Here is a 122,928-nt window from a genome sequence, read left to right as displayed (position 1 = left end):
CTCACAGAAGATGGAATGTAGCATTCTAAGATGCAATGTCAGAATCCTGATTGATCTCAAGGTGGGGTACAGAGAAGCAAGAATTTGGAATTGCATAGGTCCACCTTATGCAACTCAAAGGCAGCCAAGTTGCCCTCACAATGTCCCACATGGTGGTGTTTTAGCCTTATATGATGCATAATGCAGAATATTAATCTTGACTCTTTGACATGAGAGATGATAGGATCACATAGAGAAATCGATAGAGTCGCATCGCAGTATCACATTCAGTGTCTAGGTGATCCACATTTAGGATGAAAGGCCACCTACATTAATGAAAGGTTACTTGCCTAGATGACAAGCTCCTATCTTAGTGAAGTTTCCATTTCAAGAAATCCTCATCTGCCAAAATAGTTGCAGAGTTTAATCTCCACCATAGCTTTTTTCTCTTAATTTTAATTAAAGAAACATCATAGAGATTATAATTTGGATGAACATATATATAGAGAGAGAGAGAAGGGGAGGGGTGTGTAGGAGACTCTGCTCATCAATGTGCAAAAGTTAAGAGCAAATTGAAAGACCAAGCAATAGCAGTCAAACTATTACTAAGTTCCTTAATCTTAAGCCTTCCCTACAAATGCAACATCTAAGCATTAGTGATGCATTATTATGATCACACCCAAGAGTTTTTTTTTTTTTTTAAGCAAAACTCTCCATCCACTAAAATATGTGAGATTTAGTCTCAGTTGTGAATGGATAGTTTTGCATTCTTTCGCACCTAGCAGATCAGACAACTCACCTTTTTACTAACTCATCATGTTCTCAGCACAATACTTGCAAGGGAGTCGTTCTCTTGCTTGGATATCAATATTTCATCCAATTCTTGATTAATTTATCTATTGGAAAGCTTGGGATGTGGTGGTTCGTGCATCCTTTTCCCTCTCACCCAACTACCAATCACTTTGGAAGGGTAAGCCCTAAGGCAAGGGTAGAACCAAACGCCTTGTCCTCTGGTCCTCCTTCTCCCATGTAATCATGCTATTCCTCGAGGTCCACTTGCTTTTAGAGTTTATAGCGACATCGAACGTTTTAGAGCCATGTATTGATGATGTCATATGGAGCCAACTTGGGCATGGCAAGATAGGTATCAAGCATAGGAATGCTGCGTAGTGAGCCTTGTCTTAATAGTTGTCCCCACAAGAAACTCCATCTTCATTGCTCTTAAATACATCAAATCTAGGGAAAAGAGTTCATTAATTTTTCAGACAGAGGTTTTTTTTTTCTATGATTCCATGGGCAACAATTAGTGGAGCATAGGAGTTCTATAATAATGGTCATCAAACATAAAAAAGGAAAATGCAGGAATGATGAGCTCAAGGTAGTATGAGATAATGCCCATGGGCTTTTCACCAAAATAAGAAGGAATTAAAGATAAAGGACTTGAAATTGTTGATACATGGTTGCGCATGTATGAAGAGATACATGCATGAGTACAAAATAAGCAAGCATAAGTAGGCATCAGCGAAAATTGGCATCATTATGCGATAATTGCCTGTTATATATATTGGAGCATGGTGATGAATGAATTCACATAATTACTCTTGAGAATGGAGATATCCTAGCAGTATTACTACAAGGTGCCAAGAAGGAACAATTGAGTCACACTCAAAGTGGTGGTTGAAGCATAAATCATATATCAAAAGACAAACATAGTTAGTTACTATTAGAATTGCATGTGCACGAACCGAGTTCAAATTGTGATAGACTAAGCATCTTTCTTGATATGCCCTGGAATCGACCACTGTGCATGTGGAAGACTGGCTAATCAAAACTTTCCACGAAGCCTCCAATCTGTTGGTCAGGATCTGCCACTTGGTAAGCTTAAGAAACACGCAGGCAATCCTTTGAATTTCAAAATCTCGGCACAGCTGACAGCACCTCAATCACGATTGTAGGTGGTTTCCCAACTTGCAGTTGCAAAATGTACGAGGCATAATGCGCATATGAAGCGATTGCTCGTGATCTTTGGACATGCAGTTGCCTAGCAAGCATGGCCGACCCATGTGCCCGAATTTTTCGACGATAGGCATCGGCTTCGCCTATACACTTCACTCTCAAAAGGACCTTACAGGTAAGTGCTCTAAAGCTCTGACATACCATCATGTTGTTGCTCTCGAAAACCTCCATTGTTCTTTGAGTATTGACTTAGGCATCAGAGAGTTACCTACTGGATACTTTTCGAAAAAGAGGAATTCTTCGTCTTTACTGTTTCAAGCCGAGCTCGACAACGGATCAGGAACCCCACACACGATCTCAACCTCCCAGCATGGCTTCGAGTGTGTTGTCGTTCTACACAGCTCCAGTAGCTAACCATCGAGCATTCAGAAACCTTTCTCGCTTGGTGCCTTGGCCGAACTGATTCTTAGTGGCACACTTCTTTTCAAAGAAGAAGAAAGAAAGGAACGAAGGAACAAAAAATATGCAAGCCAAGTTCAACAAATTAGAAGCAGCCTGAAATCCCACTGGCTTCTGACGGTAGAACCGACAGATTTGTTTTCCCATAGATGATGTCCCCGTCATAATGCCATTAGATCCAGAATTAGGATTTCTTTAGATTCATGTTGCTATCCAACTCTCTTAAACAATTCACTAACATGTATGAGCTTACTACGTTGTTAAAGTCTCCTGATGGTTGCGTGAGAAACATGGTAGATATTAGAGAGCGATCGCATCGTGCAGCTAATAGGCTACCAACCTCAAAAAATAAGACATCAAAACACTCATCATTACGCACTCAGCTGCCCTCCAGTCAACAGCCATTCATCCGTGGGACCCACCTAATGAACAATTGATGATATAACCGAGCAAAACTAAAGTGGAACATAATTAAAGAGGCCATGCAATAAAAACAAAAATAAGAAATCACAGGGCATCGATTTTTTTTTATTTTGTGAAAATATAAATTTTATGGGAGGGTTTGGATTTTTTTAAGAAAAATAAACCAAGCTAGTATAAACACATCGATGGAAACTAGAAATAGAAATGAAAAATTTAACAACATATCGGGAAGATTTGTTGAAGAATCTCATAATGTTGATCCTGTGTGATTAGCCACATGAGATATCATCTATTCAGCTGCACCTTTAGCTTCCATATGTGTGTGTGTATATGTATATATGAGAAATTTTAAAAGAAAGCAATGTGTGCAACAATCGCCAGAAATTTTGGAAAAAAAAGGATGGAATCTGATTTCAGTGAGCGGTGGATGAGGCTATGAATCTCAACTTACTACTAAGGCATGCAATTATTTGTGTCATAAACATCGCTTGCTCTCGTGCACATGCTAACCTTAGGTCATTTTTCTCCTTATCATTTATGTTCCCTCATATACTTGCACTTAGACATCAATTATTGAGTTCTGCAATCACTCAGTCAAAAGAGAGTGATCCCAGACATAGCTTCCAAATCCTAAAATTAGAGGATGATAAGTGGATCTCCAGTTTGATATTATCTTGGTGTGGATTGATTACTGAATCAGTACACAGGGGAAGGTCCCAAACAGTACGAAGAGAAAGAGAATAACCCGTGATCTAGCCGATGGAAGTTAGGCTGGTGCCTTTGGATACGTGTGTTTCACAAGCTTGGGCCTCCCTCGTTTTACGGCATCAATGGTGTTTTTTTGTGCATGGATTGATGGCAACGGACGCATGACAAGGTAGGAAACAAAAAGGCATTCATCTTTATATCCTTGCAGTTGATATGTTAGCCACTTAGCCTACACGAAGCATTACACTGACGTGGAGATAGCACAATTTTCGTCCATGGCTCACATGAGAGCATGAGGGACAATTATTGGCTATGAAGCCCCACCACATGAGAGAGATCTTTAAATTCCTTTGATGACCATCTTAAGAGTTAAGAGTATGCATGCGCTATGTGGTGCATCTCATATTATAGAAGCTAGGAGGTATATGAAGGATTCAAAGCGACATATGATGCAAAAGTTTGAAAATTGTTTTGAGTCCTCAATGAATGTGGATCATGCGCTTAGAGAAAAAGTGGGATTCCCGACGACCGAAGAAAGAAAGAAGAACGAAGAGATGGATGGATGGGGATATTTAAAGCCAGGAGGATTCCTTGCAAATAAGTTTGAAGCAAAACATTTTTCCAAACACCTTCTTCTTCTTCTTCTTTTTTGCTGAAAAAAAAAACCTTCACTCCTAATGAATAATGGCAGATCATGAGTTGCATGGTGCACAAAAATAGAACCAACGTTAAATGTGAACACCATTCCCATATACAATGCATCTTAAAGCTTGATTTTTCCTTCAAATAAGCATTTACAGTATCGGGTCTAAGACAAAAAAACTTCACTCCCAATGAGTAATGGCAGATCATGGGATGCATGGTGCAAGAGAATAGAACCAACTTTAAATGTGAACACCATTCCCATATACCATGCCACCACACCAATTAAGTGGCCCATAGGACTTTTATCCCCAAGTCAGAAACGCTAGCTTGTTCCTTTTTGCTGGTTACAAACAAGTAATGCCCAAAGCAAGCCTTTTGTTTCTTGCCTCCTTGTTACTTATGCCAAGCCTTCCTGCTCTCCCTCTTACCATGAAACAGTGTAATCTTTGTCTTCAAATGTCTCTTTAACATTTTCTTCGTCCTATTCCAAGATATCAGTTTTCCATGAGAAAAAAACACCTCTCTAGTCTCCAGGCAATGCAAAACACATGCGTCCTCCCTTCACGAGCTAACATTGCACCACCCACTTTTCCTGTTCCCAAGACAGATACAGCCAACCGCAACATGGGTTGATAGATTTTGTTTTACCGACAGCGAATCATATGAGATAGAGCATCAGAGAAAAAGCCCATTTGCCTTTCACCATAGAAATGGAAGAGTGGAAATCTAAAAGAATTAAACCAGTGAAACAAAACAGCAAGGGCTCGTTTGATTCGCGGGAAAAGAATGGGGGAAAGTGTGGTCAACAGAAAAGTAATGAGATGCCTCTTGTTTGGTTGGAGTTTTCAAAGGAGAGAGAAGGGAAAGTTGTATTCCCATGGAAATGTGATTCCCACATTTCATGGGAAAGTCTTTCCCATGAGAAACATGGGAAAGTAACTTTCCCATGAGGCGGGAATCACTCCATTTTTACTTTTTTCCAAAAAGTCCCTTCAGCATTAAAGAAGTATTAAAGAGGCATTAAAAACCTAATTTTTATTAAGGGCATAATAGGAATTATATATAACTTTCCTAGGAAAGTGGATGGCCAACCAAACATAAGCACCTTGAAAATTTGTCACTTTTCCATGGTCAACCAAACATGCCAAAAGTACTTTCCTAGGCATCCTCTTCCTAGGAATTTATTTCCCAGGAATCATATTCCTAGGAAGGAAAATGCTTCCCGCGAACCAAACGAGCCCCAATAGAAATTCTCGCGAGCTCATTCCTCCAATATCTTTCAGTTGGGATCCACACCCTTTCGATGGGCTTCTCGGAATGTTCTTTCAATCCTTTTGATGTATATAACCTTTGAAAATCTCCGGGAGTTGTTTTACCAGCACAGATGGATGTAACTGGCAAAAAACTGCAGTCTTTGATGCAAGAGATGTGGAGAAAAAGGAACATGGCAACTGTGACATGCTTGCTTTCAGTTTGTCGAAAAAGCCATAGATTGGCTGCACTGGATAGCATATTTCATTATGGCGTATTACTTGGTCGCTAGAATCTTTCACTGCATTCTTTGAGTTTGCCTTCCCCAGCCAACTGCATCATTTGTATTATACAATGTGGTATCAACAAAAAAAGGGATCAGACTCTTTTCAAGTTTATGCCATCTGGAGACCATGCTCTGATTTCAGGGAGCTTTTTAGCTTAAATGTTGCCCGCCGGAGCTTGGACCTGTATATGCTACTCTTCAAATAATTCTCCTCACCTTCAAGGGAAATCACATTTTGGCTCGTTTCATGTACACCATTACTCCAATACCAGTCAGTATGATTGCACCTGACACAATCCCAGTTTACAGAGATGACCATCCTCTTCTTTGGATGATTGTGAGATCCGACTTCGATCTTGCGGCTTCCTTCTTGGTACCAGAGTCATCGGTACCAGAGTCATCGACATGCAGTCTTAAAACCTGAAAATAAGCAAACAATGACAGCTGAACTGAATAAGACCCATTACCGATCTCACCAAGAACATCACATCCAAAAGTAACAGGTAAACATTGATCATTTTTGAAGAGTTGCAGTTCATGTATTACAGAACACAACATTTGCAGCATCTTTGAAATTCATAGATCTGCTGGTGCAGGACCAGAACACTCCACATATGATATGGGGCCGTGCTTCCTACAGTCATCTAGCTGTGATCATATCACTACAAATGACAGTGTAGGGCTTTTAGAAGAAGAAAAACACTAGCGATGTTTTTAGAAGCAAAATTGAAAATTTTTAACTTTTCTTTTTAAACATGAAAATTGGGCTAATTGTGTCGAAGATGGTCTCATTTACAAAGGTCACATACAGATGATGTCCCCAAGTCATGTGTCTCCTTGGAGGAGAAAAGCAACATTGGTAGGATGCACCCTAAGAGCATCCAAAAGATGCATTAATTCTGTCAATGAAGGTCATGTTCACAAACGTCACACATGTATGCTATCTTAATGACCCCAGTCTTAAGGAAACCAACAATACTTGACACATCTAAGTATCCACAAAGCTGGACAAACTGTGTCAATGATGGCCTCATTACAAGGTTCACAAATGTATGCTCCCTGTGCCATTCCAGCTCTGTCAAGGACCGCTACGTTGGTATGGTACATCTAATAGTATCCTAGAAGCGTACAGAAGCCATTGTCCCTATCTACAAGCCAATTGCTTCATACGGATATACCAGCTAACAAAAGTAGTCTATTCCAAGGGGAAAAAGATTCCAGCATTTGCTTGCCCTGCAGATGATAGAGTTGAATAACTGTGTTGATGCATGTCAGTGTTGGCATGGTCAGACAAAAACAGTACTAATAGCGATAGCCACACCCATAGCAGAATCATGTTGGATCACAATAACCTATACATATAATCCATTCCTAACTCACCATTCCTTATATGATGCACAACACAACACACAGAACACAGCCTGATATAAGGCACTGATTTAATTTTTTCTTAATAATGAAAGCAATTTAATTCTTGGATAAATGCTAGACTAAAACACAATCCAACCAAACATCTTGAAGAAGTTTCTGCTTATAGGGAAGGGGGGGGGGGGGGGTGGTGCATGTGGCCCTTCGCTCGTAAATTCAACTACTTAGGTGTTAACACTGTTTCTTCAGGGTTGTGCCTGAGAAACATTTGATATTTTCGCACTTCTCTTTATCCTAGTTTAGAAAGAAAAGCAAATGAAAGAATCACCTTCCATCCAGCTAATCGGGCATGGTTCACAGCTCCAATGAGATCATTATCTGTATCCATAAGTACTCTGTCACCTTCATCATCTTCGTACTGCATGAAACAGAACGGTTAAAATGCAATTTCTAGCAAATGTATCCATGTCTGCAACAGAGCAACATGAATGTAACCTCACCAAGAGTTGAATTTTGTCTCTGTCAGTGCCAAACCCTATTTTTGCATTATAGCAGATACAAGCTCAGCTAAACTCTCTATACCTATAATGAGAAAATAGTCATAAATTGGAACAAGTTTTTAAATACCAGCGCCAAACCCATACCATTTTTCCATCAAACAGTCCAGCATTTGTATGGTATTGCTACCAAATGATGTGTACCAAAACTAAAAATATCAAAATGAATGAAAAACTATCAATACCGACTGGTATAATCTGCATCAGGGTTCGCCGTCTCGATACCAGATCCCATACTGGTGCATTCTATTACTGTGTCGGTACATTCGGTACAAGGGTCAGTTTGGCACACCGACACCCAGTATGCCTCCTGTACCGCATTATCGGTTCAGTACCAAAATGGTACAATACGGTCTGGCACCGACTGATACGGCAAATTGTGGTCTGCATAGTATCATCAATATGAATTTGTATAGACCAGTATAGATTGATACGATCATTACATACCAGTACAGATGATTACAGTGTCTTGGCACCTGTACCAGTGACGGTTTCACATTGGAACAATATGGTACCATTGATATCTTCCCATTTTAATAATATTTGAATCCATGCATTGGTACCTCATCATGATATTTTGAGGATGAATACAAAAAGTAACTTTCTTAATATCATACTAACAACAATTGAATCTATGTACACGTCCCTTCCGGTCTTCAAACTTAAAAGCAAACGAGTTTCCACGACCAAGAGGGGGTACAAATACTTCCTATTTTCCATGCACTCTGGCGTCATCAATGCAGACAGTTCACTGCAGACAAACAATTTTCAGAGGCATTAAGCATGCTGGTCAGCAAAACATAACATGAAAAACAAGACAAGGCACCTTTGTTTTTCGGATTCCTCATTTGGTGGCTCCAGAGCAAAAGCAGAATTCCAAAACTTCTGCATCATCATGCTTGCCACATCATTTACAACTTCACCACCTCCTGCAACCTTCAAGAAGCAAATAAAGAATTAAGAAAAAAATACTGATATGCTGATGCATAAGTTCAGGTAAACATTGAATCAATCCAATATCGTGGTTCAATGCACATTGTTCATGATCAAATACATAAAATCCATCTTAATACAAAAAAGACTGTGATCTGGACTCTGGAATGGTTTGACATGATCCACATGTAGATGTGATCTAGTGGGAATCTAGCCTTTTCACTAAGCTATAAAATTCAGTGTTGTATGTGTCAATCAGAGCAAAATGAGCCAAATATGTAAGGAATAGTCGGATAGCAACATGCTGAAAGGCATCATGTGGCAGAAGCGTGAATGCCCTGCGATCCACCACGCAGCAATACCATATACAGTACTGCAACTTTAAATACATTATCCTCACAATCAATGAATTCTTGCAGCATCACATATCTCAGTGCCTACGAGACGTAAAGGAGCGCCAAAAGGCTGGTCAATTTAATATACAGAATCATAGAAAGTTATTTCATCATGAGTAAATCTTAACCCCAACCTTGTAATTTGAAAGAAATTGGCAGAACTAGTTTACATTGTGAACACATACATATTCCAGAGCAATCCTTGAAAATTCAAAAAATGCATGACTCAGGTAAAACCGTAAAAGCATTTCAATTATGATTAATCTCACCATGGAAATTGCTGCATGAGTCAGTTGCAAAACATCCAAACAAGCAGCAATTTGGCCATCTGTCTGAGAAGTTGCGTTAGTTGACTGAAGGCAACGAGATTTCCTGTCCACTATAACATTACTTACGTCTATCCAGCACTGGAAGATGCAAGATTTTTCCATCATGCATTATATGCAGTGCATCAAGAATTGTTGTATCCACTGTCGCGCATTCGGGGTCTGCAGTCATTACCTACAAAATAATCAAAATGACATGTAACATATCACAAAAACTAATGAGAAAAGAAATTACAAAAACTCATGAGAAAAGAAATGTTTCAGAATAACCATACAGAAATTATGTCATGAAGAAACATTATATATGCATACTTGGATATCAGTATCAAGACTCAGTGTCTAGGACACTTCAATGATATTGCTGGTAGTATACCATTACCATATTAGATATCTATTTCCACAGTGTTGTATAAGCATTGATGATTTATGTGTTCCAATTAGAATAAAATAATTTAACAATGTAGAAAAGAAATTGCTAATTATCATCAAAGGGGCATGGCAACAATTAGCAAACTATGGATGCCTACAAAGTACCAACGTAAAAAAGAGAAGTTACCAAGGTATATCATACTGCACCAAACTGGACAGTACGGATCGTACCATACTGTACCTTATCAATTCGGTACTGGTACAATCGGCTCCCGTACCGATACAGTGACAAGGTGGCACTGGTACGGGGCCTGGTACCGAAACATCGGACCTTGGAAGTTACAACTTTCAGCAATGCGGAATGTTCAGAATACTCCGAACTCTCATAGTAACCATGACGACCATGACATTCATAATGATAGGATGATAGTGATATGTAGGAAAAAAGCAATAGCGGTGTTAAGTATGGTAAGACCCAAGCAACTATTATCTATTCTAGCTCGAAGAGGGTACTTCATACTACGTTAGGACAAAGAGGACCATTGAAACTATAGTCTTATGAGGTGGGAGTGAATATATGACTCAATTTAAGGGCGACATCACATAAGTGACATAACCAACCAACCTTGACAACAATTGATGGACTAGGAGCACAAAAGCTCATGATTACCTAAATGGATCCATGGCAAAGATTGAAGTATTGTGTCCCAATGGCATGCCAACCTACCCATAGCAAGTACATCCTGTGCAGTGCCAATTCCAGTGCCTGGCATGCTTGGACCACACTGCCATGATATCATCCCAAGTACTTACATGTAGTTGGGACCATGCTAGTGCTGCAAGCCAATAAGGCACTAGCATAATACATAATATGCCATGCCATATCGAACATTGATTGTAATAATAGATGATGGTAAGAATAAAAGAAAACCCTAAAATAATATAGAAGCTAAAGCAAGACAGAGAGAAGCTCACTAGCACCTAAGATAGAAGACTGTGAGTGATGAATAAATAAGAAAATGTTAGAATTACATGAAAAAAAGAAGTATGCATGTTGTCTCTCTCTCCTCTAGTATGACATTTCTATAAAAGACTCTGATTGGCTTATATTGTTCACAAACATGGCACATATATTAATAGCTTTGCTCATGTGTAATTATTTAAATAGTTGTCATACATTTATTTACATTATCACCCTAAGCCATCTGCCAATAATGGAGAGAAGTCTAAGGTTTTAAACTACTAATACATTAGGCATTTGGGCTACCAGTTGGCAAACAACTAGCAAGGTAAGGGCAGACCAAGGTAATTTGATCTTGATTAGGGAAGAATAAGTAAAAGATAACAAATGCAGAGAAAGCATATTGACGTTTTTTTTTTTTTTTTTGCAGGGGGACATAATGAAGTTTGCAAATACCAAGAGAATAGAGAGAGAATAAAAAAAGGCCGAACCAACCAAACCCAGTTGCTCGGACCCTACCAAATTGAACCAAAGTCGACCTAGGATGGTTCAATCTATAAAGTTGTCGATTCAGCCTCTATAAAATTGTCCCCCCCCCCCCCCCGCCCCGCGGACAACTTCTCTCAAAGACCGATGATGCCATAGCTCCTTAACCTCTCCACTCTCTCTTCCTCCCCCCAGAGGGGTCCTCTCGATCGTGCCCTAATCTCGAAGTCCTGACCGTGCCCCAGCTCCTTCGAGTCGCTCTCTCTCGATGCCAGCCACCACCGACGAGGTAAGCCCCCCCACCTCACTGTCTCTCTCCTCCCTCTCTCCCCTCTCCAGCAACGACCATCAACCCCCTTCGACCCCTCTTTCCCTCCCTCCCTCTCCCCCCCTCCCTCTCCCTCCCTCCATGGTGGACCCCTCTCTCTCCCCTTCTCCCTCTCCTTTTCCATCTCCCCCACTCCCTCTCACTCTCCTTGGTTCGGTACGCATCGGATCGGCACAATACGGGCCCGCATCACACTAAATCGGTTACCAACTGGTAATGACCACCAGTACCAGTTCAGTAGACCTTAGGGAGATAATATGAGACACGAATTGTAAGGAAAAGGGACAATAAGAACATTAGAATAAATCTGAGGAACCATTCTCAATCAAAGAAAGATACAAGAAGAAGCATGCATGCAGTGACAACATAGACCTAGAAATACTATTTTTATAAAGAAAATGGTGGGAGATACATGTCCATGCAAAAAAAAAGAAGAATTAAGAGGGGAAAGAAAATGCTCTAAACAGATAAACTAGAAACATCCAAATAAATTCTTATGCATGTGTTATAGCATGAATTAACAGAATTAATTTTAAACATTGATAGCCGTAATGCTATACATGTGTTATCCATATGTTTTTGCAACATTGGCATGTCCGCATTGCACAATTGACATCCAGATGCCGATGCCTTATACAGCAATGAGACTTTAAAGACTTAATCACAATGCACTTTACTGCATCAAGCTTTTCCAAAGCAAATCACCATATTCAATCAAAGTAAATGAAACCTTCATGCAGAAGCCATTCACTGAGAAAATATTCTGATAGTAACTTGTTAATGGATATCACAAATCTGCATGCACAACTAAAACCTATAGCTACTTAATTTTCTGTATGCTACCCTAGAAGTTAGCGTGTGAATATATTGAACAGACCGGCAGCATCTGCTGCACATGCCTAGTTTGGAGAAAGGCCACATGTATCTTTGGATCCATATGGAATTTGATTAATGTGGATGAGGGTATCATATCTTACTATTATAAAACCTTTTAAATTGCCACATATCTATCCATAAAAAATTACATTTGCAATCAGCATAAAAAACATGTAGATACGGCATTTGGTGTATTTTCTCTCAATGTCTTTAACATAATATGGTAATTTAATTGGTAGCATTCGAGATCTATATCCTTCCAGCAGAACAACCTAAAAATTCATAATTCAAGAAACCTGGCCAAGTTATTCCAACTGAACAGGAAAAGAAATATGAAATAAAAAAGTTCTTCGTGCATAATATGGGTACGTCAAAAGAATGAAGTCTCCAAAGAGTCAGTTCTTGTAGCATATATTAACTTGCATCCAGAATAATGCCATACTATAGTTAAATAAAAATGATTAACAAATGATCTAATTCAAATTAAATATCCAAAATGACCCATCAGCTTATTGTGTGTGAAGATGACCCACATCCATGTGTCCAAAGAAGAGTTGCAGACATGTTGGTACGTAAAACTCAAGAAGAAGAGGTTGCTATCATCTAACCAGCTAATGTGAAAGACCCCCTCGTTATTTGAAAGGTCTTAAATTATGAAGCATTAACAAGATGGTACAAGATTTGCAAACAAAGTGATAGGTCTTATTTACATATGTCAGTATATGCGTTCAATGGGTACTTGTTTAAAAAGACTGACCTTTTTACTGTTTTTGCTGACATTTGAAGTATTTATCTTAATCAATTCCACAGATTGTGTAATAGTATATACTGAAATTCCTTAGTGTTCCTCCAAAAAAAAAAAAAAAAATCCATTTCCTATGTATTCCTACAATTAGAGGTTAATCAACAGATACAACAATGCATAAAGCTTGATACAAAAGCACAATGATGATTATCGCTCTGTTAGATGTCAGGATGTTGAGTAAACATTTAAGCAAGAATGTTTGAACCAGATTACTCTGGTAGGCCTTTAGTTAGATTAAGATTATCTAGAAAAGCATCGAGCATTCAAAAGCAAGTTGCCCATGTGAGCATACACGTGGATTTTGTCAGTGTAATTGAAACTTCTGAACAAATATCGTACACTGATAGATAAGAAAACTCAAGGAAAAATTGAAATTTTGCCGAATACATAATTATCCCACTTGCTCAAGATGTAACAATGTAAAATGAGTTTCACATAAAGAAACCTTCTCCACTAGAGTCAACTCAGGAGGAAGATTCTGAGCCACTACTCGCATGAGTACGTCCTTTGAGCTGCAGAATATTGCAATGAAGCAAATTAGTTATTATTTAACAAGGATGGCAATCAGAAGGCTTCTTGACTGACAAGTTTACAGCAAATGAGCTTCCAAAACACAAATCATTCAAAGCAAAAAAAAAAAAAAAACGTTAGAATCCCTTGAGGTTTGTTCCAGTCACAATGATCACTGAATTAACTCGAAGTTCACGCATCTTTTTGGAGGCAACATATACAGGATCCGAAGGAGATACCACTGCAACTCTGTGAATGGAGGTAGTTACAAAACCGAAAACAATAACTTGTATTTTTTTTACTAATTATAGTATTAGAAGCATCACCAAGAAGCAAGTAACTGGCACATAGATCTTGACCATACTTATTGTTTTCTGTGATGATAGTTGATAAAGAAGGCTTAATCATCAGGTCTCGAAGAGTGTCTATGAAAGCATAAGGAGCTGCAGCCAGGAACAATACTTGACATAAATAATCTGAACAGGACACCCACCAATTATATTAACAAATATTAAGTGAAAACAAGAATAGCAGTTTTTGCCGCTCAAAACTATAAGGCTTTTACATACATATTTAGTGCGATCTTAAGAGCATCCAGAATCTAAGGAGAACATGAAGCTAAGGGTTCTATTTTGGATCATATTTTAGAGTTAATGTTATTCCTTAACCCATATAACTATCATGCATGATGTTCTATTTTTGCTTAAATGATTGCTTAGTTCTTGTAATTCAGTTTGGCATGTCAACAAAGTAAAAGTAACCTGTAGTTGGAAATGATATGTTCTTGACAATTCAGGTTCCTGTCTTGTTTCTAAATATACCCAATCATTTTCCCTTTTTTTGAAATACATGGTTCCATGTGAGTTTAGAAGATAAAATATCAACAAAGATCCAATCCAGTGATCCAGAAAAGAAGTGATAATACAAAAGTGACTGAACAAGTAATGACCTGGCAAGTTGCTTCCCCATTGACATTCAACCCCTTCCACAGCAGCTGCTATGGCACTGCCTTGCTCTGCAGCCTTTTCCATTCTCAATATAGCATCATAGAGGCACTTTGTAATGTCTAGCATGGCAATAACTTCACCATTGTCTACGACAGGAAGGTGCCTAAATTTGCCTAACAAAGATAAATAAATAAGTCATAATGGAAAACCTTTTGTAACAACAGAAGAAAAATGATCATGCATTAATACAAGACATTAGTTTGTCAATTAAAAACTTAAATGATTTGCTGAAATTGGTAAAAAGAGGAGAAAAACATAAAGATATGTAAGTAACACCACAAGTTTATAACATAACTACATAAATAATGTTAGCATATCACCTGATAAACATGCAATCACATAAAATTGATGACATGCCAATTGAAGATATATTTTGACTGCAACTTGTCTAGAAATTTTAGACCTTTTACCTTTTGTTTAGAATATAGAGAAGCATAAGATATAATTTTCTTTTAGTAAGGTAGAATTTTTTTTTTTTTTTGCAGTTTATGTATATGACGTTAACAAACAGAGGCAGAGAAAGACCTTACATGTTAAGGGGTCAAAAGAAAAACAAAGAAGAACTGAGATATCAACCAGGCCACCCCGCCTTTATGCAAAGAATTCTTTCAAAGTTCTACAGCTCTATTTGGACAGTAAACAAGACATTTATATCCTTAGTAACTTCAAATATTTCAAAAGGTTTATTATGTATGTAGTTACATGCAAAGGTCAGATACATCATTCAAGTAATCCATCTCTGGTTATTAGATCTATTACTCTCAGGTTTTCTTCCTACTTCTAGGAAATGAGTGAAAAGGAAAAAATAAAGATACTTTGGCCATGTCTCACAATGCACTCTCACAGTGCACATATTTTTCATGCTTGCCAATATTTTTCATGCTTGTTAGACAATTATCTACAAAGTCTTCCATGTCTTGCATTGTTTACCAGGATTTTCCAGGTGCCTAATCAGTTTGATTGCCTAAAACTAGAACTCCCTGCCAAATTCCTTCCAACCTCGTAAATACATAAGGACCACTGTAACTAATATAAAAAGTGGCTCAGGTTGGTTGCTAGGATAGGTAACCGACATAACAGTTCTCATGCAAAAAGTGAGCATTATCACCGGTTGGATGAATCATGAATCTTACCAAGATGTAGATGAAAACAGGTTCTCTCTGAACACTGAAAAAAGTTCATATCCTAATCCTACTTTAAGCATATCATTGCACCATCCACGCAATTTGAGAGAGAATTCTCTTCTAAGCAAACATGCCAAGTTGTTTTTCCGTCCCTACACAATCCTAATCAAAGACCCACCATATTCCTATGTGGAATGACCTAGCTACCATAAACTTTATTTTCTTGTCGAGAAAATGAAACAATCAAACAGCAGTTCTTTCTTGAAATCCACATTTCCTCCCATGAAGTGAGTGCCGACTGCCTGTTACTATTAACATAAAGTATCAGAAATTGCATTCCTAGTTCTCTACAAAGATGGCTCTAGCAGCATCTATCTGTATGGTGTTTGTTTTTTTTTCTCTCTTTTTTTTCGTTTTGTGGGGTGGGGTAGGGGGGTGGGTTGGCACTGATTAGATGTGTGTCTTCTTCAGCCAATGAATCAGAACTGAAACATTTCCATTTCATAGTCACTCAACTAAAGTAAGACGTTCTGCAATCTCACATGGTAACATAATCCACAGCAATACCAATAGCAGATACCAGAACGTAAGCTCTTCTTTTTCACAAAAAAAAAAGAAGAAGAAAGAGCACTTAAAAAAAAAATCTTGAGCAAACTAACCTTGGACCATCTTCTGCAATGCCTCAATAGCCAGAGTATCCGCCATGACAAACACAGGATTCCTAGTCATAATCTTTGAAACAATTGTCTGCTCTGGCCTCAAACCCACCGCTATAACCCTCGTTGATACATCCTATCCACCCAAAGACCAGAAAGCTCCACGCAATTAGTCATTCTTGAACCAAAGAAAGCATAAAACCCATTAAAAGATCCAACTTTATCCCCAAGAAAGGGGGAAAAATCATTAAAACAACCTTACCCGTAACAATCCCGGACAGAAGCCCATTAGCATCCATTAGCAGAACAGAATCCACCCTCCAGGCAGCCATCCTCCGGCATGCATCGGAGACGGTCGTTCCCTCGGGTGTGGTAAGAGCTTTCGACAGCCTCAGCTTCCTCACCGTCCTCTCCCCACTGCTCCACCTCCACAAGCCAATCAAAACATCACAGAAAAAGACACGATCAAGAAGAAAGGAGTCGACTTTCTTCCGAGGTTAGCTTGGGAGACGTCGGCTTGGCGGGGTTCCCGTTCCAGTTGGCGGCGGCGGCGCCGCCCTCGTTCTCCGAGGTGGAGGTCCTCCTGCCAGCCGACGGGTCAAGTCGTGCGGCCAGGTGGCTCCTCCACGGGGCAGCGACGGCGCGGGTGCTCATGCTGGAGCTCCGACTAGGGTTTTCTCCTCTTCTCTTCTCTCCTCTCCGCTCCTCTGTCCTCTCGAACTCCACCGCCTTCCGCCGTCAGCTTTGTTTCCCACACGATTCCCAGCAGTCTGGATTTCGAAGTATTGGATCCCTAGTTATAAATCACGTAGATATTTGATGGAAGGTGGCGTGGAAATTACTGAAACCACTCCAAGGCCTGGCTACGTGGTAACTCATGCGAACTGGAAACTTCGAATGCCATGGGGAGAGTCGAAGCTAATTTGAGACATTTGACTACGGTTTGTTTTGTTAAAGAAAGCAACAAAAGATTTTGGAAGCGTTTTCTTCTTATTCTTTTTTTTTTCAACGAGTCACACAAGACGAGTTTGAATGCAGCCAGCACCATCAAAAAAAAATAAAAAGATATATAATGGGTCAGGCATAGAAGCATGGCCTATCCAAATAAAACCTCCAAAATAGTGGACATTAAAAAAAGGCAATCCAGTCAATAGCACTATTTGCCTTCTTATATACATGCATAGCCTGATAAAAACCCCACTCTTCCAAAATTCTGCAGATGTCGAAGAGCAGCAGTTGTCCCTCAGTAGCACACCCCGAATCCTTAATTCACTCAATCATTGTAGCTGAGTCCTTCTCGAAGAGAATGCGATTCGTACCCAGCACACATTTTGCATGGATAACCTTTCTATACAGCTATGAGCTCGGAAATGAAAGGTTGACGGCACAAAGCATTGCTTGGTTAAAACGAACAAAAAGAATGTGAGAGCAAAGAGGGCCGGACAAAGACCAACCACCAAGCTATGTCTTTAGGATAACGGTTCCTTTTGTGGGGTGCCCGTAGATCAATTGTTTTGTGGTCCAAGGTGCATTAGCCAAATGTTAAGAGACCCAAATCTATTACCAAAATGTTTTCTTCCATTATTTAGTTTACCATGGCGGAGGGGAACATACTTCTCATGCCACCAGGCAAGCCAACAATGCATTAGTATGGTGTTAGGCAAGCATATTTTCATGGTTGGTGTTTAATGTGTCTTGACATGTATATATTATTACAACCAAGTAGTGTCTGATTGATCTAAGGGAGTTTGTTGTGTATCTTCAGACCTTGTGATTGCAATAGTAGCTACCAGAAATCTTCTAGTTTTTAACTTACAAGTAAAACTTGCCAACTCCAATGTTTTCAGAAACAAAAAGGAGAAAATTTAGGATATAACTCAAATCTAGAATCTTTGAGTTTTAAACAAAAAGATATGATCGTTAGGATAATATCTTTTTGCCAACTCCATGGCCAGACCAATAGTTTTAAACCTACAATTTTTTAACTTATTTAATAACAACCTTGCAGCATGCTTTCATATGTAAGCTTGGAGTATATTAGACAAGAATCCCAGTCACTGATGGCTACCGTCGGATGCATTTAATATGTCAATACTGGTTTTGTACAAAATTAGACAACCTATGGTATACCATTTAGAAAATACTACTTCATTGATTCATCTATGCATGACAAATCACATGAAACAAGTACATGCTCACAAAGGCATAAAAACAAGTGTTTATATACCTTCCATAACTTCTTGGAAGAAACAACCAAAGGCAAAACGAAGGGCAGCAACAGTGCTCCTTGCCCTAAAAATGGCCATATGGACTTCTGCCTACTTTCATCTGAGTCCGCTAATGGCTGTGGCCTTTGACATCATGGAAGCAGCAGCTTAGCCATTATCCTAAACAAAACCATATAAAAATTAGCTCGTCACATCTTATTGGTTTTGGGTCCATGTTGAAGTTAGAGAAGGGACAAAAATATTTCGAGTCTAAAGGCCATCAACCATTCTACATGACTTGCTAGAATGCACTATTTGCACCTCCAATTCCTTCCTAGCTAAGAGGATGGAAGTTAGATTTTAATTGGAATTAGTCCTAAAAAAAAGGATAAAATGGATATAGGATTGAGAGTAGAGATCGTCCCGTCTTAATCTCAAAAAATAAAAATAAAAAATAAAACTCTCTCTCTTGGTGCAAATATATTCGATGCATATAAGAAACTCTATAATTGTCGATGGTATAAGTGGTAGGAGAAAATTTCATAATGATTGAAAAAAAATTGCCCATATCAAAAATCAAATTCGAGTTTTTCTTTTATTAGAAAAGGGGATTTTGCACATAAAAGAGAGACCAAAACCAATGTTTTGAATAGTACATACCTGTTACGGATAGCTTCCAACCAAAATCTTTATTAACTTTTGTAGCTGATATAACGTCCATTAATTATCTCAGAAAACATTTTCTAATGCTTTTTAATATTAAAATAACTAGTAACACAATAGATGTTATAATGGTATTATGATGGGAAATAACAAACAATATCTAAAAAAGTAGTTGTATTATCTTTTCCTTATTTTTTATTAATAAATAATATATTTTTTGGATAGTAATCACATTCAGAGGGAATTTTGAGGGAAAAAAGGAAATTTTTTTTAAAAAAAAGCTAACTAAGAAATACGAGCAAGTATAATGGTCATTATTTATGTTATAATGACCCTTTATAATAGAAAATAAGGAAAAATAACAGAACATAATAGCCATTATATTTTTTAATATTATATATCTCAACAATGTAATAGGAGGTGGCCAAAACCATTATAATGGTTATAATATCGTTATTTAATACCATAAAAACTGCGTCAACAAAATTCAGGCTTTATAATTCATCATATACAGTTGTAGTCTCATGTCTGTAAATGAATCTTACATGCTTATCCAATGCATCGTGTCAACAGAAATATACAGATTGACTTTAATTATTTATGAATAAGAGGAGCTTTCTGAACTTCCTATATGGTAACATCGCTTTCTTATTTATGTGAACGTCAACCACATCCATCAAGGTATTTTAAAATATGTTAAGTGACAAGAAAGGCTTTAAACAAAGCATGCACCACCTCATCATCTTATTTCAAATTGATGCGTCAAGTTAGCACAGAATTAATGGATGATACAGAACTTATGACCGAGTACCTAACACCAGCATCAGGTTCATAATGAGCTTACAAACTGTTCTGCTGCATCTATAAACACAAAAAGCTTTTTTGTGGATTCAGACAAACTTCATGGAAATGCTCATAACATTCAGATGCAAAACATGAGCTCTTTGTCATGCTAGACTATCAGCTGCAATCCACAAATCCCAGTCATAAAGTTTTACTTTTTCTTAACCCATTCACCATGATGGCTAGGAGGTACCGCATGTCATAGCTTGTATGAGACCGCAGTTCCAGTTTGCCCTTTATCCAAATATACAGAAGTAATTTACTTTTCAGCTGGTCATACGAACTGAAATATTTGTGGTCGATAGTTCATATAAAATCTTTCTCAGCTTAAGTATATGCAATTTATCAGGATAAAGTGAAGGATGCTATTGATACTATATAAGCACTCAGGAACAGCCAAAACTGGAACATCTTAAACCTTTTGAATGCGTGAACAAAATCTCTGATACAATAGTAATATTTTTATTACCCAACCAGATGTAAAAGATACACTTAATTACTTTTTAACTCTGTGTCAAATGTTAATGGAATATTATTTAGCCTGTTCTTGATTTGATGGGGTGGATGCCATTTGTTGAGTTGGATGGCTTACATCTGCACTGCTAACAATTTTCTTTGCTGCCATCTCTCTTTGTAACATAGCCTGCTCGTTCATGGCCTTCAGCATCTCCTTCATTTGCTTTTCTTCTTTCTCAAGTTGCATATCCATTATGATCTCTGCGTTCTTATCAATTGGTTTGAAGTACTCTTCGATTGCAGCTTCCTGCAGCAGAACAAAAGTTGGAAGCATTAGTGCTGCGGCCATCAAATTGACAAAAGCAACCATCCCTCTAAAATGAAGTCAACTTTATAAATTCCCTCCAGAATGTCATTGCTTTTTGAGAGAGGGGTGACACGCCTAACAGAATGAGATTCCAACCAAAATTCTTGTTTTCCCGTGCTACCCATCATAAATAGCTTTCATAGCCAATCAACATTAGTCATTCACCATTATGGTTGAAAGAACTCCGAAGAGGCTAAATTTATGATTTTTATTTCTTAGGCAAAAGGTGCTCGGGTTGCCCAGTGTACAAGCTAACATTATAAATCTAGCCAGAAGCTTGTATGTTTTGTTACCAGAGAGGATTATATAATAAAGGGGCACCCACAAAAAAGCTTGACCAGAACATGTCTTTTAGTCAAGAAGCCATGTCCAGTTATTTTGGCTTATCTGAAAGTTATTCTTCAACAGTTTCAAGAACTAACACATGGATGCTTTACCTCTATTCATTGGCACAAAATCATGCTCTTGTTTTTCTACATCTTGCATCTTGTTTTCTCCTTTTCTTGTGATTCCCCTTTTCAGTTAGACTAGGTCTTCTATGACCAATGAATACATAGACATGCTCCATTTTCAATCCATTCAAAAACTAGGGAAGAAGTACATGATAGAGTCTTTATAATTATAGATAGTTGGATAATATCAGTCATGTATGCCTAATAACCACCATACTTGTGCCTTCATACATTGTTCCTATTCCGTACATTATGGTTTGGTTTCTCTATAGCTGTTTTATCTTTTTTTTGTTTAATAAGATATGATATTGTTTGTCGCTGGTAATGTGGAGGCATAACTAATAATTTTCATACTTTTTATCTAATACATCTAACATGCTCACTGTAGGTACTACTATTGCTCTTCCAGCTAGAATGTTATCCAAAATTCTTTAAAAAAATTACAAGTGCATTAAATATTAAGTTTTGCACTTCCGTGAGTATGAGAGGAACAGTATACTCTATCTCTTGATGCTTCACACATACATTTAAGTAGAGGTAAATCATGCAAATATTCAAGACCATAGGTATTTTGAGATGGACTTACTGTTTCTTCCAGCTGACGATTGAGTGCTTGCATCTGCTCAACCATGCAACGAACCTCTGACAAGATAGCCTGTTCTGGAATCCGTCTCAACTCTTGCTTCCTAGCTTGTACCTAAACAAATAAAACAAAAAAAAAGTCCTAAAGCAGGTGTGAATGCATATTTCAAATTCATAACAAGGATAACTATATCATAGATATGAAAGACTTCATGTAGAATTAACCCAACATGCCAACATCAGTCCAAGGCTCTTCAAAGAGTAATAAACGAAAACTAATAAACAAATTAAAAATGATAAAAATTGGTGGATCTTGTGCAATGAACTAATAAATGTCACAACAAATGGACATTTATCTATTCAAGGTCACTCACATTGTTTTAATTCAGAATTCTCCCCAAGCCTGTCTTGCTTTAAACTCCATGAGTGCATTACTTAAGGTCTACATAATACATGGAAGAAGATTTGGTATGGTGAAGTATATGAAATTATCATGACAATCCTATACCGGCCTTTGAACTTCTGATATACATGATTTTTAATATTTTTCTTTCCTTATTTTAACCTAATTAATTATCAACATTGGGCAATTCACCCTCTTCATTTAATCATGGTTCAGTGACCATGTTGACCTAAAACTAACAGCACAAGCACTTTCTCTCCAGCAGTGGATGTACAACCTGTTAGCATGAAAAGATATGCTGTCTGGTCCGTTACTGAATCTCCATAGGAATTTCTGAAGCCATCCTAATTGCTTAGCTTTCACACGGGTCCCATCCGTGAATTTGAATACAGCTTTGAAGGTCAGGTCTTCAGGATCTATGTGCCCCATCATATGCTCTTCCTAGAATCAGGATATTCAAAGGATTTGATTTTACAAAATATTCTCTGTGGAAGCTTCCATCTCACTTCTAGTCTATGCACTTCTCCAACAATGAATACCAGCACTTTATCCGAACCCCTTCTAATTCTCATTGTGCTTTTGCAGAAACTTTATGACAACTACAGGCCAAATTATCAGTTTCAACACTCTCCCTAACTTTAGACAAATTTGGCCAAACGGTTCCCGAAGGATGCTCCTATACTCTTATCGCCCATCAAGTTCCTCTAGAAAATGATATTCCATAGATATATTAATAAGAATACATGCCAATCTATTAATGCATGAAGCTATATACATATGCATAAGTACTCCCTGCAGAAAAAGGGATGTACCCCACAAAGAATAAGCAAAGCCACAATTCGTGCAAAAAGCAGTAATTGCGTGTCTTTGTGCGTGCTTGATATGCCCCTGTAGAAAACAACATTCAATATAAAAGTTATAATGGTTATTGTAATAGGACATAAAGTATGCATCTAAACACAAAATATACACATGCATAAGCACAAACATATACATACATATGCATGCATATATGAAGTAGTATATACTGCTTGTATTAAACGTCTATCTATTTAAAATATAATCAAACTAGAAAATGATGCAGAGAATGGATGCAATGTATGTACATCATGACAAACACTAGCTGTTATATATCTATCCGACAAATGATAAAAAACCTTCTCAATACGCTGTTGGAGTTGTATTCTGTAGGCTCTAATCCTTCTTTCTTCGTATCCCGAGAGCACCCTGACCATAAACCATGCTTTCCTTCCAAATTGCAACAATTTATCCATAGCAGATAACTATATGAAATGCAAAGATTTTTCCTGCAGAAGAATATACAACAGGATGAATTCAACTCAAACCAAATCTGGAAAAAGAGAACCACTAGTAAATCTAGAAAGTAACAATGCCGTCGAGACAACTCTAAGGATTCACATAAAATTAGGCGAAATAATTTAGCATTATGGCGGCGATTGCTACGAAAAAGCTCTTTCTTTTTCTTACCTCAAATTGGGAACTTGGCCTGCGGAAATTAGGATTTAGTACATAAAAACAGAGGCATAAGTGATTATAAAAGATTGGAGTAGATAAAAATTAAGGAATTAGGGATTCGAAGGAGACGAGCTTTGGATTATGACATCTATATAGCGCTAAAGGAAACTGGCTTAGATTATGTGATCTAATCTACGAAGGGATCCGGGGTTCGGCTTACCGGCTCTTCTTCTCCGCCGCGAAGAGAGAAGCGCGGCCCCGACGCCAGGAGAGGGTTCCCGGTGGAGGGCGTGACTCGTGAGATCGATGACAGGCGATCTTCTCCGGCGGCGTGGAGGTCGTTGGGGTCGCGAGGGGGCGAGAGGGCTCCGGCGAAGGCGGCGGCGGCCACGGGTGGCCGGGGGGGGGGGGAGAGAGAGAGAGAGAGACGGGAGGAAGGAGCGCGGATGGCTCGGGCGGCGGGGTTTGGGTTTTTTCCAGCCCAGTCCTAGACCAAATAAGAACATTATACTCCAGCCCAGAAGAACGAGCCGAGAAAAGATAATATTGGGCCAGGCCCGTTCTAAATAATTTTGGGCCAGGCCCGAGTCCTGAATGTTAGTGGAGGGTGGGGTGGAGGAGGACAGGGTAGTGGGGGAAATGGCAAGGTTTTGAAGGGTGATTTTGTGAGTTACCTTGGCTTGGTGGTAGATGTGGAGATGAACCCAGATATTTGTTCATCTTGGTAAAACATAAGATGCTAAGAAACATTTTATAAGAACTTAAGCATCAAGATGTTGTATATGTCAATATTAAGCCACCAGTCAATGTGAAAAAAACTAAGGTATTCCTCCTTTTATAATCTTACATGAGTAAAGGATGAAGAGTTCTTTGTGAAAAACTATTTTTGTGATTTCTTTTTACAAAAGTTTTAAGTTGATTTATATATATAATCTAGGTCGGAGTTCTTTGCTTGTTACGGATTATCATTCATGGCGATCTAGAGTGAATAATTTAAGTGAAGAGTAGCTTATAGATTTGCTTAAATAGGATGCTCCATTAGATCATAGAGAGCTACAACACTTGGAGCAGCCAACTTGTATTGTCTACTTGTTATTTGCTATGCATGTAATATGAGCTACGAGTATGAGTGAGCATTGAATGTGGATAGAGGTAGGGTTCGGGTGCATAACTTGCCATTCTAAACTATGAGATTGAAACATATTCCGCACACTCAATGCTGCAAAAATGAGAACTATTGACATAAAATCAAGATGGAGCTAGATCTTCTTTCTATCAATAAGGTTGGAATGATAAAATAAACTTTAATTGTTTGATTTGCCAATTACCAACTTTGTAAACAGATTATCCATAATTTAATAGCATAGTCTTCTACCATGCAGTAAATATGTGAAATCACATGCACAGTTAATTTAATTGAGAGAAAAATCCTCACTTCTAAGAGTTTAATGTTAACCAAACTTCATACAATCCAAAATTTCAAACTGAGTATTAACCATACTTCCAAGAGTTTATGGAAACCGATTAGTCATATGATATTGTAGGAAATAGATAAAAGTCTTATTTGTTCAGATCTTACAAAAAGTCTGTTTTTACTGTCTCTATTTGTCAGTGATTTCCAAAAACATATCCTCATCCTTTCACATATAGTGCCTGTTCTTTCTTGTACAATATAATTATCCTGTAACACACTAACAAAAAGCTATGATTTATTGGTATGGGAGTACGTAAATCTAGTACTGAAAATTTCATGCATGAGCAAAAAAGAGGAGAATGTGATGATTAGTGTTAAGATCTAACGGAGTTAAGAAAGTAGTCTGTTCCCCTCTCAAGCACAATAGAGGCCATGCTCTTTCTTTCTTTCTTTTAAAGAGTTGGGATTGGTAGAAATTAATCTAGCTAAATAGGATGCAGTAAAAGTTTGTTGCAGGAGTGTCAATACAAGATATTTCATCAACTTAGCTAATTAGGACCTTGAGACTTTTTTGTCTAGACTGCATTGTTAATTATCCTCATAAATTAATGAATTATCAATTTTTATTTAAATAAAGCTAGTGTGCACTTTCTGCGTCCTTGAGATTGTTTGAATGTATATTGGAAGAGAAAAAAATTAAAAATAAAAGGTATAAAGCAAACAACTTTTTTTCTTTCTCGATTAGACTAGAATTTTACATGCGTACTATATATGAGGAAAAAACATTGACAAAAATTATGACTTTAAAAAAGCCATGCATCTAAACCTTCTCCCGCTCCTCTTTGGGAGTTAAAAGTTATGTTAGACTTTTTTAAATCAAAGAATTTAAGATATAGTCGACTGCTGGTGCTAGGGTTGGATTTTGATTTTTTGGACTATGGTGTGGAGAGGAGGAAAAAAAAACTTTCACTTTTAAAATAGGAAGATAAATTAAAAGATAATATACAAGTTATTTCTCTCTCTCTCCAAATCTCTCTATAAGGTACAAAAGGAAGGTCCAGCATAGACATGCTTACAAACATTTCTTCTATTTATCTTTTATTTTTCTATTATCATATTACTTAAACAAGCGAATTTGACTCTTTTTTTTAATCCTCTTTTGTATTGTTCATTTGTCTTAACTAAGTACAAGTTTTACATATAAAAAAGTAACTTTTCAAGTCTTATCTTGCGTATTGGTGAGATAATGGTATCTGTGATTTATCTACAGGCGCTTTTAAAAGAATAAATATAATTAAAAATATTTTTTTTGAAAGTATCGATTGAGTAAGTTGATAAAGTCCTTCCTTCATGCTAACACAAGAGCCAGGGTTGATTAATCCGTTGCTCTAATTTTTAGAAGGACTTCTGGTATTCTACCATCTTATTTGTTAAAAATTAAAATTATACTACAAATAATTCTTTAAAGGTTAATATATATTGGTGAGAAAGGTTGCTCAAATGGCTGCTTATTCTCTTTTTTTTTTTTTCTTAATCAACATCATCATCCCCAAAGCAAAATACAAGAAAGGAAAAACTCGAACCCCTTTTAGGACTCATTTGGTTCGCAAAAAAAAGAGATTAGAAAGTGTGATCAATGAAAAAATAAAAAAATACCCCTTGTTTGTTAGAGTTTTCAGAGAAGAGAGATAGAAAAGTAGCATTTTCATAGAAATAAAATTTTAGTATTTTATAAAACAAAAAAATCTACGGAAGGTATGAAAAAGTTACTTTTTCACTAATTAAAAATTGATTTTTTTTTTCAAAAATATCCTTAACCCATTAAAATCTATGAATAAGATCTTTTTATTTATTAAATATATAATAGATATTTAATAAATTTTTCTAGGAAAATAGATAATCAACCAAATATAACCACCATTTTTTATATGATACGCTAAAATTATTTTTTCAGATATCATATTCTCAAAATTTATTTTTTTAAAAAAATATTTTAATGAAAAAATTTTGCAAACAAAATGGGTCCTTAGGTTTTGTATGGATCAAGAGAATCAGTGGGAAAATAAGAAAAATAGAGGAGCAATCCTTTTTGATTGAAAAAGGGAAGAAAAAAACAATTTCTTTTTTAGAAATTAAATAGAAACAAATAACTTAGGGGAGGATTAGAAGAGGATCGGAGGCATCCAATTTCCCTCCAAACTCTTTTTATTTATCGTCTTCAAACGGGAAGAGATTCGTGGAGTGAAAAAAAATTCTTCCTCCCCCCCCCCTCCCACCCTCCTCTTTTTTTTTTTTTGTCCCAAATCCTTTTCTTTCTCTTCTCTTCTCTTCTCTCAGCTGCAGTGTTATCTTCTCTTCTCTTCCTATATATCCAAAGTGTTCTGTCCTTGAGGATTTCTACTCCGCTCCCTTTTGCCTCCTCTCTATTTGATATAAGAATCTCTATAAATATTGACAGTCTAATATTCTTGATATCTCATGTTTCGATAGCCAATTTTCCTAAAGTTCAAATCTTTTTCTGATTCGAGTCGGTAATTGCGAAAATGGGAACGAAGAGGGGCTACATAACCGAAGATGATGTCTCGCTCCTTCTCCAAAGGTTTTTTTCTTTCCTGTATGATCATTTAATTCGTTTTTAGGCAGTTGTACGTCTGATGGATTCTTTATTGAGAAAATCTCAATCCATTGGATTGATTTGATGTATTCTTGGATACTAGTCTCTGATAGAAGTTTGGATGTTATTCGTGAAGTTTTAGGAAGTAGAAGAACATGCGATTTTGTTCTTGGATTATAATTTTCATGAACTAGGTTTAGATAAAAACCCTACTTTTTGTAATAATCATAGAAATAAGAACATCATATTGGGTCCGGGTTCTGGCTTTGAAATCTGTTTATTGTGAATTAGGTTTTATATAAATCCTCACTTTTCTGTCTCAGATTGGATGTGCTGCCATGCGAATTGCTTGTGTAAGAAGATTAAATATTGCAGTTGTTATGAGATCTTGTTGATATATAGAATTTTCTACCAAAGTTACCACTTTGGACATTGATTCACCATTAGTGTCATGTTTGGGATTTTACTCTGACATAAGGGTTTGAGGAGAGGGAAAGAGAGTATCTTGCCATGCTTCTAACATGTTCCAGGAATTAGCTTTTGGGTTTACTTCGATATGAGCCTTCAGAGAGGCAGATGCAAAGTATATGAACTTCCTGTTGATACAAGCTTCTAGCCACCATCTTTTATATATTATGTGAACTATGGCATAAACTCTTACAAATTCATTTAAAAAAACTTAATATGTTGCTTTGTGTCTCTCCTGAACACACCCTTATGGCGTAGAGCTGTTCAAAATGGTGACTGTCAATGATATTTGGGGGAAAACTGAACTTCTTGAAACCTATCGAGTAAAATAACTAAGACTCTCTAAATACTCATAACTCTATTTGGTAATTTGCTTGCCCCTTCTTGCTTATTATCATTGCCTTATCTTTCGCTATCGTTTTATGGTTATATATCAATGGAACGCTTTGGAACAACGTTCCCTATCTTGGTCGCGGACCCTTTATCGGTACCATTCTGGTACGGTACGTCCGATATGGGGGATAGTTTGGCATACTGACACTTAGTATAGCTTATGTACCATGTACTGATTTGGTATTAATATGGTTTGGTCAGTATGCACCGGTATCAACCGGTACGACATATCATCCTTTGGAATATCATGGAAATTGATGTTATTTGATATTTCCATTGCTGACATGGTTAAATAATATCATTTTTAAAATTCGAATCTTCATACCAGTTGTACGGGATAATTTTTCTATTCTATGAAGAATGGTTCAAATAACACTGTGATGTTCCCATCGTTGTTAGTTATTTCCTGTTACAGCAGACAATAATAGCTGTTATAATGGCCATTATTTTATTCTAAATCATATTTAACCACAAGATCGTATCAGGTAATTATAGCTGTTATTTTCATTACAACAGTCAGATGGGATCCATTATTGTGGGATATCAGCTTTACTAAACCTTAACTTTAGTAGACAAAAAAGAAAAGAAAAACTCCAGTAACATGACAATCTCATGCAAAAGGGTGCAGCTGATATGTAGTTTCAATGCGAAAGCTACAGCTTAGTTCTGTTGCTTTCCACGGAGATTTCCATATTAAGATAGCTCTAGGGAAATTGCACCTTATTATGTTGAAGAGGACTATGTATGGTCTGTGGATCCCACATTAGGGTGGTTAGGTGATTGTGGGGAAATAATGGAAGGAAACAATTGTGCTATGGCAACAGCATCATACACATGTGCCAAAGAGAGCGAAATAGAGAGATAGAGAGGGAAATAATTGCTGGTGGTTCTGGAGGCTGAGAATGGTTAAGTGGGTTATACCAAACAAACATGTTATTTTTTAATGATTCACTTGCCCTGTAGTATATGCCATTCTGTAATGATGAAGCTAATGGTAATTTGGGAAGAAAAACTGATTGACAAAATCTTTATGAAATATGAAACTCTCAATTTTTCATGTTATAGATAGAAAAGCATTTTCTTCTTGATACTGCAACACTAAGCAGATTCTCATATGTTAAAATTATGTGCCATTCTCTCTCTCTCTCTCTCTCTCACACACACACACACACACACACACACACTCACATTTGACTTAATAAGAATTTCTTTTCTTTTTCATTGTCTTAATTCTTTCCTGATAATTACTGAAATAATGAATGATACTCTCTCTTGCTCTCTCTCACTTCTGTCCATACTCTTTTGGAGACATTCAATGAGCTTATTGGCTTCTAAGTGTAAATATGGTAGTGATGCTTGTTTTCAAAAATAACATTCTAACAGATGATCTATCATTCAGAGTTATACATTTCCTTGTCTCCATACAAAAATTCACGTCTTCAGTTAGGTGCATGTAAATATTTTCAATAAGTTTCACTTTTAAAGAGAGAATAGTATGACAGTATTTTTGAACATATGGGTAAAATGCTTTTACATAACTTGCAAGCCTTATCCCACATATGTGTCAGTGATTTTATATATCTATCATGATCGCTTAGATTTTGAAAACCTTTTATAACTTGATCTAGATGGAATGCCAAGCCTTTGTGAATTGGTATATAATTCTCTGTCAAGGCTGTTAATATGAAGAAAGCTGACCATATTAATCACACCGATTAAGCTCATGCAACCAGGGAATGATTCTTAAAGATTACCTTGGGCTTCCAGATGTATGGATGAAACTAAAAAAAGGCATGATTTGATATGGGGAATCACATTCACCTTTAGAGCAGAGGTTATAAGCGAAAAAGCCAAACCAAAACATATTTCATGATTCCTTTTGTGTACATTACTGAAATTGTTATGTAAATTGACAATAAAGAGAAAATTGTTGAATAATTTTCCGTCTACAAGGTCAAAATTTTGTTGAACACATCGTATTTCACCATATATATAGCTTGTTTTATATTCCAGTCTTCAGTAAAAGTTAACTCGGTGTTGTGTCAAGCTGACTATACAAAACCTCTTGGTTTGCATATCTGGCTGATATCCTTTGCTCTTGCTTGCATCAACTTTTGTTTTTTAGGTACTCTGCAACATCCTTTCTTACTCTTCTCCAGGAGATTTGTCAGTTTGCGTTCACCATATGTATAGCTTGTTTTATATTCCAGTCTTCAGTAAAAGTTAACTCGGTTTTGTGTCAAGCTGACTATACAAAACCTCTTGGTTTGCATATCTGGCTGATATTTTTTGCTCTTGCTTACATCAACTTTTGTTTTTTAGGTACTCTGCAACATCCATTCTTGCTCTTCTTCAGGAGATTTCTCAGTTTGCTACTGCAAAAATGGACTGGAATGCACTCGTTAAGAGAACTTCTACTGGGATTACTAATGCTCGGGAATATCAGATGCTATGGCGACATCTGGCCTACCGTGACATGTTGCTGGACAAAGTGGAAGATGGGGCTGACCCCTTGGTTTGTTTGACTATCTTCTACATGAAAACATAAAATATGTTCAGAATTGTAATCTACCAGATACTTCCATTATATTTGAATCATTTTCAACTTGTATTATGTTGTTACCATAGATTTGTTTAGATTCAGAATTACATTTCTTCCCAATTTTAGCCATCAAATCTGGGTTCTGGCATATTACATAAGCTGATATTATTAGTTAAGATGCTGGTCTTATATATACTAAATAGTACTGCTCTACATCTCACTGGTTATGGTATTGACTATATTACTTAAGAAACCTGACTTCATCTAAGCATAATGGAACCTGTTCAGATCCTCCCTATTTCCCTTCAGAGGATATCATCCATTGGAATTAATAGTGATGCAACAAAAATTGTTCCCATGAATCCATCTCTTTATGTGGCAGTGAACCCCATTCTACCAGGTATTTAATCAAGGAACAAATTTACTTGTGCTTTCTTAGAACCACCTTAAGTAACAGTCTTGTTTCCTTTTGCTTATGCTTAAGTTCTCACAAACTTCTGTACAGACACAATCAAGGATCTGGCCCCAATCTCCATGGTACTGGGCTTCTTCAATACTGCTCTTGCTATTCCATTTTCAACTGTTTTGGGAAACCACCTCATGCCACAGCCAGCCAACAGGCTAGAGTAACATGTCAACAGCCTTCATGATCCTCTACACCTCTCTTAAAAACTTTGCCCATGACAAAAATCATCACAAGTTCTCATAATGAGCAAACTTTGGTAACACTATCGCATAAAACATCTCTTAATTGGAATCCTATAGTTATGCGCATGTCATGAACTTGGCTGACATATTCTTGAATCAATGCATGCCAAAGGTTGACCAATAGGAGCAAAGAGGTTCCATAATAAGTTCGGACCTGAGTCACTTCTAGGAGGCTGCTATAGATTGGGAAATAATCCTAGAGATCCAATTAAATAAGACTTGTATCAGTAAAATAAAGGTAGGTTTTAGAAGAACCAACATCAAAATCGATCAAAGATCTTATCTAATCAGAACGCATATTATGGGAAATATTCTTAATTCCTGCAACCACTTTCCATATTTGCACCAAATCAAATCCTATAAGGAATATTCTTTTCTTCCTTATTTGTAAAACTTTTTATCATTTTAGCAAGAAACAAATGTTGAGATATTTATGGATAGGTTCAAGGGGTCCTACAACTATACATAGAGATGCCTAGCTATTATATAGAGAATCTTTAATTGAATAAAATTTCCAGTTATTTTTCTATTATTCCATAAGTTTGAGAGTTCTTCATCATTGCTCCTTCCTCCTTGTTTCTCCATTTTTGGGTAGATCTTTCAGAAAAATCACCATATGCACTATATAGTGACTTGGAATATGAACTAAAACTTATTGCATGCATTATTTTCTATAAGATCCATAAGCACTTTCTTGGTCGTAGCACTGAGCTAAAAAAATTTAGAGAACTAAACTGTTTCTCCAACCATCCTTTTCCCCACCACCCATCTCCTATCCATGATGATGTATCCATTTTGATATTATATTAAGGTACATTTGTATTGTTGTCAAAAAAGGTTTTAGTCTCAAACGCAGAAAATACCACCATTGACAATTGTCTCAAAAAACACTTGCTCCTAGAACTCATTGGCTTATTCACTTCAAAAGTCCTTGTTCTTCCTTTAAGCTTTATTTGCTTTCCTTCTTCCCTCCATCCCACTTCCTTTTGTGGAAAAGAAGATGCAAATTATTCTGTGGGATATTTCTGAACATCTATATCTTCTCCTAATTCTATCCAAGAAAAAAATATAATTCATCAACAATATCTGCCAAAAATTCAGCATTCAACTTGCTAAGATTTCCACCACTGGCAAAATATCATGAACTCTCTATGCTTAAATGACATGAACTCCAATCAACTGCTGCCCACACTTCTCAGCGTTGAATGTATCACAAAAGCAAGTCTCATGTCAAGGCATAAGAAAGCGATCTACTTAATAGACAGTGAGCCTCTTTTATCTGTAGAGTAAACAAAAGCTTGCCAGTGCAACAGGTGGTGGATCAAGTACTTCAACAGAATCCATTCTATTCTCATCCTGCAAATTCTTGCTATAAACTCTCTTCAAGACTCTTTTACAACTGCAAGCCACATTCAGGGCTGTAAAACCTTATAAAACAATCACTAACTCTACAGTAAACAAAATGGGATATTCCATCGGAATCATAACTAATTGCTGAATATTGATTTTTATCATAAAACATGAAATCCCTGCCAATGAAGGCTGTAGAATATTATAAAGCAACATATACCAATATTGCAGACAAGATCTATTATTGCTTTGAAATCTTGATCAACTGCTAAGATATCAATGTTTCCCACAAAGCCTGTGCCCCCTTGCCATGCTATCAGAATAGTAGTGTTCCATTAGACCCCTACTGACAAGCTAACCCTAGATTTCGTCATTTAGAAGCTAGTAGTTTCACGTCTAGCACAATGATATTCTACAGTTTAAGTTGATGTATTTGATCCTTATAACTTGGCCCACATTCTATTTGGAACTCCGCTTTCCTCTCCACTTACCCACTAAAATCATATTTCATGTTGATTATGCTATTATCATTAACACTTGGTTGTTATTTACTCAGGAGTTCAGTTAACCTCATCTGTAGCAAACTCTTTTCCTTTTTCCTGTTTAAGCTTTGCTTTATCGTAATAACTGATAGTAATTTGATGGAATTAAAATTGCAGGATGATGACAGTGATTTGGAATTTGAATTAGAAGCTTCTCCTGCTTTAAGTGCTGAAGCCTCATCGGATGCCACAGCATGTGCTAAGGTATAATCATCAATATTTTGAATGAGAACTTCATATAATTTTATCTGAATATAGTCCTTTTTATTATATGTTATTTGCAGAGGTGACATGTACGTGCATAAAGTTTTCATGAATAAGACCTAATGGTTTGGTTGCTTCCTATTGGATCCTGTGGTTACTTTGTTATGTTTGTCAATAACTCAATATCATTCCTTCATGTACCTGTCCTTGACCACCTTCAGAAGGTGATTTCTGCCACTAAGCGACCACTAGGTGAAGGGCATGGACATTTAAATCCATTACAATATAGATTGCAGGGCATTTAGATTTTTTAGTGGCTTTTAGAGAACTTTTTCAAGGATTTATCTGCAGTAATTGAAGTTTGCTTATTCTAAAGCGCTTATATCTATCTGCATTCTATCATTTGCTGAAAGAATGATGGCTACTACTTTTTAAATTATGGAGTTAAATTTTATTTGCGGTGAAAACCTGTTGTAGCAGCAAAAGCAATCATAGGCCTATTGTTCATGTTTATTTTTACTCACTTATGAGCAATTTGAAATGATCTATTGATAGTGGCAAATGCAATTGCATCATCAATATCATGATCTAGCCATGCTACTGATTACCTTTTTTACATTTTCATTTGGCAATATGGTGGACCACAATGCTGCTAGCCTTGCAAGAGCCTCTGACAGGTCCTTCGAGGCCGTAATAGATAGTGCCAAAGTAGTTAACATGAATGTATTCCTTTCGTCTTTAAAAGTTAAAGGCATATTTCCATGCTCAAGGCATGCGACCCGAACATATAAACTTATGAAGTGATTGCCATACTTATCTCTCATCTTACAAGTGACTAATGTATCTAGTTTAAATTTAATATGTCTGTCTAACTTGTTATTCTTGGGAATAACTGATTCTTAATGGTATGCATATTGGGCCTTAATCTTATAGTTCACATTGTTTGAGTTGTGTGCCTATTTAATTAAGAAAGACTGAGGAAATTATTCTTGAATCCCAATCCAGTGAAGCGAAGTGCTAATGCTGTGCAAGAACTTTCAATATTCTGTTTTAGTTGCAGTGCATGGATACTATTCTGAAACATACAAGTTATCAGAAGAGGAAAACAAAAACATGAGGACCAGCATATGGTATTAACAGATATTTAAATAACAAACTTGATTCAAGCGGATATATCAAGTTATCAATATATATGATTCCAGTGGAGGAAATAAAATAGGAATCTAAAGGACGAATCAAATTCTTGAGATGGATGGAATAAACTTTCACTGGGTAAATATGGCTCTCACCACACTGATCAAGTTGTAACTTATTTTTTGCCCATGTTATGTGGTTAATTTGTTGATTTTTGTAGTCTTATCTCTCTGTTATTGGGGACAAGTGTAACTTGGTCGCATTTATTTTCCTACCTTCTACTGAATGACATGTCTTCTTAAGTTTCATAGCAGTTCTATCATAGTTTTTGATTAACTCACCTCTTCATATTATCATTTGAATACACTTTTGGCACTTCTCTAAAAAAAAATGTTTGGTAAAAAGGTATCAAGCCGGTCGCAATGCTCAGAACTTTTTAAATTCTGTTTGCTTACAATGACAAGGTCATGTATTATGTGCTTACATAAACAAGCATACGAGTTAGTAATGTGAGCGAATGTGCACATAGTAGAAGCACGGCCTTTATGCTTTTATTGTGCTTACTCTGGAGGAAGTTTTACCTTTAACTCATGATTGTTCTCAAACTGTTCTTAGTTCTTACATTCTCTCAGTAGATGCAACCTTTGCAAAGAGAAGAGGAAGAATTGTCTCTTTCGACAAGTTTTCTTTATATCTCCTTGCTTGCTACATCTGACTGCTGGCAACATATTGATTTTATTAAATATATGGCCAGCTTTTGATCTCTTCACGCTCCTCACGGGGATTTGGCCCAACAAACCGGGCAAACCTAGGCACTCCTTTGACAAGAAACATACCCGATGACCAGAGACCACATGACCCATCAGACAAACAAAAGCTGGCTCATACCACCAGTGGAATAAATGCTGCGGCCCCTCATTCTGTTCAGAAACAACCACTAGCAACAAAAAGGTCTGCTGAAGTGTCTCATGGAAATGAATTGGCAGGCTCAGGTTTGCCTGCTAAAAAGAAGAGGAAATTATGGACTAAAGAGGAGGATATGGAATTAATAGCTGCTGTTCAGAAGTGTGGTGAAGGGAATTGGGCGAACATTCTTAAAGGAGATTTCAAGCACAACAGAACTTCTTCACAGCTATCTCAGGTTGCACTAAGAATGTTTACTATGCATTTAGTTTATATCTTTCAAATGCTCCTATATATTAATATGATCATTTATAGCTTTCTTGGTCTTCCTGCTAATTTGTTGATTTGGATGTTAAGTGACCTAGTCGCCACATGTTTGTACCTTGGTGCAGATATATATATGCGTATTTCAGTTATTAGAGAGTTGAGGGGAAAGAAATGGCTGTTGAATCCTTATCAGTTGTTTCATGGACTTCATTCTTCTCCTCATTGAAATGTTCCTCCATCTAAATGACTTTCTTATCATCCTTCTTGAGAATCTATATAGACACAATCTGGGTGGATCTAGTTATCTGCTGTTATTGGCTAGATTAATTTTTTTATTGTCAAGGCCTGTACTTTCTTCTCGTGATCTCCATCTTTTATAGCTATCTGTGTCTACCTGATCTCCTTTTGCTGCAAGATGATGATACCATGAATAACCACCTATGGTGTCAAAACTGATTACTGATTACCTTTGAATTAACCAACCTCAAAAAATAGATTTTGAAATACCTTCTTTAAGATCACATCATAAATGTCATTGGCATTGTCAATGTTGGAAAAGTATTTGGCTGAGTTTCTGTGTTCTGGTTATTAATTAAAAGATGCATTAGCTAGAGGAGAGTTGCAAAATAATGCATCGATGTGGATCTAGAGTGGAATGTATGCAGAATTGCTGCTAATTTAGAATACGGAGGCACCGGGCCACCATAGTAGTTTTTTGCCTCTAATTTTCCAATATTCATCATAACTCCAGTAGATAATGATCTATAGCTTTACATATTTCAGAGATGGGCCACCATTCGGAGGCGCCCAGCCAACCTACTTGCAGCTTCTGGCAACAAATCAGTCAACTCAACACGGTCTGAGGAGGAGAGGCTGGCTGCACAAAAGGCATTTTCCTTGGCTCTTGATATGCCTATGACCGGAAGCTTATCAGCTATACTGTCAGGTTTTTCCGTTGATTCCTTTTTTCATATTGTCCAGTTTGGTATGGTTTGACCCAAACGAATTTGATACTATATTTAATGATAAATTTTTAGAATTGTTACCATCACAGAAATGGCATGTGTAGGTACCTTCTTTGTTGCAGTGCAGGGGTATTTCCTCACCCTTCAATAAAGACCAATTTTCCCCTCTCCCAAAAAATCCAGATCCTATTATGTGCTGTGTGATGTGTAATTTCATAAAGTAATAGCTAATGATCACATTCTGAATCTGATTTTCTTTTTATTTATTACTGGATCAAGGTTCTCTCTATCATTCTTCTCATTAATTTATGTTAGTCTAATGCAAAACATAACTAATTTTATGAAGACTAACCTAGCATCATTTGAATATTAAACAGGTGCTACACAATCAAACACACCAGCCAGTTCTGCTACACTCTCAGCTTCAGTATCTGAGGCATTGCCTGCATCTGCTCCTCAACAAGCTTCCACTCAGGCAACATCCCAACAACTAGCCTCGAACATTTCAAATAAGCTTCGAACAATCCCCCCAAAAGCGGTGGCCCCTGTGAAGTCATCTGCAGGTCCCAATCCTTTGATACAAGCAGCTGCCTTTGCTGCTGGAGGACGCATTGCGACTCCTTCCACCGCTGCTTCCTTGTTCAAAGCTGCACAATCTAAAAGGGCTTTTAATGTCCGACCTGGTGGAGGTGCTCATCAAAAATCTCCAATTATGGCTGCCAAATCATCACCTGCCACTAACATGGTGGGACTGCAGCCACCAAGCGTCCGCTGTGTCCAGCCTGCAGTTGCTGTTCCTACACCAGCTGTAGTAAGCTCGGTGTCGTCACCGACAGTGCCTTGGCATGGAACGCAGCGACTGCAAGGCTCCTCTCAAAGACCTACAAGCAATCCTCCTACCGGCAGTGCTACAGTACCAAACTTATCAGCTCCAACAATGTTCTCAGAATCCAGACCACCTGCTGATTCGCAAGAAAATGCTGAGAGCAATAGTGATATTTCTTTCCCTCTTATCCCAGCCATTGATGTTGATGAGTTGTTAGCTGAAGAGGTTGATGGTGCAGATGAGATGGAACTGGATGGTTCTGCAGCCGAGAGCCATGAGACAAACTTGCTGTGCCCGAATGTGGGTGAGAGTGACAACGATATTGTCAACAATGCTGCTTGTGATATGCAAAAAGCTGCAGCTGGGTGTAAGGATCTCTCAAAATCACAGACTCATGAGAATCAAACTCTCAATAATAAAGCAGTTTCACCCGACACTGGAGCAGCTGAGAATAAAGCCATGGAAATTGATGCTGGTGGAGATCAGATTCCAGTTGAAGAGAGCACCCACTTGGCCAATGGAGAGTCCAGCGAGAGACGAAGCATGAATACTGCGAGTGTTCCGAATCAAATTGTGGCTCAAGAGCAGTTGGCTTGTACGGAGGCTGGGGCTGATGAGGTCAAGCAGAGTCGCATCCTGGTGGAACGGCGTGCAGTATTAGAGGACACTGCATCAGGCAATCAATCACCTGTTGATGACCATGCTGGGTCAATTGGTGCCACACAAGATTTGAGTCTGTGATGTCAGAGGCTGCGGAGGTAAGACTGACAAAGTGCTGTGCTCCAGTACCATTTTCTTGTCGCTGTAAAACATAGAAGAACTTCAGCATTATCATAGGCAAATACAAACAAGCTAATCTATGCAAGAAGTGGCCTTGCAAGCCCTTTTTTCTCCTTTAATTGTTGACAAGTCGCGAGACTTTTCAGCTAAAGGAGGAGATGAGCTGTTTTGTGCGCACGCTGCTCGGATGTTGGAACTGAGGTGTGGTGTCGTGGGTAAAAAGTCTATTTTACCAAATTTTGATTGCAAAATTTATCATGAAAACATGCAAATGGAAATGCAACTTGGTGAGCTTTTCCTTTCCCTCTCTCTCTGGGGTTATTTGGATCCTTGCTGTATATGGAGCCAATTGTTATTTTATGAGTTCCAGTTCTTTGCCGGTAAAGAAATGCTACGGTAATTAGAGGACACTTTTTATTTTTTCACGCAACATCAAAAGAAGTTGGTGGACCGAAAAGGACACCAAAATCTTAAGAAGATTTCTGGCCATTCTGTATGCTTATTCAGTTTGGTGATCAGCATGCTTGATGTTCACGGCTGATTCAAGTGAAAGAAGTATTTCAGGTATGGTTGCTGTCCGGGATAGAGCATTTATTTAACTTACTTCCGATTGGAAGCTTCCATGTAGTTTAATTGATTCGGACGTTCCCATATCCACCGGCAGCTCTGCAAGCTGATGGGAGTACCACTAATCATTATGTTTGCAGGAATAACGGAAGAATCAGTCATCTTAAACAATTTGAAAATTTTTGTCAAGGTGTGAGGGAGGTCCATGTTGGCATGCGCTGATTATACATCGAGTAGATCTTCAGTATTTGTACAAGGAGGGATAAAAAGTTCAGAAACATCTTCTGGTTAGTCATTTTAGGTAAAGTTTTGAGTTGTGATAAATGTTATCAAAGCGGACTTGGCCCATAGTCTATATGGACTGAGGGACACTACAGTACAGATCTATTGGGGCTGATTATGGATTAATCGTGATGCTTGTGATTAGATTTAAATTCTTAGTTTGGTAAGAATTTCAGCGCTTAAATAGGAGAATATGTGAGGACTTATGCGGATATATGTTTAGTCCCACATTGACTGTGCGCTGGATAGATCTTGGATGCTTATATGGTTTGGAAATCATTGCCACTTTCTAATGTAAAAATGGTACAACGGTTTGAACTTTATTCGCAACTTATACCTAATTTTTAGGAAATATATGCTCATGAACTTGAAGCCTTTTTGATCTAGAAACCGAAGTTGTTTTGCTATTAAGGACTTTGTCTCCTGCCTATGCCCATCGGTGTTAGGAAATGTTTGCAAATAAGGCTATTTGAAGGTGGTGACTCATTGCCACCAAGGTGGTAGCCTGGTGGTAAGAGGGCGATAATTCCGGTCGAGTTGTCCGGGTTCGAAACGCGTGGGTGTCAATTAAATTAGAGAATCGGATGCCCCACGCCCGGATGGCTCGTTGGCGGTTATGCTTTCCTTCCACTTGTACCAAGATGGCGCTGGGGTGACGTACCCACATGTAAGGCGGTGAGTCCAGTGGGGTGAGCCCACGGATCGGGGAAGGACACGAAACCTGCGACATGTATCGAACATTCTTTGGTGAAAGAGGGGCCCAATGGGAGCTGCTACATGGATGGGCTGGTCCCTCCACCCCTCCTATTTTTCAACAAAAAAAAGAAGAAGAAAGGTGGTGACTAATTGGCCATTGGACATGAATTGGTATATGAGAATGGATTCGGGTTGTATCCGCATGCAAAAGTATGATTCATCTTTTTCTTCATAAAATCAACCATTGGATCATGCAATACCCACTTCGAGAATGAAATGAAAAAGGTTGGAGTGCTTGGAGATCCATGCAATACACCATTCAACGGTTCACGTCTCTAAAGAAGATCCATCGTTCTTTTCCATGGAAGGTACAACCCCAACCCCACGAGGACCGGAACTGAAGTCATAGTTCAGGGCAACAAGAATGTTAGAAAAAAGCCTCCTTCCACTCAAAACTTCCACAGTCGATATTCCATTTGCACAGCCATCGTATCATCAACATTGGGAAGCGTGGCCATGCGATGCCGGGGCCACACACTGAATAGGTCACGGTTTGGGTCTCAATCATTTCTAAACAGTGAAAAAAATAAAAAGCTATTCTCTCATCAACGTCCAAGAGGAAAGTTCCATGAACCCCATAAAAAGGAGAGATAAAGGAAGCCATGCATACCTCGGAAAAAATATTATACATTTGAGAAGAAAAATAACATAGTTAATATAAACTATTAGATTATTTTAAACATAACCTATATAAACGTCTTATCTGGATAAGATCTATTTTATACTGATATTTGAAAAAAACATAGATCTTCGAAAATTTTGCAATTCATATTTAAAATTTGATGCTAGATGGCCACTCCATCCGCCATGAATCAATAGCCAGGTATGCCTTATATGCTGCAATTTTTAGAGTATTTAGAAAAATCAAAATACCTATTTCTTTAGACAAAATATAGAATCTACATTAGCTATTAAGAAATGGTACGTGAAGAGAGATTACATATCATTTTTTTTCATTTTTTTCATTTTTAGAATAACATGCAACAACTAAAAAATTATAAATGTTTGACATAGGCCCCTTCTGGTCAACTTTTATCTCTATCTCTATCTCTATCCCTCATCTTTTTTATATATATTAAAAAAAATAAAAAATAAACTATTTTTAATTATTTTACAAAGTCATATTAAAAAAATTACACATATTTTTTTAATAGAAAAATCACTTCTTAATAAAATTAGGAAGTCGACACACAAAAAAATCAGAAAAAAGAAAAAAAAATAATTTGTTTTTACTGAAACTTTTCAAAAAAGAAAAAAAATAATCCATGCCACCACCATCAAATAATATTTTTAAATCTTTATTATTTTTTATGATAAAAAATAATATTTTTATTTTTATTATCTTTCCGTGTACGGTTGGGGTATCCCATCATTCCATTTGCACTGCGATTATGGTCGGGGCCTTTATTGGGGTCCTCGGACTTAACCATGGGAAGCATGGTCATGTGAATGCTGGGACCCTTCATTATGTGCCTTGTACTGCGGTTCTCCCCTCTGACCTATTCTCCCCTCAGCGTCCTGAAAGGAAAATTCCATGCACTTCCCAAAGAAAGCCCCACAGATATAACATAGAAAAGAGATATAAAAAAAAAAAAGAAGTCTTAGAGAACCTCTTTGACACGGAAACTAATCTTCCATGTGTTCTTGAGCGTGCTAATTATGGGTCTGAATTGCATCTTTCATACGAAAGAATATTTTTTTTTTTTTTTTTGATGTTGACCGTTCGATAGCTTCTTGAATAGATCTCAAAGCATTCCAAATTCTCTCGTTCATCTGTATACATAACTTTTGAAATGACTATCACACAATCCAACAATAGATTTGTGCTAGCTACAGGCTGTCACTAAAATTATCTACATACTCTATCTTGCATGGTCACAAAGCTATCAAGTTGTTTAACTTGATGTATCTTAGTGCACTTATGGTCAGTTAACCCGGCTTTAGAAGAGGATATTCAATTGTATTATACCAGAACTCAACGTATCATAATCAAGGTGACCGGCAAATATGAGTATGACCATGCCAAATGAAGTTCTTAACTAATATTTAAAAAATAACATGGAATCTTGCCTATCCTACCTGTATATACTAACATGGTACATGCCTTCAAACAACAATGAAAGCTACCTAAGGATAAACTATACTCTTGGTGCTCTACATTATCTCTACATGGTACATGTCATGATCAACTTCTCCAACACATAGCACACGCCAAACTCCTCTATGACATAAATATTATCTTCTAGATAAGTCTAGGTCAAGTTATATGTTGCTCTGATAAATATCTTGAAGACTGCTTGGTCATAGCAGAGTTACAAAACTAAACAGAGTCAGATTAGAACTAGTCCTAGGGCTCAAACTGATAGCAGCAATCATATTACAATGACAGCAGTTGAGTTCTAAAGGCCTCGTGCTATGTTTACATCAAATATGCTATATATTTCTACTACAATCCCTGTTGCTAGTATCAAAGGAGATGCTCGTAGCTCAATTTCCGTTCACATGCACTCACCTATCCTTGCATCAATTCTCAATTGCAACATGGTTTTGGAAAACTTAAGCACATAGTATATTGTACCATATTGGACAGTATCGAATGTACCATATCATATCGGTTCGGTATCGGTATCAGTACGGATGGCATACAGATTTTCGTTACGTCAAAAAAACTTCGTACCGCACTGACACTATGCCAGTATGGCACCGGTACAACGAACTTTGTTTAAGTATGGAGTAAAACGATAATATAAAATATAATTTATTCAATATTTTTAAAATTTAATTTTTATTATTATTAGATGGTATAATAATAATATATAATTTTAATGGTAACCATATCATATAGTATGATTTCCAAATTCAGCATAAGGCTGAATTAAGTAAATAAATCTTTTTTTTGTTACCATAATAAATAATAATAATAATTCTGGTGGAGGTCCATATTAAGTTATATAAATATATCTAAGACTTTGAAGATACTTTGGCTGTTGGCGTCCCTGTGAATCATACGACATATCTAACCAAACTCTTTTTAGCTAGAAAGGATAAGCCTGAGTAATTTAAAAAAAACGTTACCAATTAAGTAGCGATGGCTCACCTAAACTTATCGTTATCAATGATACGGGAGAACGGATAAGAAAATCTAGACCGTCGATCGCATGAGAAAACCGCGGAGGGAAACGGCGCGGGGGAGATCGAGGCGGCGATCCTATACGTATCGGAGTCGGACGACAGGGGATCGAGACTCGCTCTTCTTCGTATTCACCCCCTCACGTGATCCTCCAATAGAATAATCCACCCTTTCTTCGCTTAAATCCGGCCAATCGATCCCTTTCTTCGCCCACTTCCATTCGAATCTTTGTAAAGGTCTCGGCTTTATCCTTCGACCGATCGATTTCTCGGCGTGTTCGAGCGATCTGGGACGGGTTTGGAGGGATGGAGAAGTACGAGCTGGTGAGGGACATAGGGTCGGGGAATTTCGCGGTGGCGAGGTTGATGCGGAACAAGGAGACCGGGGAGCTTGTCGCCATGAAGTATATCCCCAGAGGGCAGAAGGTGAGTGGACTTCTATCCTTCGTCCTCTGTCTCCGATTCCGATCGGATTTTTCAGATTTGTGATCGGGTTTGTTTTTGGGTTGTTTGGTCTAGATCTGTGAGAATGTCGCGAGGGAGATCATCAATCACCGGTCGCTGCGGCATCCTAATATAATCCGGTTCAAAGAGGTTGGGAAATCGAAGCAGAGAACTCTCCGATGGCGTCTTATTAGGGTTTCGTTCGTTATTTTTCTGCAGGAAACCCTTAAACTTTATTTTTTATTTTTATTTTTTATCCTGTAGGTCGTATTGACGCCGACCCATCTGGCGATCGTTATGGAGTACGCCGCCGGCGGGGAGCTCTTCGAGAGGATCTGCAACGCCGGGAGATTCAGCGAAGACGAGGTACTCTAAATTCTTTTTTTTTTTTTTTTGCATTATTTGTGAATTTTTCCTCGAATTCCTCGATTAAATATGACAGTTGTTCTATTTTTTTTTAAAAAAAAATCTCCTTTTTGTAGGCGAGATATTTCTTCCAGCAGCTCATCTCCGGCGTCAGCTACTGTCATTTCATGGTAAAACTTTTCCCAAAAAGGATCCATGCATCTAGAAAGGACAAAAATAAAAGGAATTCTGCTAATCGAATCCAAAAATCATTAATTTCAGCAAATTTGCCACCGAGATTTGAAGCTGGAGAACACTCTCCTCGACGGCAACCCAGCCCCCCGCCTCAAAATCTGCGACTTCGGCTACTCCAAGGTCTCCACAAAATCACAAATAATCGGTGCAAATCCATCCTCTCTTCTTTTTTTCAAACCTAAAAGTCGAATTTTTCGTTGAAATCCAGTCATCTGTGCTCCACTCGCGGCCCAAATCAACCGTCGGAACGCCGGCATACATTGCCCCGGAAGTCCTCGCCCACCGGGAATACGACGGCAAGGTCAGTTCCGTAATTCCCCCCAACTCTCTCCTCTGTTTTTAGCGAGTTTCGGATTCCCTCATGGCCCCCGCTCGCGATACGCCGCGCCGCGCCGCGCCGTTCGTGCGTGCGCAGCCATCCGGCTCCCATACCTGGCACGTGCTGCGAGCCACCACACGACTTCCACGTGGTAGGCGCAGTGGGTCCCACGCGCCAACGAAGTTGGAAAATTTTGCAGCATGCATCCAGCCTCCAAAGTGGGTGGCCGCTTTCTTACGTCGTTTGGTTTAATTTCTGGTATCCTGAGGAACTTTCCAAGACTATGTTTTTGTGGTATTGGATGGCTGTGATTTCCTCGCAGACACGTTTCTTTGGAGTATTCATTGTCGTCCCACTGCTGGTCTTCTCGTGGGGCCCGTAGTAGCTTTCTCATTTAATTTTTTTTCCTCACAAGTATTGGGTTTTGGTCAGTTCTTTAATTCTAATCATATCAAGTATATGGTTTAATTTTAATTGTTTTGTACGTGCATGTTCCGTTTAAGTAATACATATTGTGATGGTGTAGCTGGCCGACGTATGGTCGTGCGGAGTAACTCTGTACGTGATGCTGGTGGGAGGCTATCCCTTTGAGGATCCAGATGACCCCAAGAATTTTAAGAAGACCTTTCAGGCAATTCCTCCAATCCTCAATCTTTTAGTATTGACTTATTCATGAGAAGCAAGAATTTTTCTTGATACACTGCTTGTTTGGATCGCAGAGAATAGTGTCTGTGCAGTACAAAATACCTGAATTCGTGCACATATCCCAGGATTGCAGGCAACTCCTTGCCCGAATCTTTGTTGCCAATCCAGCCAGGGTAAGTAGGAAACTAGACTAACTTCAGTTTTGAATTCCATTGAGAGAAGCATAAGATTGTTATCACAAAGTTGGCTTGCTACTTTTACGCAGAGGATAACGATAAGGGAGATAAGGAATCACCCATGGTTCTTGAAGAACTTGCCAAGGGAGCTAACGGAAGCAGGGCAGACAGCGTACTACAAGAGGGATAACGATGCCCCTACCTACTCCCTTCAGAAGATCGAGGAGATCATGAAGATCGTCGACGAGGCAAGGACTGCTCCACCAACTTCCACGCCTGTCGCAGGCTTCGGATGGGCCGAGGAAGATGAGCAGGAGGAAGGCAAGCAAGAGAACCAAGAGAATGGAGAGGAGGAAGAAAATGAGTATGATAGGAGGGTCAAGGAAGTCCATGCAAGTGGAGGATACCCCCTCAGTTGATCGAATTATAGGTGGAAAATAATTTAGTGCTTTTCTGGTCTTGTCTTCCAATGTCAATTATCGATCTTTTTTGAGTTTTTTTTTTTTTTCAAGTTGATTTTGTTGAATATATTGTCTTTTGTCTTTTTTGGTACTTCAAACTTGTAAAATTATATAACAATGCTGCTATATATATCAACCTTGTCATGCAGCATGTAAATGCTGGAAATTTTCAGAGTTTCAGAGAAAGAAACTAAATACAGGTATGTCGAGCTCTTCAACCAAGAAAGAGGTAACTTCTTTAGCAAAAAAAACAAAGAAGAAAGAGGTAACTTGATACTCAACATCGCACCGGGGTTGGCTGCACCTGTTCTTCCATGCATGTGCACTAAAAAATTTTTGCAACCTGTATTTTTTTTTTATAGGCATTTGGTATGGAGTGATCTTCTCAAGATTAAGGAGAATGTGAATAGAGATGATGAGATCACTATATTTGGTTGCACCACGGTGATTCTACATGGTACTGATCTTAAATTATCTCTACTCTTCAAATCACCATCCACAATGATCTGGAGCTGAAATTTGGGGACAAAAATGCCCTTCAATTCAGTAGAAAATTGATACATCAATGTACTGTTAATATATTATATTAATATTATATATATATATATATATATATTATATTTTTAATATATATTATACTATAATATATCATTAATCATATTATTATCATATTATTAATCAATGATAGTTTTAAATTATAGTAGAAATATATTACTATACTTTATATATATATAATGAAATTATTTAATATATTACTTCTATGTGCCTTATTTTTCTTATCAAAACTAATATTAGTATTAAAAAAATAATAATATATCATAAGTATAAATAAAAATATTATTTTTATAATAATATAATATATTTTTATAAGATTAATAATTTATAGGACTAATAAATTTTTTAAAAATATATTAATAAGTAATATATTAATAAATATATTAATATTATATTATATTTATATGATTAATAAATATATTTTTATGGAATATATTATGGATAATTTTAGTATTTTATGGTCAGTGATCTTGAATTTTCATGGAGTATCAAATAAGTTACTCGTGCATATCCGAAAATTTTTAGTCACTGAAATATTGTATACAAATATAGTGATCTTAGATCATCTTGGTGATTCTATTTAGATCCCAAATGCTACCTAGTTCATTAACTCTTCATTCTTTTCTCATATTTTCTATTTCGATTACTCTCGCCCATTGCTTTAAGGGAAAGATTCCTGATTGATGTTGACGTCCTCCTCCGGTCCATATACTTTTAGGCTTACAAATTATTGACTATAGTGTGGCCAGAATCTCTCTTAAATTTTTTTTATAGATATGTTAGCCACAATTTTTGAAATATCGATAACCTAATTCTCCAATCATAGATGGACTACTCTAAAGCACCCATGAACTTCTCTGATGTTGATATAAACCAACAATCCATGGATCCTCGACGCGGATGGCATATCTCCAAAGTTGGACCATCTGAACCTCTAGATAAAAGATACTAAACAGTCGATTGACTTTGAAAAGGCCATTCACATTTGTTTCTATCCTTCAACCTCATAGATGTAGCACTTGAATCAGCATTCACTACAGAAGTCCAGCTCTCCCAATCTCTCTTTTTTATTGTTCATGTTTATGCTGCCTAGATTTTAATGAATGCAATCTCCTTCGATAGGACAAAGGGAAGCAAATATCAGAAACGATGGAAATTAAGAATCTATCAGTTTATCAGACGTTCATGTACATCTGTGCAGGTATGGCACTACATTTTCTTCTAGCGAACTGTAAAGAGATTCAGCACACCAAGAGCTTCTCTGCATCTCCTTTCATGGAGGCTAATAACGGACGTTAATGGATCAAAAGCATACCCAAGATTAATGCTACCTGAAAACTATGGTGATGGTGAAGTCTGCTATATCACTCATCCATCAGCTTAAGTTTTGTGATAACCTTGGTTGACATGGAGAGCTCAACGACGGCCATGCTGGATTCAACCAAGCAATTTCTTACTGTGCTTATGTTGCCGACTTCAATGATTCAATGGTTTCTAATGACATTCAAGGTAGGATTGTCACGAACAAAATATGTATGGACCTGACCGGGTCTAGAATCATAGATTTATGGGTTAGGTGTGGATACCAAGATAGACTCATTATATTCTAGAGATTGAACTCTAATGTACTAGAAGTTTATACTACCCAGACCTGACCCGACCCGACCCGAACATATGTATGGTAGGATGCGGGTTTGATGTTACAGATTCATTCCGACAATGTATAGGTTGAAGATGGAAATTGATCTGAGATTTTTGAAATCCAAATCCAAAAACATCTACTTTGCATCCAGAATTGAGGATGGATATTGTTTTTTTTATTTCTAAGTCATATTTAGTGGTTTTTGATGGTTGACACATTCTGCTGAAATTTAAGAAAGAACAAATATGTTTCTTCTATATGGATTCGACATTGTACGGTTTGCATCTGATTTTTTGGACTCAAATTAGTTATTTTGGTCTTTGATGCGAGAAAGGGCTGATGATATCCATTGCCATGCCATCATAGTGTGAGTGGATCAACCAGAAAACATTACTTCATGAAAGAATGATTTGGGGTAACTTCTACCCCCCCACGTATAATGGGTTGCTTTGTAAAGATTTGTACCCTAGGTGGCATCATGGCAGTGTCAGTGTGCCCAATTTTAAAAATATACATTAATATTTCTTGTAGGTCTTGGCTACAAAGCGTATCCATTCGCAGAGGCTAGAAGGCAAAGGACCTCTTGAATCTTCCTCTCACCCACAGTGAAGCTTCCTTACAGAATGCATGCACAAATTCTTGTACCTGAAAAATAAAAAGAATAATTAGAATGTGGAGCTCAAAGAATTTGCCCGTCGTTTATATCATGCCATTGGCAGGGCCGTATGCTAAGTTACAATAACCCACTGGCAATGGCTGTATGCCAAGATACTGTAATCTGCTTGCTAGGATCGTATGCCAACTACTATAATCCATTGGCAGGAGCTGTACATAGCTATCCAAATCATATCTTTCTTAAAATATTTCTTTTAAGCCATATTTTTTTGAATCATATTGTCTTAAATCATACATAAATAAATCGCTAAAATGATTATAAAAATTTATAGTTCATAATTAAACCTTTAATAGTAGAATAATCATAAAATTATTCTTTTCATAACAAAATACAAATTTCATAAATATGAAATTCATAGTTCATAAATAGTGCTTAATGGTAAAATAATTATGGAACCATTATTTCGGAATAAATTATGAGTTCCATAATATCGTATGCTTGATTCTTGAATTTAAGAAAATATGATATCATCAATATTTAATGCTATTTTCATATTTTTATAATACCAAAAAATAAGTGGAAAATTGAAAACTAATAAAGAGTGTTAGGATTACTGACCTCTTCCATCTTAGACTTTCAAACTTCACTAGGGGAACCTGCTAAATCCATTCAAAGATATTAAAAGTAAAATTAATTCTCATTCGATAACTTTAATAGTATTAAAATAACAAAACAAAGAGTATGGTTGGCCGGATGATGGTGGCCCGGTTAGGTCAGGTCTATGCAACTCGATTAATGAATCATGGGGCACATACTCAATTATATTGGGGCCAAGGTCATTCGATAGGGTTCATCAATACTGAGTTTCATAGGTACTTAATAAGGCCGGGGTGATTAGTTTGGCGGGCTACCCGGCACCAGAGCAGATTAGGATCCTTTACCGGAGTCAACTCGGGTTTGTAGACTAGGTCAACAGGACCCTATACTAGGATCTATAGGTCTCCTAGATAGAAAAGAGAGAGATGGTAGAGAGAAGAAATAAGAGAGTGAGAAACTAGAGAGAAGAGAGAGAAAATAAGAGGAGAGAACCATGAGGCTCTCTTCTTCTTCCCGAGTGGTGGGAGGTGCTCGGCAGTAGTATCCTCTCATGGCTGGCGACCCCCAATAGTCGACGGCCTATGTGGTGCCGGTGGCATGCCACGTCTGGCGACGGCTGGCCGAAATGGATGAAACAGGGGAGACCCTATGTATCATAAATCCAGCGACTTGTTATTCGGATTCAAGATGGAATGGTGGCCCAGAGACTGGAGAAAGGAAGAGAGGAAGCTTACCTTGTATTCGGCGAGCTTTCCCGGCCGGATCAACGGCGAATCCTTGAGCATTTTCCATGAAATACTTGGAGATCTAAGCCTCTAATGGAAGGACTCCCAATGTGGATGCTAAAGGAGAGGAAGGAGACTCTTTTATAGATGAAGATCTGGCTTAATTTGGTTCCTCAGTCTCCTCCTCCCGGCCTAATCGGAGGAAGAAGAGAACTCTTGTCTGGAGTCCGATTTCTTTCTCTCCCACACGCGGGCCGTGTGAGTCCTTGCTCACGTGGGCTGGCGGCCCAAAATATATGCTGGCCGGTCAATGGACCCGGCCCACACAGAAGAGGCCAATCCTTATTACCTCCACGTTCTAAACATTAGTACCAAGGCATGCTTCCTCTCTCTTTCGTTGGCATGGCCTTTTTCTCCATGTTGTTTGTTCGTCAGACAAAGGACCAGAGCTAGTAGAGCGGGAGGCATGAGTTTAGAGTGGCAACCAAGAGCACCATTTCGAGATTATATATAGACAGAAGCAGTATGTGGGATATCCATGCGAAATTTAGATCCATAGGCTTCAAGATCAGAATAAGTAATAGAGAAGCAATTGAAGATGGGGATGGAGATTTTCGAGGAGGAGGTGAATGCAACATTACCCCCGCCATTGATGTCATTGAACCATGTTTCATTTGTCTGCAGGTCAGTTAGCCGGTCGGTGAAGTTCTATGAGGAGGTCTTGGGGTTCGTGAGTGTTAAGCGGCCCTCTTCCTTCAACTTCCATGGTGCATGGTAAGAATCCAGAAATGCTCCAAGTCCACCTCCTGCGGATTAAAATTTCAGTGCTCGTAGAGAATTCATGTTTGATGTGGCATTGTTGGACAATTTTGATCTTCTGATCCTTCTCCTTCTTCTTCTTCTTCTTCTTCTTCTTTTGATTATATTTTTTTTAAATTCTTTTAAAGAATTGTTTCATCTCAAAATTTTGACCATTTCCTGATAAATAATTAGAAAGCGTTTTAAAATAAAGAGTCATTTTACTTTCTAGAACATGTTAAATGACATTACTTCTATTTTACATTACATCTAAAAGGATTCTTATTAGATGATCAAATCATGTTTTAGCTCCAACTTGTTATTTTTTTTTACTCATCATCCTTTTTAAAAGATAAATATACGTATCGTTCTACGTATCACTTCATGTGCTTCGACTTGCACTTGAAAAGGTCGCAGACACAGTTTTAAGCAAGAGAGGGAAAAAAAAGAAGAGAAAGTAAACCCAAGAATTCAGCTTATCTTTTAGGAGGAGATCAGATCACCAGTTCTTGCATTTTCCATGAAACTTCATTTAAAGTTACAGCAGAAGATCATGTATTCTCACTGTTTGAAAGCTTATGAACATTCTAATACATTAAGTTTACATCTTAAATTAGCCTCGAGAACTCCTGAGCAGATGTCCTTTTTGCTTTTTTTTGTTTATTTTTGAGGATAAGGGAGGCAAGATGCCACCCGGTTTTTATTAATCAAAGAAGTTTATGTACAAGCACTTATGTACCCCATAGAGCAGATGTAGTGTAGCAAAATATGGATCCCTGATTCTAACGTTCAGATAGTTATAACTTTGCAATTTTTAAATAGAAGTCAGCAAATTATGAGATTAAGCATATCCCACCAATTATACTCCTAACTGATATAGAAGTGCATAAATTTTCAGGTTGTTTAACTATGGAGTTGGCATCCATTTACTGCAATGCAACTCTCCGGATGATGTCCCCAAGAAGAAGGGTGTCATAAACCCCAAAGACAACCACATCTCCTTTCAATGCTCAGACATTAGTCTTCTGAAGCGGAAACTAAAAGAAATGAGCATTGAGTATGTGACCTCAGTGGTTGAGGACAGTGCCATTCAGGTTGATCAGCTCTTCTTCCATGACCCAGATGGTTATATGGTGGAGATATGCAACTGTGAGAACCTCCCTGTGCTTCCACTCTCTTCATTCCCACTTAAGTTCCCATACCCAAAGGATCCTATCCTATCTTCTCTCTATGGTGGTAGGCATCCCTCTCTTACTGGTCCTAGAATTTCTCTGTATTGCTAATGAAGGACACTTTGGGCTAGTTAGGATAACTTGGCTGGTGTTTGTTCTTTGAGCAGGCAAGGAACTTCTGAAGTACCAGTGCAGGCCTTGTGGAGCAGAAACAGAATGTGTGTTCATGGAAAACTTGGTCACCGATATGATGGACATTTCCTTCTAGCATTTGGTTTCTTTGTTGAGGGAATGTAGAAGAGATTCTGGATTCAATTGTGTACAGGCTGAATTAAGTTTGTGTCTCAAAGTGTCTTACTGGTTGGTTGTTGAATTGTAAGCCTTCTTTTTGAACTTATTTTGAGTACCAAGAAGTCACAATAAAGAACCATAAAAAGAGAGTGAATCATAAGCTTGGGTAGTAATGGGTGGAACAATTGCTTTCTTATAGTTTATGCAATAAATTTGAGTTGTTTCTCTTCTCTTTTCTTCTGTTTACTGGTCTTATGTATCACCTCAATGTTTAAAAAATTATTGTTTCAGTGGTGATTGCTTTTCTAATGAAGTCTCATCCTTCTGGATTTATCGAATATGCTCAATGGACACCTCAATCCAATTGAACATACTTCTACTAACTTCTATGATGTTATCGCTACGAGTTTGCTTTTAAGAATTTTGCTTATTCTCAAGAAAGATCTGCAATAGCTAATAACCACAGCCAACAGGACTTATCCCATCAATGTGGGTTTGGCCTAATACCACTCTACTATTATACAGACTTAATAATCCAGAATAATGGATTACATTTACCACCTCCTGCTGTAAATATAGCAGTATTCTCAAATTCTATTACACTGACTGAAAGGTCTTACTATCTTAATAGCTGTAATTCTTGACATACATTCCCTCTTTAGCCTCTGCAGACTCACCCTCACCTGTGTATTTTCCAAGCTGAGCAAGAGAGTTGGCCTTGGCTCGGACGAGGAGAGTGTCTTGGGCAGCCTTCACATTCTCAGGTCTTCCTCCCCATGTTTTCAGGCAAGTGTTCTGAAGAGCTCTAGCATAAGAAAAGGAGACATGCCATGGGTTGGGGCTCTGGTTCATGGCATTCAGGTTCAGCGTTGCCTCCACTTCAGACTGACCTCCAGAGAGGAACTGTTGGCCATAAACATCCAAAAGATCTTGAGTATTTGGTTCCTTTATCAGTTAATCATCACTTTTACAAGATAACCTTCATAGGATCTATAAATTTTCAAGAGAGAGTACCATGATGCCAGGGACAGAAGGTGGAATTCTTCTGTGGAGAAGCTTCAGGGTGTACTCAGCCACTTGTTCTGGAGAGGCTTTCTCCTTGCATTCAGCTCCGGGTGTTACCATGCTTGGCTTGAGAAGGATGCCCTCATACATGACATTGTTCTCCGCCATGTAGAAGAAGACCTCGGCCCATACTTTCTGCGCAACCTCAAAGGTCCTTTCAATTCCATGTTCTCCATCCAGCAGTATTTCCGGCTCAACTATTGGAACCAATCCATTATCCTGAAGCATATAATCCCATGATCTGATTACTCAGAAGTTCTAGATACATAATTCAGGTGATTTCATAATCACAACATTTGAATTGATTTTATGTTCACAATATCCATTCATTTTCGTTAACTGCAACTATCGATCACCTTTTTCATAAGACATCGTGGAGTTACATAAACATTTTTTTTTCTTCACGAAAGAAATTGACTGCAATGTGATGAATTACAAGAAAAAAAGTTCCCATTTCAGGAGGTGAGATTTCTGTGTATGTTTACCAGTGCCTGTCTGTGGTCATTTCCTGTAATTCTTGCTTTTCAGATGGATTGGTAATATATTAAGCAACCAAAGGAGATGGGGTGCTGATCTCTAATTACAAGCTGTTCTAAGTGTCTAGAATGTAGTTTGCACATTAAGTTCATCCACCTTGTAATTTTTGAAGAACTCTAAACAAAGAAAAGAGTATTTACTTGAGCAATGGCTGCATATCGAGCCAAACCCCAAGCAGCTTCCTTCACTGCAAGAGCTGATGGTCCATTTGGGATACTGACCACTGTACGCCTGCAAGACAATTGGCAAGGATAAGCCTCTGAAGAACATTTATATAATAAAAACATTGGCATTAAGTAGATTTCACCATTTGGCAAAGCGGGCTCCTTGTTGGTAGTAAGCTGCACATCGTGATGCAAGGCCGTCCAATCCTTGGCACCATGATTCATCATTTGAGCCAACTAGTGGTACAAGACCCTGGCAATCAGCAGAAAACAGAATTTGATTTTAAAGCTCTCCCTTTTATTTCTCACCTCTCCTGCTCACATTTATAACAAGTGTGCTATGTGAATTTAGGGTCAAATCTTAATATTTCTATATCACTTAAACACACACATGAATATGCACAAGACGCAAGCGAAGGCAAACGCATGCAGACGCACAAGTTGCAGTATGATCCTGATCCAGACCTGCTCATGCAAATCTGCATGGACCTGTTTTGTTGTTTTTGAGTAATGGGGTTTCCACCCCTTCTTTTTTTTCGAAAAAAAGTTCAGAGCCAAAAGCTTTGCTCTATAGATTCTTCCATTACTTGCTCTAATGATTAAGCATCAGGTCTCATTCTTTTCAGATGTAACAAATGAAATATCTCCACTGATTTCTGAAGTTGGAAATCCACTTATGTTCTACTACTTTGTAATGCAATGGGGGGGAAGTGTATTTTTATGACTAGAAACAAGTTGGCTAAGGCTTCTGCTGAATTTGCAATGTGATGCTGATGAACACGTCGATGCATAAAAGAACATGGTGTTGGGAAAAATCGCTTACCTTATCAACCTTGATCCCTGGCATTATGTTTTGTTTCACAAGAACATCAACCATCTTCTTCCCATCTGTGGTTGATTGATACAGTGTTTCCTCGAACAGGATGGCGCCAGAGATGTATTGACCCAGACCAGGGGCTGTGACAAGGAGGGTACGATAAGCCTGTCGATTGGCCTCAGTGTTCTCCATCCCAATTGATGCAAGCCTTTTACCACAGGTGGCATTGGATTCATCCATGGCCAATATTCCTCTGCCTGGTGATGCGATCGTTTTCTGTGAACAGAATTTGATTTCTTTGAGGACATTTAATTTCATAACTGGAATGTAAGAATCAGAAAATCTACAGTCCAAAATAATTGAGTCTGATTGCAGGTTTCGAATCCGGCTTGCCAACAAGATGACTGTTTCATCTTATACCTATCAATCATCATCAGAAACGAGATGGCAACCCACTCAGTCTGGACTCACTAGAAATTATAGCATTAGGAAAATTTTCTGCCTCAAATATCAGTCTTTTATTAATATGACTACGTTATCGTGGAGGTCGAATTTGTGCTAATCCTGCCTTAATCTTTTTTATATGGCTTAATAGGAAGTTGCTCCATTTATCAGCTAGCTCTACAACATAACTGGAGTTATGGAACAAAGAACTTAGCCATGCTGCCTAATAGTGATATTGTCAAGTAAAAGATCTCAGCCCTATGATTTCAACCAGTTTCATAAACAGAATCACAAGTCAGTTCGATATGACCGAAACTTGGAATCCCAAATTTGTGAAGAATCTTAAGGTAAAATGCATCAAGACCCAAGATCATAATATATGGCCTCAAATACTTCATATACTTCCATCGCAGGCAACTGTTTCAAGTATTTTTATAGTACTTGTATTAGATATTTGATAGAACAAGGAAAGACAAAATAGTTAGCTTACTGCAGTCTTGACAAGCTCGTCGGTGTATGCGCCAGCACGGACGGTGAAGGAGACCGCCATGGGCTGAGCGCTCGATGAGGGGCGGGCGTTGAGCCATTCAGACTTTTTGGGAAGGAAGGAAGACTTGAGGAGAGCAGCCGAGGCCATTTGCAGAGCAAGAAAGTTGTGGCCTTGTGCTCTGCTCTTCTCCTTGGAGGCTGAGTATTATTCTCTTCGAGGGTAAGGTAGTAGTTATGCGTATATTTATGTTTATTAAGGTGGTACGGAGCCAGAAGAAGGATATGAATTGTGAGGTGGAGGTTGGCCTCTGGATTTGAATGGTGGAAAGAGGTAGTAGCTGGGTGATAGGCTATGCAAGGAGCTTTGTCTACGTGCTCTTGTTTGTGTTTTACTTCTTCTTGTTCATTTAATTTTAGTCCATAAAAATGGGTGATGTTCCATTAGCCTCAGATGGGACCTTAGCAGGAGAAACTTGGGGGGCTAACGTCTTATGGCTGCACATTTGTGCTTCATAGAGACTAGAGAGGGAAGGAGAAGTTATGTTAATTTTTATGGTTCAAGATCTAGAAAAACTTAGATGGCCTTCCATCACTGTCATAATTTTGTAGATCTTTTCCTTCCCTCCCCAACTTGTGGTTGCTCCGGACGTGGCTCTCAGCTATTGTCTATCACCAGGACTTCTTCTTACATTGACTCCCCTATCCCACCCACAAAAAAAAAGGAAAAAAATTCCTGATGTAAATTGTATTAAAATTGCGCTCAACTATATATTTTCATTTTATTCTTAGATGATTGTGGAAGGTTTTGCAGTCATCGTGGAAATTTCATTCTTGCTGCGATTAGTATTTTCCCTCGAAGAAAAAAAGAAAAACCAAAATCTTAAAATTTGAATTTACGATCTATTCATTCAATATTTTTTTTTTGAATAACAAATTATTGCATTTAAACTATGTGTCAAATTCTCCTGAAAATTTTGGTTCAAATCCTTCAATTTTGGATCCAAGACGTTCCTTGTTTATATTTATTGCAATTCGTTCTTCACGGATATCATAATAGGAATAGTCTTATTAGTCCGAATAATTCTATTTATATATATATATATAGGGGAAGCAAAGAACAAATCTTTAGTACCTGGTTTCTAGAGGTTTCTTTGATAACAATTCGTGCTGGTCATTGGCCACACATTCTTTTTAAAAATAGATGGTCGTCAGCCGCATGGATAGCGATCGCAACTTGTGAGCAATGGGTTAGGATAAAGAGCTGGGGTTAGGATTTCTCATGTTTGTGTTTGTAGTTGCCATGAATTTGAGGATATAAGAAGAGCGAGGAGAAGGAGAGAAACATCATAATTTTGTATTGCATGGCATAACATGGCATCAAGACTACTGCAGTGGCTGGTAAATTATTATAAAGGTTCTACCACTAGACCAAGTTTCAAAAATTAAATGAATGCAACTATGATCTGTCCAAATTGCCCCATCATTTCATGATTAAAAAGAGCAGTGAAATTAAAGAACAACTCAAACTCTATGCGACCAACCACATTGGATTTACATTATGAGATTCTTCGACAAATCTTGCCGTTCAATTGTTAAATATTTTATTTGCTGATTCTTATGAATATATCTATACTTGAAGGATTTAATTTATCCGATTTGTCAAAAAAATAAATAAAAAAAGAAGAACTCAAGATAACCAAATCTAGGATATGATTCAGCAGTTTATCTTGAGGAAAAAGAACTGAGATAATTCATGTTTAACGAAATATTAGATATGATTCCACATTAATCTAATTTTGGTAATTTTTAAATTATTTTAATCTCCACCGCCGACCATAGACAGGTACAAAAGAATTTCTTTGTTGATCAGTTTAGCTGGTGAAGGTGTATTTTTAGCCCCTGTAAGTTCTTGCTGATGAGATTTCTCACTGTGCTTTTCCTTTTATCTGCCCTTCTCATAGGGGCAAGAATTGAGATAATTCATGGCTAAGCAAATCTGTTAATTGTTAATTACATGGTTGGGCCTTGGATGACCTAAAACTTGAGCCAAGGCTGCAAGTAGGGTGTGGGCTAGCCAACCTTTGCAAGAACCATTACATGCTCATACTGTTTGTCTCAATGTGTTTGTCATAGCATAAAACTATTTGAAGACAAATAAAATGGCCTTCAACAAATCAAATTATTTTCTCCGGGAGCATCCCTTGGTTCACCATGAACACAAATTATGTAGAACTACTAAATAAAGAGGCTTTAGGCAATGGCTCCATGAATATTTTAAGAGCCTCCTAAAACTTACTATGTTACTGATGCTTGGTAATTATGGGTTCTTTCAGAGCCTCCATGCCACATCACTGATGACTCTTTTTTGAATTCTTCCTCCACATTGCAGCACGCAGTATTCCCATTAAGAGGTAAAAATAGATTTAGTTGGATAATTACCATGAATTCACTTTGTTAGAATAAGATTTAATAGAGGGAAAAATGGATCATCCAGCCTACAACTAATAAGCGGATGAATCTTCACCTCGGCCCAGAGCCAGCTCGTCCTCGAAACTCCGCCGAAAGCTCCACCAACTCCAGACATTCACCGACTCCCCCGACCAAGTTCGGGATACTTCCGGACAATCGCCGACCTGCCTCGGCTAAGTTTGGGGTACCAACCCCAGCGATATGCAGCATACGCTCCGGTTCTCGAGCTTGGAGCGCTCCCCGAGCATATCTCGAAACCCGGAAAACCTAGCTATTCCCAGCATCCGCTAAGCAGACCTTGTCAAACGCATGACACGACTACTTAACGAGCTCGGCCTTGTCAACGACCACATCTATGTGCGGGCCTACGCCCACCTACGTGGCCGTACTCCACCATACTGCCGTGTCATGTCTGCATAACCGGCCAACAGCAGTCAGACGGCACCTTGACTACTCCGGCCATACCCTGCTGTGACTGTCAACGCCCTACCGTTCTCAAGAACGGGTTGTACCACACGTCACCAATCAATCTGAGCTGCGCGCCGTCCGGCTCAGAGCCATACCCCCCTCATGATGGGGACTGATAGTACCTCCATCACCTGGGCCACTCTATCGAGGCTATAAATAGCTTGGTCAGGTAATTTCCAAGGAACTTTTTTGGCTGGGCCTACTAAACTCCACTCTAACTTGAATGTCGGGGGGCCCTCACCAAAACTCCACAGGTGAGGCTTTGTGCAGGTCCGCGACCGTCGCGTAGGAGGTGGCTCCCGTCTTCCCCTTTCCAGCACCGGCGGCTCCCTCGGCCCCACCGGCGTGGTCACCCTCGGGCCAGATTTGAACCACAACAAGATTTAATATAAATAGCAACATAGAGAGATTTCATCTCTAGTTACTACTTAATGATTATAAGTATTGGCAAGTTTAATTTTTTATTTAATAAATAAAAATTACAACAGAGAATTAAGTGAACTAAAATTAATAATATATTTATTAAACGAAATCACAACCATTATTTTTTTTGTTCACATTTCTTTAAATATTTCCCCATGTCCGTCATGCATCCATGCTCATTGCACAAATAATATATTAAAAATTCTAAGATTAGAGAAAATGAATTTTGCATAACAAATCCTCTTAATAATTAATTTTGCAAAAAAAAAAAGATCAGTCATTTTATTTTTATAAAATGGTAAATACTTGTAAATATTTTTATGAACCATTTCTCCAAAAGCATGGGATTCACCCGCAGGATCATCTAATCTACTGAATTCTGTGTAATAACATAAGCCTTGAGTTGCAATCTCTGTAATGGATGGCATTTAATGTTCATGTCCGCTGAAGATTTATTCTTTGAAATCCAAGCAAATGACTAAACAAAGCAGAATAAGGGGGATTTATTCTAGTTTATTCCACCCTATTCTCTTGAACTAATAGAGTTCCTATAGATTTCATGGAAGAAGAGCAGACAAATCTTGTATCTTTTCCTTCTTTCATTTCTAGTAGAATTTCATCACCTATGATGACAGAGAGAGAGAGAGGCTTGATCGGTTACAACTCATGCTGCCATTTGTAGAGAAGTAAATGAAGATGTAATTGCACAACGCAAGAACGGCAAATGCCACTCCCTCAAGTTACAATATCATAATTAAAGCTTATGTTTAATATCTTTATTCCAGAGAATAGCAGAAACAGCTAGATTTAATTGGGGGATGGCAAGAAATGGCTGTGCCTGCGAGTGAATGAGGGAGTGAGAGAGAGAGAGAATTCATTGGAGAGGGAAGATGTTTCTCTCTCCTATCTTTCATCCGGTTTATTTTCCTCATAATTCCACTTTATGACTTATTAAATATCAAGCTGTTATTCAAAGAAATAAAGTAACTGCTGGAATTAAGAAAAGGGAAGGTGAATAACTTCAGAGCCAATGGCAATCTATTACTGTTCATTTGGCGGTGACCACACCGAACCCATGCATATATATAGCCGTTAGAAGTGGAGTCATTGTACGCAGGAAACAGAAGAGGAAAGGCCTGCTGCTTGAGAAATGGAGGGAGCTCGCTTCACCATATTCTTCTTGTTCTTCATCTCATTGCTCTCTGTTTTGAAGGCCAAGGACGAGGCGGCGATGACCGCCGACATCTACATCGTCGTGGTCGAGAAGCCAGAAAGCATCCAGCTGGAGGTCTCCTACCTCAAAACCCTCTCTGCTGCCCTTGGCAGGTCAGTATTTTTCCTCTCAGTCCATGAGACCCCCTTCATTCTACTCTATGTTTAAGACTTAGGTATAGGGGTTGGATTCTGGATTTCGACATCATCTGAGATTTTTCTGGTGTCAACTCTTGAAGCAACGAGGCTGCGAAGAAGGCCTTGATCTATAGTTACAAGACTGTCACCTATGGTTTCGCTGCCTGGCTCACCCAAAAACAGGCATTCGAGATTTCGAGTAAGTTATCTTGTCTATAAATTATGGGATCTGATTAAAAGGAAGAGGATGACAGTGGATATGTTGCTCTGAAGGGGTGGTTTTGTTTCTTTTTTCCTGCATTTCTTGTTGTTAAATCTGTTTAACCATTGTAACCATCATTATTTTGTGTGTTAAATGTTCCTATACTTTCAAAGAAATTATACTGCATCAAAGAAATTATACATATCCAAAATTGTTTTTCAGTCTCACACCCACCCACCAAGAAAGCTGGTAAGACTTATTGGTGGTTAGAAAAACACCCAATAAATTACATAATTCAGGATCTGGATGCATGCAATTTACAACCCAAATTATGAGGCATCTCTGAACTTGCCAAGCATCCGAACGAAGTCGGAACAATGCAAGTAGGATTGCATGTAGCAATATAATCATGTTAGTTTGCTCTAGATTTGAAATCATTTTATGCTAGTTCGCATTAGACCTCTTTCTCTGTCTGTGCTTTGAACCGATTCGTGGTCGCCTTCTCATGTTCGCTCGAATTGATCTTGTTTTGCAGAGCAACCTGGTGTTCTTCTGGTCATGATCGACAAGAAATACAACCTCTTTCCAGCACCTGTGGGACCTCAGCATGCACCTGTGGGACCTCGGCATGCAGGACTTGCCTGAGAATGTTGCTTCTCAAATGTTTTTCCCAAATTATTTACATAAATGGCCTTTGTGCCACTAAAATAAAGATGCGACAATTTGTATGTGCCAAATATTCTATACAGTCTAAGCACTGGAGTCTGGAGCTCTTCAATTCATCAAACACACTTATGGGGATCATTTATCACAGCTAAAAAAATGACAGTTTCAAGTGTTTAATCTGACAAACCTCGTTTCCTAGAGTTGGAGCTCTGCAGTTCTTGATGTAGAAGCTCGGTGCCATCTGATTTGTGTCCTCTTGGCTGGAAAACATGATAGATGAACAACCATTGCGTAATGCATATGTTAATAGATGACTTTTAGCAGTCTCTGCACTGATTGAGCTGGGAAAAACAAGCATAACTTATTCAATTCATATGGTTCAATCTCATCCCATTTACATAGTTTAGATATGATTTTTGTTTATTTTTACCAGTACTTATCTCTGTTGGGACAGTGCCATGCTGTACCAAATCACCAAATCAATGCTTTGATAACAAAGAAGTCTCAGATAACTGTTGCAGTGAGATTTCTATATTATGCTAGGACTGCACCAAGGTGCATGTTTTTAGCCACAAATCTTAGATGGTTACAAATTTTGTTGCCATGGATGGATGACTGTATCATGTAGTTATTCTTGTCAGGCTATCGTAATTGCAACGACACATGCATGAAAATGAACTTTAATTGGATCAAGATAAGGTAGAAGAAAATGAAACTAATGACTTACAGGGAGGTCCAGGATATTAGACAGGAACCATTAAGTCGAAAAGAGCCTAAGAAAGAAATTGTCAGGTTCTTGTGTTCCTTTTTCTCTCCCAATTCCCAAAGAAGATGGAAAAGAAGCCAGAGTTCTTGTCTCAACCGACTGGCTGGAGAAAAGAACAATGCCATTATTTACCATATAATTTTCAGATTGTCAGTATTTCCATGTAGTCAATTGAGGAAATACATAAAGGGCAACACAAGGAGGCTGTGCATATCAGGGCATTATAATTGTACAGATATTATATTCATATTCATTATCATATGCTAAACTTTGTTATCTTTCTTCTTCTGGTTTTGATATTTACTTTTAGCTAATCCTCATGGCTTTTCTTGAGAGAAAAACATAAAAAACCCTACGTGCTATTGCATGTTTTGAAATTTGGATCACTTTTACAGTTAGATGCTCCATGTCTTACTATAAACAAGTATCCAGGCTATGTGTTCTTAGAAGTTATTAATTCATTTTGTACAAACCTTTGTTAAATAAATAAAACTATGTATTTCTTTACAAAATTATGCTCAATTTCATATGTGGCAACTCTGCCAAGCCCTCCTCGTTGTTTGGCGACACGAATTGGAACATCTCATTCAGTGTGGCTATAAATATATTTTCTGAGCTCAAAAATTGGCATCAATTTTAGGAGCATCCCTACCTTTTATCATTATTTATGACCAATATGTGACATGAATGATGGACTTGAGAGCAAATGGATATAGCGAAGAACAGAAGCTCGGTCCCTTGCAACTAGTGGAGAAAGGAGGGGAGAAAAAAAGACTTGTTTCGAGCTGCATTGCACGCTTGGGTCCATGATCAAGTCCGGCAAGAGTGAGAAACACATTAGAGTACACAAAAGAAGGAATCGAAATGAGAGGTTGACTCAAACTATTAATAAAATTTGGGGGAAGTCTCCTACTTCCTCCACATTACATTCAAAAAAGATAGGTGAACTTAGAACATGCCATATTATTAATCAAATTGCATACCACTTGGTAATGCAAGGAGAAAATGTTTTCCTTTGATGCATGTCAATTTGATGTTCACCCAACTTTTGATGGGTTTTCCCAATTGTATGCACCAGTACGCCATTTAGGTGCAACCGAGTTTCTAAATCAACATCAATTTGAACACAGACAAGGAGATTGGTCGATTAGAGAACAAAAAACAGCATCAAGACATGGTGTGACCTTATAGGGACATGCAAGGCTTTGGTTCGATTTGGGCTGGAACCGGAACCAGAATCGCCATCGGGTTCGGCTTCACAACGTCGGACGCACCGATTAAAAGCACTAGCCGTTGGGGGAACCCAACGGTCATCTGTTTTAAATTCAATTTTCAGGTCGCAGAGTCTCGCGATGCTGTGATATATCCTGACTTGAATCGCAAAATCTCCAAGACCTTATTCAAGAAAACTCGCTTCCTTCCCCCATCTCCTCTCCTCCTTCCTCGCTGACGCTGACGAACTCTGTGTGTGTGTGTGTGTGTGTGTGAAGAAACCCAGCAGCGGACCAACCCATCAGCCATGGCTGATAAGAAGGAGAATCAAGAAGAGAAAGAGATCAAGATCCCTGTCTTCTCTGTTCTCAAGAAGGGCATCGTCCTCAAGAATATCATCCTCAACAGCCCGCCACCCGAACCAATCCCCTCGGTCTTGAAATCTCGTGAAAACGGCGATGCCTCCAACCAGGAAGGGGAGCCCATAATTTTTGGCCGACATCCAGACTGCCACATCGTGCTCGACCACCCGAGCATCAGCCGTTTCCACCTCGAGGCCCGTGCAATTCCATTGATGCAGAAGCTCTCAGTTACCGATCGTTCTTCGGGTATGTGGTGAAATCCCCAATGCTTCTTGTCTCCGTTTGGTTTTATTTCTTAGAGTTTCATGCTCATTTAATTCCTGTTCCGTTATTGGTATGGACTTGGTTTTTTGTTGCGAAATCCCCAATCTTTCTTGTTTCCTTCTGGTTTTATTTCTTAAGAGTTTCAAGCTCATTCAATCCCTGTTCCGTTCTTGGTACAGTTCATGGGACTTGGGTCTCGGGGACCAAGATCCCACCAAATGTGCCTATGGAACTAGTGGAGGGAGACACGGTGAGGCTTGGTGCTTCAACCAGGGAATACAGGCTTCAATGGGTTCCTCTGAGCCGTGCTTTTGAAATGGAAAACCCTTTGTCTCCGCTGCTCGAAGAGAAGGAAGAAACTCATCAGGTATAATTCAGGACTACAAGATTATTTTTCCTTTTCCATCTTGTTACCTTCTTGGATTTAATTCTTGGATTCTTGGCAGGGATCCCAATTTACGTTTGATTTTTTCTCTGTTTTCTTGGTCATAGGAGGATAAACCTGGGCAGCTGATCACTGATCCATATGAACTATGGGATACAGAGATCCCTTCAGCACCTCCCATGCCAGACTGCATGAACCCTTCACCTTCTGATGTACCATTTTCATTGCCAGTCGAAGGAGAAGAACAGAAACCAGAAAGAAGAGGGTCGATGGAGGAGAACTCCTCGAGCTTCTCTTCGGTTGCTCCACTGCAAGAATCTGTGGGTTCTTCATTTCCCAGGGAGCAAGAGATTGGGTACCCAGAAAGAGGGCATCCAAGCCCGATGGGATCCAAGAAGCGGGCATCAAGCCTCTTGTCAAGGAGGAGCAAATCTAAAACTGTTAGCTTTCTTCGCATACATACCGGGAGGAGTAGAGAAAATATTAGCAACATGAGCTCTGATGCAGAGGTGGAAGTGGGAGTCAAGAAAGAGAATGGAGCACTTTCTGAAAGGAGCAAGAAAGAGGAAGCAATCCGTAGGGATTTGCCTGACAATTTGGGTGGAAAAGAGGAGGAGAAAGAAGCAGCAGCAGCAGCAGCAGAAGAAGAAGAAAGTTTTGGACTGGATAAGGAGAATATGACCCCAAAGGGTTCCATTAGTCGAAAGTTGAAGAGCAGGCGCCCAGATTTACGGGAATCATCTACGCTTGTTACTACATATTTGAATATGGAAGAAGATGTGTTTCATTCAGATATGGAGTATTGGAGACCTGAAGTTCTTAGGGACCTGAAGCTGAATGAGCCCACCTATGAGAATGTGGTGAAGAGCGAAAGGGACGAAGAGATGTTTGGTTCAGATAAGGAGAATTTGACACCAAGTATCTCTTCCGGTCGGATGATAAAAGAAAGGAGCTACAAAATGCTGCAGAGATCATCTTTCAACACCATTGCAGCTTCAAATGTGGTCGAAGGTGTGTTTGATTCAGACAAAGAAAATAGGACACCTGAAATTCCTCGAGAGATGAAGCCAGAAAAACCCAGCTTTGGACGTCACATAAAGACTGAAGATGAAGAGGATGAAGCATTTCCTTCAGATAAAGAGAACTTGACACCTCAAGGCTCATTCTCTCTGAAGGCAAAGGAAATTTCCTCCAAAAGCAGTGCTAGAATTGGAAGAGAGATGATGAGGAAAGGGGTTGATAGGATGCCACTTCAGCTACTGTTCGAGAATTATAGTTCGACAAAAAGCAGTTATGTCAATGATGCCCAAACGGCCCCCAGTGATGGTAACTGCACTTCCGTCAACCATACTGAAGGAATTGGAGATGAAATGAATATCTGTTCTGTAAGTTCTGAGAAAAATTAGTTCCTCATACTTCATTTCGACTTCTGTTGGAAACTACTTTCATATTGGCTTTGTTAGTATGGACTGAGTTTGTTTCCATTGCAGATCCAATCCATGGATAGGGAAAGAGAGGAGAAGAAGATATGGAACATGGTGGTGGATACGAGTTGTTTCCTGGATGATGAATCAAGAAGGTCTCTGCAGCTATTAGAGGGCCTAAAAGGGACTCATCTCATCATTCCAAGGATTGGTAACTAAAATTTAATCTTCTTGCTTTCTCCTAATGTCTTTAATTAGCACATTCTCATGTGTTCTTCTTTAGCTTTTTTTTTCTTTTCTTTTGAGCAAATGTTTTCTTCTTTATTTTTCAGTTATAAGGGAACTCGACAGCCTGAAACGGCGTGAGAGCCTCTTCAGGAAGTCCACAAAGGCTTCTTCAGTATTGCAGTGGATAGAGGATTGTATGGTGCATACAAGTTGGTGGATTCATGTCCAGAACTCAATGGAGATTATGCCAGTGGCACCAACTCCCCCCGCTTCTCCTCAATCACAATTAGGCAATGGAAGTAGCGACTTCGGTGCTGGTGCCTCAAATTCCATTGCTTTCTCTGCATGGGGAAGTTTGATGGAGATTGTTTCTCCGACAGCTGAAGACCATATCCTTGATTGCGCAATCCTGTTCAAGAAAATAAAAGATGGACAGTTTGTCCTTTTATCTAACAGTGTCACACTAAAAATTAAAGCCATGGCAGAGGTTAGAACTTTTCAAAAGTGTTCTTCTCGAGCATCAATATTAGGAGATGTGACAAAAACTGAATTTGGATTGTTTTGGTTGCAGGGGCTGATTTGCGAGTCGCCAAAGGAATTCCGTGAGAGCCTTGTGAACCCATTTTCAAAGAGATTTCTGTGGGTGGACAGCAGCCCGAGAGGATCTACTTGGTCTTGCTCAGACGAGACAGGCCTAGTGGAGAACTATTACCACCAACGCCCAACCGTGAGAAAGGCAGTGAAGGCAGCTGAGGCTGTCAAAGGATTGAAACTTATATTGCTGCATAATTCTCATTATGGACAGACCAACTCGGTCAAGTAAACATTCATAACTTTTCTTGTTCAAACCTCTAGATTGTACGAATTGCCTACCATTGCAAACAAATCTCGTTGAGATGGCACACAGATTGCTGATAAATCTAATCTCTTGTGTTAGTTTTTATGTAATCATGTACCAAATTTCTTCCTTTTATATCGATCTCATCTCCTCTACAGTTTATGTAATTTGTCTCTGGTTTGCGGCTGGATGCTGTACTCATTTTGTCATCAGATGTCGTATTGCTGGTCCACCAATTGTTATTTAAATCCTCTGCAAATTTTGCATTTCGTTGAGGTTCTTTCTGACTGCAAGGGAAGGGACATTGTTCTGTAACTCTGAACATGTCTGTCAGAACTTTATTTTGATCACCATCCAGTAAATTAACCTGTAGATTTTACTGTTTGGTGCCATGGTATAGAATGGAGCAATCATTGCTTCTTTTTGGAATCACCCAACTGAGAGAAAATAAATATATTTTGGTTGGTTAGATAAAATTCTACATCTTTAATTCTATTCTTTACCCAGTTATGAATGCTTCGCTAAAAAAAAATGGACAGACACCATGCCAGAAGATTTAATCGATTGTATTGCTTAATTTTAACAACTGCTATATTCAATGAACAAAAGTTTTTATGTCAGTGAAAAACAGCTCTAAGAAGTTAGGAATCTAGACACCCAGATCTTGGCATACATTATAAACTGTAGTGTAATGCCATAAGACCTGGTAGACGCATCAGTCAATTCAATTACGTCCCGTTTTAAAATTCACAAGATTGATATCATATGATTCTGAAGTAAGCAGGTAACCAACACTAGTATTTGCTAAAGCATACTGGTTAGATTGACAAAGAAAGTTATGATTTGCAGCCACTCGTCTTCTTCTTTCTTTTTTCTTCTTGACAGAGTTCAATTGACAATACAAACCATAGCCATTCATTCTCTTCTCCTACATATTCATTTGCACAGAGAGACCAATTCAGCATACTGCTGATAAATATGCCACTCTAATAATTAACTCAGACTGCAATCCACTCTGTGAATAGCACTCCCCTTTAGTAATTGGATTTTTCACGATAAAGATAGGCACCCAAAAGCTACGAGACACTGATGCATCTATATTTTGTTGCAACCACTACTGCATGGTGAATAGCAGTAACCTTGTAATATATGATTAATGGAATTGAAGCCCTATGACTTGCTACAGAGTGCTCGTGCATTAGATGCATACGAATAAGATCAATCTTGCAGCATCTGTTCGTCATCTTATGCCTTCCAGCAGATTGTATTATATTATGCTACAGAAGAAGTACCAGACGTGGTATGAAAAATGTGTTGGGATTGGGAGGTAACAACAAACAAGATAATTAAAGCACAACGGAATCAACAACTCTCCCACTTTGTGTAAACCTGTTAGAAAACAAACAACTAGAGCCAATCCACCTAATATATATATATCAAGGCATTCACAAATACTTAGCTGATCAGAAAAATAAAACACAAAAGGAACACCAAATTTTTACGTGGAAAACCTCCCCAATGTGGAGAGTAAAAACCACGGGACCGTAGTCCACCCAAAAACTTCCACTATCAACAAATAATGGGTATACAATCTGTTCTCTCTAGCCAAAACTAGAGGCATATATCACCACATAATCTCAAGAACAATATTCTTGGCAAACATCAATTATAAGAGAGAAAGATTGAGAAGATCTCACATAAACAGCAGCCACGTTTCTGAAAAATCTGACTGTGATAGAAGACTGCAAATGGCTATCACACCGTACAGATTGAAGAACCACGTGTTGCGAACCTGCTGTCCAAATTTCAGCTCGATCGGACCACGGATCACCTCCCGATCGTCATTTGATCAAGACTGCGCGCTGAATATCAATTCTGCATCTTCTCCCCTGCCTCCCTCTATTTTTAATTCGTGGAAGACGGCTCACATACCCTGCATTCTCAACATAAAAGGTTGCCCTAATGGGCCTCACGTTTTGGGCCAAAAATAGTCCAACCAAATAGGCTAAAACTAATTAATTTAGCCCACATTTGTTGGGCTAAGTCTCCTCCAACATAGGAGGGATAACCCAACAAATCTCCCCCTCCCGACTATGTAGAGGGATTCACCATCCCGGAGATCAATCGACATACCTCTAGCTTTTCTCTTGGCAAAGACTTCGTCAACATATCAGAACCATTGTCATCTGTATGAATTTTTTCAAGTTCCAACAGCTTAGAACTCAGAACATCTCGAATCCAATGGTATCTCACATCTATATGCTTCGATCTTGAATGAAAGGTAGAGTTTTTACCAAGATGGATAGCACTCTGATTATCACAATATAACACATAGTGCTCTTGCTTGAAACCAAGCTCCTCAATATATTTTCTCAACCATAGCAACTCTTTACATGATTCTGTTGCTGCAATGAACTCTGCTTCAGTGGTAGAAAGTGCAACACACTTCTGTAACTTTGATTGCCATGCCACGGCTCCTCCTGCAAAAGTAATTAGATAACCTGAAGTAGATCTGCGAGTATCAACATCTCCAGCCATATCTGCATCTGTGTAACCAACTAGCATAGGTTTCTCACATCCAAAGCTAAGTTTCAAACTGGACGTACCTCGAAGATATCTCATAATCCACTTCACTGCATTCCAATGCTCTCTTCCTGGATTTGAAAGAAAACGACTAACTGTGCCAACTGCATGAGCCATGTCTGGTCTTGTACACACCATTGCATACATCAAACTTCCTACCGCTGAAGAATATGGAACTTTCTGCATGTCTTTCTTTTCTTCATCTGTAGAAGGACACTGTTTAGTGCTCAATTTAAAGTGAGTAGCAAGAGGAGTACTAACCACTTTAGCTTTGTCCATATTAAACTTCTGAAGCACTTTCTCAATGTACTTTTCTTGTGACATGTACAACTTCTTAGCATCTCTGTCTCGATTAATCCTTATGCCAAGGATCTGTTTTGCTGACCCTAAGTCTTTCATAGCAAAAGACTTATTTAATTGCTTCTTCAACCTATCAATCCGAGAAGCATTCTTGCCAACAATCAACATGTCATCAACATAAAGTAACAAAATAATAAAATCATCATCATCAAATTTCTGCACAAAAACACAATGGTCAGAAATTGTCTTCTTGTAACCATGCTCCCCCATAACTGACTCAAATTTCTTGTACCATTGTCTCGGTGCCTGCTTCAAGCCATAAAGACTTTTCTTTAATCTGCATACATAATCCTCTTTTTCCTTTTCCTCAAAACCTTCTGGCTGCTCCATATAAATTTCTTCCTCTAAGTCACCGTGAAGGAAAGCAGTCTTGACATCCATCTGCTCAATCTCTAGATCAAGACTAGCTGCTAAACCGAGAATAACTCGAATAGATGACATCTTCACAACTGGAGCAAATATTTTATTAAAATCAACACCTTTTCTTTGGCTGAATCCCTTGACAACCAATCTAGCTTTATACCGTGGACATGATGAGTGTTCTTCTTGCTTCACTCTGTACACCCACCTATTCTTCAAAGCTCTTTTGCCTTTAGGCAACTTTACTAACTCAAAGGTGTGATTTTCATATAGTGACTTCATTTCATCCTTCATGGCCTCAATCCATTCTTTCTTGTGTTCATCTTCCATCGCTTCTTCATAATTTTCGGGTTCTCCCCCGTCAGTAAGTAGCACATATTCATTAGTTGAATACCGTGTGGAAGGTTGTCTATTTCTATTAGACCTCCTAATTAGTTGAGCTGGAACATCTGGTTCTTGCAACTGATTATCAGCATCATTATTTGCTTCAGCCTGTATGGGAGCATTTTCATTCACATCAACTGCATCTGGCTGGTCATTCTGCAACTCATCAGCATTTTCTGGCACTGGTGTTGGTGCTATAGGAACTGGATCCAAGTCTATCATGTCATCACTATACTGTGGCTCTGTCTTATCTGCTTTCTCAATGTCCTGTATGGTTTGATCTTCCATGAACACGACATCACGGCTTCTAATAAGCTTTTTGCTAACTGGATCATAAAACTTGTACCCAAAATTATCCTGACCATACCCTAAAAATATGCACTGTCTAGTTTTGGCATCAAGTTTGGACCTTTCATCTTTGGAAATATGCACAAATGCCTTGCATCCAAAGACATGAAGATGATCATAAGAAACATCTTTACCTGTCCAGACTCTGTTTGGCACATCAAACTGCAAGGGAACACAAGGTGTGAGATTCAATACATGTACAACTGTACTCAAAGCCTCACCCCAAAAAGATCTTGGCAACCCTGCTTGTGAAAGCAAACATCTGACTCTCTCCACCAATGTCCTATTCATTCTTTCTGCCAAACCATTCAATTGAGGTGTCTTCGGAGGTGTTTTCTGATGCCGAATACCCTGTTCTCGACAATAATCATCAAATGGACCTGAGTATTCTCCTCCATTATCTGTTCGGATACATTTCAGCTTTCTCCCTGTTTCTCTCTCAACTGAGGCCTGAAACTGTTTGAAAACATCCAATACATGATCCTTTGTCTTTAAGGTGTAAACCCATATCTTTCTTGATTGATCATCAATGAATGTCACAAAATAACGAGCACCACCAAGTATCATTGTCTTCATTGGACCACAAACATCTGAATGCACCAGATCAAGTGCATTTGGTTTTCTGGAAGGAGGGGATGCTTTGAAGGAAACTTTGTTCTGCTTACCTGCTAAACAGTGAGCACAATTTCTTAGATGAGTACTCTTCACTCCATGTAGTAGTCCTTTCTTAGCCAACATCGATAAGCCTTTCTCACTCATGTGACACAGTCTCTTGTGCCATAACTCAACTGTATCTTCATTCTCCACTGCATTGATAGTGGTTCTGGAGAGCCCTGTCTGTAACAAGTATAAAGTTGAGTGCTTTTTACCTGTAGCCACAACCAAAGCTCCTTTAGTGAGCTTCCATCTACCATCAGAGAAAGTATTGCAGAATCCTTCATCATCAAGTCTACCCACAGAAAGTAGGTTGTAACGGATGTCGGAAATATGTTTCACATTTTTAAGAACCAACTTTGTGCCATTGTTGGTTTCTAAACAAACATCGCCTACACCGACAACTTTGGCTATGCCACTATCTCCCATTTTTACAACCCCAAAATCACCAGCTATATAGGTTGAAAAAAAATCCCTCCGCGATGTAGCATGAATAGAAGCACCACTGTTAACTACCCAGCTCATCTCATGACATGCAAGATTAACAACATCAACATCACAAGCAATAAGAAAGTTTTCAATAATGGAAACCTGATCTTTATCATTATCATCTTTCTTCTTATCTGTATCTTTGTTTTGCTTGTTTTCCCTCTTCAGCTTCCGACAATACTTCTTGATATGCCCCTTTCCACCACAATGATAACACTCAACATTAGCGAATTTATTGGACTTACTTCTGGTCTTGCCTCTGTACTTCGAATCTCTGCTTTTACTTCTCCCCCTCGTCTCAGTAACTAAGACATCTGACTGTGAAGAGGAACCCTGTGATTTTCGTCTCATCTCTTCATTCAGAATACTACTCTTAGCTAAATCCATTGAGATAACACCATTCGGGGCTGAGTTAGATAAAGTTGTTCTCACTGTCTCCCACGAGTTCGGCAGAGTGCCTAGAAGCCATAATCCCTGTACCTCATCATCAAAATTGATACCCATTGTGGCCAATTGATTAATGATCCCTTGGAATGTATTCAAATGATCTGTCATAGGAGTTCCATCCTGATACCTCAAGGACATCATCTGCTTTATGAGGAACAATTTATTATTTCTAGTTTTCCGGGCATACAATTGTTCAAGCTTGGTCCATAAACTGCGTGCATGTGTCTCTCCACTAATATGATTCAAAACATTGTCATCTACCCATTGCCTGATATATCCACACACTTGTCGATGGAGCAATTTCCACTCCTCTTCAGTTTTATCATCAGGTTTCATAGTAGAAAATACCGGTTGATGATAACCTTTCACATAGAGAAGATCTTCCATCTTTTCTTTCCATGTATGATAATTAGTACCATTCAGATTAATCATTCTAGCAGTATTTGTTTCCATTGTTCACACAAGATAAAACAATTCAACAACCTCGCTCTGATACCACTTGTTGGGATTCGGAGGTAACAACAAACAAGATAATTAAAGCACAACGGAATCAACAACTCTCCCACCTTGTGTAAACCTGTTAGAAAACAAACAACTAGAGCCAATCCACCTAATATATATATATCAAGGCATTCACAAATACTTAGCTGATCAGAAAAATAAAACACAAAAGGAACACCAAATTTTTACGTGGAAAACTTCCCCAATGTGGAGAGTAAAAACCACGGGACCGTAGTCCACCCAAAAACTTCCACTATCAACAAATAATGGGTATACAATCTGTTCTCTCTAGCCAAAACTAGAGGCATATATCACCACATAATCTCAAGAACAATATTCTTGGCAAACATCAATTATAAGAGAGAAAGATTGAGAAGATCTCACATAAACAGCAGCCACGTTTCTGAAAAATCTGACTGTGATAGAAGACTGCAAATGGCTATCACACCGTACAGATTGAAGAACCACGTGTTGCGAACCTGCTGTCCAAATTTCAGCTCGATCGGACTACGGATCACCTCCCGATCGTCATTTGATCAAGACTGCGCGCTGAATATCAATTCTGCATCTTCTCCCCTGCCTCCCTCTATTTTTAATTCGTGGAAGACGGCTCACATACCCTGCATTCTCAACATAAAAGGTTGCCCTAATGGGCCTCACGTTTTGGGCCAAAAATAGTCCAACCAAATAGGCTAAAACTAATTAATTTAGCCCACATTTGTTGGGCTAAGTCTCCTCCAACATAGGAGGGATAACCCAACAAAATGGTGGTGGAAAATCGATTATTCCTGGTGTCAAAGACTTTCTCAAGCTTCTTTGAAATTTGGAGCTTGTGGCCATTTTAGATTCTGATGTTTTGTCTTTAAAATCTTTGTGAAATTGCTTGAAACTTTCAATCAATAAATGCTCCTGCATATTGGTATGGATGAGGTTCTTTCCTCCATTAATTATCAGACACTTGGTTTGGAACCATTTTGATTCTTTTTCTCGCATTTGTTCCTTTCCTCTCTTGACAATGTAACTCATTTCTACCATTTATCTCTGTCGTAAATATGATTAATCTTCAATAAAAGCCGAGTGGCTCCTTTCTGCCTCCTCTTTACATCAAAAAAAAGTTTTGCAGCATTTGAGGAAAAGAAAAATCATGTCCAAGTTTCCAATATTTGCCTGGTGGATTTGTTGTGGCTTTTTAAAGAGAATCTCCAAAATGAATACATTATTTTCCAATCACAAACATCATAAGATCAAGTACATGGTGGAAAGGATTTTGAGGAGCATGCTTATGACAAGCTTTACGATACACTGCATTCAAATTCGCTCCACAGAATGCAGTTCAGCAGAAATCAAGTATGCAAAAGTTTGCTATAGTATGACAAACGCTTTAATAATTGTTTATAGGTCAACCATCAAATTACCATTCAGTTAGATCCCTCTCATCTATTCTTGTATTATCAGAGCCAGCCAACCTGGGGCTTTCCATTCATTAGAAATTGGCATCCTGGTTTGAGTAATATAAAAGTATACTTCTTCTAGCTGATGACTAACTTTATGCCACTAAATATAAAAAGAAAAATGAAATAAAGAAAACAAATTGCGCACAACCTGAGAGAATATGGCTATTTGGAATACTAAGAGGCACATTGACACTAATAGGTCTAGTTGCAGCAAAATATAACTCTGATCAATTATAATGCTGGAAAGCGGAGCAATATTTGTTGACAATTCTATAATATAACTCTGAGCAATATCCTAATTACTGAATGATTGTTTAATTATTCTTTTTTTCCCAGTTAATGAAATGATTGTTCGATGATTCTTTAATTTGGTGCTGTATTTCACCAATTATTCACTAATCATATTAGGAAAGCTGATAGCTTACATAATAATAATGCTAACCATGGTTGTTATTGATGGTTTTTGGTTGCTGCCTTTTTCATGATTTTTTTATATGAACAAATATACAAGTACATCTGTTGTTTGCATACTATGATTACTAGACCAAATTATCCAAATTCTTCCAGACTTTTGATGAATTTTCTTCATTCTTTCCAAATTCTAAATGTTTACCTCTGGCCACAATCCCTACATGCCTACATTGCACTTATGCTCCAGGTTAGTGCAAAAAATGTAGCTCGATTTCGATCATGCATGATGTGTCAAATGTTTAGAATCTGAACTTTTTAACTGCATCCATGCATGTAAATTAAAAGTATGCTAATAAGATAGGAGCATCATGGATGAAATATTCATAATGAACATAAAATAAATTATGTACAAAGAAGCACTAATTGAACATGAAATAGCTAACTTACAAAAGGTCCCCTACCAACAAATGTAAATAAACAGAGAAAGCTAGGGAAAGCATGTAAAGAACTAAAGACATGCTGCTGAGCTGTAAGATGTTTTCTAGTCACCGCCATTTTCCAAGGTGATCCAGATTCGAGTTATCTCCATTATTTTGGACAATGTTGCAAGGCTCAGAAGGAGAAAACCAACTTTCTGAGGCATCCAAAGCTTGTTGTGGACTGTCCCCCAGTCCCCCATATTTAAGCGAACCAAAGTTCAGAGGGGAGAAATAGCAAGGATCATCATCAAGATCATCCACAGAGTTTCCGGGGAAGTTATGTCCCAAGCTACCAATTTCAGTTATTTTTTCAATGTTCCTCCCCTGATCTGTCACTCCTGAATCTTTGACATCACCCGTGGAGATCGCAGGGCTGTGGCCTGGGAAGAGATTGGCATGCCCCAACAGCTTGTCCTTCCTAGAAAACGACGTTCCACAAGAGCAAAGCCACCTATCACATCCACAGTGCTTTTCATGAGTCTTCAAATCTGCAAGAACAGAGAACTTCTTGGCGTTGCATCTACTGCAGGTGTAACTCTTGTCACAGTGGCTCCTCTTGTAATGGTTCTTCACACATAAAATTGTCTTCAGTGGTTGGAATTTCTCATGCTCTCTGTTCCTCTTGCAACCAACAATGGGGCATGAATACCTCTTTATGAGCACAGGCTCTGAGCTTGCTTCATTGCTTGGCTTTGCAAGGGCAGCCGGGGTTTTGTACTCATCTCCATGGCCTCTCATATGCATCCTTAGGTTCGCAGACCTTTTAAATCCCTTTTTGCAGATTGGACAGAAGTGAGGGTGTGGTGCTAAAATGTCCTCCTTTTTTGGTTCCAAAATTTCATATGAGCCTGCGGGAAGATTTTCTCCATCCAGACTATCTTTGTGGACCTTCACATCATGGTGCTTGACAGGAACTGGCTTGATTCCTTCATTCCCAGAATCAGTCAAACTTCTGATCAAGTCTTTGTGTTCCATAACCACATTTTTCTCCGAAGAGAAGCCCTTGTTTTGTTGTAAAGTACCAGTCAAAGCAAAGCTAGGGGTAGAACCAACAGTCCCACCCATCTTCCCAACTGGAGGAGTATTTGACAGAAGTGTATTGTTGATTGACGGAAGAAGATTACCAACCGTTGAGATCAACTGAGATATGATGTAAGCCAGATCTGTGGTCACGAGCTGCTGCTTCACTGCGAGTTCAGTTGGTTGGATAGAGAATGGACCTTCAATATCAATGGCTGAATGGATTACATCCTGAACTTGGTGAATCTTTTGATCAATGAAGATAAGGTTGTTGAGCATTGCTCTTGGATCCCAATCCACTGCCTCACCCATTTGACTGTTAGCAAATGGAGCAACTTGATCTGGTGTTTTAACTACTTGCTCAGAATCGTAAGGCCATATGGATGAGAAGTCCAAATTCTGGGAGTACTTGGGGAATGACTGTCCACTTCCGGCACCATAGCTTAGACTTTTTCCACCAAATTGGGTGAACAGTTGGTTTGGATTAATATTTTCAGATTGGTTGCTCATAGAAGAGGAAGCTTCAGAAGTTGGTATTTGCATATGATCCATTTTAAGCCCTTCCTCACCTTTGTATTAGATGCAAACTCATTCAAAGTTTTAGACTACCTAAAGAAGAGCATGCGAAGGGGAAGCTTTCTTGAGGCCTGGCATAAGCTTGGATTGGCAGCATTGAGAAGAAAAGAGAGGCTAAGATTCTTGCTGCCGAACTACTACTAATCAAGAAATGGATGGAATGTGTCCACTTGAGTTCCAGGTGGGTTGCTGCCATGATAAAAGCCAGATGAGAAGGAAAACAAAAGGAAAGTAGAAGAAAAAGAATAGGCTTTAAACAAGAAGATAAAGGAGAAATGCTGATGGCTTTCCTTTTGTAGTTTCTATGTCTTTCCAAATAACATGTTTCTCTTAGGAGCCACCCTCCTGCTTCCTCAAGGTCAATTTTGGAGAGAGGTGCTTCAGGTGGAGCAGGCTTTATTATCTAAAGTGCGTGCATTCATTGTAGCAAGCGGCGTTAGAGTTTTTGATACCATGGTTCCAATGGCAGAATTGCAGCATGGGAGGGATGAATTATGCTATATACACATTGCAGCCCTTCACAAATTTATTTAGACGGCAACTCTATGATGGTTATCAGATCACTTTCTGATCCACCTCCTGTTTTTTTGATGATATGATCCGCCTTTTGTTGAAGGTAGGCTGCATCCACTTCTATAGGATTGCTGGAGAATGATGCAATCCCTATTATCTATTGAGTTTTTGCACATTTATGGAGAAGCTAACAGTGCTGCCGAATGGATGGGATTATGGCAGCAACAAGTCTTTTTTCTTTTGACTATTAATTAGATTTAATCAAAACCTAACCTATGAGTTAATAAGAAACCTAGTCATTGATAGGTTCAACTCCAAACCTCATGAAAAGGTTTTTAAGTGCAAAACCCCGAAACCTGTACAGTTCAAAATTTCTTTTATATAATCCTAGATCATACGTAACATTCATGTTGTATCTCATTATCAAAACTAAAATTTCTTTTATATAAGGGCCCTTGTTTCTCAACCAATTTAATCGGAGTCGCTCATTAATTTAAGAGCGTAATCAATCAGGATTCAAACAGAAAAAAATGTCCCCCCTGTTCACGTGATATCTTGTTAACTTTTAATCCTTGTTTCTCACAAACAGAGTTACATAGGTCAGTGATGCTTGTCTTGTTTTGTGGTGATCCAAAAAAAGACATCGAAAAAGCCCTCCATTCTAAATCAGTCGATCGAAATCCCTAATCTTGCGCAAAAACACACACACAAAAAACCATCAAAACCCCCCGAAAACGCAGCACATCAATTTCCCCACAAACGGATAACGAAAAAGCTACGATCTTTCCACATAAATCTCACCCAACAAAAAGTATTTTCCTCACATTTCAAGCACCAAAGCCCGAAAAGAAGAGGTTAAAAAATACCAATGACGAGGAGTACGACCCACAGAAGACGCATCAAGAGCGCCAGGAGAATCGAATGCGACGGACCTCATACCACCTCCTCCGATCAAAACCCCATCTCCGGACCGAGAATCCCTGCTTCGGCCAGAGCCCTCAACGCCTCCACCGAGCACGGAGTTCTCCAGTCCCCAGCAACGAGCTTGGCTTCGTTCCATAAATAAAGGCTTAGAACGGAGGGAGGTTGGCTTTCCAGTATGCCTGCGAAACTCTGCATCTTAAACGATTCCAACCATGCTGTCGAGTACAAATCCACGCTGAAGGGGTCCTATTCGTGTCTTTAGCAGGGGAGTCGTTTAATTTGAAACGCTAGTAGGGGACATCAGAGCGGGGAGGGGGCACCGAAAACGCGTGAGGACGTTGGGAACCCATAGAAAGAAACGGCGTTCAGGTTGTATCTTTCGCGCGGAAGAATGATTGATCTTATTTCGCGACGTCTAACCATTGGACCGCATCCTGAACAGATCTCAAAGCAGATATTATAAGATCCAACGGTTGATGCCGCAAAAGAAGGAGAATCGTTCTTTCCCCCGAAAGATACAACCCAAACCCAGAGAAACGACAGCACGACGTCCCAGTGGAGGGGGAACAAACTCCGAGAAGCCCCACGCCTTCGAGAGTGAGGAGAGAGAGCGGGCCGGCAAAGTTTCTGAGATGAGGATGCTTCACTGAGCTTCCCTGGGGCAAGTTATAATTGGCTTGCACTAAATGCCAAGGAGATAGACATCAACAAGTTGAAGCCATTCTAATCTTCTCAAATTGGAATGGATTTGATTGGATTGGGGAGATCCCATTCAAGCTTGGTTCACCAGCTTAACACAGGTAGGCAACCTAGACTCTCAAATCATTTAAGAAAACAAAGAAAAAAAAATCATAAGTAGCAGGGCCGGCCCAATTCTTAGGCGACTTAGGCGGTCATCTAAGTCTCCGGTTCAAAGAAGACTCACTACAGAAAAGGCCCTAAAGACAAAATGGAAAGAAAAAAGGCTTTCTATAAATTCGTTTAGGCTGGCTCACTGCAGGAAAGATCTTAAGCTCCCAAATATATTAGGCCGCGCCTGATAAGTAATTAAATTCAAAGCTCTTTCACTCGTGATACCCAAGTCTCCACTGGAACATCATCTTAGGCTGCTTTAGAAGTTTTTAGTTTCAAAACAATGATTTATTTCATTTCTCCAAATAATTTTTAAAATTATTAAAATTAATTTAAATGTGTTTGGTTGTTGAAAAGGAAGAGTTGAAAAAAAGAAAAAAAAAGGATGATAAAGAGAGAAAAAAGAATGGAAAGAGAGGGTGAAAAAGAGGAATTTGGTGATCAAAAATGGAATTTTCTTGAAACAAATAAAAGAGGGAAGAGTCATCAGGGAGGATCCAGGGTTCCCTGGTGTATTCAACGTATATTTCTAGAGAAATTGATATCATTTTTAAAATAATTAAATAATTTTAGAAAAAAAAATATGTAGGAAGGTCTAAGAAGAAATTAGTCTGCATAGAAAAATATATGCGGATAGGCGCACCTGAAAACCGGCTGGCCAGCTTAGATGCGTCAGTGGAGATATCCAGCGTGCATGAGCTTCCTATGGGCAAGTAGCTCCGCAGAGAAACGTTTATACGGAGTTCCGTACCAGAGAAATGCTGCAAAAATAAGCCTATAAAATTTCTCTGGGATATCCGCGGTAGATATAAATATCGCGGGCAGCCATGGAAGTCGAGGCCGGACCCACCATCGCCTGCCTCCTCCTTTTCCCCCGTCCCCGCAGCTAGGGTTTCTCGCGTCCCCCCGGCCCCCGGAATCCCATCTCCTCCCCGATCGGAGTGAGGTTTCTAGGGTTTCGATCGGTTAATCGATCCGACGACGTCCCGCCGGAGCCAAACTGTCCGCATTCCAACGCAGCCATGGTACGTTTTCTCCTGTCTTTCTCTTTCTTTCTGGAATTTGGTTTCGTGGCTCGGGTCAAGGTCAGGGTAGGGATTTTTTTCTTTTTTGTGTCTGTGGATTCTTCCTGTTGCTATTCTTGGTCGAGTGGAACAAGGGTTTTGGTGGGAGAGAGACGACAGGAGTAGGTTGGGACCTGGTGTTAGACAAGGAATTACATGGTTACTCTCCTACATTCTCAAAATCAAATTTTGGCCAAACTATACGAACCATCATATTTTCTAAAGTAAGCCAGGAGAACGTTCCTAAAATCTCAAAGGCTGACTCGTTGCACCAAAATTTAGTTGCATTTCCTATGGCAAACTTCTATCTGTTAGAAAGCATTAGTAATTATTAATTTCCTCATTGTACATTACAACTTACTTTTGTATCTATCATTGCCTTTGGCCATTGAATTATCGTGCCAAGACTATTCAATCGAGGATTTTAGGGCTTCTTGGTTGTGCTAAGATGAAATTTTGAAATTTTGGATTCATCGATAGGGGAGGCTAATTGGATTATTTATCCACGTAATAGTTGTTCGGTATAAGATAATAGTGAGGATTTTATTCATAGATGCTGACATAATTTTAACTTATCGAGGGCAGAAAGAAATGCATTCCTATCTATCACAGTTTATTTGCAGTCTTGACTACATATTTTTGATGCTTTATCTTGCATTTTCTTTCTTTAAAACAGGCTGCAAAGATTCTTGCCAACCTGATCATTATGGGTTCTGGGATATTAGGAAGGGCTGTTTTACAAGCGTATCGCAAAGCGCTAGAAAGTAAGTCTGGTGCCATACATCATTATTATTAATTATTATTGATTCATTTCTACTTGTATTTCTTTATTATGATCCTTGAAGGCTTGTGACTTTGGAATAGGAATGTTCTTCATACTTTCTCATCTTGTTATCCCCATTTTATGCTTCAGATACTGCGATCCCTCTTAGTAAGCTGGGACAAGAATTACTTTGTGATGTTTTTCCTATGTAACAGAACTACCTTTCAAATTTTCAAATGCTTTGAGAAGATATCATTATCAGAGCACTCCATCTTGTAGGCCCAAAGATGGTGAAAATGGAGGCCTTTTGGAATCCTTAAATATGGAAAAATACAGAACTAACAATTGAACTAGTGTTGAAATTTCTTCACATAATGTATGTGAGAAATTGCGTGTATGGTTGTTTGGTTACAAAAGTCATGCGCTCCCTTTATCCTGTAAAAGAAAAATAAACATTAAGCTTCATCATGTTATAAAAACTGGTTTGAAGACTTCACCATGATGATGTGGTGTTGAATAATGGTTGTTTGTTCAAGTTATAGTATGATAAGTACAGTATAATAGTTGAATGGCTGTTAAAGCAAGTAATGGTCAATAATTTAATGCTGAAATTGTTTCTTGTCTATAATTTGTTATTTATTCAACCAATTGTAAAATTCCAAATATAAAGTAAAGCTTTTAGAATAATATATCAAGAAAATCAAATCTTACAAAAAATAGATCATAAGGGAGAGTCTGGGCATCAAGCGTTGACTCCGTTTTGTGTGTGGCCGCATGCTTTGTATATCAAAGTGTTCACTAATCAAAACAATGTCAGAGAGAGAAGTATTTTTCATATTTGGTTTGGTCGATACATGTTGCCGGTTAAAAACCAGAATTGGTATGTATTAACGATGTTATGTTATGTACCAATAAACTTTCTTATTCCTGCCCAAAATTAAAAGTCATCTCCAATCTACGAAGTTTTAACTTGTTAATCTCTCGTGTTTCCAAGGCCATGTGACCTTATAATACGTTAAAGCTTCCATTCGTGCGCACAAATTCCATATAGAAGCAATGACAGTTTGTGATAGTGAGTTCCCTTTGCCCCTCCAAATCTAGTCCCATGTCTGCTCGAGTTAAAGTTGTTTTAGGAATGAAACCACCTCTGCCTCTGGTTGGCCTAGTGGTACAGCCACCAGTGTCGTATGAAGGAGGTTTGGGATTAGACCTTGTAGCGGACGGTTGGCGTGTGTTCACCTATGGGACAGGACACACTTTTCACTTGCAGAAAAAAAAAGAAGTTGGATAAACACTATATAGGATGACACATAATTCTTCCGAACATTAACAATAGAATGACAATAAGTAGAATATTATATTACTAGATTATAGATTTTCAAGTCTCAAGCTTGAGGGAAATGAGAGGAAATCATCTGTGGAAACATATATCTATAAGAACAGGCTAATCTAAGTGGAAAACATGTTTTTGAGGAGTCAGAAAATATGAAAAAATACATGATATTCCAGAACTTTAGTTATCAAGCAACAGATTTCAGAGCGAAAACTTGTTATTAAGGAAACTTCTCCGTTAACATCCTGAATCATGTTTTTGAATTTTAGAGAGAGAGAGAGAGAGAGAGAGAGAGAGAGATTTGTTAAATAATATAATCTTCATAATGGATATTGTTAATTCAATGTTGTATTTTATGAAAAGGGTTTCCTAATTGAACCGAAAAGCCTTCATCTTTGTCAAATAAGGTTAGCATTTTCTAATAATAAATTGTCACCTTGCATAAGCTTAAAAGTTTTCTATCTATGGTATTAAATATGTATCTTAAACATATACGTGCATTTTTGACTTGTTTTGCATGAGAAAGGCACTATACAATTCATGGATATGATCTGCACTGGCTGTTAGAGTTTGGGCAGATATCTTCTTAGTAATTGCTTTTTGATCAATATTCACTGTCCTTTTATGCTGTTACTACAGACAAATAGGTTGACATTTATGAAATTTGGCAATGAGCTGAAGATCATACAGTTGTCTTTATCTTTATAACACAACAGATGCATGCAAGCAGTGCTTTACTTTTTTTCTCTCTCTGTTTTTCTTGGCAGATGCTAATAAAACTGGTGTTGCAAATGAAACTATACAAAATATACGCAGAGCTAGTAAAGTCATGACTGAACAGGAGGCGCGGCAGATATTGGGGATTAGCGAGCAGTCAACCTGGGAAGAGGTTCTGCAGGTTGGTTTTTGATTCACATGTGTATTGCTTGATTGTTACAATTAGTGGCTGAGTGTTTTCTTTGCCTGCTGTATATATGCGATTGTTATTCTCCCATCCTGCACCTTTTCATGCAATAAAAGATTGATTTATTTTTTTCCATGCATTTTATCATTCTCGTATGTTGAATTTATCGGGAAGCATGGAATTTGACTGTACACTTGATGAATCTTCCTGATTTGAGTCACATCTCATGCTTAACACTCTGATAAGATGAAGTCAATTAACTCACTACCTTTGGAGTCGGGTGCAATGGAGCCGAGTCGAGTCGAGTAGCTAGAGGCTCGAACTTGACTCGATTCAAAATACTCAGGCTTCAAACTCGACTCGAGATCAATCGGGCCTTAATATTTAAGCTTGAGCTCTACTCGATCAAAAAAAGCAATACTCGAGATCGATTTGACTCGATTCGAATATTAATTGAGCTATACTCGAGCTTGAGTTCGAGCTTTAGTCATAATTAAAAAATATGGTTAAACAAAATATAACATAATATTATATTTTAAAATCTTAAATTAATAATATATATTATAAATAATATATTTATATACTCGGCGAGCCTTTGAGCTAACTATCTTGCTACTCGAGCTCAGTAAAAGTCGAGTTGAGTCGAGCTTGGATCCGAGTTGCACTTAAGCACCTCGCGAGCTGCTTGGCTCATTTGCACCCTTACTCTGGATAGTGAATCACTCATTTCTCACATACAGTGTACAGCAGCATAATTATTTTGGAATATTTAGTTGTGGTGGTTGCTATTAATAGAATTTGTACTGTGGTCACCTGGTCCAAGTCATATATCATATAAAATTTGGTATCTGAATCTGAGTCATTCATTTTGCCAAATTTGCAGAAGTATGATGGCTTGTTTGAGAGGAACGCCAAAAACGGGAGCTTTTACCTGCAGTCAAAGGTTCACAGGGCCAAAGAATGCCTAGAAGCTGTGTACCAAGGGAAGGGAGAGGGAAAAAGATGAAGTCTGCTAACCTTCCCCTTGTTGGGACTTCGCAATGCAACTGTTATCTCGGCAATGTTTTTATCACAGCCAAGATCTCCACTTCTATCAGTATGTTTGTATGTATCTTGGCCCTACTGTCATGGCTGATATAAATCAATAAAATTCAAAATATTGGTTGATACAGTATATTTATATCGGTTGATATTTTTCCAATTAATTTTTATTTCTTAAAAAACTTTCTTAATTAGTAAATCTTGAAATCAATGTTTGAATATAATTTCTAATCTCAGATTTATTATTTTGGCCAACATTCTGATAACTTGGTCTTTGAATATTGACTGGTGTATTGGAAAATCTCAGTTTTCTCCTCTCTTTTTTTCACTTATTATATTGGCCAAGATAAATCAAGATCCCTTCATCTCCATCTCGGCTGATAAAGCTAAGGCCTTCCCTTGCCTTAATAGAAATGCTTCATGTACTGTTTACTAGAAGATCAAGACCACCTTCCTCCTTTTCCAAAAAGTTCCCTACAATTTTGAATCAATGGCTGTTGGTGGAATTCCGCAATGGGAGTATTCCCCATATCTAGCTGAAAGTCCTCAAGTTGGTCACAACTTGAGGATAAAACAAAACTCCAAGCAGTGATACACTGTGCAGAACATAGACTTCTGTAGTCCTATGTCTATCTATTATTAGTGGATATTCGCCGGCCAGGAGCCGATTTGACCGCATTGATATCTTATTCTGACTTCCAAAATGGAATCCTTCTAATGTTGAATTTATTGGTGTTAGTGGAATGCGACGCAGGGCTGCCGGCGGTAGTACACTCTGTAATATTCCAAGACTCAATTGACCTGATAATATAGACCAGGAGAACAAGAAAAATTTGCTGTCTGAACCTTATTTTGCCGCGTTTGGTTGAAGAATTAGGCAAGGAATTCAGCATCAATTCTTTTGGAACATGTTCCATGAAGTTCAAACTTTTCTTTTCGAGACCAGCATAACTTTCTCAAGTGGAGTCTAATCTTTTCAGGGCGTATTCACACTCTTGAATGGCATGATGATACTTCTTTGGAGATTGCTCTATTTTGGTTTATATCCTTATCACCTGTCTGTGACAACAAAGTTTCTCACATTCCTAGCTAGATCCATACATGCAAATGTTTTACATGAACTGAAGAACAAATTATTGAAAACACAAGGGGCTGACTTACATCATAATAAGTTGGCTCAAGTCATAATAATAGATTAACTTGGATCCCTCAGGATGCGCATCATATTGTAAATATCAGAAGTGCATAATTTTAACCCCTTCATGATTTACAAAATAGAAACCCATAATTTCCTACAACCAACCAAATTTGCTGTACAATCTTCCTTGGTTCTGTTCTAATATTCTTCCTGATGTCTCCTTCCAAATAAATAAATAAATAAAAATAAACAAATATATAAATAAAATAAAATAAAAACCTGAAGTCTGTGTTCTGCAGCTCATACGATTAAACTTTCTTCTGGTTTATTTTACTGACGAACACTACTAACCAAGTAGGTAATTAAGTGGAATATGTGAGTCCTGCTAGTGTCATGTAGAGAATACTTAAAAACAATTCCCATTATACTTAAAAAATGGCACCTTCTTACAGTTAAAAAATGGTACTTTCATTGTGATTATAATTTCTCAGGAAAAAAAAATCATTCTGATTGTAAAACTCCTGGTCTCTTAATTGATTCCTCCCTTTGAGTTAATCATCATAATCTTTAGATTGCTTGGAGTATTTCGAATAGGCGAATACTGTAATTCTGAAAAAAATACATAAACCTGAACTCTGTCCCTTTCTGTTATGGCTAAACCATTCTTGCCTCTTTTTTGTGTGGCAGATATGGATATAAACAAATGGCGTAAGCAAACTAATGCATTAGAAGATTGGCTGGCAATCTGATTCAGACCAAAGCGAGGTACCGGTACAAAATTTGATTTCTATCATTTGTTTTCAGAATAGTGTTAACACAATCCTTCCCATGCGAGTAATGCTACTCAAATACACTCTTCTTTTAACAAACTTAGCAAACAAGATACTTTCCAGAATGAATCTTCCTTCAATTATACACGATTTTCTGTTACCATGAGATTATCCATGTTGACTAATTGTATTGGAGGATTGGTTGTCGCATAAACTTTGTGAAACATGGAGCAATAAGATTGTTCATTTTAACCCTCTTTGGACGACAATGAAGAAGTCGAAAATCTTAATAAGGTCGATCCTGACTTGATAGCTTTTAAAAAGTATATGCTCCTACATGTAAATGTTATACGACATTATATGACATAAGAAAACCAATATATCTAGCAAAAGATTCTCCGGCCATACTCTGATGGTTGAACCTATGAAGATGTCCAGGGGAACTTCCACTAATGATATCCTGCGAATCTTGATTAGGTGGAATATAATATATTAGTGAGCCACTCATACATGATGCATGCTTGTTTGAATTGACTCAAATACTTAAGAATAGGTCATTCGAAGCATATAAAAAATAAAAATAAACAGCATATAAGCCATCTCTATCTATACCAACTACCTCTTTGTCAGCCACATTGACATATTCTAAGCTGGAAGGTTTGCAAAAGTCACAATCTTAATCTATGATAACTTTCATAATCAGAAGATTAGAATCATTTGCTTGATACATTTCTATTTGCTTGATCTATTTAGACCGAGGTACATTTCTTAAAAAAACTCTTGGTTGCTTAAGCCCAAGACTTAGTTGTTAGATGACATTAGTTGCAATCTAGATGTAGTGTTATCTGTCTTGGCTCCCAATCAATGTGAAATTGAGATCATGTTTTTGTGCAAATTGAGATTTTTTTTTTGTCTCTGTCTTTCAAAAATGAGTAAATTCAGATTGTTATCATTTATGTGCAGCTACTGTATCCAAAATCATTTTCAATTCTCTCTCGGTAGGAAACCACAAGTTGTTCTTTTGTCGAGACTGTCAATTGTATCCAAAATCATTTCCAAAGCTGGCATCATTATTAGGCATACAGGTACACAGAAAAAGGGTGTCCCTAGCATCTGAATCTACAAACAGATAGTTTCTACTGTTCCATTAGTATCTGAATCTGAATTGCTCCCTGATTCCTCAGTTAATCGTCATAGAAAAATCAGCTAAAATGAGAATTTTCACAGGATTGCTCTCAAGAGTTTATAGCAAAGAATTCCATTCCTTTAAATTCTATCCATCCAGAAACCACTCCATCTACAAAAAAGCTGAGTCTTCTTGCACAACATAATGAAACTCAAAGAATTGAAATGGTGGAGAAATCAAAAATATATCCAGTTGTTTCATTGATGCTTTGGACAATTGAGATCCGTGATATTGTATAGGACTGGGATAATCTTTCTTTGAAAAATCTACATTGAGGGATAGAAATAACCAAATACCAATCAATACTTAAAGAGTAGAGGGTGGAGATGTTTAACCATCTACAAACTGCATCCAGGTGAGTGATTAGGTGACCGTATGCAGTGCCATGCAGAAACTGTTGTTAGAAGCCTATCTTGCCATCCTAAAGATATTGCACGCCCTTCATCTCTCTCAGAAATTCGAAACCCACCGGCGCCACCATCATGTCCTAGACTTGAACAGTGGCTCTTGATCTTCAAGAGCAGCTTTGCTTGGCTCACAGACGTCGAACTCAACTTTATTTCTTCGAAACCGAAGCTCTCCATCTTTCTCTTCCATGTATCCAACCTCTCGGACCTCAAATGCTTCTCCTCTTCCTTCTCCTCGTTAGTCATGGCAGTCTTGATCTCTCTGCCCAGATGGTTCTTCTCGATGCTCAGCCTCTCTGCGCTCCCAGACGGGAGGCAGTCATTCAACGAGTCGAACATGGCTGCATAATAATGTAAAGACTCCGTAAATCTCGATAAGAAGCTTTGTGGGCTTTGGCTACCTTCTTTCCCTACCAGAACCACCACAGATGGATTCAGCGAGTGGATAGCCATCAATGTATCATATACGTCCGAAGAGCTTCTCAAGTTTTGCAGGTAAAAAACCAGGTTCACGACAAGCGTCGCACCCTTTTCGATCTTAAAATCCCTGCTTCTCGAACCTGTCAGCAGCCCTTCAAATTCGAAAATCAGGTTGCAACAGCCCTTGGTGAAATTGGCAAGCCTCGTTTCGGTTTCCTTGAGTTCCTCAATGCTTCGACCAAATCCCATAATTCGAAGAGAGATGGGCTTGCTGCCTGTGGCCTTATCAGATAGCGACTGGATTAAAGAAGGCCATTGGAATCCATACGAGACATCGAAATCTACGACATGTAGCCTTCTTCCATTCTTCATCTCTTCCTTTTCAAAGGCCTCAATTATTGCTTGGTTAGCAGTGAAATGAGCAAACTGGTAGTACGGGGAAGCCTGGTAGAGTTGGGTAAAGGCTGAAAATTCTTCCTCTGGTGTGGGGTGGGCCATGATCGTTCGGTAGAATGGAGACCTTCCTGTTAAAAGTCTGGCGGCCAAGCCATCTGTGAAGTAAGCTGCGACCCGTTGGATTGGATCACCATGCAACGAGACACGATCGTACAACTCATGCAAGGCATCAACGGCTGAGCTTATATCGTTTGCGTCAGCTGCGGTGGCAGCCACGAGAAGCAAATGAGTCAGTTGCAGACGATTTCCATCCTCCAAACCATTCCTTCTGGGGTCTGCTCTTAACATCCTCTCCCTTGCTTGAAGCAACCCAAAGAACTTCTTATCTAAGACGTCTTGCATTAAGGTACCGCATGCCATACTATTGGATTCTCCTCTTCTCTGGTTCCTCTTCTCTGCAGTGCTCGAACGCCAAGTGCTGCCAATTCCCAAGTCAAGACCTGGCATCTCCTCTCCAATATCTTCTTGCATTCTCTCTCTCTCTCTCTCTGTTTCTCTCTGAGTTGCAGATGCAGATGCACAAGAGGAGAGAGGGTGCAAGAGATGGCAATGGAAGGAGTAATTAGAATTGTAAGGGAAGTGGAGAAAGGAGATATATGGAAAATTCCGTTGTGTCACCAAAGGAAGAGAGGAAGGACTTGGCTTTGCCTTCTTGGGCATATATATAAAATAAAGGCTCTTTTGAATGAAGGATATCTTCTTGCCTTGATATTTCTTTTTCTTCTTGTCTTTGGATCGATATTCCTCTTGGATTCCGAGGTTGAGACGGTGGGTGGCGTTTTCTTCTCGTTGTTTTGTTCTACGTTTTCCTATGGTCTTGGTTTTAATGAGGGGCTCCCTTGAGGAGTGAGAGAAGTGGTTGGAATTAGAATGTTTCAAAAGATGCCGTGAGGCAGTCGACCAAGAACAAAGAGGGAAGGAAAGAGCTGGGAATCATCACTTTGTCTCCACACGACTTGTCGCCTTGTCCCGCTTTCTAGAAGCAATCCCTCCCCCTTCAACCGATTATCTTATCCCGTATTATTATAAGCTCTTTTCTTCCAACCTTTTCAACCACCAGCCCTTCTTCGTCCCCTCCAAAACCTCGATAGCTGAGAGCAGTGACAGGATACCGTGGGAACGGATATGCTGCTTGGTTTTGTTATATATCACCCACAACCTGCAAAGAAAAGTTTACACCTATCATCATATTCTAATAACAAGCACCGAAAAATAGTTCTACTCTTTTTATTGCTATTGTTATTTTTAATCCGAATTTTTTTCCAACAATCTTTGTAACAATCAGAACTTCATCTTAAAAAAAACTAACCAAAAGCTATCATTTCGGTTCTAATGAATAACCGACGTGGGACTAAATATAGTTCTCATATACTTCTCTGGTTTGTCAAGATCCGTGCTGCAGCGTCTTATACTCTACATAGGTTATAAGTCGGGTTCGCTCTGATATCATTTGTTACAATTCAGAACCTCATCCAAAATAGCTAGCTAGAAGATATTATTTGGGTTCATTGATCCTATATAAGCATCCAAGGTCTATTACACGAATAACTGATGTGGGACTAAATACATATTTGCATGGGTCCTCATAATTTTTACCTAAATTCTAATCTGTTGGGAGTCCTTTTAGACCTGAGTTCAAGTCCACAAAATGGGATCGGAAAAGATTTGTTGATTGCGCCTTGAGGCAAAAAAGAATTTGAAGCGCCATGATTCCGGCTTCTCCTTTCGTACAGAATCATCAAATGTGACCCAACACACAGAATGGAACCAAGGCTTTTGTTACTGGAGAGAATTCAACCCTTGGAACCCCGTTCCTTCGACCCAAAGTAATGATTCATAGGAACAAAAGAAGTTTCAAAGACTGTCGTGCTGATTCGCTTTGGAAGCCGCCCCGGGTGCCTTTGAAAATTAAGTATTTCCTCTGGCTCTGCTTGAAGCATAAACTCCATACCGAATATAATCTCAATAGAAAACTCAACAAGTATTTCCCTCCTCTGTGAGATCCTGCCGAATCTATTGATCATGTCCTCATTCAATGCCTGTTTGTCATGGAGATTTGGAAGGCAATTTGCCGCCATCTTCGACTTGGAGAAGAAATCACCTGTCGAAGAACCTCCAATCAACTGTTTCATGTTGATCGCCGCAGTTTCGTTGGTCTACTGGAAGGAAAGAAATACGAAGACCTTTCTTAACAAGAAATCCTCAGCTGTTGACGCTGCTCTCAGTAGATCCAGACAATCTAGTGGAATTATCCAAACAATCGCTAGAGAGAAAATTAACACTCTTCCTTATTAAAAAAATAAGATATATTTAATAATTTAGATATTATCGAAGAAAGAGGATGGATGGCCAATGCCTCAGCCAAATATGAACTCATTTTGGTTGTTGTATCTGTGACCTGTTGAGAAAGCTGTAAATTTTGTAGGTATTTGGCTTCAATCTTGGATGATTGAACTTTATTATGAGAAGAGATCTATTTTTTGTTGCTTTGCGAACCAAATTAGAATAAATATAGTTGTTTCTTTTCTGAACTTGTGTTTGTTTTTTATTATTATGTTGAAAGAAGCAAACATTTTTTGGGGTATTTTTAGCTTCAATTTTGGATAACGAAACGTTAGAGCTTGTAACTTGCTAAAGCCAATTCATAACCTCTTTCTCTGTGAAAGTATTGCTGTTGGAAGGACGAGAATTGGTAATGTTAACTCATTTAAGCTGGAGACTAAGGAAGACTTGAATGTTTCTCATTTAAGCTGGAAACTAGGTCCATTTGTCAATAAGTTGTGTCGCATGATGATGTTCTATTGAAAAACATACACTTCTGAAGTAAAAATCATTATTTTCAGAAGTGTATGTTTTTCAATAGAACATGATCATGCGACGCTACTTATTGATAACTTCTGTCTCGATTCTTGTTCTGATGAAGATGGGTTCTATTATCCTGATGATGATGAGTAGTATTATTAACAAATTGTATGGGTATATGATTTGGAAAAGTTTGCATATGCTGGTGTTTTAAATTTTGCAAGGGTTCAGCTTGAAGGCCTGGAGAGTGCAATTTATTTCAAAATTCAGTAGAATCTGAAGTCGCACAAATGTCGTATAAAATACGTCCAAGTCATTATTCATACATTTTCGTGGGGGAATTCGTGAGTTCAGCTGCAATATTTTCTGTAGGTTCTCTTTGTTCTAATACTCTGTTCGTTTTTATAATAGTATTGCATGCTATATTTCCACTTTACAATAGACTTTGGCCTATTGATGCAGTTTCTGTTTGCCAGAGGCAAAAAAGTGATCCAATTCATGTTTATGAGGATCTTGAGGCCAGTAGGAAGCCATCGAGCTTTGAAGACATTTATCGGTTGCCATGCCAAAGATGATGCTCGATTGGCATATGCTGGTACACTGTTTCATAAAAGCCATGCCGGCGTTTATGAGGTTATTGGTAGGAAAGATGGGAGGAATGCTAGACATTTATTCATTTGATGCTTGCATGCCTTGTATTTATCCATAATCCAGCCTTTGGTTATGTCGCAGGTTTCCAGATATATATATATATATATATATATATATATATATATATATATATATATATATATATATATATATATATATATATATATATATATATATATATATATATATTTGTTCTGTTTCGATATGAACTGACTTCTGTAGCTACCATTGTCCAGTTTCAGACCAGTGTTATATGACCTACATCTGCAATTCTGCATTCAATGACTTCTTACCATAGATATTCAACAACAGCATTGTTTAACCAATATTTGCAAAAAGTAATTATATTATCTGATCAGTCTATGCAACCATGCTGCAATTCACAAATAGCAACCACAGGCCATTCCGAGAAAATGCTACATTGTTGCAAAGCTGATCAGTTTTAACATAATTTGTTTGAGTTACTATGCCATACCACTCTGATGGTGATTAAAATTTGTTGAGTGGAATATTGTGAGACTATCTTAGGAGCTGCTCAGGTTGCTGTAGAGGGTATACTGCTCTTTTGATGTTTGGTAGGATGAAAGAGACATGGAGACCCGAAAACAAAGGGAATGTTAGCCTCCATCAAAGATGATACAAGAAAATTAGCTTCTATCAAAGACGACACCCAGAGCATCAGCATGAATCAGATAATTTTTTCTATGTATGAACCACAAAAAGTATCATAGGAACATTATAACAAAATAAATAAATAAAAAGAAACGACAAAGAAACTTGAGGGATATTGACTACTGAGGGGGCGAAGAAAACCTTTATCATAAGTGTAACGGTTTTCATGCAGGGAAACATGAGAAAAATGCTCTGTGAAATGAAAACAAAAGCTTAGTTGTTTCACACCAAAAGTGCAGGAAAACTTTATCAGTTAAAGTCGACAAAATTTTATTAAAATCCTGTCTATAACTGCTGTTGAAAGATTCAAATTTTGGCCGCCTCCAAGTTGTCGTGACAACTGGGACAAACCGAATTGGCAAGAGATCGGAATTTTATCACTTTAATATGACGTAGAACAAATACATAAGCACCAACTTTAGATGCCATTGAAAGGAGAGGCACCCGGACTAGCATTAGTGATTCGGGTTCATGCACAACAGTTGTCATCATATCGATGGTTTCGCCCTGCCAAAATATGGTTGAATTTTAAATACAGTTCTTCTTAGTAAAAGATGTGCTTTGGATTAATTTATCACCATACCAACAGCTTGATCCAGACTAAATATGGTTGGACTAATTCTTGCATATAATTGGTTATGGAATTCAATGTTCTTCCATGTTGCAGAGGTCTCATCAATTATAATAAACTGTGGAAAGAGGAATTAGTGCCAATTGTAAGACTTCATTTCTGTCACTTCTCCGTCATCTTTTTATCTTTATTGTAGCCTTCTGTTTTTCTCTTTTCCAGGATGATATTTGGTCAGGTCTCTTCACAAAAAAAAAAAAAAAACATCCATTCTTTCTTTCCGCCAAAATAGGCAATTTAATTGAGCCATCTGTCCCTTGTGGCCTTGTAGCTGATTACAAGTGTTAAAGATTGGAAGAGATATTTGAAGGTTATCTGGTGGTGGAGAGAGAGGCTAAGTTAGCTTCTGTCCTTTGTTGCTTTATTACCAAGACCTAGCAGACAACTAAAGCAATGAACATGTGTAACTTCTTGAGAGAATATTACCATGTGTAATTATCTTTCATTTCTCTTGAATTTCAGTAGTTGTAGGTTTTCATCAATTCGTAGGACCTCGTGAATCCTTGATCTACCATCTTATTTCATGGATGCATGCTATATTTTTCTGAGGGGCACAGGGAACAGGGATCAACCATTTCATTGAAATGAAGATGCATAGCATGCGTATCTAAATGCCCATACATGACTTCAATGAACTAAGAACGTCAAATGCGATGGAAGATCCCATAAAACAAATACAAGGCATCTCAGATAGATTAATGTTATATATAAATATATCAGAATTATGACAAAAAATAGACTGCTAGAGGGATTTGAGACGTTCTCTTTTCTGTCAGAGGACTGTCATAGGAGATTCTTCGTCTTCTTCTTTATGAAACTTCCAAACTGAAGCCATTAGTCCTCGAGAGGAAGAGGACGAAGACCTGGTTTTTGCATTCCTTTGCACCTGCACCGTTCACAACAAACACTTTTAGAAAGAAATAACTTGAGTTAAATAGTATTTAATGTTCCAAAAACTAGTAGATGATGAAATTGTGGCACTGGCATCAATCCATTAGCTTTTACTTTATCCTTTTTCTTAAGGATAAAATATGCCCATTTACCAGTTTCATTTTACCAGGTGCAAAGCAAACTGTTCCTTTGGTTCTGTAAAACAGGAGCAGGAGAAAGAAGTACATATTTACTTTGTCTAGATTGACAAGCTCATTTTACCTTTTTGCCTGGTGCAACCTTCCCTATCTTCACACTTTTCAAGCTTTCTGGCCTGTTCTGCAGATACTCCTTTAGTTGGTTATCATCCATAGATTCTATCATACTAGTCTGCCTTCCCCAAAAAAAAAAAGCAAACTAAATTGATGAATGATATAAAAATATTTTTCAGGAAATAATATGTTGTTCAAATGGAGGACCAAGAGAAATATCCTTGTATTAGCACTATGAGTTTTATTTGGTTTGACAAAAATTTGGATCATGATGATAATAATGGAGAAATGAACATGTGGAGGATGACTCGTTAGTCAGATCTTAGTTATGGAGCGATTTTCCATTGATGAGAGCTTGTGAAATGTAATAATGTCATTTCTTGGTTTCTTAAAAAGCCACTTTTATCAGAAATTAATCAAGGACTTCATAGCAGCTTTTTTTAAAAAGCAGTCAAAAGATGTCTCTCAAAACAAGAAATTTGCCTCGTAGCTTCCCCCCAACGCACACCAAAAAAAAAAAAACAAGAAGAAAGAAATCCAAAGCAAAGGTTGTGCACTTAATCACCTTGTCCCCAGGTTCTTCAGTACATGGCATGAAAGAAAAGGCTGTGCATGCGTCAGCTGCTCTTGTTGACACTATCTTCATTAAAATGCTTGCATAACATATACCTTTTGATAATAAATGGTGAGAAACCAAAAAATTTTATTTTTGATACAATAACTTCTTAGTTATTGTTTGGAAATAGTGCATTCTTTTAGAAGAATAGAACATGGTAACCATGTTAAATTCATTTCCTTATTTTCTATTTTCAAGCATGATAGCATGAATAGAAGGGAAAAAGAAAGAAAGAAGAAGAATGAAAAGTATATAGTATTATTATTTGGTGAAACCTCCTGCCAGAAAATTGTCACACATGTTCAAATATAGAAATATTCAAGAGACGACTTCTTGGTAGACAGAGAACATTAATTGCAGCTAGCAAACCTACCCATGAAAGAAGCTCCTCTACTTCTCTTTCCATGGCTGCTTCTTCCCTGTCAATTAGCTCCTTCTTCTGCTGCCATGAAAGGACCTCCACCTCGGAGGCTTTCTTCTTCTTCTTCTTATTTGATTCACTCTCAGACGACATCAGGGAGAAGGAGGTAATGGTGAACGTAGAACGACAGGCAGGGCTGGACTGTGGTATATATGGAGGGATGTCAAAAGTAACGGTTGGAAATGAGATGTTGATGTATAAATAAGATTACCAACAAAAGTTGGACTGAACACTGACTGATCTCATTTCAACAGTTTGGGATCTGGAAAAAAAATGTGACTACTTAGCAGCCTGCAATGCGGACGTCGGTCAAATCAGTTGGCATGGAGCAGGTGAGGAGATGGTCATTTGAACAACTCTTGCAGAATCCTCCAAATGAGCCGTTTATGATTATTGTATCCATATCATTACTTCTGAACTTCTCTTTTGGATGGTTAGCCAGTTTATATGTGACATTTTCCACACAAGTGGGAAGGGGATGCAGAAATGAACTAGAAGGAATGGTAAAGAGATTATCACAATTCCAAGATGTTTTAGATATAAAACTTATATGATGGATTCTGGTTTTCTGAAAAATCTAGGATTGAGAAAACAATGACCTCTACTGGCTCTTCCAAAGTAATCTCTTCCTCGGGGACTGACTTAGAGGCTTAGGTGAGCCAAGGCACAAGGAATATGCCATGTCTGCAGCCAGGTCAGTTGTGAGAGCCATCAGCCTAGCTCGTGATTCATGTTCTTTCTGAAGAGAAGAAATTAAGTGAGTAAAAGTTAGTTCAGAATTAATGTAGGCGATTCCGGTCGCTTGCGGTCAAGGTAGTATTGTTTCTTATCCATGGAAAGAGGGAGAAAATATTTGTTTAGAATTAATGGGTACCACACTATTAGCAAGGTATTTATTTACTAAGCTTCCCTGAATCTCGTGTTATGTTCCCATTTTCACGTCACGCCCCAAAATCGGGACATAACATGGCCGTACTATCGAAGACTAGAGCCCACAATGACAAGAAGCCAATAATATATTTAGCTTTTAAAAAATTATTAACTATAAATTTATAGCCAATTTAAAATACTAATATTCTTCTACAAAATCGTCAAGCTTGCTGGCACGAACTTTAAGTCTGGACTATCCCACTGACCTTATTCACCTGAAAAGAGAAAAATAAAAATGGAAATATATGAGCGACACAACTCATTAAGTAAAGCTTGCACTATTTTACTGGATCAAGCATAAGATTTTTCTATTCCAATGCATCATTTAAGAAAAATAACAGATATTACAAAATAAAACATTTCATAGTATAGTATATTAAAACAAGTTATAAAATCAATCATGTATGAATAAATCATCCATCTTTCATAAACACAGTTCTAAGTTTGCAAATATATTCATAAATTATTTTTCACGTCATTTAACCCTATCACACAGATCTTCGTGCTATGGCACTATAACTTAAGATAGGGTTATTTTCGTATTCGATAAAATATTATACTTCATATCCATTACTAACTTTAACATGTTGGCAGAAGGTTATTTTCATTGGATGCTAGTTCTAGGGTGTCGATTTTTCCAATTCTAGAAATCATATATAACTATCTAAGACCCATTAGAAAACTTATATCCTTTTCTTAAAACATATAAAAATATAGATGAAAAATATTAAATGGCATGATCAGATTCATATTTCATAACAAAGCTATTTTTATTAAAATATTAATGAAACTATTTTTCATAATCGATCTAGAAGGATCACCGAACTTGATATAGACCACTTTGACCACTACGAGTATCCCAGAGGATCTCTAAACTCGATGTAAAGTATTTTAGCCACTACGAGTATCCAAGAGAATCACCAAACTCGATGTGGAATACTTTAACCATTACAAATATCTAGATGGACAAGGTTCAGAAACGAGATTGTCACATTGGAAAGTCGAGTTGCATGCCAAACTTTTGAAGGTCATAACATAGTCATTCTATGCCCGATTGAAATGATCTTTTTTTAAACTTAGGTATTTTTTTTAGATCTACAACTTTGGGCCAACCTCCAAGAAGGTTAAATCGGGCCGAAATTTCATTATTTAGGCTAGAAACGGATTGGTCAGAAAAAAAGATTTCTTTTTGGATAAGATTTTGATCGGGCCTAGCTCTCTATCCGAGAAGAATCAGAAGGAGCGACAGTAGGCAGAATTGACGTAAAAGTCGAGATCTACCTTTTCAAAAATTTTAACTTTTTTCTAGAATATTTTTATTAATCATATTTATTTAAGATATCTAGTCCTATTCGAACTAAGAGAGGAATCTAACCCAAATTATGAAAGAGGGGACCTCACTAATATTATAAATAGGGGGTATGTACTTTAGTTTAAGAGGTGTGAAGGATCAACAAAAGAAAGGAGAACTTAAAGCTATACTTTCGAGATTCCTCCATCCTCTTCTAGTTTTTTTTTTGAGAGATTCAAGTGGAGCAGGTTGAAGAAAATCCTCCTTCTCCCCGATTGGATCAATAATAAAATATGATTTTCATAATAATTTGCCGATCCATAATTTTAAAAAAAATATATGATATTTTTACTGGCAAATTATATGCATAAAAATATGATAATTTAAAAAAATAATAAGAAGTGTAAGATCCACTTACCTCTTTTGCCTTAGACCATCAAACTTTACTAAGCAAATCAGTTAACCCTATTTAAAAGCATTAAAAATAAAACTAATTTCTATTCAATGATTTTAATAGGATTAAAATAATAAGAAAAGAAGACAGTTGGTTGGGTGACAGTATTCGATGGCTCCATGTAGGGCCAAGGCTATTCGATATGGTTCATTAATAGTGGATTTCATAGGCACTTAACAGGGCTAAGGTGATCAGTTCAATAGGCGGCCCAAGCACTATGGCAGATCTAAGTAACTCGATTAATGAATCATGGGGCATGGACTCGATTAAAGCCATGGCCATTCGATAGGGTTCATCAATGGTGGGTTTCATAGGCACTTAATAGGGCTTGGGTGATAGGTCCAATAGGCGGCCCAGGCATCAGGATGGATCAGGGCTCGTTGCAGGGGTTTTAGCTCGGGTTTATAGATCAGGTCGACAGGACCTATATTGGGATCCATAGGTCTCTTAGATAGAGAAAATAAGAGGAGAAAGAGGGATGGGCTTTCTCTCTCTCTTCTCCTCCCTTCTTCTTCTTGTTCTCTTCTTCTTTCTTTCTTTCTTTTTTGGTAAACAGTGGTGGAAGGGAGGCGGGTTGGTGGTTGTCGTGGTCGTCGTTCGGCAAAGTAGCAGCAAGCGGTGATGGCGGCTAGTAGAGGGCTGTCGGTGGCGGCGGCTAGCTGGTCGGATTCAATCCAAAAATAGGGCCGAACAAAGGGTCATGGCTCGGTTGATCTCAAATCCCAATCTGCTTGCTGGCAGCTGGAGGTCCAACTCAGACCAGGGGCCGATGTAGGGAAGGGGCTACGGCCCTCGGCGATGAACATCGGCAGCAGCGGTGGTTGGAAAGAAGAAAAAAGAGACAAAATAGGAGATTCTTATTTCGATCAATTTCTGGCCGATTTCATGGCTGGTGGCCGTGTTCCAAGTCATGGGAAGAAGAACAAGGAAAGGGGAAGAAGATCACAATGTTACCTTGGCTCTGGAGGCGTCAGCAACCCTGATTTCTGGTGAGCACAATGACGGGCAACCATGAACTCCACGGAATAAAAGGAAGAAGAAGGAGAGGGAAAAAAAGGATAGAGCTTGAGGTGGAGGGTTAAGGAGGGTGGGGGGATGTTTATATAAAGGAGACCTAAGGCTCCGATGATCTTAGGTCTCCGATTTCTAGTCGGAGTCGTCGGGGAGAAGGGAGGAAGGAAAAAAAACTAATGGGAGTCTTCCACCCATCACGTGCGAAGCACGCGCAGGGCTAACCTGGCCCAAGCCCAGTCGGGCCGGGCAGGCCTTGACCTGTCAAATTTTAATAATTATAGTTTCTAACTATTAATAGGTCATTTGTTCGTTAAGTTCCTGTGAACCTTTGTTTTTAGGGTTTATCCACACTTGATATCCTCTGGTGCATGTTACACAGCCACATATTTTTTCTACATATATAATATTTTTATGGAACCTTTTTTTTTGCACGACTGGTCTCCGAATTCAGATTCATCAGCCTCAATTTATGCTCCGAAGTGTTTTCGCCATCTACTTCTGTCGATCCCAAATGAATCACCTACTTTTTGTCTAGAAGGTGTAGCAAGAGCATAGGATGTGTACTGAAGCACGAAATTTCCTAGTTAATAGTTTGCTGAGAAGGCAAGTGGGAAAGCAAGTTGATAATGGATTCACAGGAAAAAAAACAATTTATGTTTCAGGTCCAGTCGTCAACATAATGATCTTCCCTAGTCAAACTTATCTGATCCATGCGGAGCTTCTGTTTTTGTCTTGTATTCAGTCAAAAAAAAAAGTAATATTATAGATATAAAAATTCCTTTTTTTTTATTGCCTTGTGGTGCTGTAATAAAAAGGTTTAAACATCAAGTAGTTTAATTCAAATATCCCTTCAGGAGTTCGGTGGCCAATTTCGTCCCAAGTATTTAACCTTAATTTGCTCCCTTGAGACTCATTTTTGCGTATTATTAGCTTGTTTAGGATGCATCTTTTGTTTAAGATTCTTGCACACCGCCGTGTGTATATCACCTACAATGTGGAGGAGTTGGAGATTCTTCATGGCGTTATGGTTTCTTTGGTGGGGGGAGCACGGACTGATGCAGGACCCACGAACACATGGAAAACAGAGGTGACTTCAGAGTTGTGCAGGAGACCACGTTGCATGCTCAAAAACTCTACGAGATCTATGAATTGGATGAGAATGAGACCTCTGGTTAGATTCTTTGCAAAAAATGATCCACCTTCTTTCGCAACATCAACTTGGATCATGCAATAACAATTTTGAGATCTGTGTAGGTGGATTAGAAAAAAAGATTAAGAGTACTTTTAGATCTATGCAAGAAGCAGTCTGACGGTCGAAGTTGAGAAAAAAAATGAATCATTCTTTCATGCGAAAGATACAACCCGAAGCCGATAGTAATTGGCAGGTGAGGAGATGCGACGTACATACTATTTGCGGACTAAAATTAAAACTACTAAATATTAGCGTGCATTACCTCAAGAAAGTGAGATAAGATAAAGCGACAAAGTTACACAACTCGAGAGTAGATGTAACCAAAAGAATCAGAGAAAAAAATATCACAAAGAGGCATAAGTGTGGAGGCAGTAGAATCCCTCATAGAATCTGAATAATTGGCCACAAAAGATATCATGCAATCCGCCATGCCATTTGCTTCGCAAAAGATATCTGAAAGATATCTTTCATATATCTGCTAAGAGGGGGTAAATATTCAGAAAATCGAAGAATAAAATATCACGAAGAAGTATAAGAGGCGTGGACGCATCCAAAAATATTGAGTTGCAGGCTGATTTTGTGTTCAGTCCATGCATATTCTTGAATCATATTCATATGGAGTTTTTTAATTTTAAAACAGTACTCTTCGAAGTCTAATCAGGTCTTTCTTGTATTTGATTGTATTATGCAGATTATTGTGGGAACCAAGCCTAACACAGCTAGGATTAGAGTCTCACACTAATCCATATTCCACACATATGATATGAGTCTAACCTGCTTCTGCACCTCTATTTCTTGTTAGATTCTTGTTCAAAAATATTCATGCTTCATCCACCTACCTCTGTGCTAGACTGCAAACTTTTATGAACAAAATAAGAGAGATCCAAAGGAGTAAGTCTTTGAATACGAAATAGTTTTTATGATGGCCCATGCAAGCGTGCGTTTAGTCCCACATTGATTATTTACTGGATAGGTTTTGGATACTTATACAGGACTAAGAAACCTAAAAAATACATTTTAGCTAAGTCTTGGGTTATTGCAAATAATATCAGAGTGGATCCGACCCATGACCTATGTAGACTAGGAGACACTGTAGCATAGGTATATTTGAGCTAACCACGTGATGATCGTAGTGTTTGTAATTGAATTTGGATTCTTAACTTGATAAGAATGTCATAACTTAAATAGGAGAGTATATGATGACTTGTGAGGGCATGTGTTTAGTCTCACATTGTTTATTAGCTGGAGAGGACTAAGAAATCCAAAAAATATCTTTCGGCTAATCTTTTTGGATGAAGTCCTGGGTTATTACAGTTTTCTGTTGACTTTTTCTACGAAGGTATCATATAATATTATCTTTTGATAGTTGTGCTAGAGAGCTGGGTTAACATCTTGTTTTCATCGAGATATAAGAGAGTTGGGCATTGGGGGAATGGCTTCTCGTTGTTGTAGAATCAATTACCTTACACTACTACCCCTGCATAAGGGGGAAAATTGATTCAGAGAGACCGCATTTAGCATCTGCAAATTTTTTAAGATACTTGTAAGATTAAAAACTAAAGCTCAATTGCTATATGCGGAGATTAATGCTTTATACTATAACGAAAACAAAAAAGAAAATATCAATTGCTTTGTGGCCTTATGACATAAAACTCTTTTTTTTCGGGTATAATGGTTTAGTCTAGTAGCATTACTTGTTACCATCCCAAAGATTTTGAAATTCTAAGATCTAATTCCAAATGAGTAGCAAATAAAAGGATGAACTAACCCCTATACTTTTAGTTGGTAACTCGATGTTCAACCATCCCTTGTGTATCGCAACAATTCGTACCAATAATGTTCCACCCTACCCGGTCGACTCAGTTTTCGCCGTCCGGCAACCATGAATAGCTGATTAACTCATTGCAACATGCTAAGTATTGTGGAGGGGGAGGGGGCCTTGAATTTAGTCCCATATCGGCTAGTAGTGGAAAGGTTCTGTGCCTTAAATGGGGGGTGGAAATCCTTTTCTCTCGAGGGCCCTTTTGTGGGACAAAACCGTGAGGGCACCAGTCTCCTCCCGTCTGCGCTGGACGCGCGGGCCGGAGCGCCCAAAGCGGACAATACCTCGGGAGGAACGCAGTCCTCTTTCTCTGCTAACTTAATGTGGGCTAACTGTTGCGTGAGGCTCCGGCCAAAGCGTCCGTCCCCGCAACACTGAGCATTGAGGTGCAATGGTCCTATCTCAAGGTGAGGCCCTACATATACTAGTTATGAGACTGCAAAAACTATGCCAAATTTTAATTTGATGGCCTTTGAATTGCATAGATGGCCCCATGACCACAAGACAATCTGAGAAGACAGAGCTATGTGTAACGTCTTTCCACGAGCATGGATAGCCTTTGTTGCTTGACTTTATAAGAACATATATGTTTGGTGAGTGGTCCTCTTGTATCCTTGATTTCTCCATTTATTTAGGCCCTTTTGTATGCATGTATTCAAGTGTGTAGGCCCTTTTGCAGGACCTATCTATTGACTTTGTAAGAGCATATCTTTTCGGCGTATACTAGAATTATTTTGTGATAGCCTGGGATCAGAAATGAAGCATAATATAGGTCTATGTTCTCCCAACTGGCGCCTAGGACAATAAACATTCGCACCACGGATTATAACCAAAAAGGATCCAAATTTTAAACAAAATTGATCTCAGCAAGTAGCAAGCAAGCAGGGACATATCTAGAATTCAAGGGAATTCGATATCTTGGGAAGATGATTAGCCAATGAAACTATTATTCATTGTATACTAGGTTCTGATCGTACCTCTATTTTTTCACCGGCTAAATCAGAATTCCATTTGGATTAGTAACCTTTAGGAATGGTAACTAAATCTGAATATGTTACCCCTAGTACAAGATTTCGTTTCTCTCTAGCAAAAGCTTCCTTTTCTTGAACATGCAACACTGCAACAAGACCAACTTTCAAAATTTTGTAATAATTGGCGCTACTTAGAAACCTTCCCACTTTTTCCTCTACCAGTAGCCAAGCTAGCTTTCGGATCAAACCGAAATCAATCAGCAAGTGATCCTGAAAATCTTTTTTTTGAACTCCAAAAAATATACGTGTTGGGAAAACTATCTAGAATATGCTCTTTGGTTTGATTCTTTTTTTATTGATGCTTTTATTTTGACTAATACTTTTATAGAAATAAAATTTAAAAAAATTAATTTGGTTATTCTACAAATTTACAGCTCAACAATATAATTCAAAATTTATTATATTTGTTATTTTTTTCATCCTATGCTGTGCAACATTCTAAGGAGGCCCCTCCCTCGTATCTGAGCCAAATTTTAGTCTCTGATTCTATTGACAGATCCTACATTAGCGTAGGATGAGCAGCCGCTGTAAATAATAATTAAAAAAAAAAACTCAATGGCTCACAATGGAGATCTCCTTCACCGGAGGTGAGTATAACCAGACCAACCTCCTCCTCTGAAGCAGCGGGCGGGCCCACCGGAGCAGGCCGCACGCAAGCGGAACTTGGAGAGGGGGGCGAGCGTGACAGCATGATGGGGCTCTGACGAGCGCTGCTAATTTCCACGTGTACGGCTCTGATGGACAGTACGAACACTGAACGATTTAAAAGACAGCGGCAGCCGGGGCGGGAAAGGCTACGCTGTCCCGCGCTCCCGTAGAAAAACCAAGCCAGTATCCTGCGGACGCGTGGCGGTTCGACGAGCCGTGCCGGGTACACTGCGATGCGCTTGTTGGATCCGTGACTTGGCTTTCGCCAAAGTCCAAAGATACCGGGTGGGCCCCACGCCGCTGCCTCTGATCCCGCGACCAGGCGACGCACGTGTGCAGTGTTTCCAGCTGTCGCGTCGAGTCACGCAAATGGGTCCGAGATGTTAGTCCTGATGATTGCAGCACCCTTAAGAAGAGCACTCAAATTTCATTCTTCAGCCAAGACAGCGCCTCAATCACTAACCTAGTTGCCTTTGCTTCTAGGCAAGCTACCTACTTACTTGGTCATGCAATTTTTTTTTTTAAACAAAAAATCTTTGTATGACCCCCATTGCAGCTTCCATCCCCATGTTCAAGAGGTACAGGCACTATTATATATAATTTACTGCTTACAAATGCAATTTGCCTAGTTCATTCATTCATTGTGCTCTTGAGGACTAGTAATCATTCATTTGATTAATAAAAGAATCATAATTCATTAGCAAATTTTGTAGTTTGTTAGAGATTAAAACATGAGATTGTGACTATATTCAATCATTAATCAAAAGAAGTATATGGCATCCTCTTAACTTTTTTACATATAAAGTTCAAAAAGAAAAATATAGGGTATACAAGTAGGAGTAACTAACTAGCTAACCTTAAAGGCTTTAGTTGAGAGAAAATTGATTAGCAATGTATATTATGCTTGACAATATGACTATATTGATTTAGGATTTTAAAAGTAAAGGTGCTAACTTATCAAGTTGATAAAGTGTTCAGAAGTCGTACCAAGTGATCGGTAACTAGATTCCACCTTCACCGGATTTGAAAGGTTAGGATTGTGTTACCAACTTCCTAGTAGCCTCTTTTATTGAAAAGAGAAATTAGATAATAAAATTTAAAGACAAGAAATTGATTATGTGAAAACTTAAAATATGGGATCTTCTTAAAAATGTAGTATTTGGCTAATTCTTGTAATCAGCAGAACATTATTTATTGTATGATAATTGATTTAAAGGAGCATCTTTAAGTCATTTGAATATCACGACGCAAAATTTAGCTAATAGGCCTAGGCAGCCAACGAAGATGTATGTTCTGAAATCTACTGATAGTTAATCAGCATGCATCTCACAGAATAAGGTACTTTCTGTTTCTCATTTTCAAACTAGATGCGAGTCCATTCAATTTTTGTTTACCAAACAAGTGTATCACCTCTTTGCTGGAATTCCACTGATCACCTTCTTCTATAAAAAGTATTGAAGAATAACAATTAATTGAGCTAACAAGCAACATGTTCAATTAGGCATAAGGTGAAGTTTCAAGTTTCCTTGATGCTCAATGCATGTGACCTTTGAACTATTGTTTGAGCCCTTGTTCACATTGCAAATTACAAACAACATGAACCAAAATAAAGTTGGCTTGTCCTCTTGACTCCTAGCTTCAGCAAGTGTTCATCAACATAGAATCCAAGGTTAGAGTTTGATCCCTCTTAGTTTTAGTTAGTTTGTTATCTTAGTATATTGTCTTACTTTTGTTATCAGGCAATTTCTTTGTAGGTCTCATTTTTAAAACTATTGAGTTGTTACAATCTGTGCTGTCTAAGGGTTAACATTTATATAGAAGTGGGCATTCGCTCTTTTGGCTATATATTATCCAAAGTTAGGTCTCAATGTCTGCTCGTACATATTATAAGGTCTTGTTACGCTTTCATTTGCCTGGTTTTACCTTTCTTTCTTCCTTTCTTTCCTTTTGTGAATTTTATATGTATGTATATACGCATGTATATAGGTATATATGTATGTGCGTAAATAGGATTAGACAGAAAATTATATCTACAGGAAGAAAACATAGTGAAGAAAATGCATTATTGATTATATATCTGTGAAAAGATAACAATAATATAATGATGATATGCTGGAGAAATTCGGATTCCTCAGACAGAGTAGCAGCAAAATAACAAAGGTATAGAGCTATAGAAATGATAGAATTTAATAGATTACACTATTTACAATTTGCGCTTTTCCAAAATACACTGAAATCTATCTCTTTGGTAGTAGATCATTTGGTTACAAAATTACACCTATGTTCGGTAAAATTTAGCAAATGGGAAGCAGAATCAAGTGCAAAACTAAAAGGTTCTTTGGTTGCTTTCAGTTATGAAAGCAACATTGAAAAAAAAAAACAATAAATGAAAATTGGTGGTATGTTTTTTTCATATGAGCTGTTATGTAAATAAGCAATAACTCCTATTATTTGAAAAATGAGCTTTGGAAAAATAGAGTCTCGTTAACGCCACAACCATCCGTCATACAATCCCACGATTAGAGCTTCTCATGTTGAGTTATTTTTAGATATTCATTTAGCTTGTTGAGGAAATTATCTACTACAAGGCTATGAGAAATAAAATTATCCATATCTTACTTAACTCCAGCATGATTAAAGGACAAACCTATCCAGATAAGGTTCTTAGTTCTTATGGTTTTGGTGAAAGAGAAAAAAAAGAAGAAATTTTGTCTAAAGAAGTTTTCTTTTTTCTTTTTCGTTTTTTCTAAGATCATGCTGGTTCGCAGACTGAATGCAAGAAACAAGAAAAGAAGGCGATCTCATTGTTCATTCAAGTTTCCTCTCTATGTTATGTTTCTTAAGAAAGCTTTTCTAATTAGTTTTTCAAATTGTTATATCAGCCTAAAAGAAAACAATCCAAATCTAAATTGTATATTTTTATATATTGTTATTTTTTTTTAAAAAAAAATAGAGCAAAAATCATGAGGTCCTAAGCAAACCCGTAGCTTTGTTTTCTTATAGATAAATATTAATATACTGTTACAAATTCGTGGAAGGGACGCAAGGCGTTTGATTAATGGCAAAATAAGTCCATGTCGGTACACTGAAGTAGGCATTGGTGGAAAACTATAATATAACTCGGTGATGTAGACAATGAGGAAAGTTTTTGGCTTTTATCATGACCTCATGACAAGAGGAAAAGACTTTGCTCTTCCATGAGAATAATTGGGTGCTACTATGTTAAATGACTCACATATAGGGTTGATAGTCGTGACAGAAATTGAAAAGAGGTTGAAGAAGAATCTGTGCAAGGTTGAATTATATGTTCATAATTAATGATTGCTGGTAAACCTGCATCTGAGTTAAATCTACTGTGATCACCATAAGACACTCGTTTTATGATTGGAAGATTTATTAATTTGTCCTTTCTCAGCAAGTCGTACTGGTAGTAGCTACACACTGAGTACTGACCTTGATAGCATTAGCTTAACCAGATTCTGCCGACATGTCTCTCTTTGTTCTTGTTCTTGAATTCTTATGCTAGTTATGGTTTTGGAGAATATAAATATATGCTATCAAGAAGAAGCATGATGGAAGAATATGGAATAAAAAAGATTACAAATTTTCATAATTAGTTACCTCGAAAGTTACATTCGAAGAATGAAATTTTTTAAGATCTTAAGAGGTCGAACCACATGCTTTTCCACTCTTGAAACTTACTGTAGGCAAAATGTGTGAATATAAATATAAGGCATACAAAATTCATGGTGCAAATGCAAAAATAAAGTGAATGAGAGTTTTCTTTTGGCGTTTCTCTGCTTTAAAATACTTCGAAAAATTTCTAACCTGAAATTGAGTTAGGATCAATCAGCTATAAGAGGGAGAGAGAAGGAGAAACTATTTGGTAGTTTCTTACTTTCTCATAGCCACTCCTTCTCATGTTTAAATCTTGGATGATCAACCCGGATCCAAAATCCAACAAAGCAGAAATATCGAACCATAGCACTGGTATGCACCAATCCCCAAGAAAACAAATCACGAATAATTTTAGGATCAGCCTTCGGCTTGCCGCTGAGACAGAAAGATCGATGGTTGTCAAATTTTAGATATGATAGCGAGAGCCTCTATTATGTTATTCTTAAGTTTATTATTAATTCATTACGGGATGCGGTTTCTTCTCTCGGTCCGGTTGGCTCCTCTTGCATCGAGTTGTGAAGCAAGAAAACGGATCAAAAGGCCATGAGAAGCCATGGAAGCCAACGACAATAGAGATATAGAGACTAGCTCTCAGGACTGTCAAAATATAAGCAATAAAGGGAGAAATGTTGGGGGAAAGGATGACACAGGAAAAATATTAGGCTCTGTTTTATCTAAAATCTCTCATTCAACAAAAAAGGATTATTACTACACAAGACGAATTCCCTATACAAATCTGCACCCCCTCTTTCTTGTGGTCCTTTTGGACCCACAAATGAACTTCTTGAACTCATCTTCCACACAAACAAAATAAAGTGGGAAAAAAAAATTTATAGAAGGTTACTAAGCACTCGAAGCTCGACTTCTGCAAGTCTGAAGAGAAAGAAGAAGAGAAACAAAAACAAAAACAAAAGCAATCTCCAGTGATATACTTCCGAATTTCTCGGTATAGAGGGGGAGGGATGGAGAGGAAAAGCATTCCCCTACAACCCTACTGAGAATTCGTTTGGTGGTCATCTCGACCGTCGGCGCCTTGCTGCTGAGCCTGATGGTGATCCAGGGACTGATGACGCTCCGAATTCATGCTGAGTCCAGCTCTATTATAGGCGTTGAGCGCTGCCAGCATCCCGAGATTGGCCTCGGAGATTCCCAGCCCAAGATGCTGCGGTGCCGCGCCGGCCAGCGGGAGCGCCCCGCCGGCGCGGCCGCCTTGGAAGTCGAGACCGCTCGGGATGTTGATCCTCGACATGAAGGGGAGTGTTGGCTGGATCGTGCCCCCGACGCCGGAGGCGGCGGGTATCCCGGTTCGGTACTGCCCTTGGCCTGTTGCTGACGGGAACGTCCATAGAGACGGCTCCGACGGCCCGGCGGTCGAGCCAGCGGAGACGGGGAGCATCCAGAACGCTCCGCCGGGTCCGCTGTTCGGGGCGACCGCCCACATTGCCGCCGCAGGGAGGACGCCGGGCGGCCTCGCCATTCCCGAGGCGGTGGATGCAGCGGGTTCTTGCGGCGCCCGGTGCTGCAGTTGGAGGCCGCCCGTTCGCACGTCTTTGGAAGCGGAGGAAGGGGACGACGGGCCGCCACCTCCTTCTTGCTGAGAATGACGCGGCGGCGGCTGCTGCCGCTCTTCTTTGAATAGATCTTCTCTGAAGCGTTTCCTCAAATAGGTATCGGCGGAGGAATCCCCTCCTCCGCCGCCGCCGGTGCCTCCTGCCGAGTGCAGTCCTTCCCCCATTTGATCGGTGGGTAGGAGATGATGCTGGTGAGCGGGGTGGGGATGGTGGAGCTGGTGGAAGCCTAGCATTGCGGAGTGGGAGATCCCAGCTCCCTCCTCGTAGTTGGGGCGGTGGTGGGCGAGGGCGAGGGCGTGGAAGGAGTGAGGGCCGGACTTGGACGGCGGCGCGGAGAGCGAGGAACCACTGCTCCTGAGAGAGATGTTGAGCGTCGAGAAATTTGCAGGGATGGTGCCGGAGCCCGTCGCCGCGATGATAGACGGCTCCGCCTGCTGCAAGAGCCACTCGATCGTCTCCCCGTCCGACTTGTGCCCGAGTTCTCGTGTCAGCTGGAAGACCCTGGCGGCGCACAAGGCCGGCATCCGGATCCGGCGGCCGCGGCCCTCGACTTTCGTATGCCGGTCCTTGGACGACCGCTTTGGGACAACGGCAGCCTTCTTGGGCGGGATAGTGGCGGAAGAGGAGGGGCCAGGAGGGGTGGGGTCGGGCTTGGCGGCGGAGGAGGAGATGGCAAGGGAGGCGTCGACGCGGCCAGATCCGCCATGGTGTATGATGGAGCCCATGAAAGAAGCGCCGCTTCCTCCTCGTCCTTCCAAGTTGACGAGGTCGAAGGAGGAGGCGCCGCTGCTGTTACCTTGGGGGTGGAACTGCTGCTGCTCGGAAGTGCTTCTACTGCTGTTGGTGCACCCGCTGCTACTGTTGCTATTTGATGGAACTCCTCCTCCTCCTCCTCCTCTTCCTCCGCCGTCCGGTCCTTGTCCATGCCTATGATCACTCCGTTCCATGTCTTCTCTTTCCCTCAAATAAATCAACACCCACCAAATTTTATTTTATACCCCCTCGCCTTCTTCTATTTTTCTTTCATCCCATCACAATTCTCTCTTCTCTCCTTATTTCCGGGGCAAAAAAAATAATAATAATAACCCAACGAGTATCGCAGAGACAACCTAGTTAGGGTTCTGTCCAAACACGTGCAGGTGGCCGGATGCTTACTTCGCTCGAGACTGCGTGGGGTTCCTCCTGTTTGACTGCTGTCTCTCTGTGTGTGTATGAGAAAGAAAACCGAGAGGAGGTGGGGGAGAAACTACTGTCTCTGTGTGTGTGAAAGAGAGAGAGCGACGAAGGGAGCGCGTAGGTTTAGATCCTAAACCCTAAATCCCCTTCGCTTTCTCTTCCTCCCTTCTTTTCTTTCTTTCTCTCTCTCTATAATTGCTTCGCTCGCTCTCTGCCCTTGTTGACGCTGGGTGGTGGCCTGGGGAAGGAGCAGCAGCCACTCGTGGGGCCTCGGAAAGAATGACGAGTATAGACTTGTTACGCTGGCCAGCGTTAAAAACTTAAACATCCACCTCCCCTTCCCCTTTTTCCTCTCTCTCTTTCCATCTCCCTTCTCTACCCTTCAGTCCATCCACTTGGTTCCACCCCCAACCCTTCAAAGCTTCGTGCCATCCCAATCCCCAGAGGAGCCCCACTTAGGAAGCCATTAAAGATGGGGACAAGTGGTCTTTTTTTGTTTGGTGGTTGGGAAATTTGATGGGGTGTCGACTGCGACGATAATAATATAATAAAAGGGCGAACTGGCTCCTATTCTAAAGTGCTCCTCTGCTTTCTATTATTTCTGCTTCTCTTCCCACCATTATTCTGGTTCCAGCCTACTGCCCTCAGGTAAAACGGGGCTGCAGCCAGACACTGCAGGTGGGCGTCGGATAAACGCATCTAATGCTCATGACAACTCATCCCAACGCAACCTCCTTTTTCTTTTAAGATAAATATAGTTCTACCTTCTAACAAAAAAAAATTGTTTATCTACATGAAATTTTATACTTATCAAATGTTATATTTATATATAAAAATATACACGTATGAGAATATAATAAAACTAGTAGTGGAATACTCATCTGACAGTCAACTCCAGCCTGCCCCACTTTCTCTTTTGAAGACACAGCCCACACCAACCCAAATCCCATCCCAACACACAACTTTATCCCCTAATCTACAATAAAATAAAAGATTGTTAACTCCCATAAGCTTCACACTTTATTCTAATCAGCTTCGGCACACCTACCCCGAGGAGTGGTTAATGGTTGTACTAGGTCCTCCGCTCGGCTGATGGACCAGTCCGACCATAAAGCAACACGCACAAAGTTAGAGAAAAAGAAAGAGACCGTGCAGTATACATGTGTTCCTGCATATTGGCTCATGGTTAGACTGGTCCACCAGCTTAGCGGTAGAACTGATGCAGCTAAAAATTGCACCCTAATGAGAGGGTAGCTCCATTGCCATTGTTTGGGCCCTACAAGTGAGACATTGAGGCTATCGGTGTACCCGCGGGGGGCCTTCTCTTTCTCAAATCTCAAAGACCACAAACAATCCTTCTTTTGTTGACTCCCGGCAGTCACAATGTCAAACCTTATCATGCAACCATCTTTCCCTTTATCTCTCCCTTTTTGTGGGGCTCCATCATGTTATGGAGAACTGCAGCCAGCTTTGAGTCTCTCTGAGCCAGAGAGTCACACCTGACTCACATGGGTTCAGAACTTGTGGGCTTGCCCATCCTTCTCTCCATTAGCAACTTGGAGATCCCAGTGACAGATGAGAGCCCTATCATATGGAGGTCCAGTCACCAAATAGAAGAAACACTGTGGCTGCATCACCCCACCTTTGTTGGCTTCTCCATCTCTGGATTCCTGATAGAGACCCCTCTCCCATCCCCAAAACAATAACAAAAAAATATATTATACACTATAACAGGTTATAGATATATAATAATGAGCAACTTATAAATGTATACAAGAAAACGAATGAGGATCATAATTATATATATGTATACACTTGGATATATTTGAAGAATGTGGGAAAAGACCAACCTTTCGACAACCATTCTATCTGACTAAATTCCAACAAGGCTGGCTCGCAACTTCCCACCATCTTTTCTGTGCGTCCGCATTGAAATTTTTTGCCAATCTTTCCAACGAGGCCGAGACTGGTGGAAATAAAAGAGGAAGCAGGTCTTTCCCAAAACACGAGAAGTTTTTTTTTTTTTTTTTTGCTCTCTCTCTCTCTCTCTCTCTCTCTCTCTCTCTGAGGGTGTTCTGATGAGTGATGGGATGATGGGTAGAACGGAAAAAGTGGCACGGGTGTGGAGGCTCAGGGGGGAAAAGGTACAGCAGGGGGGTTTTGCCACCTTTGCCTTTGTTTCTGGTCGTACGTGTAGCTTTTTTTTTTTGTTTTACTTTTCCTTCCTGTGGGGATATATTACTGCAGTAAAGACTAAAGAATGAATGCAATATAGTGGAACGTGGTAATTAATCAATTGTTATTGCGGGGGACCGCCGTATAACGGATGTCTCTTTTCGCTCGCACTGTAAATAAGATGGCTGCTTGATGACATGAGTCTTTTTTTTTTTTTTTTTTTTGGGTTGGTGCAGGGGACCCAGATGCCATGTTAGTGAAGCCTAATTACCCATAAAAAAATAGAGAAGAGAGAGAAGATGGAAGCCTGTTTGAGAGGAATTTGGTGAGCCGCCACTAAAACGGAGGGGGTGGAAAAACAGTACGGCCTGTTCCAGATTCCATGAAATTGGTACTATGATTTGCATTTTGACACAATCACATAAAGTTATTGTTTGTTAATTATTTATAGTTTGACTAAAAAATTGATCATAAAAGTTACATTAGTTTAAAAAAATTTATTACCTAATATATAAAAATATAGAAATAAATCTATCTTACTTTATCCACTTAAGTTTTTGAAATAAGAGATAATTTTAACATGATATCAGAGTACAAGTCTTGAGTGCATTTTTTAACTCCATTAGAAAAAAATTCGACTCAAGAAAGAGTAAAAAAAATAAAATATATAAATAAATCTAGTTCCTCCTATCAGTTTGAGTTTTTGAGATAAATGATGATTTTAACATAAAAAAATATATATTTAAGAAAGAGTATTGCAACAAGATTTAATCTATTGAAAATAAAAAAAAAATTATATGACTAGTATGTGATGTGGTATAGAAGTGAATATTTTTTTTATTATAATTTTGGAGTTGATTCTTTAAGCATTTTTCATACTGTAGTTGATGAAAATTTTTCTTGTCCCTTGCTATCCTCTCAAGCTAGATGCCGGCACAGCTGCCGCCTGCCGTTTTTCTACGATGGTGAAACCTGAAAACGACCTGGGTCAATTAAAAACAGTTTAACAGTAACTAAGATAAAAAAAAAAAAAAAAAAAAAAAAAAAAGCAGGGGAAGTAGAAAGGTTACGTAAGATCCGAGAGGGCTAAAGAGGTGGTGGGCTCCCATACGAAGAGGTTAATGATTACAGGGTAATTTAGTATTGGGGGAAGGACCACTTGCAGCTCTTTCCCGTCCTCCACCCAACATCACCACCAATCTCTTTTTATCTTTACTGCTGCCATGAAACAAAGAGAAAAAGATGAAACAAAGAGAAAAAGATGAAACAAAGAGAGAGGAAGACCAACAAGGAAACCAGACCGGACCGTGTCACCCGGCTTCAAATGTACAACCCATGGAAAAGTTAGGGGGGATCTAATTTATTGGCGCGCAGCCCTGGTACAAATTTGGTCATCTTAGAGGTTGCAGGCATGGTGTCACCCTCTATTTTCTAATAAAAATTTTTTTATCAAAATATAATTTAGAAAGTTGATATCTAGATATATTATATCTGAAAATGTAATTTTTTATATTTATTTAACTATACAAAAATGACATATTTTAGAATGCTTCATATTTGGTCGAATATTTATCTTTCTGTAAAAGTTGTCTAAAATATCAATTATACCATTTTCTATCTAAAAACCGTGAATGCGAGAATCTTATTTCTATATAAGAAGCTACTTTTTTATCTCTTTCTTTTAAAAACTTCAACTAAATATGAGATATTTTTCTTGATTTTTCTTGATCATACTTTCTTTCTTCCTCTTTCCACAAACTAAACGAGTTCTTAATGGCTAAGTTTTTCTCTTCTAATAAGGTATGCAGCTGCGTATAGGCTTAGATAACTAGATTTTTCAATAGCGAGTGATTTTGTGCACAATGGGATCGTTCGGCTTTTTAGAGCTAAAATACTTATTTTGTTATTAAAAATTATCGCTTTTGCAATAACTCTTGGATGAATTATTGTATTAGAGATAATTTTTGAATGATTAGGTTGATAGACTTTAGGTTTAGGTAGTTGGCATCTTCATCGTGCCGGTCGTCGGTAATAGGTTACGATAATGATTCTAAGTGGTGGAAAGGAAGGTAGAGTTTGATTTTAGGTTTTGTATACCATTAGATATTATGAGTTTGTAATAATTTGCATTGTTGGATGTTGTGAGTTGATTGTGTTTATGTTTTCTAGCTGGCGTGCCATACTGGGTCCCCAGGACCCGACATACTGCCGTTGGATAATGTATGATTTAGAAAGGAGCTGGTTTGGGATGTCAAGGAACAGTGACTAGGTTTGGCCTCATGTGGTTGAATGGTGAATCCATAGCCAATGCGGATAGCTTAGCATGCACGTACAGTTGGTGCTGTCCAATGGCTAAATTTATTTCCATGGTTTTAGCTGAGACTATTTTCCCTAAATTTTCACTGAAAGTTCATCAATATAGAACAAATAGATAATACATGACAAAGGATGCAATAATATTTCATATGACCATCTACAAAAATACAGCAAAACAATTTAACGTTGAAAAGAATATATATATCAAGTACTTCGAAATTTATAATCTTCATGTTTTTTGAAGCTATTGAGTAGCGTAAAATATTTCATAGCCATCAAATAATTCAGAAATCACAAATAAAGTTTGTGGAAGTAATGTCGTTTTAGCAAATTTGTTCATCGCAGATGACCAAAACTAGCCTCAAATAATCGAGCCTATGCGAAATTAATACCGACCCCAAAGCTGGCCTAACTCTTAGGCAACTGAGGCGGCCGCCTAAGGCCTCGACCCAAAGAAGATCCACTACAGAAAGGAACAAGGTTCTTCTTAGTGAGTTCACCTTAGGCCGGCCTACTGCAGGGAAGGCCTCAAAAACAAAACAACAAGAAAAAATGCTCCATTTTGTGAGTTCACCTTAGGCCTCCAAATGCATTGGGCTGCTCTTGACCGATCCCCCGATTATTTTTTAGGGTTCATCGTGGAATCGGTGTGAGTTTAACATTGCTCCAAATTTGTCATTGTACTCAACCGACGGGACGAGGAAACATGAAAGAAGAACGATTGATGAGATAACGTGGAAGAATGATGATCATGAGGAGCCAAAAAGAGGGACGATCATGACTAATTTGATGGGAACTGTTAAAGGACTTCCATCATTGAGCTATGTTGCATGATAGCATATGTTGGGGTTCTTTACAGCACACAGTGCAGGACTCCCAATGCTGCCTTGCCAAAAGAGATTGCTGGCCACGAGCCCATGAGGAGTCCTGCAAGGCTTTGTCCTTGGGAACAAATCAAAGAGGTCCTAAACTGTAGGGTATGGAGCCAGCCTAAGGTGATGCATGCTGACCCTTGATGAGAACATTTCACCCTTGCTTTCCAGGCTTGGAGCGTTTACGAAGCAGACCTACCTCCCCGGATTTGCACCAACTTGTGGATGAACAAGTTGTGGTGTCGCTTTACATCAAGGAAAGAAAGGGATACCTGAAATCGACCTGTAAGTAGGGTGTGGCAGGAGTAAAGCCCGGGACCTGTCACTTTCCTTTTTCTTTAATTAGGTCGGATTGATTGTGTACTTTTAGTATGCATACATTCAATAAAGTCAAAAAAATAAAAAAATATTAAAAGAAGAGGGAATGGCCTCGTAGTTCTCTTATAGATAGCTACTCTGTTCGCCTTTCTGTAGACATGAGATGCCCGAAATACTGTACAATTTCTCACCACAAGTTATCTTGCAATGACTTTGGACTGTGTCACTTTGCCTTTTCAAAGTCGCACAAACACGACCATTAATTTGTACAATGTAATCTGCTCTTTAAAAAGAGAATATGGTGCCCGTGTAAATGATTATGTTAGGTAGAATCCAAATAAAGAACAGGGATTACATTAGCACCAGACATTTTTTTTTTATTGGTCTACTGACATAATGTGTCTGTGTTTTTTATTTTTTTGGATGAAGTTCTGTTGACATAATGTCATAACAGCCACCAAAACAATTTTAGCCAGTTCTTACATCATAGAGATATACAAAATGCTTTTTCGTAATATTTATTATTTTATGAATAAAGGGCTATCTCGATGGTCGTACCTGCTTAAAAATCAAAAATTGTGCATTTTCAAGACTCCAAGAAAAATAAAAAATATTGTTATTTCAGTATAACGGGTGAAAGATGTTAGAAATAGTATATATTATTTGGCAAATTTATTGTTAAACTAAATAAAATTGTATGTTTTATAAAAATAAAATTTTCATTCAAATTTTTTATAAGATTTTTTTTTTGATATGCATGACATAACCAAATAACACTTTGTTTCGTTATTGTGATCTATTTTCTGCTCATAAGACTAACAAGCACCATTATGGCAACTAGAATTTTAGAAGAGGGGCATGCAAGTAAAAGTATTAGCTTCAAGAGGTCTGAGATTTTGGAGATATTAGCAATATCAAAGCTTCAAAGAGAGAGAGAGAGAGAGAGAGAGAGAGAGAGAGAGAGAGAGAGAAAATTTTGCTGTAAATAATTTTCTTTTTCAAAGGTCAGATAGGCATACGAAGAGTATGAATTTGGATCCTTGCGAATACTTGAAATAATTGGATCTAAATATTCATCCATTGTCATTCATACAAGTAAATCCCAGTTGAATGATCAATGATTAAACAAAATGAAACACATGCTTAGCAGTTTCCAACATCAGTTCGATCACATGCCTTTCATTAATCGAAGCTATCTTTTATGTATGACAATGGAATAATAGCTAGAATCACTAGTTATTTCAAGAATTGGATGGGATCTAGTCTCTAAAAACAAATGAATGCACGGTTGTTTTGTTGTTAATTGGTATTTTTTTGAATAAATTGTTTAGGCTCGATAAAAGTTATGATCATAGAGAGAGGGGTCATTAGTACGAATCCACATGGAAGGATCTTAATGACCATGTTAGTTCTTTGAATCCCAATCTATATGCATTTATCTTAAACTAATACTGAAATTGCAATTCAAGATTCTGTTAATTGAACTCTAAAACGTTGCAGCATTACTTAATGTTGCCATTGTGCTTAAAGGATTTGTCTGTCTTTTAAATTAGCAGCAGATATGTGGGATGAGTGTGACAAAAGGAATGTATTATTTGACTCTTCTTAAAATTTTTCATGATCACAGAATCTAATAGAAGAACTCCCATTTTTGGCTAGGGTATTTCTCTTGGATTTCTCTTTGAATTGGTAATTTAAGGTTGTGGAGGATTCCATATGGTTTAAATGAAGTATTTATATAAAATATTAGCATCTCAAGGGAACTATATCAAAAAAAACTCTATATGTTTTGAAAATATTCCACAAAAACCTTATATATAATGTATGTATGTAGGTAGGTAGGTATGTGTGTGTATGTAACAATCCTTTTGCTGAGAGTGTCAAGTGTTTTACGTACAAAAACTCTTATATACACCACTAATGTTTTACAACGTAAAGGGGGCTCCTAAAGTAAGGCGTCATTGTCAATTTTGAACTAATATTGACATTATAAAGGGGGGTCCATGAAAAAAATGCTATCAACTAAAGTCGGCAAAATCGGTACCTACATAAGCATCTCTATAAGCATGTTTATATTATATAAAAGCCCCTATAGAATGGTAATATTATGGGTTTTCGCGTGATGCAATTCGAGTTTGGGCTCGAGGGATTGGTCCCAATGGGGCCCAGGGCACTGCTCGGAGAGGGAGAGCAGAGCGCCGAGGTGGGCGGCGCGGCCAGTGGATGGAGGGGGAGCACGGCACCGGAGGTGGCGTCAGCGGCAGCCAGCGAGGGTGGTGCTCCGGCGGTCGCAGCGCTCGGCGGTCGTCGGCCTCGTCCTCCACCACGGAGGCCAACCATGCCTCCTCCGTCTCCGTCGCCGTCTAGTAGTTCGTCAAGGTTGGCAAACCCCTCCCGTCGCCCTCTTACGTCTATCCTTCTCTTTTCTCCTCTTTAAGTTCCGGGGGGTAAAAAAAAAAGCAATCTTTTTTCCCCATTTTTTCGTATGCATTAGGTTTCACATATAACCACGAACCACAAAGATGATTACTTTTTTTTTCTTAACATTCTTTTATTGCTTAGTTTTATTTAGTAGCCGCCAGGAATTCTTATCCGAAGTCAAATGCTAAATTTTGCTTTAACTGCTGCTATATATAATGCTTTATTGAAGTTGAAAGCTTCTACACATTCTTAGATATGCTGTTTGAGCTCATTTCGCTTAACTTGCTATGGACCAATATGCAATCCCATTTAGATTCTGAAATTTCTCAATTTTTCCCTTTGGGTCTTCTGATGCTTTTTTCCTCTCCTGTTTCTAAATTCATGGGCTTTAACTTTCTGTGACTGAACAACTTTTCTTGATTCCTTCCGCGCAATTTTCGGAATAGATCTTCGTCTGCAATTGAAAATTTTGAATTGGCACGTACGTGGAAAGTGCTGGTTCGGTTGAATTATGGTGTATAAGTATATGCCATGAATGTTGTCTTTGTCAAAGATATAGATTAATATAAGGTAGTATACGGAGTCATGCATTGCGTTCACATGATATGTGAGAGGTCTTTTGTCTCATCAGACATATTGAGCTATTAGTTCTTTATATTGGATTGTTGCGCCACTTGAAGCATCAAGTGCTTGCTTCTCAAAGTAACAGGCGACTTTGGATAAGCTTGTAAAAGAATCTGCTATGATGATGTTGATGTCCTCTACAGTTATCCATGGTCATCTTGTTTGGTATTGCAGAGAGGCCCTTGAAAGGGACTGCAACGGCACTTGAAAGAGTTTAAGGAGTTTTAGTTCTGACAACTTTATTTTACCGCTAAGTATGAACATGTGTCAGTGTTCAGAGGTACTGAATGAGACGTAAGCACGACAGATACAGAATCGAGTGTTATTATATAAGCTGGCCTTCAGGACCTTTGCTGGCATTAACGTTCTTTGGGAATTTGACTTGGACTAGTTGGACTTCATTGGGGTTGGCTACTGGGTTGCCATGCAAGTATTTACCTGCACTTCCTCCGTCAGTCAATATTGGAGGAGCTTATGGTAGCTTTCTCACAGACTTCAGAGCATTTTTAGAAGAAGCTGGTGAGGTAAATCCAGTAAAGTTTTACTTTTAAATTGCAGGATGTTTTAATGAGGTTGCCTTGGTTGAGATGTTGATTACTATCAAATTTGTCAAATTTGTTGTATGATCTAGACAATCAGTATGTAGATTAACTTCCTCTTGAGCATATTTGAGTCAAAGTATTTATGAATCAGAGTTGGGCCTAACCCACAGTCTTGGGATGCAGCGAATGGGATCCAAGTCCATTTTGACTTCATCACTTAACATATCAATCTCCTCCATGCAAACCTGAGTCGATATGGCAATCAGCTTATCCTAGACCGAAAGACCAAATGGATCGGATTGAAATATGTTGGACTCAGCTCCAACTTGAGCGCTTGTGTGTATCCAAAGTTCACCGTCTTGGTACCAGTCTCCGTATTGGTGCCACAGTAGCACTTTGTCGATACGGTATGGTACGAGATTTTTTTGGCGTATCGAGTGTGTCAGTACGCCATCCATACTGGATATCGATACAGAATCAGTATGGTACACCTCGTACCGCCTGGTTTGGGCCGGTACGACGAACCATGTTTGTGTCAAAATATAGTATGTTGTTCAGTGGATGTTAAAATAATAAAGAATTGTCTATAAAGATGGATGAACACTGTTGAGGAATTGAACTCTTGTTTTGTGATCCAATTACGAATTACGTTGTTAGAATAGATATTTGAAGCAGTGATTGGAGTAGAAGATGGACTTTCCAAATGAGTGGTTGGTTATCTTAATATTAGAGATAGATTGCTGACTGACAATTATTGGTAGGTGTCTTGGGATTGTCGACTTTAGGCAACTTCTCACTTTTTATGCAAGAATGACTTTATTAATTTATTCACCTTGGTCGTAATCCATGGACCAAATGTGTTATTATGATGTAGTGTGTAAGACCTATTATTCAAATAGATTATGAACACTATCTACCGAAACCTGGTTTTTCTTTCAGCATATTTCTATTCTAAACTCATGGCAGGTACCACTTTTGTATCATTTTATTTGTACTGTTTGGTGATAAGCTTAATTGATAGGTAATGTTTACTTCACTGCCATGTTGAAAAATCTCATGCATAAGTTGCCTTTAACTTTCTGCTCGGATAACTCTAGAAAATTTTAAATTGACAGGGACAAGACCATCTATTCCACATGACAGGATAGTGATATCTTTTCTTGAATGTGCTGCCTCTTTGACACACTTCATTTTTTCAGGATCCATCTTCTATTGCAATTAAAGCAGAGGAATTCAGTTAGGCATGCTTGTCTAACAATTGCTTTCTTGGCATTGAAACTTTCTTGGATTTTGTCCCATCTGTTTGGCATACTCATCCCATCCTTATCAAAATTGAAAACTTGTCTCACGTCATATTATTGACTTGTTCTTAGATTTGGGATTTGCCCATGATGCCAGATTTGTTTGCGTGCCTGTCTGTATCATAAGAAGGATAAAGTGCCTTTCCAACCATTCTTCAGGCATGTAAATTTGGATAATTGGAAGGGGTGCAAGCTTCTACTGTAATCCCTCCATGCAGGCAAGGAAATGTCTGAACTCAGCCAGTTCCTTCTATTTTATAGTGTAAGTAAGAGATATGCCTTTTCAGTTGGTGTATGGTTATACTCAGGCGTGCAAAGAGTCTTAATAGATGTATATCTGTTCCTTATAAGCTACTAAACATTATTTCGAGCTCTGGAATTATTGGAAAAGTTCATTGCTGGCTCTTTAATTTTCTGATCTTTATTATAAATGGATATGCACATAATCATGGAGCCATGCAGCTTCCTCATGGAATAGGGGCCCCGGTGTATGAATGTCTTGGATTCCTAATTTCTTAAGTTAAGTTCAGCTAACAGCAAAATCAAATGTCATGCAAATTAAAAAGACAGAGGAACTATGAGTTTCTTGCCTTTAGGGTAGAAAGTCAAAAGGATCACTCTCACGAACTGACATAGCAAACATAATGCAGATCTTGACCAGATTGCCTGCATAACTGGATAGCTATTACTAGCAAGATCAAGGGTGTTATTTTATCTTTTGAAACTTTTCATTGTTCAATGTTGTTTTAAATTGAATGTTTTGCTTACTGTAGATTTCTTGACTACTTGGAAACTTCCTCCTTTTGTATGTAATTGAAGTGTGGAAATTGGTCCATTTTTAGATTTATATCTGCTAATTATTTGTTGCAAAGTACTGTCTCTTTCAGGTTGTACCTTGCATATTTCTAGGACTTATCTAATATCCATTCATCCGTATCCCACAATATGGTGAATAATAATGTCATGGGCTTCCTCTGCCTATCTGAACTCTGGAGGTGGTGTTAGTTTCACTACACCTACATGTGGTCCAAATTGCAAAGGTTCCCCTTCGAGTTTCCTACCTTCTTTCTTTTTATTTGAATAATTACTGGTTTGAGAATTTGTGCAATTTTTCCGTCCAACAAGCAAAAAATGTTATACATACTGTTGAGTTGTTATACTGCTTGCTATATATTTGCACTGGGTGTCGATTGATTTTGAGCTATGTCGACTGGGTGCTGTGCATCACTTTATCTTCTCTAGATTTGAGATGTATAGATATGCCTATACATTTCATGCCATTCAGCTGTAATTATTCAGTATTGCAACATTTGTGCTGCCAGTTTGTCAAACAAATTCAATTAGTATCAGTGCAATATATAGTAGTTTTTTAGATGCGCAGTCTGGTATAAAGAACTTTTGATGCTTTGATAGTGCTTGATCATGTTAGACAGCATTGTTCTGTAGTTGGTCAATTACTGTTAATTTA

At 38.5% G+C, this 122,928-nt stretch overlaps 12 protein-coding genes and 1 pseudogene across 18 annotated transcripts; 6 read left to right on the top strand and 7 right to left on the bottom strand.

Annotated features, from left to right (window-relative positions):
- Nucleotides 1–5,599: 5,599 nt before the first annotated feature.
- On the bottom strand, nt 5,600–17,336 carry LOC103703206 (CBS domain-containing protein CBSCBSPB3-like; annotated as a pseudogene). Its single transcript, XR_015972645.2, has 14 exons — nt 16,911–17,336; nt 16,666–16,834; nt 16,412–16,544; nt 14,571–14,741; nt 13,986–14,064; nt 13,758–13,870; nt 13,557–13,623; nt 9,356–9,461; nt 9,230–9,288; nt 8,459–8,568; nt 8,254–8,383; nt 7,576–7,657; nt 7,404–7,493; nt 5,600–6,127 (listed from the first exon to the last, which is right to left on the bottom strand). The product of XR_015972645.2 is annotated as a CBS domain-containing protein CBSCBSPB3-like (transcript).
- A 3,177-nt stretch (nt 17,337–20,513) lies between these two features.
- On the bottom strand, nt 20,514–24,324 carry LOC103703207 (uncharacterized). The gene is made up of 4 exons (XM_088709982.2): nt 24,078–24,324; nt 23,539–23,688; nt 21,983–22,093; nt 20,514–20,884 (listed from the first exon to the last, which is right to left on the bottom strand). Exons 2-4 carry the CDS (start codon nt 23,653–23,655, stop codon nt 20,654–20,656), a joined length of 459 nt encoding a protein of 152 aa, XP_088566108.2. The 5' UTR covers nt 23,656–23,688; nt 24,078–24,324; the 3' UTR covers nt 20,514–20,653.
- Nucleotides 24,325–27,298: 2,974 nt separating this feature from the next.
- On the top strand, nt 27,299–39,377 carry LOC103703208 (uncharacterized). Of its 3 annotated transcripts, XM_008785988.5 has the most exons (6): nt 27,299–27,870; nt 31,069–31,261; nt 34,006–34,092; nt 35,981–36,367; nt 37,180–37,342; nt 37,739–39,377. In XM_008785988.5, the coding sequence occupies exons 1-6, from the start codon at nt 27,815–27,817 to the stop codon at nt 38,926–38,928; spliced, it is 2,076 nt and encodes a 691-aa protein (XP_008784210.4). In that variant the 5' UTR covers nt 27,299–27,814; the 3' UTR covers nt 38,929–39,377. The 3 variants fall into 3 exon arrangements, with proteins under 3 accessions (XP_008784210.4, XP_026658832.4, XP_088565954.2); XM_026803031.4 differs by lacking the exon at nt 35,981–36,367; XM_088709828.2 differs by lacking the exon at nt 27,299–27,870 and having other exon boundaries at nt 31,170–31,309.
- A 4,355-nt stretch (nt 39,378–43,732) lies between these two features.
- Nucleotides 43,733–46,512, top strand: LOC103703209 (serine/threonine-protein kinase SAPK7-like). Its single transcript, XM_008785990.6, has 9 exons — nt 43,733–44,127; nt 44,221–44,295; nt 44,410–44,511; nt 44,628–44,681; nt 44,773–44,865; nt 44,954–45,046; nt 45,591–45,695; nt 45,784–45,882; nt 45,975–46,512. The coding sequence occupies exons 1-9, from the start codon at nt 44,008–44,010 to the stop codon at nt 46,302–46,304; spliced, it is 1,071 nt and encodes a 356-aa protein (XP_008784212.3). The 5' UTR covers nt 43,733–44,007; the 3' UTR covers nt 46,305–46,512.
- Nucleotides 46,513–50,729: 4,217 nt separating this feature from the next.
- On the top strand, nt 50,730–52,807 carry LOC103703257 (glyoxylase I 4-like). Its single transcript, XM_089926937.1, has 3 exons — nt 50,730–51,255; nt 52,178–52,515; nt 52,619–52,807. Exons 1-3 carry the CDS (start codon nt 51,080–51,082, stop codon nt 52,717–52,719), a joined length of 615 nt encoding a protein of 204 aa, XP_089783063.1. The 5' UTR covers nt 50,730–51,079; the 3' UTR covers nt 52,720–52,807.
- A 342-nt stretch (nt 52,808–53,149) lies between these two features.
- On the bottom strand, nt 53,150–56,507 carry LOC103703210 (fructose-bisphosphate aldolase, chloroplastic). The gene is made up of 6 exons (XM_008785991.6): nt 56,260–56,507; nt 55,332–55,601; nt 54,652–54,761; nt 54,485–54,575; nt 53,757–54,026; nt 53,150–53,645 (listed from the first exon to the last, which is right to left on the bottom strand). The coding sequence occupies exons 1-6, from the start codon at nt 56,404–56,406 to the stop codon at nt 53,367–53,369; spliced, it is 1,167 nt and encodes a 388-aa protein (XP_008784213.3). The 5' UTR covers nt 56,407–56,507; the 3' UTR covers nt 53,150–53,366.
- Nucleotides 56,508–60,768: 4,261 nt separating this feature from the next.
- On the top strand, nt 60,769–61,815 carry LOC103703258 (subtilisin-like protease Glyma18g48580). The gene is made up of 3 exons (XM_008786038.2): nt 60,769–60,944; nt 61,070–61,167; nt 61,706–61,815. Exons 1-3 carry the CDS (start codon nt 60,769–60,771, stop codon nt 61,813–61,815), a joined length of 384 nt encoding a protein of 127 aa, XP_008784260.2.
- A 2,179-nt stretch (nt 61,816–63,994) lies between these two features.
- On the top strand, nt 63,995–67,475 carry LOC103703259 (forkhead-associated (FHA) domain-containing protein). The gene is made up of 6 exons (XM_017841821.5): nt 63,995–64,422; nt 64,620–64,807; nt 64,933–66,210; nt 66,316–66,460; nt 66,582–66,964; nt 67,049–67,475. Exons 1-6 carry the CDS (start codon nt 64,122–64,124, stop codon nt 67,298–67,300), a joined length of 2,547 nt encoding a protein of 848 aa, XP_017697310.4. The 5' UTR covers nt 63,995–64,121; the 3' UTR covers nt 67,301–67,475.
- An 8,191-nt stretch (nt 67,476–75,666) lies between these two features.
- LOC103703211 (zinc finger protein STOP1 homolog) lies at nt 75,667–78,932 on the bottom strand. Its single transcript, XM_008785992.6, has 2 exons — nt 78,761–78,932; nt 75,667–77,570 (listed from the first exon to the last, which is right to left on the bottom strand). The coding sequence occupies exon 2, from the start codon at nt 77,355–77,357 to the stop codon at nt 75,852–75,854; it is 1,506 nt and encodes a 501-aa protein (XP_008784214.3). The 5' UTR covers nt 77,358–77,570; nt 78,761–78,932; the 3' UTR covers nt 75,667–75,851.
- Nucleotides 78,933–80,489: 1,557 nt separating this feature from the next.
- On the top strand, nt 80,490–92,634 carry LOC103703213 (mitochondrial import inner membrane translocase subunit PAM16 like 2-like). Of its 4 annotated transcripts, none has more exons than XR_003384900.4 (7): nt 80,490–80,695; nt 81,411–81,498; nt 83,598–83,728; nt 84,618–84,838; nt 86,601–86,678; nt 92,186–92,322; nt 92,417–92,634. XR_003384900.4 is itself a non-coding variant. In XM_008785993.6 (4 exons), exons 1-4 carry the CDS (start codon nt 80,693–80,695, stop codon nt 84,738–84,740), a joined length of 345 nt encoding a protein of 114 aa, XP_008784215.4. In that variant the 5' UTR covers nt 80,490–80,692; the 3' UTR covers nt 84,741–84,901. The 4 variants fall into 4 exon arrangements, 1 of the variants encoding a protein (XP_008784215.4); XR_015972665.2 differs by having other exon boundaries at nt 92,179–92,322; XR_016398210.1 differs by lacking the exons at nt 92,186–92,322; nt 92,417–92,634 and having other exon boundaries at nt 86,601–89,842.
- LOC103703260 (scarecrow-like protein 21) lies at nt 88,032–89,812 on the bottom strand. Its single transcript, XM_008786040.6, has one exon. The coding sequence runs from the start codon at nt 89,810–89,812 to the stop codon at nt 88,208–88,210; it is 1,605 nt and encodes a 534-aa protein (XP_008784262.5). The 3' UTR covers nt 88,032–88,207.
- A 1,957-nt stretch (nt 92,635–94,591) lies between the features above and the next one.
- LOC120112249 (uncharacterized) lies at nt 94,592–96,449 on the bottom strand. The gene is made up of 3 exons (XM_039131118.3): nt 96,037–96,449; nt 95,058–95,165; nt 94,592–94,791 (listed from the first exon to the last, which is right to left on the bottom strand). The coding sequence occupies exons 1-3, from the start codon at nt 96,175–96,177 to the stop codon at nt 94,678–94,680; spliced, it is 363 nt and encodes a 120-aa protein (XP_038987046.3). The 5' UTR covers nt 96,178–96,449; the 3' UTR covers nt 94,592–94,677.
- A 12,363-nt stretch (nt 96,450–108,812) lies between these two features.
- LOC103703214 (transcription factor TCP22-like) lies at nt 108,813–111,667 on the bottom strand. The gene has a single exon (XM_008785994.6). It carries the CDS (start codon nt 110,660–110,662, stop codon nt 109,136–109,138), a length of 1,527 nt encoding a protein of 508 aa, XP_008784216.3. The 5' UTR covers nt 110,663–111,667; the 3' UTR covers nt 108,813–109,135.
- Between the last annotated feature and the right edge of the window lie 11,261 nt (nt 111,668–122,928).

Source organism: Phoenix dactylifera, chromosome 13 (assembly GCF_051530095.1).
Source record: "Phoenix dactylifera cultivar Ajwa chromosome 13, Ajwa_hap1_PhDact_Kaust_v1.1, whole genome shotgun sequence".
NCBI classification, from domain to species: domain Eukaryota; kingdom Viridiplantae; phylum Streptophyta; class Magnoliopsida; order Arecales; family Arecaceae; genus Phoenix; species Phoenix dactylifera.
The sequence above is the reverse complement of the archived record's forward strand: the minus strand, read 5'-3'. Positions and strand labels throughout refer to the sequence as shown.

Coding starts and splice junctions, on each gene's coding strand:
- LOC103703207 (XM_088709982.2), bottom strand. CDS start 23,655: ATGGATAAATTGTTGCAATTTGGAAGGAAAGCATGGTTTATGGTCAGG. Junction 22,094..23,538: donor TCCAACAGCGTATTGAGAAG/GTTTTTTATCAT, acceptor TTATTTGTTTAG/GTACAAGCTAGGAAGCAAGA. Junction 20,885..21,982: donor ATCGTCAGCTGGAAGAAACA/GTAAGTCCATCT, acceptor GTTCTGCTGCAG/GAAGCTGCAATCGAAGAGTA.
- LOC103703208 (XM_008785988.5), top strand. CDS start 27,815: ATGGGAACGAAGAGGGGCTACATAACCGAAGATGATGTCTCGCTCCTT. Junction 34,093..35,980: donor ATGCCACAGCATGTGCTAAG/GTATAATCATCA, acceptor ATATATGGCCAG/CTTTTGATCTCTTCACGCTC. Junction 37,343..37,738: donor CTTATCAGCTATACTGTCAG/GTTTTTCCGTTG, acceptor AATATTAAACAG/GTGCTACACAATCAAACACA.
- LOC103703209 (XM_008785990.6), top strand. CDS start 44,008: ATGGAGAAGTACGAGCTGGTGAGGGACATAGGGTCGGGGAATTTCGCG. Junction 44,866..44,953: donor GCGACTTCGGCTACTCCAAG/GTCTCCACAAAA, acceptor GTTGAAATCCAG/TCATCTGTGCTCCACTCGCG. Junction 45,883..45,974: donor TTGTTGCCAATCCAGCCAGG/GTAAGTAGGAAA, acceptor ACTTTTACGCAG/AGGATAACGATAAGGGAGAT.
- LOC103703257 (XM_089926937.1), top strand. CDS start 51,080: ATGGGGATGGAGATTTTCGAGGAGGAGGTGAATGCAACATTACCCCCG. Junction 51,256..52,177: donor TTCAACTTCCATGGTGCATG/GTAAGAATCCAG, acceptor ATAAATTTTCAG/GTTGTTTAACTATGGAGTTG. Junction 52,516..52,618: donor CCTATCTTCTCTCTATGGTG/GTAGGCATCCCT, acceptor TTCTTTGAGCAG/GCAAGGAACTTCTGAAGTAC.
- LOC103703210 (XM_008785991.6), bottom strand. CDS start 56,406: ATGGCCTCGGCTGCTCTCCTCAAGTCTTCCTTCCTTCCCAAAAAGTCT. Junction 54,762..55,331: donor CAGGGATCAAGGTTGATAAG/GTAAGCGATTTT, acceptor GCTGATTGCCAG/GGTCTTGTACCACTAGTTGG. Junction 54,027..54,484: donor GATATGCAGCCATTGCTCAA/GTAAATACTCTT, acceptor TATATGCTTCAG/GATAATGGATTGGTTCCAAT.
- LOC103703258 (XM_008786038.2), top strand. CDS start 60,769: ATGGAGGGAGCTCGCTTCACCATATTCTTCTTGTTCTTCATCTCATTG. Junction 60,945..61,069: donor CTCTCTGCTGCCCTTGGCAG/GTCAGTATTTTT, acceptor CAACTCTTGAAG/CAACGAGGCTGCGAAGAAGG. Junction 61,168..61,705: donor ACAGGCATTCGAGATTTCGA/GTAAGTTATCTT, acceptor CTTGTTTTGCAG/AGCAACCTGGTGTTCTTCTG.
- LOC103703259 (XM_017841821.5), top strand. CDS start 64,122: ATGGCTGATAAGAAGGAGAATCAAGAAGAGAAAGAGATCAAGATCCCT. Junction 64,423..64,619: donor AGTTACCGATCGTTCTTCGG/GTATGTGGTGAA, acceptor TTCTTGGTACAG/TTCATGGGACTTGGGTCTCG. Junction 66,461..66,581: donor TCTCATCATTCCAAGGATTG/GTAACTAAAATT, acceptor TTTATTTTTCAG/TTATAAGGGAACTCGACAGC.
- LOC103703211 (XM_008785992.6), bottom strand. CDS start 77,357: ATGGATCATATGCAAATACCAACTTCTGAAGCTTCCTCTTCTATGAGC.
- LOC103703213 (XM_008785993.6), top strand. Junction 81,499..83,597: donor GTATCGCAAAGCGCTAGAAA/GTAAGTCTGGTG, acceptor TTTTCTTGGCAG/ATGCTAATAAAACTGGTGTT. Junction 83,729..84,617: donor CCTGGGAAGAGGTTCTGCAG/GTTGGTTTTTGA, acceptor CCAAATTTGCAG/AAGTATGATGGCTTGTTTGA.
- LOC103703260 (XM_008786040.6), bottom strand. CDS start 89,812: ATGCCCAAGAAGGCAAAGCCAAGTCCTTCCTCTCTTCCTTTGGTGACA.
- LOC120112249 (XM_039131118.3), bottom strand. CDS start 96,177: ATGTCGTCTGAGAGTGAATCAAATAAGAAGAAGAAGAAGAAAGCCTCC. Junction 95,166..96,036: donor TAGAGGAGCTTCTTTCATGG/GTAGGTTTGCTA, acceptor TGGGGAAGGCAG/ACTAGTATGATAGAATCTAT. Junction 94,792..95,057: donor AGGTTGCACCAGGCAAAAAG/GTAAAATGAGCT, acceptor TGAACGGTGCAG/GTGCAAAGGAATGCAAAAAC.
- LOC103703214 (XM_008785994.6), bottom strand. CDS start 110,662: ATGGAACGGAGTGATCATAGGCATGGACAAGGACCGGACGGCGGAGGA.